At 42.5% G+C, this 144179-nt stretch overlaps 1 protein-coding gene and 1 long non-coding RNA gene across 14 annotated transcripts; one reads left to right on the top strand and one right to left on the bottom strand.

Annotated features, from left to right (window-relative positions):
• Window positions 1-34011: 34011 nt before the first annotated feature.
• On the bottom strand, window positions 34012-52777 carry LOC106605318 (uncharacterized). 2 transcript variants are annotated; one of them, XR_001328828.2, is made up of 5 exons: window positions 52518-52777; window positions 50585-50629; window positions 46881-47155; window positions 40439-40684; window positions 34012-36583 (listed from the first exon to the last, which is right to left on the bottom strand). It is a non-coding gene; the product is annotated as an uncharacterized lncRNA (long non-coding RNA). The 2 variants fall into 2 exon arrangements; XR_001328829.2 differs by lacking the exon at window positions 50585-50629 and having other exon boundaries at window positions 52518-52774.
• An 18478-nt stretch (window positions 52778-71255) lies between these two features.
• On the top strand, window positions 71256-143902 carry LOC106605316 (myocyte-specific enhancer factor 2D homolog). Of its 12 annotated transcripts, none has more exons than XM_045718438.1 (13): window positions 71256-71493; window positions 105006-105378; window positions 107143-107346; window positions 119165-119302; window positions 123193-123400; window positions 125785-125841; window positions 130329-130507; window positions 131197-131217; window positions 132986-133097; window positions 133429-133627; window positions 134799-134867; window positions 137134-137184; window positions 140139-143902. In XM_045718438.1, the coding sequence occupies exons 2-13, from the start codon at window positions 105325-105327 to the stop codon at window positions 140560-140562; spliced, it is 1716 nt and encodes a 571-aa protein (XP_045574394.1). In that variant the 5' UTR covers window positions 71256-71493; window positions 105006-105324; the 3' UTR covers window positions 140563-143902. The 12 variants fall into 12 exon arrangements, with proteins under 12 accessions (XP_045574394.1, XP_014056274.1, XP_045574395.1 ...); XM_014200799.2 differs by having other exon boundaries at window positions 131197-131226; XM_045718437.1 differs by lacking the exon at window positions 119165-119302 and adding an exon at window positions 118944-119078 and having other exon boundaries at window positions 71257-71493; window positions 131197-131226.
• The last annotated feature ends 277 nt before the right edge of the window (window positions 143903-144179 follow it).

Here is a 144179-nt window from a genome sequence, read left to right as displayed (position 1 = left end):
AAAGTCACAATTGGCTATATCGTTCATGAAAACAAAAATGCATTTAAGGTTGGGCATAAGGTTGGCAGTGTGGTTAATTTTGGGGTGTAGGTAAGGTTCAAAATCAAATTTTAAGAAGATAAATTGTAGAAATAGGCCGATTTTATGAATTTCTAGCTGTGGTAACTAGTGACGACCATTCACCCTGCGCTGCTTGTTCTAAATAGTATAATCTGTTCAAAACAGTGGCAGCATGTGCAGCAGTGGTCACTCAGTTTTTGACATGCAAAAGTAAAATAGGTGTATTTATGCTGTTGTTCAAATGCAGAGATGATTTTCCTTTACTGACATGCTACAGGGGGGAAACGACAACACACAATTAGAATTCACTAGAATTATGAACAACACTAAACACTCCCACAAATAATAAACAGGGGACAATTCCCAAAGGAGAATGTAAAACTCTGAGGACTCTATTAACTCATTATGTTCTACTTTAGATTGGGGTCGAGTGGATCTGACATCAGTTGAGCGCCATAGGGGGCCATAGCTGGCTAGGACCCCTAACCTCCAAAGGGCCCTGAGGGTCTCAATATCGTTCCAACAGCCTGGTAGCCAATGGGCAGAGGCCATGATAATTTTACCCCAATACTCTCACTCTGTCCAAATTCCTGAAATTAACATATTGGTCTATTATTGTATTTTTATTGTAATATTATTGTTAAAACTTCCAAGTTTGTTTCTCTTAGCTGTATTTTTCCTCTAAATGTGTATTAATTATCCCATTTTAAGCTCTCCATAATCCATCAGTTTAAATGATATTGATCCAGATTTTGAGTGGAATATTTTGGTGATGAAAAAATAAAATCATTACAAATCATATCTGCATTGGCAATTGACTGTGATCCTTTGAATGTGGCCTTTGATGCAATGTCATCAAACTTGATTTGCATGTGCATATGCAATTATTTTTTCCAAAGGTATTACTAACCATGTTTCTAGAAACGGTGGAAAATGAAAGTTAAGCTACCATAATCATAATCATCATAATTACTTTCTATATTTGAATCGACACAATAAAGCTCAATTAAGTACTTCAGCATTAGCGCCTATTCAGTAAACAGCTGTCCACCTGTCCCCTCCTTCCTGGGAAAAGACCATGGTGCCTGTTTATGTCAAGGCATCCTCGCCAAATATGGGGCTACATGAGAAGAATTAGGGACAGTGCTGCTGAACCAAAGCTCAAGTGGACTGTATGTCACAGCCAGGGTGTGTAATTCCCTGCAGACAAATAAATCATGGAGTTGGTAGGGTGTCCAATCAAAAATGCATATTTTGACCAATGACTAAAATAATATATTAATTGTGTATAAAATCCTCAAAGAAAACCAATAGTCCAAACCTCATGTCTCCATCATAATCAGTTCAGAAGTTATTGGAGTTTTTAACTAGGGCTGGGAAGATACCAGTATCGCGATACTCATTAGTATCGTGACAAGGAAACAAAACATAAAGCGGATTTAACTTATTTAGGAAAACAGCCTTAATGTTGGAAACAAACATCATTATGTTGTCATCCAGAGTCACATTTATTTATTTGCAAGCTATAGCACACAATTAGTTTACACACAGCAGGTTTTTAAAGGACCAAAGAGTCTGCTTCATGTTTGAAATTTTGCCTTGGGAAAAATATTGTGATAGTATTGTCACAGCCATAGTTTTTACCCTTGTAGGATGACCAGAATTAGAGTGTCTAAATCAATGGAGGCCAGAGAAAAAAGGTGGTCACAAATCAGGAAAATTGCATCTCGTCAGCTAGGCTGGATGCTGTGTAATCATTAAAGCTACTGGCTACCTGACATGCTCGCTACAGTTGAACTGGTCATCTTTCTTCTTGAATCCGCCGGACATAAAACAATATAGAGGTAAGATTGATATTGATTTTGAGACATGACATGTAGTATTTTCATATTTTAGTATATGCTTTTCATATTAATTTGAAATTCCTCACAAATTCCTCTGTGAAATGACAACGGAGCACTGGGCGTATAGGCAGTGGTGTAAAGTACTTAAGTAAAAATACTTTAAAGTATTACTTAGGTAGTTTTTTTGGGGTATCTGTACTTTACTTTACTTTTACTCAAGTATGACAATTGGGTATTTTTCCCCCCACTGCGTATAGGCCTACCAAGCTTTTTATTTTCAAAGACTTTTACATTTATTCAGCTTGTGTCATGCTAATTTTGCATACTGCGATCAGCGGAAACAACTTTGAAGACAACGACCACAAAATGTAAAATCCTCAAAAGTTATGAGAAACATATCTTGCTGTTCATCTGCTGTTGCTAAAGAATGTGGATGTGTGAATGCCAATAGGTCTGTCAACACCCGCCCCTTTCATTGATGCTAGTTCAGTATGAAGATGGTATTTATTATACTGGAATGATAGATATAGAAGAAAAACAGGAACACGCCCACTTGGCACAGATGTCAATTCAACGTCTACTCCAAGTTGGTTCAACGTCATTTCTTTGAAATTACGTAAAATCAACGTTGATCCAACCAATGTGTGCCCAATGGGACACTGATGCAATAACTTGGCTATAGATAATTACCTTAGTAGTAAAGAAAGAGACATTTTTGAGCTTAACAAAATAAGTTTAACTATATGAATAAATAAAAAGGAAATTGAAATGTCTTCAAATATAATTTAATATTCGCTTATGAATATGAATATTAGAGATCACATTTTGGAGAAATATCCTATTCTCCAAGGTCTTGATAGGTCACCTGGCTGTAGTTTATCACCCTGTGTACTAACAGGCCTCCCACTGAAACCAGCACAACTGAAAACCAACAAAACAATTTATTACACACTCCCCGTGAAAGACAGGGGCAAGCTGGACATAAGGGGAACAAAACCACTGACCACCCCTCCCTTTGCTCCGCCGCATCCTCATGCACGCCTATAGCGACACAGCGACATTGTGGAGGTGCATGACCTGGAGGTCACCGGAGGTCAAGAGAGGTTAGCATTCATGGCCAGTTAATTGAACGGGTCCATTCAGGGAGCATGTGGCTCTGCAGGGGCCTCGCTGAGTCTCCATGGGGCTAAGTTGGCTCTGCTAATAGAGAAGGTCATAAGAAAGTCATGCCATGAATCTCTCCGTCCGATCTCAATTCCACCACACACATGCAGGCATGCACCCGCACACACATGCACACACACATACACATGGACCCATCAACCACTCTTGCTATGTTTTACACTTTTTTGGAGGCACTGTTAAAATTGAGAGCTGGCTAGAATTATGAGAACCGTGGAATTCCATTGAATTATGACAGTACAATTAATTACACCCCCCCCCCCCAACCCCCCTCTCATTCAAAGCTTAGGCGGCAGCCAGTTGGGTTAACAACCTATTAAAAGTCACAACAGGAGAGCCCTAAATGGAATGGAGGTCACTAGAGCATTGTATAAGCCCACTGCACTGTAGTGCATTCAAATCAGATGACTCTTACATGTACACTCATCTTGGCTATTGATTACTGGAATCCACCTCCCCTTAACTGAGGTGGCTGGAATTACATAGATGTTTGTAAGGCATAATCAATGAAGGGCTGTGGAGTTCTATAGTTGGAGGGAATCTGAATTCTGGGAGATGTAGATGAATGAATGGTACTATGAAAAGTGAAGAATTCTGGGAGATGTAGATGAATGAATGGTACTATGAAAAGTGAAGAATTCTGGGAGATGAATATGAATGAATGGTACTATGAAAAGTGAAGAATTCTGGGAGATGTAGATGAATGAATGGTACTATGAAAAGTGAAGAATTCTGTGGGTATCTCAAAATGTGAACATTCTGTGAAATGATGGAGCGTGTGCATCATCAGCAGAGCAAATCGTGGTGGTGTGGTAAACTATGGAGAATATAAGGCAAAGCAGCGGTGCGTTGGTTCCTACTGATTCCATAGCTAACGTTGAAACATGAAATGTTCACTATCTGTCCTGGTCCTGTGAGCTAACTGAGACAGAGTTTGACAACACTCCCTGTCCTCCTACCCCCATACCAACACTAGTTCAGTCTCGTCAGTAGAAGAAGAAAAGAAAACCGATAATGAATGAAAAAGACGATACAACCGAGAGATGAGAATGAGAGTAAAGATGGGGGGGCGTGCCTTAATTAACCAGTGACTAATCTCAACCAAATGAATAACCGGGTCATGGCTGTGAGGAAAAGGGTGGAAGAAAACAAGGGAGAGAGAATAAAAAAGGAGAGAGAGGAATGCAACGTAATGGCACCCAAGTCCCTCCGATGGGAATTTAGTCCCTTTCCTTTCCCCATAACCCCTCCCAACCTCTTCTATTCTCCTCTGTGCTCCGATCACAAACAGTCTTTGTGGCTCCCAAACCTTTATCGGATGCCAATTTGCATGAAGGCAACAAGCAGCCACACTGTTTTGTGTGATAGGACAGCAGCTGCACCTCCCCTCACTGAACACACTGCATGTCCTCTTGTTTAAAGACCCCTCGAATGCATTCACACACACACATACCAAATACACACACTTGAACTAGCGCACATTCACACATGATTTTGCTTGTTTTACAATTCTCTGAACATACGCATGTACATGCATACAAACACACATAGACACACACACACACACACATCCGGTCATTGCTCGTGACCCTTCAAAAACGTTCACATACACAGCTTACACACACAAACTCGATCGTGGCGCACATACACACGGCTCCCTTTTGAGCGTAATTAAAACAGGAGGTGCCTACACAATACTCTTTTGTCTTAGGGGAAAGCAGAGGGAGGTGGGGCCAGGGCCGCTGAATATTAATTAGGAGACTGTAGTGTAAGAGGGAATCAGGCGTATTAAACAGATGACATACTGGGACAAATATGGCACTACTTTCTCTCTGTTCTCCCACGGTGGCGCAGGGATACAGCATGCGCAGAGTGACTTCCAGTCATGGCATGCAGCCAGCAGTTGGAAATTAGCAGCAGGCACTGTGAGAATTAATTAGCAGCACGAACAATGAATGCATGGAGCTGTGCTCAAGCCCCTGTGCTGCAAGTAGAGAGGTGTGAGTCGATTCAATATTTGAGCACTAGGTGGAATCATTGAGGCGTGGGAGGTGGGAATCTGATTCACTTTGGTGGTCTGACTGGCATCATCCTCGCTGTGTGATTGTAATTGAATGCATAAATTGATGTAGAATAATTCGAAAGATATATTTGTGATAATGAAAAACTTTAAATGATTCCAAGTTGGCAGCCATTCAATATTTAGTCTGCGTTTGCTTCTCATTAGCAGAGCATTGAGAATTCTTAGACAAAATGAATCTAACAGAAATTACACATTGAATTGATTATAACCCTGTGTTAGCAAATTACCCCGTTGAAATATATGAATCTCCTTGATGACGAAAAACATTATTTCAGATGTTCATTCCAGTCTCACCACATCTGTCTGGCCATTTGCAACACAGAGAGTGTTCTGACTGGGGTTCCCCCCCCCCGATTCAGGACTTTTAAATGAAAGCAATTCAGGTTTAATAAATCACTATGGACAGGGCAGTGAACAGTTGACAGGCCATACAGTGGTGCATACCTCCAAGTTCCTGGACTTTTATTCCTAAGGGCCACCCAGCATCAACCAGCTCTTCGTGGGCGATCTGATCCTCAACGGCTTTCTCTTTGGACTCTCTTTCTTTCTCTGTATCTTTCTCCCTCCATTTCTCTGTATTGCCCCTCGCTATCTCTGTGCCTCTCTGTTTTCTTGTTCAATCTGGTTTTATTTAGTCCAACCCTGTCAATCTCTCTCTTTCTCTCCCAGTCTCCTATTCTATCCATCTCACTCACTATCACTGTCTCCCTCCACCTTTCTCATTTTCTTTGTCCGTCTGCATATTTATCGCTCTCATGCTCACCCTCTCTTCCTCCCTCCCTCTACCCATCTTTCTCTCTTTCCCCCTCTCTCTGTCTTCCCACTGGCCGTCCTTCTCTGCCACTTCCTCGGTGGGGCATTTGCAGCCCTGTGTTTGAATCTCCGCTCCTGGCGTCTAGTTCTAAGCGGCTGGCTCTGCATGGGAGGAGGAGACTGTGTGTGAGCAAACGGGTGCCCACTCATGCCCCTGCCGCCACAATGGGCCCTTTATTCCCCCTCAATGGGCTCCATTAACGCCGGGCCCTTTGCCTCTGGAGGGGATGTCAGGCTTCCCGACATGGCACACAGAGACGGCCATTAGAGGCAGGAAGCCGGGGGCAGGGGCATGGGAGAGGTGCCAGGGCGAGGGGGCAAGCGGGTAGAGGCAACGTTTGTGTAGAACACACACAGAAAAGGACACATTCACCCAGTCACACAAATACTTGTGCACACGCATGCACGCACACATACACACGCACACGTTCGCTCACAAAAATGTGGGAACACACACCAATCCGGAGAGGACTGGCAAGCCCGAGCCTTTGTGCCGCTCTCCTTTTTCCCATGCTTGCCACCAATGAACATTGCTGTGTCGATCCTCCATGGACAACCTCTCAATTTCGACTGTCTTTTACGAAAGTTAAAACTCAAGACACCATAATCAGAAAAAGTTTAAGAGAAATGTATATGTTATTGAACAAAGATATTGTAGAATGAACATCAGAGACCAAGGTATGGACATGGGGTAGCAGTGGTACACTACTCTGGGGCAGATTACAACTGACACTGGTATGGTGGTGATGCCTGCCTGGGTGTGAAAGGAGTCAGGTCGGCTTCTCAAGACCTGAGAAGGCTCCACAGGACAGAAAGGGGAGGGTCTACACCACAGGGGAGCATCGTGAGAGCAGGTGGGGTGGTGGTTTGTGAGGGTGTATGTGTTCGTACGTGTATATAAGAGAGTGTGTGGAGGGGGGATGGGGGGGGGGGGGGGGGTTCGTGGGGATGGACAACATTCAGTGATCTAATGACGGCCCAACTTCTGAGCGTTGTCGAACAGAGCGGCTCCCTTTGCACAGGGCCAATTAACTCCCAGGGTGGGGACAGTTGATGGACAAGTCTATTATTAGCATCCGAGGAGCGCTGCCATGACTCAAAGAAATCAAAGAAGAAAAGTCCTGAAGGAAATGGCAAATGCAAAGTGAATGAGCGTGATATGGTTCATTGGCTCAATTGTGCCCACGTCGCTTTCTTCTCCTGTCCCCCTATGTGCAGAAATACACCAGAACTCTGCAAATGATGTAATTTGTGGCTATGTGGAATATTCAATTATGTCTCTGTGGAAATAAATGGTCTTCATTCAAATAAATAAATCAAAGCTGTTAGTCTTACCTATCTTTGTCTTCAAGACCAGATTGCTTACACATTGATTGGGCTCTATTTCAAACATATTTGCATATTTCAAATAATCTAAAGCACATCATTATGGAAGCCAGGCATATGCTATTTAGTTGTGATGTTCCTGAATGCAACAATAAATTATCATTTTCTTTTTTAGACAGTTGTGCATGTTTCAGGAAAGTCTCAAATTGGTTTATATACGCAAACAAAAACTGAGTTAAAATAACTAGCTCCAGAGAAAGAAAATATGAACAGGTATACTATACAGACAACCATAAAGCAATGTTTAAAAAATGATCAAACACTAACGCAAAACTATCAAGATATAGTGGATTATGCAGTGACAGAGTAAATCTTACATGAACAATGGCCTTAACATCCAAGCCTATATCAAATGGTGTAATTCTGGAATCTAAATTGATGTTGTATTCATATTCACCAATAAATGGCATTAGCAACTTCTAAATAATCAATTCATTTCTTTGTTTTTAATCGTTACTTCTTCTTAATGTCAGCACAGTGGATGCATACATATGCAACGATTAAAATGTTTGACACCAAATGTAAATTTGTAGCCTACTAACCAAATAGCCTACTGAATTATTATGGTATTATATTTAAACCATTCAATTCAGTAAGAATCTCCCAATAATAAACATCAGAAACCTACCAGACACAAATACCTCTTGAAACAATAGTCAATGTGTCAGTTCATTTTTTGAATTCATATTTTAGACAGGTTGTAGTTTTTTTTTTTAAACCTCAGAATATGTTCCTATATTTGAAATATTAATTATATAGAGTAATTTACCAAAATGCCCCCAAATACCAAATCCTAAAAAGTACAAACAGATCCTATAAGCATTGATATAGAACCCTGATATCTTTAGACTATGTACAATAGATCAGATCCTCAAAAGGTTCTACAGCTGCACCATCAGCTGCACCATCCTGACTGGTTGCATCACTGCCTGGTATGGCAACTGCTCGGCCAACGACCGCAAGGCACTACAGAGGGTAGTGCGAACGGCCCAGTACACCACTGGGGCCAAGTTTCCTGCCATCCAGGACCTCTATACCAGGCAGTGTCAGAGGAAGGCCCTAAAAATTGTCAAAGACTCCAGCCACCCTAGTCATTGACTGTTCTCTCTGATACCGCACGGCAAGCGGTATCAGAGCACCAAGTCTAGGTCCAAGAGGCTTCTAAACAGCTTCTACCCCCAAGCCATAAGACTCCTGAACATCTAGTCAAATGGCTACCCAGACTATTTGCATTGCCCCCCCTCTTTACACCACTGCTACTCTCTGTTGTCATCTATGCATAGTCACTTTAATAACTCTACCTACATGTTCATACCACACATTGACTCTGTATCGGTACCCCTTTAATCTCTTATTCTTATCCGTATTTTTTTTTAATCTGCATTGTTGGTTTGGGGCTCGTAAGTAAAGATTTCACTGTAGGGTCTACACCTGTTGTATTCGGCGCATGTGACTAATACAATTTGATTTGATTTGATTAATAGCCTAACCCTTAACATACACCTTGATCCGAATAATGACTAACCCAACACTGCTAATACGTTGTGACTGACTAACACTCATTAATTCGTTCAGTCATTCCTTCACTTACTTGTTCATACACAAAATGTCTTGGGTGGTTCAACCTTTGACTGTGAATGACTAAATTGATTTAAAACCCCAAGGTGATGTCTCCAATAAACTAGTCTTTAAATAACGAATAAAATCGAAAATAGTTTTGAAAACGTCAATCGCCCGACCAACACTATAAAAAAAACACTGATAGGAGTTGAGTTCAGAGTTAAACGAGGAATAGTCTAACGCATCCTTCAAGCTAAATGGAAAGATTTGAGACCATCTCGGAAATATGACAGTAAGGTCTACTTGCTAAGGAGAAAAGAGATGTATGGTTTTCTGTCATTTGCGGGAATGGAGGAGGCATAAAATAGGCTAATCTTTCGGCGTGTTGCAATTCAAGACTCCAATCCACTTCCCCGCTCCCAGCTGCCGGTTTGCTCTTCCACTTATGCAGCTATTCATGAGAAAGGGATGTGAAACAACAAAATGCCAATGGCAGCTGTTTGTTTACGCTTTCCCACGACTCCATGCCAATTAGCCATCGTCATTCCGTCAGCCGCTTGTCTTCCCTCATTAGACACCCCTCAACAGACAAGTGAGGCCCTGGAAAGGCAGGCCCACGCAGGGATAGGAAGCATGCGGACGCCTTTACTCGTCCGTTTCACTCTCCTGAATCCACAGCCTCGATTTCTAGGTACACTTGGTACAAAGAACCAGACTGCGTCGCCGATCATTCCAAATGTGCATGCGTAATGACGCACGTTCGCTATTTCTGGATACCTTTCATTGTGAAGCACTTAGCCTATATCAGGTGTAGGCCTATCTTATGAAGATCTTGAGATAAATAGGGTTTGAAACATTTTCTCATTTTGTCACCCAAGGTGTTGGATTACAGGTTTCATAAATAACAGCAGAGCACCTCTAGGCCTACTAGATAAATTCACAAGATGAATGAATACTATTGATTGGTGTTTGTCTGCAGCACTGGCATGCATTCACACGCTGTTCAGTGGCTTGGGGGAAAAAGAAAGTTCCAAATGTTTGATTATGCTTATAATACATTTTTTGCCCAATGAACTTTAGTCCTATGAACTCCCTGAAATAAATACATTATTCAAATGAATTTAAATGCTATTATTAGTATTTTTATTGTTATTATTATTACTACTACTACTACTATTCTTTCAAATGAAATATTGTAACAGCAATAAAATATTGCAACAGCAATTACAGAACAACAATGTATAATTCATCCGCATGGAGTTGGGATTCAGAATATGAAACTTGTGTTTGGAAATGTGTTTGGTTTGGTTTAGAAGATTGTGTGGTGACTGTGGTCATAGCTTCTGCGGTTGGGTTTGCTCATTGCTGAATGGAGTTTTTCCCTTTTACAAGCAGCCGTGCAGATTAATTGATTCCACTACAGTAACGATGCCAGTATAGGCCTGTGATAGGTTGGCATGGCCATGAATTAGCGCGCGGGCGGGACATGACACGGTGTTCTTTTACGTTTCTCATTTTAATTGAGTGCAAATACGAAGAATTGAACGGCGGGGACCCAAAATGCTCAGGCATAGAGAGACACTTCCCTTTGTTGAGCAGAAATATGTGAGGATGAATTACATCAATCAGCTCAGGACCTGGGGTGACGTCATGTATATTGCAGTGTGCAGAAAATACCCAAGAAAGATGTGAATCAGAAGACTGTTCAGATAATGGGACCATAGTCAAGTGTCAGATAATAAAGTGTGGAATCTGGGTTCTGTTTGTTACGTTTTTAAATATCTTGGATAGACTCCAGTACACATTTATTTATATATTTAAGTAGGCTACAACTTTTAAGAGGGAAACACTTTTAAACAGGCCTTTCCTTGTAGGGAACACCAAAAACCTATTCTGCAAGAGTTCTCCAGTCCAGTTTCAATTGGTATAATGCCTGTGTCAATAATTGACCATGCATGATCCCTAATGCATAACTGTCATTATGAGTGTTTGGTGAATCTATAATGGGGGCTGAAATAAGCCATATGTACATACCTTAATGTGATTGTAGCAATGGTGTTATAATAACACATTTATAAAATGTATGAGATGAATAACATAAATGACTGCAATGTACAGTATAGGCCTATCTGGGACTTGTATTATGGCATTGTCATTGAGATTTTATGTTAGAGACTTTTATTCACATGCGTTGGGTGAGGGGGATTCACGTGATGAGTGAGTGACAGAGAAAGAGATGGCGATGTAACCTGTTATGCTACTAAATGTTGTGGTGCGGCCACTTCGATTAGGATTCAACTATAGAAAGGAACTTTATTGTAACCTGACTCTTTATCGTCAAACCCAGGCCCGTCACAAAACTTGATAGATATAAAATTAGGGATTAAGGATAACTAGAAATTACAGATACACGAGTCCCCCTCCTCCCGAAAAAGCAACACATGATGAACAAAGCTACCTGGCTGATGACTGAGAAAGGCCTATTGGTGCCTTCAAGACAACTCGGAAATGTGGAAACTCCGAGTTAAAATTTGCGTAGAGCTTCTATTGGTTGATTTTGAAACTTTCCCAGTGTTAATATCAGGGCTCATTTTTCTACATGGATTTTCTATGTCGTACATTTCTGAGTGTCCAAGTTCCGAGTTGTCTTGAACGCTGCGTATCTCCCAAAAAATGATGTCATAATCGCACACCTGTAGAGAAGGTAAATTATTTTCAGTTTGGCTACTTTTGACACATGCTAGCAACATAATTATCAATGAACTCACCAGGTACAACCTCAAATCCGTAAACATGAGCACCCTCATAGATATCATCCTAACCAACTTGCCCTCCAAATACACCATGGCTGTTTTCAACCAAGATCTCAGCGATCACTGCCTCATTGCCTGCATCCGTAATGGGTCTGCTGTCATAAATGTTGATGCCGTGTTGAAGAGACCAAACTGCATGCGGAATGTGGATACTCATCTTTTTAATATATATAAGTAAAGTATACACAGAAAAACAATAAACACTCACGACAGGCTACTTACGAACAAACGAATAGCAGTGTTAACTCAACCACCCACAAACCCAAGTGACAAACATACTCCTAAATATATGACTCCCAATCAGGAACAACGATAACCAGCTGTCCCTGATCGGGAGACACACAGACCAACATAGAAACACAACACCCAGAACAAACATACACAGACATACTCTGCCACGTCCTGACCAAAAACTACACAACACCCTCTGCTGGTCAGGACGTGACAGTACCCCCCCCCCCCCAAAGGTGCCTACCATGAATGCACCTAAAAAAAGAAACCACAAAATCCCCCCAAAACCACAACAAAAACAAATACAAATACCCCCCTAAACAATAAGGGAGGGAAGGGAGGGTGGTTGCCGTCAACGACGGCACTGTGCTACACCCCCCCCCTCCCCAACCCACCTATCCTGGAGGTGGCTCTGGTTCCGGCCTCCTGCCCTCCAGGTTGTAAGCAGACTCATTGGGGTCCGGGTCGTAGACAGACTCACTCCGTTGTGGCTCATGGGCAGACTCTTTCCATTCCAGGTCGTAGGCATACTCCCTCCGGTTAACGCTGTAGGCAGACTCATTGGGTTCTGGGTCATAGGCAGATTCTTTTAGTTCACAGTTAATTATATTTATTCCCGGATCGTAGGCAGACTCCCTCGGTTCCGGACTAGACACTGTTGCCGGATACTCCGGACTGCACACTTGTGCCGGATACTCCGGACTGCACACTGGTGCCGGATACTCCGGACTGCACACTGGTGCCGGATACTCCGGACTGCACACTGGTGCCGGATACTCCGGACTGCACACTGGTGCCGGATACTCTGGACTGCACACTGGTGCCGGATACTCTGGACTGCACACTGGTGCTGAGCTCTCGAGGTTGGGCTGACGCACTGGACGCCTGATGCGTGGGGCTGGTAGAGGAGGTACCAGGCTGGATACACGCACCCCAGGACTAGTGCGAGGAGCGGGAACAGGCTGAACAGGACTAGGCCGACTAATGGGAAGCTTGGTCTGGGTTGCTGGCACTGGTCGTGCCAGACTGGAGGTACTCACTTCCGGGATAGCACGAAAGGCGGGAACCGGAAAGACTGGGCCATGGAGGCGCACAGGTAGCCGTGACCGCACCGCCTGCACAACCCGTCCTGGCTGGATGTAACTAGCAGCCCTGCACGAGCGAGGTGCTGGTACAGGGCGAACTGGGCTGTGCAGGGGCCTGATGGTTGCCGTACATAGAGCGGGCGTAGGGTAGCCTGGTCCTAGGAGGCGTACCGGCGACCAGACGCGCTGCGCAGGCACCCTCCTACCAGGTTGGATGCCCACTCTAGCACGGCATCTGCGAGGGGCTGGAATGGCGTGCACCGGACTATGCGTGCGTATGGGCGAGATAGTGCGCACTTCAGCAAAACACGGCGCCCTCCACCTCATACGCTCCTCCATATACTCACGGGTAGCTGGCTTATGGCTCTTCTTAGGCCTAGCCAAATTACCCGTATGCCCCCCCCCAAAAAAAAATTATTGGGGGTGCCTCTCCGGCTTCTTTGCCAGCGCATTCCTAGCCTCATATCGCCTCCTCTCTGCCTTAGCTTCCTCCAACTTCTCCCGTGGGCGACGGTATTCCCCAGGCTGGTGCCAAGGTCCAGCCCCGTCCAGAATCTCTTCCCAAGTCCATTCTTCACCATAGTCCATATAATTAGTGTTCCTATTCTCCTTTTTCCGCTGCTGGGTCTTGTTGTGGTGGGTGGTTCTGTCATAAATGTTGAAGCCGTGTTGAAGAGACCAAACTGCATGCGGAATGTGGATACTCATTTTTTAAATATATATAAGTAAAGTATACACAGAAAAACAATAACCACTCACGACAGGCTAACAGGCTACTTACGAACAAACGAATAGCAGTGTTAACTCAACCACCCACAAACATAAGTGACAAACATACTCCTAAATATATTACTCCCAATCAGGAACAACGATAACCAGCTGTCCCTGATCGGGAGCCACACAGACCAACATAGAAACACAACACCCAGAACAAACATACACAGACATACTCTGCCACGTCCTGACCAAAAACTACACAACAACACCCTCTGCTGGTCAGGACGTGACATCTGCGGTCAAACGTCCACCCCTCATCACTGTCAAACGCTCCCTAAAACACTTCAGCGATCAGGCCTTTCTAATCGACCTGGCCCGTGTATCCTGGAAGGATATTGACCTCATTCCGTCAGTAGAGGATGCCTGGTTATTCTTTAAAAGTGCCTTCCTCACCATCTTAAATAAGCATGCCCATTTTCAAAAACATTTGAACCAGGAACAGATATAGCCCTTGGTTCTCTCCAGACCTGACTGCCCTTGACCAGCACAAAAACATCCTGTGGCGTTCTGCATTAGCATCGAATAGCGCCTGTGATATGCAACTTTTCAGGGAAGTTAGGAACCAATATACACAGGCAGTTAGGAAAGCTAAGGCTAGCTTTTTCAAGCAGAAATTTGCATCCTGTAGCACAAACTTAAAAAAGTTCTGGGACACTGTAAAGGCCATGGAGAATAAGAGCACCTCCTCCCAGCTGCCCACTGCTCTGAGGCTAGGAAACACTGTTACCACCGATAAATCCACTATAATTGAGAATTTCAATAAGCATTTTTCTACGGCTGGCCATGCTTTCCACCTGGCTACCTCTACCCCGATCAACAGCCCTGCACCCCCCACAGCAACTCACCCAAGCCTCCCCCTTTTCTCCTTCACCCAAATCCAGATAGCTGATGTTGTGAAAGAGCTGCAAAATCTGGACCCCTACAAATCAGCCGGGCTAGACAATCTGGACCCTCTCTTTCTAAAATCATCTGCCGAAAGTGTTGCAACCCCTATTACTAGCCTGTTCAACCTCTATTTCGCATCATCTGAGATTCCCAAAGATTGGAAAGCTGCCGCGGTCACTCTAGACACTCTAGACCCAAACTGCTACAGACCTATATCTGTCCTACCCTGCCTTTCTAAGGCCTTCGAAAGCCAAATTAACAAACAAATTACCAACCATTTTGAATCCCACCGTACCTTCTCCGCTATGCAATCTGGCTTCAGAGCTGGTCATGGATGCACCTCAGCCACGCTCAGGGTCCTAAATGATATCACAACCGCCATCAATAAGAGACATTACTGTGCAGCCCTATTCATCGACCTGGCCAAGGCTTTCGACTCTGTCAATCACCACATTCTTATCGGCAGACTCAACAGCCTTGGTTTCTCAAATGATTGCCTCGCTTGGTTCACCAACTCCTTCTCTGATAGAGTTCAGTGTGTCAAATCGGAGGGCCTGTTGTCCGGACCTCTGGCAGTCTCTATGGGGGTGCCACAGAGTTCTATTCCAACTCTCTCCGACTCTTTGCCCTGTATTCATCAATGATGTCGCACTTGCTGCTGGTGATTCATTGATCCACCTCTACGCAGATGACACCATTCTGCATACCTCTGGTCCTTCTTTGGACACTGTGTTAACTAACCTCCAGACGAGCTTCAATGCCATACAACTCTTCTTCCGTGGCCTCCAACTGCTCTTAAATGCAAATAAAACTATATGCATGCTCTTCAACCGATCGCTGCCCGCACCTGCCTGCCTGTCCAGCATCACTAATCTGGACGGTTCTGACTTAGAATATGTGGATAACTACAAATACCTAGGTGTCTGGTTAGACTGCAAACTCTCCTTCCAGACTCACATTAAGCATCTCCAATCCAAAATTACATCTAGAATCGGCTTCCTATTTCGCAACAAAGCATCCTTCACTCATGCTGCCAAACACACCCTTGTAAAACTGACTATCCTACTGATCCTTGACTTCGGCGATGTCATTTATAAAATAGCCTCCAACACTCTACTCAACAAATTGGATGCAGTCTATCACAGTGCCATCCGTTTTGTCACCAAAGCCCCATATACTACCTACCACTGCGACTGGTAAATGAGAACTTGTTCTCAACTAGCCTACCTGGTTAAATAAAGGTGAAATAAAAAATACAAAAATAATAATGCACCCGCAAACTGAATCCTATACAGAAAAAAACTAAAGCTTTAAATGGTCACGCAAAATATTAGTAAGCCTGATTTGTGATCAATTGTTGTAATGATTGTTCTCATGGAATGTCATTCATTAAGCACTAGCTGACAGTATCATTTAAATCAAGTGCTTTTGTGAAAATATAATTACAATTTCTCCATTGTTTACCTTTTGCTCATGGCCTACTCTTGGATGGTATATGGTCTTAGTTTTCGAGGCATACATTTAAATTCAAATTCAATCTCCAATGCAGTTTAGTTGCACCAAATTACCAAGACATCTCCTAGGAAATGAAATGGAAATTGGTAATCACTTCAAAGAACAACCATGTTGCCATGAATTGTGACACGCACACATGCTCTCTCTCTCTCTCTCTCTCTCTCTCTCTCTCTCTCTCACACACACACACACACACACACACACACACACACACACACACACACACACACACACACACACACACACACACACACACACACACACACACACACACACACACACACACACACACACACATACACACTCTTAACATACACCCTCAGACCTCAGACTCCCTTAATGGGTATTCCATTGGTGAGCCATTAGCTGTAACCTCCCCACTGTCTGAAAAGGCCCTCCAGCCAGGCACAGGCCCACAGAACACATGCAGGCCTCAGTCAGGCCTCACCTGGCTAGACAATGCACCTCACCCAGCTCCTCATGTCTGTGTGTGGAGAGGGCCTCTCACATGGGCCACTTATTGAGAGGGAGAATGTGGAGGTCCTGGAAGCTAACTCCCAGACTGGCCCCATGGCCTGCTCCCACACTCCCCTCCTGGGATGAGGCAGACACACGCACACACGCACACAGGAAGGGGGGGGGGAGACAGAACATATGTGAGAGAGTGGGCAAGAAGGGGGGTGGCTGGGGGTTGGGTGACGTCTCTTTGAGATCCAGTCTAGGTTGGGGATAAGGCAGGTTGGTTTTGGTAGGCAGTTCACACACACAGTCACAAAAGCAGCTGACTAGACTAGTAGAGATTTTCATGTGTCTGCTACTTTTTTGGTCTGACTCTAATCGACAGCAGCTAGCAAGGCCTGGTTCAGTAGGACCATTCATAGAGAGTGTGGCTCTATTCAGGGTAGACTGGGGTTTGCATGAAGCTGAGTGTATGGAAAGGATAGAAAGACTGTTTAAAGGTAGGCTGAATTATGGGTTTGTCATGGATCAATTTATAGATGTGAGTTTTTAGCAACTTCTAGCTTTAGACTGAAAACCGACCTAGTGTGTATCTTTCATTATTGGAAGTTGCATTTAGAAGAAATCAGTGACTAGTTTCTCATTGCCAAAGGTGTTGGCGTTGAAACTGGCAGTGTGTCCACATAGCATCACCTAATGCACCCGCTACCTTCAGCATGAGGTCCCTGATGGTGTCCTAACACACCAGGGCCGAAGGGAGTTGTTGGCCATAGCATTAGCATAAGAAAGCAGCCCCATTTCAGTGCAGTTATTTGACCTCTGACCTCCCCTTTGTGCGTCCCAGACGGCAAATTGCTGCAGTGGTAATGGCTGCCGGTCCCATACAGCCCCCCCCACCACTACTTCTCCATCCTGTCATGACTCTCCCACCCTTCTCTCGCCACGGGAGGGAGGGACCCTCAATCAAGTCGTTTAATACCAAAGTCAATTCCCATACACCCCCCTTGTACACACAGACGTCCACATACACACTCTCACACACATGCTCCCACACTCCTAACCAGACATGCTGGAGGACTCTCTCATCAGCTTTTCTTTCCCTCTACCCTCTGTCTACACCCCCTTTTCTTGTCTGTGTTTTAATCAAGTGGGGACCCCCTAAAAGTACTGTGGGTGGGGGACCTCAGACTTAATGTGCGTGTTTGTGTGTGTGCATGTCTGGGTTTTTAGGGTTAATCCTGTGGAATTGCCATGGGTTGGGAAACATATGCATCATACTATCAGTTACTAGTGTGTGTCTTATTCACCCAGCATCAACGGCATCTGTGTTTTACCACCAAAGTCTGGACATGACTGTGTTGGCTGTTGTTGCCATATGTTAATGAATGTGTCTGCTCCCAAGACTAAGGCCCTAAAGACATTATTGATTGCAACAATGTTGTTTTCAGATTTGTAATGATATAGATATGTCCTCTCAATGACTCATTTTAATGCAAGACCCTAATTACCAGGCACTGAGGTTAGGCTGTTTCCGAGCTAAAGTAGGGTTGATTTCTGTGGCTTTTCAGGTTTAAACCAGAGGTGATTCTGGTTCAAACCTTAGTTGATGTTGAGGCTTTGAGTTCACAGCTTAGTACAATGAGTGTCATACATAATCATGTAACATTTAATCCCATTTATAATATATATTGTGTATTTCGATTTCTTTTGAAAATAATACACCCATTTCTACCCATGTCATAGTATATGAAATTATCCCGCTTTTACAAATATATCTCTTTGCCTAAGCATTGACTGCTGTTTAGATCTTCCCATTGACAAACAAACAGGTCTTTCATTTGAATTAATACATGCATTTGACTTATATATATATATATTTTTTTATTTTTATTTACACCATGGCATGTGTTGAAGACACTTTGTGCTTGGTGCCACTTATGTCACTGTAAACCAAATGTATTGAGACAGTCATACCTCGTTTAGTAAGTATTTTATTGTGAAAATGTTCTCTTCAACATGAAACAGAGACACCAGCCGATGGTACTTCAACTTCCCTGAAAGGCCTGTTTGTCTCCCTTCATACACAAGTGTTTGAGGATGTTCAGTTGAGTCCCAGAGATGCTGTGAGTGTCCCAGAGATGCTGTGAGTGTCCCAGAGATGCTGTGAGTGTCCTGTTAATGACCAACACTTCCTCTGATTACCCATTGTCTCTAGCAGGACTAGAGCTTGATGGAGGGGTCATTAAAACGGAGGTTAGAGGAGCTGCTGGACTTTCCTCAGCTCACTCACACACGTAAAGGTCAAGTGACCTCTAGCCTCCACCCCCTATCTATCAGCAGGGTGTAACCCTCCCTCCCCATTGGCCACTCGATCTCAGACTGAGTGGCCATGTGGTGCTTGTTTTAGCCTTGACCTCTTGTGTCACTTCAGCAAAATGTGGTTTGTTTAAGCAGTGGTTGTTTCCTCTCCTAGTTGTGTCTTCACTCGTAACTCAGGTGGACTGTTTTCTTGTTGTTTTTTAGCAAAACAGTTCCCACGACTCTATTAAGAGACAATTACATTTCAGGAGTCTGAAGGTCTTGAAATAAATCCTGTCGTATTTTTTTCTAAATAGTTCTGGTCTCTCATTGTATTTAGTGTTGCCATGGTGCAGAAGTGATTTCGCTGCTGACATTTTATAGTGTGTTACCACAGTTTTCTAAGTACTTATTTTATATGCCTTCATTTTGTTTTTAAACGGTAGCTAGTGAGGAAATAGACAGGCTACCATTTTTGGTTAATTGGACTGTGAATATTCACACTAGAGGTGATGTCAATGCCTGAAGCGTGTCACATTGGGGCTGTCAATTCAAGAGCTGAAGTTGCAAACATCTGCCATATAGCCAAATCCTCCTGTACTTTCTCTCTCTTTTTTTCTCTTTCTGCCTCTCTTTTTGTCTCTCTCTTTTTTACAAACACATACCCAACCTCTTGCTATTCATCGCCTTCTCTTCATCTTTGTCTTTGTCTTTGTCTTTGTCTTTGTCTGTCTGTCTGTCTGTCTGTCTGTCTGTCTGTCTGTCTGTCTGTCTGTCTGTCTGTCTGTCTGTCTGTCTGTCTGTCTGTCTGTCTGTCTGTCTGTCTGTCTGTCTGTCTGTCTGTCTGTCTGTCTGTCTGTCTGTCTGTCTGTCTGTCTCTCTCACTCTCTCTCTCTCTCACTCTCTCTCACTCTCTCTCACTCTCTCTCACTCTCTCACTCTCTCCCAGAGTCTGCAACACCACTAAGCAAGGGGCACCAGGAAGACCAAGGAGCTTTCCAAACAGGTCAGGGACAAAGTTGTGGAGAAGTACAGATCAGGGTTGGGTTATAAAAAAATATCAGAATCTTTGAACATCCCACGTAGCACCTTTAAATCCATTATTAAAAAATTTAAAGAATATGGAACCACAACAAACCTGACAAGAGAGGGCCGCCCACCAAAACTCACGGACCAGGCAAGGAGGGCATTAATCAGAGAGGCAACAAAGAGACCAAATATAACCCTGAAGGAGCTGAAAAGCTTCACAGCGGAGATTGGAGTATCTGTCCATAGGACCACTTTAAGCCGTACACTCCACAGAGCTGGGCTTTACGGAAGAGTGGCCAGAAAAAAGCCATTGCTTAAAGAATAAAATAATCAAACACGTTTGGTGTTTGCCAAAAGGCATGTGGGAGACCCCCAAAACATATGGAAGAAGGTACTCTGGTCAGATGAGACTAAAATTTAGCTTTTTGGCCATCCAGGAAAACGCTATGTCTGGCGCAAACCCAACACCTCTCATCACCCCGAGAACCCCATACCCACAGTGAAGTATGGTGGTGGCAGCATCATGCTGTGGGGCTGTTTTTCATCGGCAGGGACTGGGAAACTGGTCAGAATTGAAGGAATGAAGGATGGCGCTAAATACAGGGAAATTCTTGAGGGAAACCTGTTTCAGTCTTTCAGTGATTTGTAACTGGGACCGTGGTTCACCTTCCAGCAGGACAATGACCCTAAGCATACTGCTAAAGCAACACTCAAGTGGTTTAAGGGGAAACATTTAAATGTCTTGGAATGGCCTAGTCAAAGCCCAGACGTCAATCCAATTGAGAATCTATGGTATGACTTAAAGATTGCTGTACACCAGCGGAACCCACCCAACTTGAAGGAGCTGGAGCAGTTTTGCATTGAAAAATTGGCAAAAATCCCAGTGGCTAGATGTGCCAAGCTTATAGAGACATACCCCAAGAGACTTGCAGCTGTAATTGCTGCAAAAGGTGGCTCTACAAAGTATTGACTTTGGGGGGGTGAATAGTTATGCACGCTCAAGTTTTCCGTTTTTTGGTCTTATTTGTTGTTTGTTTCACAATAAAAAAATATTTTGCATCTTCAAAGTGGTAGGCATGTTGTGTAAATCAAATGATACAAACCCCCCAAAAATCCATCTTAATTCCAAGTTGTAAGACGGGTGAATACTTTCGCAAACCACTGTATATGTGTGTGGATTAATGGGGGATGACAAGTTACCTGAGGGGGATCAAACGCACCCCAACCTCCCAGACTACTAGAGACACAAGGCCAAAGAATAACCACAGTGACTCTGTGAATTGTGGCAAACACACACTAAATTTAGTGTGACACGAACAGTGTTTGTAACACTAATGCTTCTAATTGTATTGTATCTCTACAAATCAATACAGTTCATAATATGTATGCATGGGCACACAGCCGCGGGAAGATGTTTAGGGGTGGGGGTGCTGCGATTTTTACGCTGTGCTACATTTGCCTGCGCTACAGACAGCTATATCGGTCTATTGGTCTGCTAATACAGGACTAGTTAAGGATGATTTAAAAAAATTAAAAATATTGATATTATACTTTCATTTTATTTTTCAGGGGTGCTGCAGCACCCCAGCACCCCTACTTCTATGCATGCGCACATGTTTTTTTGTGTGTATCTGCATTTTACAGTTTTGCAACCTCTTTCCATGTCCTGCCTGACTCAGTGCCATCACACACACATGCACAGAGCCAGTTGCCAAGGCAACCAGGAGCTAGCATGAAAGCTGTAGGGAGAGTTGGAGCAAGGCGTGCGTGCGTGCGTGCGTGTGTGTGTGTGCGTGCGTGAGTGTGTGTTTTATTGTGCCTTGTCAACTGCAGAGGAGAAAAAAATACTTGAAATCACAGTTAATGTAAATAACAAAGTATCCATGTCCATTAACACCACGCACCTTTCCATTAGAGCTTAGTGTGTTTATAATGAATAGTTAAAGGCTGCTATGTGCCATAGAAAATGATGCTCACCCTGCATGTACAGTGCCTTCAGAAAATATTAACACCCCTTGACTTTTTCCACACTTTGTTGTGTTACTGCCTGGATGGATTAAATTGAGATTTTGTGTCACTGACCTACACACAAAACCACATAATGGCAAAGTGGAAATGTTTTTCGAAATGTTTACAAATTAATACAAAATTAAAAGCTGAACTGTATTGAGTCAATAAGTATTCAACCCCTTTGTTATGGCAAACCTAAATAGATTCAGGAGTAAAAATGTGCTTAACAAGTCACAAAGTAAGTTGCATGGACTCACTCTGTGTGCAATAATAGTGTTTAACATGATTTTTTAATCTCTGTACCCCACACTTTCACTTCTGTAAGGTCCCTCAGTCGAGCACTGAATTTCAAATACAGATACAACCACAAAGACGGGGGAGGTTTTCCAATGCCTCGCAAAGAAGGGTACATACTAAATAACCATTTAAGCATGGTGAAGTTATTAATTACACTTTGGATGGTGTATCAATACACCCTGTCACTACAAAGATACACGTATCCTTCCTAACTCAGTTGCTGGAGAGGAAGGAAATAGGTTTGAATATTTTCCCGGGATTTTACAGATGTTCCATCCTGAGAATAAATCACAAGTATTATAAGCATTTAAATATGTCTGGACTTGATTAGAGATTTGAGCAGCATGAGAATTCAAACCTGATGCTACCCGAGCCTGATGAGCAATATATTAAATACATTTTATGAGCTCTACATTCATGACATTTGAAGAGCTCAAGCCCAAAAAAAGCCCAACTGATTGTGTAGTAATCCAATACATATATGATATAGGCTACTGCACACAACACAAGACAGAAAGACAGAAAAGCACATAGATGTAGCTAGCTATATGCTCTTTTGGGTAAATAAATGAAACAAGCTCCAGTAATCTTTTTGAGTGTGAACTGTATTACTGTACTGTATTGTATTGTACTGTATTATATGTACTGGAATTATGTAGGCCTACGTCATTCAAACCATGATAAACCAGAATAGAACATGCGATTGTGGCTTCCAAAGTTACAAGTATAGCATAGCGAATTAGATTTTCATTTTTAAATATAATAGGTCTTATTTGCATAATTAGTAGGCTGACGTGTATATATACCTTTCATAATATTTCCCCTAATGTTATTAGCCAACCTCCTCTTTCTCTATTGTTTCTCTATACGTTTCGTTGTCCTTATCTTTATCATTCTAATGACATCCTTGAATAATATAGGACCTGAATGAGATGCAGAAGGCTTTCCCTTCTTTTCACCAAGATTGAATGGTTATGGGTCTGCATAAATAACTGCTATAGCCTACCACCATCGTGTGTTCGCTCTTCTTTCAAACTACCCGTGAGTTCTATTGGCTGCTGTTTAACATTCAGCAAAAAAGAGCTTGCGTCTCTCTTCGAATAGTCCACCTACAGTGGGGGAAAAAAGTCACCAGAGCTGCCCGCCAGTCAACAGTCGCCAGAGCTGCCCGCCAGTCAACAGTCGTCAGAGCTGCCCGCCGGTCAACAGTCGTCAGAGCTGCCCGCCAGTCAACAGTCGTCAGAGCTGCCCGCCAGTCAACAGTCGTCAGAGTTGCCCGCCAGTCAACAGTCGCCAGAGAGGTCAGACTGCGCTGAACTGCCGGAGAGGCCAGACTGCGCTGAACTGCCAGAGTGGCCAGACTGCGCTGAACTGCCAGAGTGGCCAGACTGCGCTGAACTGCCAGAGTGGCCAGACTGCGCTGAACTGCCAGAGTGGCCAGACTGCGCTGAACTGCCAGAGTGGCCAGACTGCGCTGAACTGCCAGAGTGGCCAGACTGCGCTGAACTGCCAGAGTGGCCAGACTGCCCGGTTCTGCCAGAGGTGCCCGCCTGCCCGGGTCTGCCAGGGTGCCCTGCCTGCCCTCCGGCCCAGCCCGAGGGGCCCTCCTGCCCTCCGGCCCAGCCCGAGGGGCCCTCCTGCTCTCCGGTCCAGCCCGAGGGGCCCTCCTGCCATCCGGCCCAGCCCGAGGGGCTCTCCTGCCCTCCGGTCCAGCCCGAGGGGCCCTCCTGCCCTCCGGCCCAGCCCGAGGGGCCCTCCTGCCCTCCGGCCCAGCCCGAGGGGCCCTCCTGCCCTCCGGCCCAGCCCGAGGGGCCCTCCTGCCCTCCGGTCCAGCCCGAGGGGCCCTCCTGCCCTCCGGTCCAGCCCGAGGGGCCCTCCTGCCCTCCGGTCCAGCCCGAGGGGCCCTCCTGCCCTCCGGTCCAGCCCGAGGGGCCCTCCTGCCCTCCGGTCCAGCCCGAGGGGCCCTCCTGCCCTCCGGCCCAGCCCGAGGGGCCCTCCTGTCCTCCGGCCCAGCCCGAGTGGCTCTCCAGTCCTCCGGCCCAGCCCGAGTGGTCTGTCTGCCAGGGTCAGCCCGAGTGGCCCGTCTGCCCGGCGCAGCTATCGGCGCCACCAAAGTGGGCGACGCCGAAGGTGGAGCGAGGTCCACGTCCTGCACCTGAGCCACCTCCAGGATAGGTGGGTTGGGGAGGGAGGGTGTAGCACAGTGCCGTCGGTGACGGCAGCCACCCTCCCTTCCCTCCCTTATTGTTTAGGTGTTCCTTTTTGTTGGGGATTTTCTTGTGTGTTCTTTTTTTAGGTGCATCCCGGGGTCTGCACCTTGAGGGGGGGGTACTGTCACGTCCTGACCAGTAGAGGGTGTAGTTGGGTCAGGACGTGGCAGAAGGGAGTGTGTGTTTTTTATTGTTTCATTGATTTTGGCCGTGTGACTTCCAATCAAGCACAGCTGTAGAGGGTGGTGGTTGATTGGGAGTCACACATAAGACGCATGTTTTTCCTTTGGGTTTTGTGGGTAATTGTTTCTTGTTTAGTGTGTTTGCACCTGACAGGACTGTTGGCTGTCAGTTTCCTTGTTTTGTTTGTTATAGTGTTCTTTCTAATTAAATTGAAAGATGAATACTAACTCCGCTGCATTTTGGTCCATTCCTGAAGACAGCCCTTACATCGAGTGATAGGCTGTTTTAAAACTATGCAGCTGCAATACAAAACATTTAAAATGTAGAATAAAAAAAACAAAGTTACCTCTGAAAGCCAGATGGAGATGGGTAAATTAGAACACATTCTGTCTTTATATTACTGTAGCATAGGCTATGCTGCAGCAAATGTAGGCCTACCTGTCACAAGAAAAATAAGTTGCCATGATGAGATGATAGTTCTACATGGATTTTGAACTGCGCTCCATACTGAGATGGGCTGTCTGTCCTCACCCTGAGCGTTGATTCATCATGCAGATGTCACATCTGCTCTTGCAACACACTCTACTGTTCATCCTGTCTCATCCTGATCCTCACCAGCTGCAACCCGTTCCATAATCAAGACCTCTACATATACTCAGTCCTACCACTTCCACACTGCCAAATCGTAATCTCTGCTCAGTCAGTCTACGCTTCTAGCTATTTGTTACTATTCAGATCCTGTTACCCTGCTGTGCCTGTTTCCCTGCCTGATGCTGTTTTCCTCTCCGGTAGAGTTCTGCCTGCTCTGACTCTGGTCCCTGTCTCCTGTCCCACGTTTCATCCTCCTGCTACTCTGTCCTGGATTCCCCACTCTACTACTCCCTTGGATTCCCTCCCGGGCCTGCTTACCCTGTCTCAACCTCGCTCGCTCCAGCCTCAGCCTCCACATCTGTCTCCAGCAACCCGCCTGAGTTTCCCCTGACCTGCACCCCATCTTCCCCCTGTGTTCCAATAAATACCTTGGTTACTTCATCTCCTCGTCTGAGTCTGCTCTTGGGTTCACCCGTTCCGCTCCGCCTAACCGCAGAGGCCGTAGAGAAGCCATGCTGTTTATATAAATTATTTATTATAATGTACCTGTTTCTCTCAGTTATTTATCCAGGGACAATTGAGTGGTTTTGGGCGGTAAGGTAAATCTCGGTAACCGGGTTCCGCCATTCAACCCTAGAAGGAAACTACTTCTGAATTTTACCATGAGGCCAATGGTGACGTTAAAACGTTTACTGAGTTTAAGCGCTGTGATAGGAGAACTGAGGATAGATCAAAACATTGTAGTTACTCCACAATACTCAAATGACAGAGTGAAAAGAAGGAAGATTGTACAGAATACTGCACATATAAGGCACTAAAGTAAAACTCCCAAAACTGTGGCAAAGAAATGTAACTTTATGTCCTGAATACAGCATGTTATGTTTGGGGCAAATCACTGAGTATGGTGATGGCTGCATCATGTTATGGGTATGTTTGTCATCGGCAAGGACTAGGGAGTTTTTTTGGATAAAAATAAATGGAATAGAGCTAAGCACAGACAAAATCCTAGAGGAAAACCTTTCAATAACCTTAAACACAATGGCAAATATACACTGTAGTTGCTTACCACTATGACTTTGAATGTTCCTGAGTAGCATAGTTATAGTTGACTTAAATTGGCTTGACAATCTATGGCAAGACTTAAATGCCAATAGGAAAGGAGAATCAAGGATGAGTAATCTTTTTTATCATCTTTACAGTATGTATCCTAAACAAAACTGAGTACTATTCAACAAAAGAGAGATGTAGTGTCTTTTCTTATATCTCAAATTTTGCTCCCGAGAAATAACCATGGATTGGTCTCACATTGATCAATGTATGAGTTCTCTAAATTCTCTTAAATGTGTTACCCTTCAACTCCCTCAATTCTTGCAAGAAAAAAGAACATCTCCATTTGACTCCAAATAATTAGAATCCATCTCAAACATGCTTAACTTATCACAGACAAGTATCACCATATTTAATCTAGGCTCTATCTCAGTATGATCAAAATATAAGTTCTCTCAATTGTCTTAGAGCAGGTAACAAAGCAGGTAGGAGCGTTGGGCCAGTAACCGAAAGGTTGCTGGATTGAATCCTGAGCCGACAAGGTGTCCGTCGTTCCTCGCCAGAGCAAGGCAGTTAACCCCCTTACAACTCCTCCCCAGGTAAATACAGACCCCCGCACCTCTCTGATTCTGAGGGGTTGGGTTAAAAGCAAGAAACACATTTCAGTTGAGTGCAGTTAAATGATTACTATGAACCTCAATGTTTTATCCAATTGCTCAGATTTAGCTCTTGAGTATATAATAAGATCTCCTTTAATTCGCTGTACATCTCAAATACATATCAAATGTACACTCTCAATCTATCATATGTTTCAAATAATAGCTTCTCTTCTACATATTTGTATTTCTTTTAAGGGGCCTTTAGGGGAAAGAAGTCACATGATTCAATATTGAGAAGATCCAATTCATCTCAGGAGATCAGAAAAGTACCTTATTGAGCAGCACATTTTTCCTAACGGTGGCTGTTTAGCAATGATCAACAACCAACTTGACAGAGCTTGAAGAAGTGTAAAATGAATAATGTGCAAATATTGTACAATCCAGGTGTGCAAAGCCCTTAGAGACTTACCCAGAAAGATTCACAGCTGAAAATCACTGTCAAAGGTGATTCTAACATGTACAGTTGAAGTCGGAAGTTTACATACACTTATGTTGGGGTCATTAAAACTCATTTTTCAACCACTCCACAAATTTGTTAACAAACTATAGTTTTGGCAAGTCGGTTAGGACATCTGCTTTGTGCATGACACAAGTCATTTTTCCAACAACTGTTTACAGATTGATTATTTCACTTATAATTCACTGTATCACAATTCCAGTGGGTCAGAAGTTTACATACACTAAGTTGACTGTGCCTTTAAACAGCTTGGAAAATTCCAGAAAATGATGTCATGGCTTTAGAATTTTCTGATAGGCTAATTTACATATTTTGAGTCAATTGGAGGTGTACCTGTGGATGTATTTCAAGGCCTATCTTCAAACTCAGTGCATCTTTGCTTGACATCATGGGAAAATCAAAAGAAATCAGCCAAGACCTCAGAAAATTGTGGACCACCACAAGTCTGGTTCATCCTTGGGAGCAATTTCCAAATGCCTGAAGGTACCACGTTCATCTGTACAAACAATAGTACGCAAGTATAAACACCATGGGACCACGCAGCCGTCATACCGCTCAGGAAGGAGACGCGTTCTGTCTCATAGAGATGAACGTACTTTGGTGGGAAAAGTGCAAATCAATCCCAGAACAACAGCAAAGGACCTTGTGAAGTTACTGGAGGAAACGGGTACAAAAGTATCTATATCCACAGTAAAACGAGTCCTATATCGACATAACCTGAAAGGCCGCTCAGCAAGGAAGATGCCACTGCTCCAAAACCACCATAAACAAGACAGACTACGGTTTGCAACTGCACATGGGGACAAAGATCTTACTTTTTGGAGAAATGTCCTCTGGTCTGATGAAACAAAAATAGAACTGTTTTGTTTGGAGGAAAAAGGTGGGAGGCTTGCAAGTCGAAGAACATCATCCCAACCGTGAAGCACGGGGGTGGCAGCATCATGTTGTAGGGGAGCTTTGCTGCAGGAGGGACTGGTACACTTCACAAAATAGATGGTATCATGAGGGAGGAAAATGATGTGGATATATTGAAGCAACATCTCAAGACATGGACAAATGGACAATGACCCCAAATATACTTCCAAAGTTGTGGCAAAATGGCTAAAGGACAACAAAGTCAAGGTATTGGAGTGGCCATCACAAAGCCCTGACCTCAATCCTATAGAACATTTGTGGACAGAACTGAAAAAGCATGTGCAAGCAAGGAGTCCTACAAACCTGACTCCGTTACACCAGCTCTGTCAGGAGGAATGGGCCAAAATTCACCCAACTTATTGTGGGACGCTTGTAGAAGGCCACCTGAAGCATTTGACCCAAGTTAAACAATTTAAAGGCAATGCTACCAAATACTAATTGAGTGTATGTAAACTTCTGACCCACTGGGAATGTGATGAAAGAAATAAAACCTGAAATAAATCATTCTCTCTACTATTATTCTGACATTTCACATTCTTAAAATAAAGTGGTGATCCTAACTGACCTAAGACTGGGAATTTTACCTGGATTAAATGTCAGGAATTGTGAAAAACTGAGTTTAAATGTATTTGGCTAAGGTGTATGTAAAATTCAGACTTCAACTGTATTGGGGTGTGAATACTTATGTAAATTAGACATGTCTGTATTTCATTTTCAATAAATTTTCTAAATGTTCCTAAAACGTTTTCACATTGTCATTATGGGGCATTGTGTGTAGATCGGTGATTTTTTTATTCATTTTGAATTCAGGCTCTAACACAACTAAATGTGGAATAAGTCGTGGGGTATGAATACTTTCTGAAGGCACTGTTTATATAATACTTGTTTTATCCTTAGAAACACACTTCTCTCTCCTTGGGGACCATTCAGAGTTCTTAGACAGGGTACAGCCAGTTCTGATTGGTTAATGTGTGGCCAGTAAGCCATGGGGTTAGGGGGTCAGCTTGTGGACACCTTGCGGTCGAATGGGCGTTTGAGACAATCACAAAGACAAGGGTATGCAAAGTTCCGCTCAATTGACCTTCCATTGTAGCCCCGGGTTAAGAGGTGACAAGAGGGCAGTGATGATGTTCTCTTTATGGGGTGGTGGTCAGGGTGCCCCCAAACCCAAGTCTGGTCACAAGCAAACAAACATATGCTCTTTCTCAATGGAGGCGACGCCATCTGAAAGCACACGTGGGATTCCAGTTCATTAAGTGGACTTGAACTTTTGCTCTGGTCAAGATTAGTCAGTATTGATGTAATTCCATAGTGGATTAACTGAGCCTAATGTAGAGTCCTAGAGAGACTATTGTCTGTCATTCAGTGTGGCAATGCCTCAATGGAAACATTGCGGAAACAGAATGGTAAAATTGACAATCTTATATGCAAATATCAACAATTTAAAAACGAAATAGGCTATGTCACTATCCTATGGCATTATCTGACTGTTTGATTTACTGCTTTGTATATCTAGATTCCTTTATTTTCAAAAAATGTGTCTGCTTTAAAATGGCCACTATTTGGCTGTGTAGCTGACTATGGTAAATATCTGCCTGTGTTGCATAGGTTTACATAATTACTTAGCCTCTCAAAATGAACAACCAAATCAGGATAAGAGCGCAGGTTACCACAACGACCATCAGCTCTATGAAGACCCTTCCCTTATAGAGTGTAATGGTACAACCTCTGACTCGTAAACACATATCCTGCATAAGTCACTGAACATTTCCTTTTCTTGCCAGTAAAATACCACCCACCTTACCAAAACGCACAATAATCCCTTCCCACTCTCCCATGGAAGCCACTAGAAGTTCAAAATCACACACATTACCATAAGAGTCACCCAGACGAATCCTGAAACGATGCATTGTTTTACTTCCACCTCTATTCTGCCGATAGGGCAGTAGTGAGACAAAATGGAATTTGTGTTTAGCCTCAGATTTAATGTTGGGAAGAGGAGAGAATGGGGGTACCAATGGGAGTAGAAGAACTGGGTGGGTGTGGTATGGCGGTTAAAATGCAGACAGTGACAGTTGCCTTGAACTTGAACCCCCCTGAGTTCCCCTTAACCCCGGCTCTTTTCCCGTACTCCTCTCTGCCCCGATGGCGGTGGATGCCTTTGTTGAACTGTCTGCATTAACTTATCGCGCCTCTCTTCGCACCCCCCAGCCCCTCTCTTCTCTAGCCTCCTCCGCCTATTAGAGGGGCCTTCCTCAGACCTTCCACGGCTGCTTTCGGGACACCCTTCTGGTCCCATCCAACGCCACTGTGTGTGTATGCTAATGTGACCCAAGGGTTCTGTTCCCACACACTAGATCTCAGATTTATTATTTTGTTTTTAAGGGATTAAGGGAGAAGCTCCACTAGCTTTCTGCCTTCCCATGATAAGACACCAGACACACGTTTCAGAATCTGTCGAAAGTGTCAGATTTGATCCATTCTCTAATGGGATTGATTGGTATTCAAACAACAATCAAATCCAATCAGCACTGTTTAATATAATTCTCCATAACTAACTTACTTTATGGTTTCAACATCTGACTCAAAAATATTCTATGTTAAAGAGAAGCTGCGATTGGAGTGGATGCACAGTTGATGTAGGTCGAAACCAAATACAAGATGATAGGATTTCTGTCAATCAAGGAGAGATCAAGACCGTCAAGACCCTTTCAACAACAGCAATGTTGATTTGTGATAGTTATTTAGTTAACCTAATCCCCTCAGTGATATTTAAACCCCCCCTCGACCACACCAATTAAAAGTTGAGTGCTTGAACTGAGCAAACATGGCCGAATGCCATTTAATTTTACGAGATTGTATAACCAACCTTTTGAGTTTCCTTGATTGCATTTGACCTTCCACCAATTCACTTTACAAATGCTATTGTTATAATTAAGGACAGAAGTAAACTAGATCCCTCTTGTTAAATAGTTATGGTAGGCTATACTTAGTTAGCCTCAACAATCCTATGTGTCCTGTTGAGAGTTTTTTGAGTGTTCATGTATAAGTAATATTTTAAGAGGATCCAAACAAGGTTTGTGCTAAAATAACTTCATAGCGAGGATGAGTAAGTGGATGTGGGGGATGGTAGGAGGAGGGTGATTTAGGTCTACACACTTTTCTCAGGTCTTTTGGTTAGTGACAGGCAAGTGTAATGGTCCTTCAAGTAATGGAATCGACCACTCGAGTAACATGTGAATGCACACACTCATTCATTCACTCACTCACTCACTGAAAGCAAACCTCTTTTGCATTTGAATGACATCACCATAAAGTTTGGAGGGACGTTTTGGCGGTTGAGGAGGATGCAGGGGGTTGAGAGGCTGTGAAAGAGAAGACATTACTCACATTGCTTATTGCCTCCATTCGCCAGCTCTGACCACACTGGTTGACATTCCAGGACAGGATTCACTTGATGCACCCAAAAACACCGAAGGCAGTGGCCACAATTGATCAGTGATCAATGCGTTTCACTTGATCCACTGATATTTCAGCCCAGTGCTTTGTTACTTTATTACGTTTTTCTGTTGATAACATTTTTATGTTGATTACATATTTATCATATTTTTAGCATGCACCTCTGGCCACTGTCATTTTGTTCACTGCATGGAATGGCCGTGCCACGAAAGATGGCAAAAGCAGCAAACTATGGACAAACAAACGCTTAAAAAGAGGTCCAAATGATTTGAACAGGGTGATTGCTTATACTTGGCACTGACCACAGTTGGATCCAAGGACACGCATCCTCGGTCCATAGTGATGGGTTGAGAATGCGTTTCCCTCTAAAACCACACAGAATGGACTCCTAGGGGCACATTCCTGCATGGTAATGATGATGCTGAGGAACCTATGAAAGGAGCAGCACCCGAATTCCTGCCCCTTGGACAACTACCAAAACACGCCATTTTCTCCTCTGTACTCCCTTGGCACTGGCCCTGGTGCCACTGTCCATCAAACAGCTATGGTCAGAAATGTAAATCTTCCATTTTACGTATCAGGTTAAAGCTACGTTGACAGACCGTTGCCGCCATCTTGGAATGCCTAAGAGTCTGTATTCATACATCGCTCTCATGTTAGACGTAGACGTTCTCCCGAAAGAAGGCTACACCCTCTAAATGTTAACTAACTATAGCAACTCCTTATTTGCGTATGCTAATCCTTTGTTTGAAGCGTTCACATTATCAGTCAATAAAGTGGCAAGTGACCTCAAGTATTGCAAATCAACATTGTGCATCGTAAAATGAAGCTCACAGAGCCAATACGATTTGTAGCCCATATGATTATAGAACATTGAATTCTTCCTCTATTTTCCATGGCTCCCCCTTGTTGACGTGATGCCAATGGATGACGGGGCTACAAAAGAAGCCGGTGGTATCTTGGCGAGTAGCAGGAGCGTTTCACAGACGAGCTGGGTGACTTTACCCTGGACCTGACCCTGACCAACCTGTGAGTCCAAGCAGCAGCTAGCTCAGAGCATAATCCACCATCAGTCTGACAACAGTTCCGTTGTGTAGCTAGCGTTGCTCAAATGTGCTTAACATCCCCGCTCAGTTCATTAAAGCCTATAGCGCTCAGCAAATGCAACTTGTCTCTTGGCAGGTTGACAAAAACCAGTGAATTAGATTATGAGAACGATAACACCACCAAGAAACATGGAGGGCGAGGGGAGATGTCACAAAAGACTGGACGTTAACGCCTGGAACATAATGTATTAGCAACCTGGCCCAGTTAATAAGGGCACTATAATATTTGCATGGAGTGGATGTTTATTTGTACAGCCAATTGCTTTCTGCTGGCCATAGCTATACAAAACAGTAGAGTTTCTTCTAGAACTCCAACACAATCCAATGTGGATATCAAAATCCTGTATCGGCATGATTGCAGCATTAAAATGTTTACATTAAATTGCACAAAGATTCATGAAATGAAAACAACTGCTTCATAAACCTATGCTGTTAGGGTTGCATTTCATTTGTTTTACAGTATATTTACAGTCCTATACACTAGGGTCAGCAGACTCTTTAACATGACAATGGTAGTGACTTGTGAGGGCCCATATGCCGGTGTTGGCACATTTGCCATATGTGGTGTCAGACATCACAGGGGGACGGTACACTGTGACATGCAGTACACAGAGGACTACACACCTGAGTAGGGTTGTGTGTGTGCGCGTGTGCGCGCGTGCCTGTGTGTATTGAGGTTTTTTTGGGAGTGCCCTTGAGTTCTTTGTGTTGAGTAAAATAAAAATAAATGAGAGCAATTGTGGATTGCGTTTATAAAAAAATCCATCTCAATTATGTATTGAATTGGAATTTTACTTTTTAGATTTTACTTTTTATCACAATTATTATGATCTCAAGTAGCTCAACACTAAACGTGTAAGATCCTTAGTCCTGTGGAATTTGGCAATAGATTCTTCCAGTCCTGGCTCTGAGTTAACAGTAAATCTGCTAACAGCTTCAAAGTAGGGCTAGTATGTCTTGTGATATACTGTCAGTGATTTTTGGGGGGGTCTTCCACCTTCTCTTCTTACATGCCAATAGATTCATGACGATAGACAGAAATAGAACAAAACTGTTGTTTTCTGTTTGTTTTCAATGTAAACTTTTATTACTAATCCATGACAAGACAGTTTGTTTTTCATACAAAGGCACATGTGGTTCATTCAGTGCATTCTAGCATTACATAATACATATTAGATTGCATAACACAAACAACATCGGTTGCTTTAAAATATCTGAATAGACGTTTCATCTTGGTGCAAAACAAAACAAGAAACATAGAATTATTGAATAACTTCAGCGACCACACTTTGTTGAATGTATGCGAATAGACTGGTTTTAGCCATCCCTAAAGGGACTTTTAGTTATGGACTAAAAATGTTGTTCAATTTCAAGCTTATCCAGGCAGATAAGTAATAATATAGCATTGTGATTATCAAAATAATACATTTACAAATTCAGACCAAGATAGTCTCCTTCAACTCAATTGTACAAGCACTGAATAGATTGTTAAAATAAATACTTCAAATATTTGCATAGATTATCAATTGGAATAAAAATGTGCCACTTTCTGAAAATGTATATAAAACAAACTAGTCTATGATAGTGCTTGCATTAATGCATTTGCTCGCATGTGTATTGTGTGTGTGTGTGTGTGTGTGTGAGTGTATGCGATAATGTCTCGGACAGGAAATGAAGAAAGCCTTTGAAATCTCTGTATTTATCATGTCTTACTCTGAAGTACCTTGTATTACGCTGATGTGGTTTGCTAGGGAAAGCCAGGCTACTGCATTCAAAGCCTACTTGGAAAGCTTTAGTGGTTTAGTATGTTCTGCCCGTGCAGCCTAGCTTACTCCCTATAAATGTGTAATTCCTACACTGATTCGCATTGGCAGAGGCTTAGGGCCAGCATATTGAATTCTGTTATTGAAAAATTAAAACTAAAATGTCTCTCCACAATTTGTTTTATAAATCAAATGTGTTATGTTCATCTGTAATGTCTAACTTTCTCTGTCTCTCTCTCGCTTTCACACACGCACACGCACAAGCACACAGACACACAGACAGACACACAGACAGACAGACAGACAGACAGACAGACAGACAGACAGACAGACAGACAGACAGACAGACAGACAGACAGACAGACAGACAGACAGACAGACAGACAGACAGACAGACAGACAGACACAAAAAACCTACACTGTGAGAGAGAACTGAATAAACAGCATAATATTTCATGAGATTGTTCGCCCAAAAATAATCCAGTTGGCGGCTTGCCCAATATATTTGGTAGCAGACCAAAAACAGTTGCATAGAGTATAAAGACAACAGCTCTCCCATTCACTTGTGTGTCATATGACACACGGAGCCGTCTAATCGCAGTGCAGTATTCTTCACTGCTGCCGTGGGTCTCACATTCATGTATCTGTCTGTCATAGCAACTAGTAAATAATAAAACATAAACATAAAAATGGGCTAAAATTCTAACCATTATGATCTAGGTAGGTCTATGTTATTTATACAGCTTGTTATACAACATTCCCATGCAACACCATGGACTCCATTCATACATTGTTATTTACTTTAAATTAAAGTAGTAGTAGTAGTAGTAGTAGTAGTAGTAAAGTGCTCTATGCTATTATATAAATGTTTGCACTTAAGAATCTGTATTGCAATGAACATTTCCTCACATGTACATACACTGAGTGTACAAAACATTTAAGGACACCTTCCTACTATTGAGTTGCAGCCTCAACTCGTTGGGGCCTGGACTCTACAAGGTGTCAAAAAGCGTTCAACAAGGACGCTGGCCTATGTTGACTCCAATACTTCCCACAGTTGTGTCAAGTTGGCTGGATGTCCTTTGGCTGGTGGACCATTCTTGATACACACGGGAAACTGTTAAGTGTGAAAAACCCAGCAGTGTTGCAGTTCTTGACACAAACCGGTGTGCCTGGCACCTACTACCATACCCCGTTCAAAGGCACTTACATTTTTTTGTCTTGCCCATTCACGCTCTGAATGGCACACACACAATCCATGTCTCAATTGTCTCAAGGCTTAAAAATCCTTCTTTAACCTGTCTCCTTCCCTTCATCTACACAGATTGAAGTGGATTTAACAAGTGACATCAATAAGGGATCATAGCTTTCACCTGGATTCACCTGGTCAGTCTGTCATGGAAAGAGCAGGTGTTCTTAATGTTTTGTGTAGATGTCATTGAGGCTGCAAGCAAATACTGTAGGAACACAGCACATGTAATGTATCTCATTCATAGCACAGTGTATCCAAGAATCCCTGCTTCTCTGTTTATCTTGGATCCTGAGATATTTGCTCTTGTTTTCCACGCCACCAACCCACTTTCTTATTGGCTTAAGAAAGGAAACAAAACCAATCCAGATTGTTCCTTGCTGGATAACAAAACCCAGGCCGGAGGTCCAACCACACGTCAGAGGCAGCTAAAGTGCTCTGATGCTCAAATGTTGGGGTACAAGTCGGAGTATAGTGGACAAACATTGTTGTAATGGGCCTGTTCCATTGCAAATACTAGGGATGGGTTGGTAGTTTGTGGGCAACTTTTCTTCTCCCAATGGATTACTGCTCGCTGTTTTTTCTGCCCTCTATCAGTGTTCTGGACCATTATTTGCCTGGAGGGGGGAAAAAATGTATGTTAGAAGCAGGGGTTGGAACCAAAATTATTTTCCAATCGTTCCCGAACAGAACCCCTATATTTTTTGTTCCGTTCCAGTGTTCCGGCCAGCATAATAAAGTTCTGAACCGGGTTGAAGAAGAAAAAAGCAGTGGTTCATATACTTCCTTTTTCCCCCCATTTTTTTACCTGTGAAATCGACATCGTTTTTATATTTAGCTTATTATTTTACCTCACCAATTAGCACGGATAGAGCATCTTGCTATGGAACAGGTAGGCTAGTTGTTTGCATGTTTAATTGGTCAGAGATGATGCGACTGAAGTTTCACGGGTGGGGAGAGAGCGAGAGAAAGCGGTGGACATGGAGGAACATGGTTTGAAGCACTGAGCATCATGACATGAATTGGGAGTGTGTATAGGCTATTACTAGCATCAAAACTTCACTGAATTGCAGAATTATATACGAGATATTAGGAATATTTTTGGAACAAAAAATAACATTATTAACCAGTTCTCAAGATTTGAAAAAAACGGTTCTGTTCCGGAACACTAGAGATCCTTGACATATTTTGTCATTTTCTGGTTTTCGGTTCTGTTCCCTGAACCGGTTCCAACCACTGGTTAAAACACCACCATATATAAAACAAATTCAAAATAAAGCCAGTACATTATGTGTTAAAATATTTTCGAGTGAACGGCCAGTCTCTTTCATATAGCAAAAACCCGTTGTGGCCTTAGGTGCGCCTGGTCTGGTTTTAGCTGAGGTAAGCCCTGCTCTGTGTGCTGGGCGCAGACTGCCAGCTAGCCAAGGGGATTGAGGGTGAAGTTGAAAGGCACTGCCGGGAGCCTGGTACGCTAAGGGGCCATAATGCAAAGAGGAAGCATGTGACACACCCTAAGCTGTAGGAGCTGAGACTGAGGGACTTCTGAGAGCTGGGGGCCCTTTTATTTTAGAGCCACTCAGACAAGCAACTTAAAATCTTACCCAAGGGTCATAGAGTACATAGAGAACCAGCCATGATGTTTGTGGTTGTCTGGTTTCATAACTACAATGGGTAGAGCCAGCATGCTGACTAGCTAGCATCATGTTAGCCATATTAGCTATTAGCTAGAATCATGTTAGCCATATTAGCTATTACCCAGAATCATGTTAGCCATGCCAGATAGCATCTCGATAGCAGTTTAATATGTACTGTATGTCAATGGGCTAACTACAAGTAAAGGAAGGACATTTCCAATGAAACGCAAAATGAGACAGAAGGGGTGTCACAAAAGGGGTTTAGGGTATTGGTGTCGGTTTGAGTTATTGGGAAGCATGGTCTTGTTTTTGTTGAGTGGCCTACGGTGAATGAGCTAGTTAATGGTAAATTTACAACCCCAGCATGTGGGCCAATAAAACCAGGGGGACAGGGGACATACAGGACGATGAGAATGATTGTGAGAGGGGGGGAGAAAGAGAAAGAGGGGGAGAGAGTAGAGTGGAGGACGCTGGTAATTAAGAGTCTAAGGGAGTGTGAGAGGGGGCACACACTGCTCAGAGCAAACTTTGTGCATGGAATCCTCACTCCTATTTATGCACCCTGTCTATTCTCCCCTCCCTTCTACCCTTTATCTTCTTCCTGGCCTTTCCTCTCTCTCCATTCACTTGTCGCTCCCTCTGAATGAATAGTCACAGCTCTGTGGTGTCCCCCCCCCCCACCAACACCCCCACAGTACTCCCCTTAAACTCCCCCTCTAGCTCAGTCTTGAATAGGGAGTCGAATTGAGCAAACAGTCAGCCTGTCAGCTCAATAGGAGGTCTGGCCGTGAACTTCAAGTCCTTCCCAGGCCCCCAGCGTCACATTGGGGAGAGAGGCAGGGAGTTGGGAGGGAGGTGTGGGCTTGGGGAGCTGTGGGGAGACAGGAGGGAGGGGGTGAGTGGGAGCCACAGACACAGACAGACTTTAGGGGGCCCCTACGTGCCAATATTGGGGGGACCTCTGCCTGCCACAGAAGTTCCCAAGACTGGAGCTTTCGCTGGAGCTATGGGGGAGGGTGCTCCAGGTCCCAGCTGCCTCCCCCCACCCCCTAGTCTAGGCAGGAGGGGTGTGTGCAGACGGGACAGTGTCTGCCCCCTGCCCAAACTCCAGCCCTCCAGACCCGGACACTCAGACGCAAGCTGCTGACTCTGCCCACCCACCCCCTCAACTCGCCTCGCTCCCAGCTCGCACAGGCCACACATCATCTCATTACCCAACGCCAGCCACTCTACTGTCTACTGTTTGTATTGTTTTGGGCTCTGCATAATTTACACAGTAAATTGAGAATGGCCCTGGCCCCTGCTCAATCTACCACCTGTTTACAGAGACTGCCCGTGATTAGTGGCTTTGCATTAGATTAGACACTGTTACTACTAAGGCTCTCATGCGATGTTTTGTTAGACTGGCTCCCCAACATAGAAACTTTGAATGTTGTTGGTTTTGTCAGGATTTTTTTCTATCTCCACATTTGGCTTAATCAGCTGCTATAGTTTATTTGAATATCCTTAATAAATTCATTATGTCTAGTCCTAACAGCAATGTCTCTGTAGACCTCATGCAGCGGAATACCTTGGTGGGATTGGCGAAGAGACAGACTTAATAGCACTCTAGTGTTTCACCGTCCATATGCATGGGTAGTAACTCACTAGCCTATCCATTAGCAATGCTCTGGCACCGTACAGTATCTTAGCGATAGCACTGTCTCGACCTCCAGTATGCAGACACAAACAAAGGGAGTTCTCTCCGTGCGGCACGGACAATGGCACACATTGTTTACCGGCTGCCTTATTTAATCGGGCCCAGCCGACTCTAATTGGTGTTTTGGTTATTAAGCGGTTTTTAAACTTGCAGCTCCCTGCTCGGAATAAAGGAGTCGCTACAACAAGCTTGCTTAGGAGAACAATACACGACTTGTCTCAGCACCAGCTCCCCCAAAACCTCACCCACCAACACAAAGACAGCTTTCCTCTACTGAGACCTCGCTATCATACTCTCATTCGGCTTCTGCCTCTCTCGCTCCCTCTCTCCGTCTCTCAACCACACTCACTCTCTCCTGGTCCCTTTCTCTCTGTGTTGGTGTTGTACTGCAGTCTCTGTCTGAGTAGCACCAGCTGGCTCATGGGCGTCACAGTTTTCTCCTTTAAAGATATGCTCTGAACTGCTTTTAGAATTTTTAACTAAACAGTCATTAGCGTAAATGTTTACATGTCAGCAAATTAGGATCATTCATTACAAAAACGGAATGATAAGACTTGGTGAAAATAAATATTGCAAAAAGCGTACCGTCTCTTTGATTACTATTGATAATAAGAATAGTGATGATGATATAATATAGCCCTAGCTAATATTTGTTAATAGTCTCTGGGTGTAACTATCTTGTGTAATATGCTAAATGTGGAACATTCATGTCTCAGTTATTCTGACCAGGGAATACGGCCCGCGTATTTCAACCTTCAACCAAAATGGCAGCCGTCGCCATGTCGGGCATGTGTGTGAAGAGGATGGCACAACAATTCCCAAACGGGAAGAAAACTGGGCTGCTCAGAGCACAGATGCCCACTGAATGCCCCCTGAGAGAGAGCGAGAGCAAGAAGTGATTTAATGCAAGCACACACACAAAAACCCCAGCCTGCCCCCCCCCCATCAACGCGTCCCGTGATTTCTGCAATTAGCAAACACATCTGAGTTGCTTAAAGGCAAGGCCAGCCTGGCAGAGGGAGGGAGCGAGAGAGAAGGGAGGGTCCGGAGGAGGAGGAAAGGATGGGGTGATGGTGGCGGTGGTGGTGTTATGGAGGCGTGATGCAGCATGGCGGGAACAGGGCTGTTATTGTTACCTGCTCTCTCTGATCCTCACTTCCATTTCATGCCAGCGTGCGTCGTCCTAAGATGGTGGCGTGGGCTACGTCTCGCGGTACAGGAGAATGGGGAAGGCAGCTGAGGATGAAGCGAGGGAGGGGAGAAGGGGAGAGGCGATACGGAGGAGGGCGAGAAGAGGGAGGCAGAGTCAACAGCAACCTCTCTTCCTCTCCCTGTTTTTCAGCCTCATTTTGCCAGCATTCTGTCACGGTGGTGTTGGTAGTCTGCACAAAAAATAAGAATAGGTAAAAAGAGAAAATGTGAGTATGTGGTTTAACCAGCCGAGATACACATACATACATATGTACGTATACACACGCACCCACACATGTCTTTTCTCATGGTACAGTCTGCCCCTGAGCATGCAAATGACTTTTATTATGCAAATGCATGCAAATCAGATCCAACCATCTGAGAATCAAGCCTGGGAAGAAAGAAAATTGACACAGAGATTGAATGAAAGAATGAAAGAGAAATAGAACAGGGGGAAAATCCTTTTGAGTGGCAGGAGGCGGTAAGTCAGGTAAATGGTATGTGGAGGAACAACGGTGGCCCAAATTGGACAAACAAGATTGCCTTTTGTATTATGACGATAACTTAGCTTTTTTCTGACTGCACTGTATTTTAACATCATACTTGATATCATACAAGTTTCACATGAAGTTAAGTTCAGACTCACATCATCTGCAATAGCAAGCAAGGAGATTGCTCCAGCTAACAGGCTTTTCAGCAGTTCCACAATGTCTTCACTTTCATTCAAGGACGCAACAAGGACTTGAGCTCCTTTATTGAAAAAACACAGGAATTTCACGTGATCACGTGATCTTATGTGAAGTTAATGTGATAACATGTAAAAGCAACATGTGATACCATGAAACTACACATGTGAAAACATTTGAGCACACGTGAAAACATGATCTCGTGAAAGAAATGTGACAACATGGGGATGCAAATTTTTTAAACGTTTTTCACATGTGAAACTGCAAATTTCACACGTTGCTTTTATTACAATTCACGTGAGGTGAAAACCTGTTATTCTCCACACATGTGAAAAGGTGGTGTAAATGTAATACATGTGAACATATGGTTTAACGTGAACAACTAACCACACTTGTCTCTTTTCCTGCTTTTTTTGTAAAGGAAGTAATGAAATGGTATTGGAGATTTAAGGTAAACGGTACGCTGTTCAGCTAAAATAGTGTAATACTGTACATTTAATCAATATGATGACATTTGATGACATACCTGGGATTTGAAATCACACTCTCTATATTTGGAGTACGCTGATCTTTCTGCTGTGTCACAAAGTCTGTAGTATTCTCAGAAGTCCTCTACAGATTAATTACCTACAATGCATCTCTGCAATTAGCAAAAAAGTGCCATCTGCACTGCTATTTTAGTTCTAAATTAATCTGACTATTATCTCATCATTGATTTCCTTCACTTATTTCATCAATTTGTGGGTTTTCTGTATAGTTGTCTAACGTTGGTGGGGCATTTATTTACTTTGTCCTGAATCACTATGATAAATATAATGGTGTATTATTAACAAAGCTGAGATTTACTTTGAAGTACAAAGTGTAGGAATAGAGGTGAAATCAGTTACTGACACAGACATGGTGGTGTAGAAAGGAAGATTGTACATAATGCCGTGAACCAAGAGGTTGTGAGTTCATATCCCAGGTGAGGACATGTTAAATAATAATTACTGTATAAATAAACATACACGATGTAATCATTTGTGTCAAATATGTCAATTGAAAACACTGCGGCTGTGGGACCTTTTGTTTGCAGGGCATCACCTATGTAATCATATGCCTTGGGGCCTTCCCTGTGGCTCAGTTGGTAGAGCATGGTGTGTGCAACGCCAGGGTTGTGGGTTCGATTCCCACGGGGGGCCAGTACAAAAATAATGCATGAAATGAAATGTATGCATTCATTACTGTAAGTCGCTCTGGATAAGAGCGTCTGCTAAATGACTAAAATGTAAATGTGCAATAACCCCACATGTACTGTAAGTTGTACCAAAATCACATGAAAGGTTATGTGATCACATATGAAAATATAATATAATACAGTGGGAGAAAGACTGTGACCTAGAAGGGGATTGCTGTCTGAAATATGCTGTTGGAGTCACAGATGGTTGGCTGTATGAGATCAAATGTTGTGAAACTTCATTATAACAAAGACAACAATGCTACAGTATCAACATGCTGATGAAGAGGTTGATGAAGAGGTTGATAGAGGTTGCTGGAGCTATTATGTTAGCCTTCGCATTCTTTTAGCACAAACTCAAACTAGTCAAACATATTGTAGTGGTGCTTTTCCATGTCATTCTCTGGCCAAGCTAGACATGCAAGTAACCCAAGAGCTACAAACTAACTCCACCAATGTGGGTTGGAATCTACTAACTAGCTACCAGCCTAGCCTATACATGACATTTGGTGAACCAACGAGCAGACTAATCGGGGAGGAGAGAGCTGCTGTCTGTTTTCACTCTCAGGCTTGAGGAAGGAGGCAGCTTTTGTTTCAGGGTGCCAGTAGGGAGACACTATTTTTTAGGCTGTAATGGGGGAGTAGGGATAGGGGTGAAGGGAAGGGGCTTGGGAGTATGAGAGAGTAGGCTAGGAGGAAGGGAGGGGCAGTAGAAGAGGGGGTGGGGTACCACTGAATGGTGGCAAACCTCTCCTAATTGGCACTTGACATTTTTTTGCCATTGGCACTAAAGTGGGCCGGCTTTCAAGCCCGCTCTGAGTCCTTGTTGGAAAAGTGCCATATGCAAATATGGCGAATGGGCTCCATTGTGAAGCCTCTGATATTAACAGCTCAGGGAACAATGCAATTGTGTGCTTACTCTGGACTCGAAGGTGTGTGAGTGAGAACAAGACAATGGCTGCCAAAGCCGCTTCGGTCTGAACAGCCCCTTCACATGACGTTCTGACAAGTAATTTCACCAGAATGGCCTTCTGTGGACTGGGGCTCTGTCAGGCTCTGTCCAAAAGCTTGGTTGAAGACTGAAATAGTTAGTTTCAGTTTGTCCAATACTTGCCCAACTTCTGAAAATGTAATCTTTCTCTTTTTGTTGAGAGGCTCTTTTTCCTAACTGTTAAAATATTCAGAATATTATTAGCTTTTTTTGTAAAAATGCATCCTATGTTAAAACATTTCCAGTTGAGCACATTGCTCTAAATGCTAGAATGTATAGTGTTCTGTAATCCTTCTGATATTTCTCTATTTGGATTGTTTACCCTTCACTAGCTCCCTGGGGCAACAGTGGAGGGAGATCTAAACATAACTCCTGTCTCCCTTTGGAGAGTTCTTGGCAAATCAATGATGAATTGTAGCAAAACTGAGAAGTATTTTCAAAGACTGAGAAATGATAAGAGACTGATCTTGGACATCTAGACCAAACAAACTCCCAGCACTAACTTCCAAGAGGAAACATATAAAGCAGATTGTCAAAGGCCGTAAAGCAGTTCCATCTTTATCTCCACACAAGTCGAAACTGTCAGGGAGGAAACAGAACAACGGGTCCAACAATAGCACCCACCTCCGGTGTGGTCCGAACCAAGTCAAAGTACACCTGTTACTGCTAAGTTACCAAACTTAATCTCCTTTGTCTGGGTGGGTCCATTGACTTCTGTAAACGCCTGAAATACATGAATTTCTCTTTGAGCGACAGGGAGGCGGGGGCCGCTTTAGAAATGGCAAAGTCTGCCCCTCTGTACCAGCCCAGCAGTGAAGCCAACTCTGTTGGTGTGTTCTGTTGAGAAAAAAAAGAGGCAGAGAAAAGGGGGCAAGAATCACTGGGCCTTTTTCAGAAACCCGTCTGGCTGCTAGGACCCGGAGGTGCTGAAAGGGTGGTAAAGGAGCCCATTGTCGCCCTGTGACAAGTGGACTAGCTCTATTGACTGTAAAGTCTACTGGTGGGGGGCCGCCAGGGCGCCTGTTTTTCTACTTGACACTTGGAGTCTAAATCTGCTTGCCTAGAGCCTGAAAGCTAAGACAAATCCACCAAACCCTACCTCTGCCTCCCTTCCTTTCTCCTCTCCCTCCCTCCATCTTTTCTCTTTACCCCCTCTCTCTTTCCCTCCCTCCACTCCAGACAGGGCTACAGTAGAGTCTCGGAGGTTTTGTGGAACTCCTGTTTTTGTGCCATTTTCAGGCAGGCAGTGCAAAGGCCGTCTTTCCTCTGGGGTAGGGTTGCAAAATTCCAGGAACTGTCAATGAACTCCCTGGTGTTCCAGAAATCCTGGTTGGAAGATTCTGGATTTCCTGCTTATTCCCCCCTTACTCCGTGCATCCTGCAACCAGAAAGTTCCTGGAATTTTGTAACCATACTCTCGGGTCCCTAGTGTGGACTGTTTTTGATATGACTGTGCCACACACAGTCATCCCCCTTATCGCCACCAACAAAACAGCTGCACCAGTGCACACACCTTTATGGGAGTCTGTCACTGACTTCATATCATCTTCTCTTCAAATAGTATTCATGCTTATCGTACAAATTGTAGCTAATTGGAGAGAAAAAAAACGTTATTACTGCCTGAAAAATAAATACAAACTGATGTCAGAAAGCTAATCTAACTTTGCTAAAATCTCTACCCATAAATGTTTTCATTCAATCAAATTTTACTTGCATAACACTTTGTAAAAGGCCAATTTGTCACATTAACAGCCACAACGGCATGTATATAGCTATACAACCACAGATAACAGCCAAGAACAGTCGTTGGGGCCTTGTTCCAGTTCCCCTGGATTCTTCCGTTGGTAATGACAGTAGCTAGGGAAAACAGACAAAGAGCCAGGTACCACTGTGCCACCGGAGGAGGTGACATCACCGCCTGTCACTTCCTGTCAAGGCCCTCGTCTCTCTCGTTCCCTCGCTGAGCCCTGAGCTCAAATGTCTCACTCAGCACCTGCAATGCAGCAGGCAGGAACCGCTGCACAACCTGCTAAAATTGACATTGTGAGTGTTGTTGCTATACAAACGCTCCAACAGGAGTTTCAGTCTAGTCAGACGTGCCATATTGGTGTAAGTATTGTGTTTGTTATCAAAGCAGAATTCAAATGTATAAATTTAGCCGAGTAAATGTGATTAAAACCCTGTTTAGGCCATTGATCACCAGATGAATAACGTGTTTTTCAAACATACTGGTGCTATAGTATACAATTTACTCTCCAATTTCTCTGTAATGTCTTGAAGCTATGGAAGGCTGATTTGGTCGAAAGACAGAAAAATCATACTAGAGTCCTCACTCGACATGATTATTTTTCTAGTTGAAAAGAAATCAACATCATTGCCTTGATGACTGATTGAAGGTGTGAAGATCTGATTGACCAATTACTCCCACTATTGGCTGAGGCCCGGATTGTTCCCTCTCTCATGGCTGTCACTGGGGGCAGTTTCTGGTTGATTGCCCTCGGACCACTCCCCCACAGAGCCCCACACAGTGGCATTCAACAAGATCCATCAGGCCTTTCCACATGGTAGCACCTCATGCAATGGAGGCTTCGCCATGGCCCATTCACAACCAAGCCAACTGTCACCTCAAATCAAACACCCAAACAAAAGCAAAATCAAACACCTTCCGATATGAAAGAAAGAGGGGGAGAAAACAAATAAACAACCATCTAGCTTAACAAAGCGGGCCTCAAACAAATCTGTCCATTCGACTATGTGCTGGCAGGGGAGATGATCGTGGGATTAACTTAAAAAGTCCATTGTAAACTTCCACAATCCAAATAACGTATGACATTAGAGGCTATAATCAGCAACCATACTTTCTATTCATTTCACCTGTTTTCCAAACAGCCTTAACTAAAACCCCATCAGCCCAGTACAGAATTGCTACAACGGTAGGATGGTTACTTGCAGCTACTGACTGGCCAATTTGTTAACCACTTCGGCAAAGTCCGCAGTCAGCACCATTCAGGTTGCTGTTGGTTCTTTGGGACCCGCCCACCACTGCTGGCCATGTGATCGTAAGGATAAGCCGCTGCATGCAGCCCCACACAGAGGGATCAGGGGCTTATTAGATTACAAGTGATCCTGTTGGACCAACCGGGCTGCTAGGGACCAATGCCACCGGCCATGTGCAAATATGAGGAAATATGTGTATAGCTCATTATTTTTAGAGATCAATCTCAAAGAGATCAGGCTTTCCCAACTATATGGCTCAGGGGGAAATATCAAAAATTCTAATACTCAAAGATGTAAATTCATAAGAAACTCAACAAATACTCAAACTCTCAAATCTGCTGCTAAAATTCTCAGAGGCAATTGTGATATATTTGAATACGGCACACAAGGGCCAGCAGAGACCAGACAGTTGTAATTGTCAAGCTGAGTTAAAAAGACACACACACGTACACATACACACATAAACCTGTGCAATTGGATTACATCACACGACTTACTTGACTTTTTCGTCTGCTCCCGTGTCCTATGATGTCGGCCATTTTTTTGCTTGTTTTGCTGTGAATGGTAGAATGGGGTGGTGCGGCATGGGGGATATGTGTTGGGGGATCTTGATGCCTTTCAGGAGCGTAATGGGATTCTTGTTACTTTCGGTTATCTAGCTTTATGAAGAATGTACATCACTCATACAGCTAGATAACCAAAGATAACAACCAACCCCTAAGGCTGCCCATCCTCTTGTGCCACAGGTGATACGCAAGGGCCAGATTCTGACCTAGAATCAGGAAGAAATAGTATTAACAATCAGAACAATTAAGACTTTAATTTCCCTTTTCAAACTTAAGTGCACAGTGAGTAAACTGTATCAGTTCTATAGAGAGGTCTGGTCACGTTCATGCAGTATCTAAAATGTAAGACATGCTGATTATTTTAAATGAATCAACTTTCATCAAATGTGTACTAACAGTTCACAAACATACCAGAACCTCCCGACCCTCTGCTTAAAGTACTCATCAGCAATTGGCCACTTACTAACTGTAACATTTCCCTGCCAATCCGCCCTCACTGTTCTGCTGTTACAAAGCCTTTGATTGGACGGCCAGCCCGTAACAAGGCAGCCAAAGCCTTGACTCCTCAAAGTCAAATAATCAGCGTGAGGCTTGATCAAAACACACAGGCTGGCGAACCAGTCCAAACTGGTTACGGCGCCAGTCTTCCCAGACCACACCTCTCCGCCCCTGTGCCCACCCCTACGGTGAGGCAGTCTCTCACATGGACTGGCTCCATAGGAGGGTGATGGCCCCCCATCATGTCCTAAATGTATTTTTTTAAATTAAAGCTGTTTTACTGTAAGATACAGAGAGAAAGGTTTGCCTCTTGCGTTTGCATATCTATCAGTGATTCCACAGTAAATTGGGGAGGGCATGTTCAAGGTTGGGGTCAGAATACGGCACTAAAGCACAAACACACACAAGTGCAAACCTACACACACAGACACACACACAGAGTACACACATTTCTGGCACATGGCACAAGGGCCAATTAAAAGCTTTTCTGTGTGCCCAGCCCGACAACGAGGCTCCTCCCATCTATACATGTTCTAATGACTGACAGGAGAGAGATGGAGGGAGAGAGAGAAAGACAGAGAACATTCTCCCCTTTAGTGTACACATCTTTACCTGTAGTCTCACACTGTTGGCAGACAACACATCCTCTCCTTACTGTCAGCTAGGACAAGGATTCAAGCTTCAAAATGTCTTATTTTTGTTCATAATCTACCAGTCACCATAAGGATTTCTAATCACCTTTATCATTTCTTACTACAGTATGCTACACAAGGACAAAACAAGGCTCTTTGAAAGCATCCGCACTCGCAAACATGCATATTCCATACAGTGCATGCACATACACCCATGCACGCACACACACACACAAACACATGCAAACCAAACAAAAGCATGCACACATGCTGGAAATAGGAATGCCACTATCTTTCCTGGAAAAGTGGCTATTCACTCAGGAAGGTATTTCTTCCTGCCAAGGACAAAATGCCATCAAAACAAAATACTGATGCAGTTATAGAAATGTCCTGATCGCTACGTGTTTTTTTTGTCAGAGAGAGAATTTACATCATTTGAAATGATATCTGACATGAATATTGGATAAACCTTGTTTAAATAATGAGACTTGATTATATACGCATAAAGGGTTATCAATACATCTATCTAAGTGATTAATTTGTGCTATTTATTGGCACAGCCAATAACTTGATTGTACATATAATGCATGAAATTATTTTTAGTTATACTGTCCCAGGATTAATATTTGAAATCCAACTAAATAATAATAATAATTTACTGTTTTTGTGACACTGTACACAGTATGTGAGACAGTTGTGTGAATATATATATTTTTTAAATTGCTACGTTATTATATAATATAAATACTTATAATACTACCACAAACGATAAGTAGCATTATATTCTCAACATTATATTGAAAACAATCAAAAACATGTATTTTATGTAATTTTCATGAAATTACATTTAACATGTATTTCGTCATTTGCAGTGGAGAGTTTGAATTGGAAAGTTGTTGTTTTTATTATCCTATTTTATTAATCAATATTATTATTATTAATATTATTATCATTATTATTGTTTTTATTATACTGTGCAAATTCCAAATAGTTTGATACGCAGTTGCGACGTTTCTTTCTGATATTGTCAATGCATTTGACCAACTTTATTTCAAGTAATAATAATATACATTATTTAAGGAAATAAAGTAAGAAATAATATGTTTCATATTAGGCCTACATTGCGCCAGATAAGATTACAAAGAATTCACACTGCGCAACAGTAACGAAGCTCACCTCAGATTCAGCACCACAACAGTGGACAGCGGCCGTGTCTCTTAGGATTCTTCAGTGCCAGGATTTCAACACCACTACAACGTATCAAAATCCCCGATAAGCATATTAACTATCATACAATCAGTTTGTTAAAAATAACTGCATTTGTCTTCTTGTTTTAACAGTTAACCTAGGCCTACCCCTTGGTAAATTCAGATAGACCTATATGGCGCAGTAACGTGCCAGGGAGAGATCCGGTTCGACTGTCTATTACTGCATCTTGCCAACCACATAATTGTCAAGGGGTATATCTCATTCAACCATTCATTCATTCAATCATCCAAACAAACCTAATCACTCCTCGTCATTGGATAAGACGTTGGTGACGTCCTTCAAATTGATCCTTAGGAATAATTGAAGCGCACAGGGATAGGCTGCATTGAAAATGTTTGATGAAGCAATACACAATGCACATATTTTCTGTAGATGTATTTTAGGTACAAATAACGTAGTTATAGCTTTACAATAAAGTGAGCAATGTATGCCATTGAGATATGACGTGAATCGATGTAATTCAATCCAACCTGATCCGTAATGTATTGGCACAACGCTGTTGCCCAGGTCTCAATGCTTATGCACGAGGCACGAACTGAGGTCATTTCTAAATGTTCATCATATGTAATTGGCGGGGTCCATGCAATCTGTTGGCAGAGGGCCTAAGCTACTGTAGCCTACGGCTGCACCCTGGAACCTTGTGGAGTCATAACACCAACAGCGTTCACTGCTACGAAAAAAAATGACGAGCTTGACAAGTATGAACGCAAAGGTGTAGATATGCAGTAAAATAACATTTCATTTCTGTATTCTCTTGTGAAATTATGATTGATTGATACAGTATTAATATCCATAGGCTTAGTCAATTTGTAATACTTTATTAACTATTGACTCGAATTTACTAAGTTTTCAACGGGTACTTTCACTGCACTCTTATGCACAAATTATATCATATAGGCTAATTTAATAACAAAAGGTCAGCGCTATCGAGGATCCTTGGGACATCCCTACCCTAAACCCTAACCTTAACCATATCAATAACCATAACCATACCCCATTACATAACCCTAACCATAACCCTTACCTTAACCATTTCGACTTCAACGGGATATGGACGTTCCAAGGATCCCGGATAGCATGGACTACAAAAAACTACGATTTTAGCAAAACACGTCCTACAATGTCTCTTCCATTTGGATTTTGTGCAAGTGATTTAACTGAGTTAAAGTGAACAATGTCTAAGCCATACCTGCCCAGTCATTAGAACTGTAAGAGAGTGTGGTGTATTTATATTACCTATGCCACCTGCTCTGTTGCGCCTATATGTCTCTCCATTGAATCCTGAAAAAAACAAAAAACAAGAAACGCTTATTTTCCAACCCAACTGCAGTCCTATGGTAACTGTCCGGTTTAAGTCAACAATTACAACAACCCAGTCTCGTTTGAACTGAGTATATATATATTTTTGTATTGTGCCTACAGACAGGTACCAATCCTCAAGCCTGCATCTGCCCCTCTAGATATGACGTTGAGGCGACATAAAACCATTACATGGTCCAAGATAGTAGGCTAAAATTCACGAGAGCGTTGTTACGTAATCTACCTGTATAAAGGCACCTGAGCTAGATAGGTACCCGAGTCTAGAGGTAGGACACGCCCCAGATGACATCTCCAAAAGCACCCTAAAGACATAGGCAATAGGAAGATCGATTTTTAGACAAGGCCTTCAACAATACTCGTAAAAAACCGAGTCAGACTTACATTACGCACAACCCACAATCCAGCTAAGTGCTTGGGAGAAATGTGCAGATTAAATTATTTGCAATTTAATAAAGAAAATACGCACGTTTATGGATAGAAGGTCACCAGATGTAGCACGAACTATAAAACCAAACCAAACAACAACCTGGCTGTGCAAAACCAATTCACTTTTTGATCTTAGGCCGCAAAATACAAGCGTTACATTTCATATAATTCTGCAGACTCTTTATTTACACATCATACCATGGCCTATGACAACTAATGTGTACGCAATCTGCTATTGCGCATTATTAACGTATGTATTAGTGTCCTGTACAGGCCTACCACTGTCACATATATGGTACTACTTCACAAAGCATAATGGAGGTACAATATCAATGGTCTATGCTCCAGTAATGTAGTAATTCAGTACCTGTGCTCAGAAGGCCGCGTATTCGGCGTGCACGTGCGGATTGGATGGCCTTGTGATTCCCCCATCCACCCGCTATAGGTGTGAGCAGTTGTACTTTATACTATTGCTATTAAGGATTTTCATCATCTGGACTCGAATCTCAATTGATCAACTGATCGAGGCCTAACCTACATTTCGAATAGGCGACTTTTCCTTAAAACTATAGACATGTAATAATAGGCATTATTGTAGCCTACATTATGTGGCAAATTACACGCTGGATGTCATATAGACAATTTCCTTGTGATGTTTTAGATGTATATCTGGCTATATCAATAATTTATGTAGAAATGGTACGGTATGTAAAATGACATATGCGTTCTATTACCTCTGTGGGTCTGCGTCTGCCTGGGTGATGCATGTGGAACCTTGCCGTGTGAGGGGCATGGTTAGTCTACTCCATAGCGCGTAATGGAGGTCGTTATCAAGCCCCCTAGCCTGAGATTGCCCATATCCCATCTTTCTTTGTTTGCTCAAAATGATTAAACTAGAATAGGTGAAGTGTTGGGTGTAATGAAGGAGAAAGCTGTATCGTATCTAATGCATTGTAAGCCTGACCTTTCAGTCATTAAATTCAAGTGAGACCACATCCAAAATCGAGGATATATGGAATTGGTTGTTTCCATATGCTACAAACATAATTTCAGCCTACAAAATTAAACAAGCTGTAATGGATAGGCTAGTTGTTTTTTTGTATTGTAGGATATCTAATGTGCGGATACCATTCAATATAAATTATCATACACAATCTTCAAATGAGCATAAACATTTGAATTGATAGCCTATTCGATTGATACAGGACAACCCGTGCCAAAGACGCCTATATCGCGCCCGATATTGCACGAGTCGCATACAGTGAGTGCCAAACCCACCAGGATAAAATGATGCGCTAGCGTGTTCTTTTATTTGTTATGTTTTATGCTATACATGCATGCAAAATGACGACTGCGTTGTACGCATCCGCGTGAATAGCACGCAACAGAACATACATTTTCTAATCATATAGGCCATACTCACCCCGGTGTCTGCCAGCTACGGTCACAAACGCTCTCCACAACAATCAACCGAGCGAGTCAAGAGATGTAGAACAACTGAGCGCTTGTAGGTTGGCTCGCGCTTGGTCTTGAGCTTCATGGCTGCAGCTCGCTGTGACGTCGCGCTGGCCCCATCCATTCATCTTTTCGCGGCCGGGTCCCCCCTTGTTTATAATCGAGATTATTTCCCATAGAGATGGTGTTCGCCTCCCCCCGCTGAGAGCGAAGTGAACTGTTCGCTGTGCCTCGCGCTCGCCATTCCTCTTGTACAATGCATATGAACTTAAACATGCCTGCCAAAAAGCATATAGCATCGCCAAGACCCTCCCCTTATGACACGACAGTAGGGGCCTCTTTGACACGATGCAGCTCTATTGTGTCCCCTCCCTCTGAAATTAAGAAAACGGGCTGCGATATGAATATTTCAACATCTCTCCCACCCATGGTTTTGTATAACCGTAAATGTTATCGCCCTCAAGAGTGCACGTGTCCAAGATATTCGTCTCATATAGGCTAGGCTAGGCTACTACAATCCTTTACGTCTGTTCATGGCGTCCATTTTCTTGTGATTTCATGCCAACGTTATGAGGATGAGTTTATATGAATCAGTGATATGGGCTTCAAAACTCCCATTGGGATACATTTGAAATATTGAGTGAAATAACTCTATTGCTTTGTGAAAGTCTAAACAGTTTGGCATGACTGGTTGGAGAGAGTTTTAGACCCTGGCTCCTGTGGAATTATATGAATTCCATGTAATCTTGTCTAGTTACCAATATTCGTTTGACGCGAAGGCCCCTGCCACTATGGACTAACTCGTGCGCCTGAATCAAGTGCGCGCATTCCCCATTCCCTTTGTCTGTCTCTTTGATACAGAAGGCTCGTGGAATGTGACCACTGGATCGCCAGGGTGAGACCGTGTAAATCAACTTTTACCGTCAACAACGTGTCCAGACCAGCAGACAAGGGCCAAGAAAGGGTTCTAGGTCGGTTGATTATCATAATAATCACATTGTGGGGATGAAAATCTCCTTTGAATAAATTACTTATTCAATAGGAGGCTCGACTGCCAAAGAGACAACTTTGTCAGCCACAGTTGTTGTTGCTTTCTCTCTGTCAGTGTTCAGGGGTCCCCATTTCTTTCTCTCCAAATTTTGGACGCTTCCTAGAGATCAAACTATAAATACGGCTACTGTTTCTTTCCCGGTAAGCTTTCCTGGTAAGCTTTTTTTTCTTCTCTCCAGCGCACAACGGTGCACAGGTTACCAAGGGCAAGCCTAAAACCGTCCTTTGGTAGCGGCTAATGGGCTATGGGTTGGGACAATGGCTTCGTTTCCCCCCAGCGACCGCATGATGGGAACCCGGGACTGTGGTGGACAAGAGATATTGTTCAGAAATGTATTATGGCAATTTGCACGTCCCAAGTTCATTATCACTCGTCAGGCAACTCTAGCATGTCAGGTGTGTGACACCACACCTGACATAACAATTATGTAAAGGACAAAGCACTTGTTATATCATCCAGATTCCGTGCACCCATAGACTATGGTATCCTTCTTCATTTGATTCTGGTAATAGATTCAGATTAAGATTTAGAAAATCGTTATTGTCCCATTAGGCGTATTGCAACGAAAACCCAAACATACAAGGAAAACACACATAGGTCTACATGAAAACATAAACCATGAAAACGTAAACCCTCTTGAGGAACATGTGTGTGTACGTGTGCGTAATGACAACACGCCTGAGATCCATCTTTGCTCGTGCTACTAGTGAAGCAATAGCCTCGTACTCACCTATGGCTGAGCATGGAAACGTGTTGATTCAGACTCCCAATGCGAGTAGGCACTTCGGGCATTATGCAAACCTGATCCATTCATCTCTATGCATATTTCAGACTTAAGCCATTGTGAGTGCGTCAAATAAAATGCTAAGACAATGTTTAATTTTGCATTGGTTTGGACGTAAGTTACAGAGCCAAAGTCTTATTCACTCTTTTTCACGAATAGCTCCGTACTTATACAGTGAGGCCTCATGTAGCCAAATTGCAAAGGTAAGACGTGGCACAATGTTTATAGGAGCACCGTAATTTATATCTGCACAGTTAGAAATAAAAAAGGAGATGAAGCAACAAAATTGAACAAATACCGACCATGTTTTTGTGGCCTTATTCCTCCAAATAACATATTTTTCTTATTCACACTTCAATCCACATTAAAATATAGCCTGTAGGCTACGAGCCCAAACCAGCAGAGGTGTGTTTCCGGCAATAGCAACGTTTGCCAGTGCAAGAGCTTGGGGTCAAAGGTACAGGTCACTCCAAATCCCTTTCGGCTGTGTACGCTATTTTTTAATTGAAATATGAGGCAATTATAAACAACAAGTGCAATGCAACTTTGATAATAATTGTGTGTGTGTGTGTGTGTGTGTGTGTGTGTGTGTGTGTGTGTGTGTGTGTGAGTGAGAGAGAGAGAGAGAGAGAGAGAGAGAGAGAGAGAGAGAGAAATACAGATATGTGGTGTGGAAATTGAAAAACCCCAATACCTGAATTGTTTTTAAACGTTGCACATAATGCGTTCACTCGTATTTATCAATTATTTTTAATAATATCACATTTCCCCGATAAACAATCATATTTTACATTTACGTATTTGTGTGTCATGGCTTGAAATGATGCGCTTTGCAATATATTTCCCAAGTCCAACCTAGCTATTTCTAGTTTTCTCACCACTGCTAATAAATTGCCACCCTTGTCTTGGCAAGCTAGAATCTGAGACGTGCTTAGCAACTCAAAGCTCAACGATCTTTTGTCCCCTTTAATCTGGACATATTGTCAAGACTCCATGGGAGCCCATTGCGCGCACACACTCTTCTCGCGCCACACGAGACAATCCCTTCCCCCTATATCATTCATCAACCGAGAGGAAGTTTTTACGTCAGGTATTTTAGAAACAAGGCGATAATCTAACGCCTACACATTTCAGTAACACGGATATCAAATATGCCTATTGTAAATAGGCTACAAATGATACCTACATATATTCTTACCTTTACATTTACCATAGGGCTGCACCTTTCCGCTTGCACTTCTTGATATACAATATTAAAAACAATCAACATTGAATCTGTTCTGGAATTGTGTGAATAGCATTACGTTAAGAGAATTGCAACCTAGCGTTTCAGTAGTAGCGTACATGCCTCAGGCAGATAAAAATACAAACTTGCAGGTCTACTTACAATTACAGTACATTTAGTAGGCCTACATTCTTTGGTATTAAGTGTAGGATTGTCTTATGAATAACAAAAGAATCAAGGTCTGTTTATTGAAACAGGTTTTCTGTAAACCATGCAGGAACAAAAATGGCGGTTTGAAAAATCGCACACGCAAGAGTCATTACGCCTGCAATTAAAAATTAATTAGCATATGCTAATCAGTTAAAAATTAATCTTGACGCTCAATTGGAGAAGAGAAGGAGGCCCTTCGTGTGGATCAAAAGCAAAACCATAATATATTTTTGGTGCAATCGGTAAAGATAAGGTTTAGAAAGCATTACGAATTAAAAATGCCAATACATTTTACAGCAAGTTTTTCACTTCACTGCAGGTCTACTTATCAATGCACTTCAATGCACATTTGCACAAATACATAATATGCACAGAAGAAAAAATGCAGTCCAGGCCTATATTTCTGATCTCAGTGTGTGTTTAGTGTCTGTGTGTGTTCAAATTCCGAAAATGATTTCCTTATCTTAGATAGAACAATCTAATGAATGTATACGGTCACATTGCAATGACGCATAAGTTTAGTTCATGATTAATATCTTAAACAATGTTTATGGGCCATAAACGTTATAGGCTATTAACAATCACAATGCATGTGTGGTTTTACAGGAGTGAGAGCGCTTTATTTCATTCCAAGTGTGCAGGAAACAACCTCTCCCAGATGCACTTCTGACGTTGCAAAACTTGAGGGGCAGAATGCGTATATAGGCCTTACACAAACCCTGTTCAGTATTCATGTAAGTCCAATGGTCCCGTTTATTTTGTAAAGAGCCAGATTGGTGGGACAACACAAAACGCAGGTTACATCACGATTTAATAAATAATTGTAATTGTAAATAAAAGTAAGTAAATACAGCACCAAAGTTATGTGACAATATGTATGTACTTTGCACTGTTGCAAACGGCCATTAAATCTGTTCCTGAGTCAAAAATCTGTTTCCCCAATGCATTAGACCTATTTCAAAAGAAGGCTCTGCTTTGAGATATAATCTCTCACGGACCAACAATAGTATTTCCGGTGAATCCTGTTAGCTCGCAGGTCTATGGCCGCTAGTTTCTCCTCCCCATAGCAGGACTCTCGAAATGATGAAGAGTGATGCGTAGGCCCTAATGCCAAATGAATTGCTTAATTAATGCGTTCATAAATATGAACGCAAGAGGCCCCAATTTGCTGACATGCGTGTAGGAGCTTTGCGTAGCTACATGATGTCATCATGGGGAACACAAAGTGCTTCAGATTGACAACGTTACAAAGGCTGGTAACCTATAGATGCCACTCTCATAATGGTATAATAATGTGGTTGAAAAATCAGAATTTACTTCCTCACCACAAATATAAGGGTGTAGGCCTAGTCCATAGTTGCTAATCTCCTTCATAATAGGTATTGCTGATAACTTCGAATATAATATAATACAATACAGATCTTGTATTTGGCTGTAGGTTCATATTTAATATTAGTTTCTACAATGTTGTGTTCTAAAAAAAAATGTTGCCACTTGCTTGCCTGAAGCCTGAATTATTATAGAATAGTCTTTTATTTTATTTTAGGGAGACGTTTGTGGCGGTGGCAAATCAATGGAAAACATATTTTGAAACTGCTCTAAAAAAGGCCTAACAAACATTTAATGCTGTGAGTAATTATACTTGTATTATATTTTCCAAAGTAAAAATATTTTTAAGGTCTTGTGAAAGGGGCGATCCAACGTTCCAATCTTGAATTGCATGAGCTTTGCCAATACATTGCTATCTAACGTCCCAATCTTGAATTGCATGAGCTTTGCTAAATCCAAATAGCCCTCGTTCAGTTGAAGTATTAATCAACGACATTTATTTTGACTAATACAATACCACAGGTAACCTAGTGGTTAGAGCGTTGGACTTGTAACCGAACGGTTGCAAGAGCGCGTCCCCGAGATGACAAGGTAAAAATCTGTCATTCTGCCCCTGAACAAGGCAGTTAGCCCACTGTTCCTTAGGCCGTCATTGAAAATAAGAATTTGTTCTTAACTGACTTGCCTAGTTAAACAATTTTAATACAGAAACACAACATAGTATGTATGCATATTATGTACCCACAGTTCAAGAACATAAACACAGGCAATTGAGGCGATTTTAATACCAATGTAACTTGATTTCTATTTATAGGCCTTCAAGCCAGTGTACTGTAAACTGTATGCATTTCAATTGTCGAATTCCTGCACTATTTTGGATATGTGCAGATTTGTGCACAATATTTTCATTGATCAGAAGAATTTGTTGTACAGGCATTTGGCCCAATTATAACCTCTTTATCGTAGGCCAATACACATGCAATTGAATGCGTTCCGGCTAAACAATCACTTTGAACGACAAACGTGTGAAAAGAAGAAATCACAGACCATGTTTCCGAGGAAGAATATCAACAGGTGCCCACACTTAAAATGAGAAAGAACTACGAATATTTACATCGAAGTATCTCTAGCGTGTCATACCCGTTGCCATTTATTTTACTGGAGAAATTGAGGTTATAGAGGCTATATGAAAAATGTCAAAACTCGTAGATGGTCACTCACGTCAGTTTTCGAGGCCCATTTAATGCATTTCTCTAGGCCCATTCTGTCGGTTTTGTCCTACTCTGTCCTCATTAGGACTTGGTACCAAATGCTTTATTGTCGAATATGAATGAATGATGGGCTGCATATTGAATACACATTGCCATCTTCTTACATAATTTGCTTGGCCGAGAATTTACTTGGAGTAAATCCAATGCGGGAAGCACTAATTTGGTTTGGGGATTAGGGTTCAGGTTACCCCTTGCGTTCTGACGGTGTCAGTGGTAAAAGACAGCTCGATTTAAACTTTCTCAGCACCGAGCACTCCTACACCATACCTGACAGGAAGGCTTTGTAGCAATTATTTCTCTCGTCCTCCCTTCCCCATTCATAACCCAAAGAAAGAATCGAATGAAAAAAAATAGGATTTGTAATAATACGACCACGCCCATCATGAAACGAGATGTTTTGAAGAGAGCGAAGTGCAGGGGGCACAATGGTAAAAGTCAGTCTTTTGAGCACGGTTCACCTCTGCGATTGAGTTGTCAGCGTGGTTGTATGCTTACAGTATTAAAGAGCAGGAGGTCGATGTGTTAATAAAAATGCACTGGGCTGCACGAAACCGAGCTTATTCCTATTAAGGTGACGCGCGAGCGTGAAGATGGGACCATTTTCATTATTGGACCTCTGAGCTCGTGGGGCTTTTGAATGTTTATTGAATGTATGCCTGGGGGCGTTTAGACAACATTAGAGATATTTTCCTAGTACCAACCCCCTACGATCCTTTGAATTTGGCCTCATTTAAAAGAGGTTAGGCCTATGTGCCTGCACCAGTTGCTCTTGTTAAGTTTAAGTGCCAGTAGCCCTAAGTGAAGGGGGTGGAGATGCACTTTGATTATGATATCAATCTGGGAATCATGTGTGAGAATCAATGGGAGTTGAACCGTTCAGATTTAACTGAACTAATGGTGGAATACAATGGGATTATGGGTTAATTATAGTCTTAACTAGGCCTGTTTTTGGACGAATTGGATTGATTAGATCTCAATGGACAAAAGGTTTTAACCAAACAAGTAGACTAGCCTTTATCGCCTGACTTGTTCAAATTGATAGGATATCAACTTCCTAACTTGTATTAAACCCATACGGTGCCTTGTGACATGTGAGATCAGAGCAAAAAGGCTGTAAGGCTGTATTTTCATCATTTAAATCTGCGGAGAGCATCCAAACTTGCTTTATTTGTCGATGCTATATTTTTTAATAAATTCAATATCTCATCTATTGAGTAAACAAACCGTGTTATTTTATTAATTCATCACTTTTGCAGGGCCTGAACCTTAGGTCTAAAACCTTACACAGAAGCATATGTCAAATGAATCGGTGCAAAAATGCATGTGAGATCAGCACGTTTACTATTGACTATACATCAACGTCCGGCTGCATTATCTTCCTGAATAAAAGTAAATGGAATTATATGGACTGTTTGTCCCTTCTTTGCAGGAATAAAACATCCCCCCTGCATTCAACAAATAGGTATATTCTTGGAGAAGAGGTAAGATTGTATAATACGATTCACCTGACTGAGTGCGCCACCGCACCTGTATAGCCTTCAGTCACCGTTCACTCCATGCATGGTCCTGAAGTTACGCGTCACTCAAACTTCAGCCCTAGAACACAGTGTTGGTATTTTTTATGTAAACTTATTCTTGTCCTGTATCTAAATATAATTGGTGGAATATATAGAGTAGTGGCAATTATTAGTATCACATTTAAGTAAATGGATGCTGAGGCCATAACGTTTTTTTTTACTGGACCTACATCACACATGATGGTCTGCACCCCTTTTAAATACAAAAAAGGCCACATGTTCTCAATTGTTGTTTTGTAACTAGAATGGGTCTAATATTTTTGGCATTACTTAAAGGCAACCCAAAGTTCTAATTAGGTTATACATATGTAAAGCCTATTATAGAGTTTTTTTAATGAGTTTATGTGTATCCCACATGCTCTTTTTGAATCAAGTATCATATGGTAACCAGGGAACTTAATTGTTTTATTCAATATAGAAGGCTCTGGTGGTAAACAATAATGTCCAAATGGAATAGAGGAATTTTAACAGGGAAAACCTACACATATTGCATGCACCATGTATAATTAATATAGCATAACGCAACATTGCTAACGTGTATTCGTCTCTTCATTCTGCATATTGGTATTTTACTTCTTACTTACTTACATACTTACTTATCAGGATCAGATAGATAGTCAACTAAAAGTAGGCCATCTCCAGCAATGGCCGTTGATCATAGGTTACTTACTTTATGAGTATGAGAAGAAAAAAAATCGCATGTTGGCCATACACGTTTATGTCCTTTAAAACTATTCCATATAGATAGACAAATAATGAAAGATAACCCCCAACATTGTAAAACGGAAACGTCAATGATCATTTAAAGGAAACATTCATGTAAACTATAGGCCTATATATGGCTATACATTATTATGGGATTGGAATTTACCTGCATATTTTCTTTAAAGGCCCAGTGCAGTCAAAATCGTGATTTTTCTATATTTTATATATATCCATACTGTGAGGTTGGAATAATATTGTGAAATTGTGAAAATTATGATAATGTCCTTTTAGTGTAATAGCTGTTTGAAAAGATTGCCTGAGATTTCAGCCTGTTTTGGTGGGATGGAGTTTTGGCCTGCCTGGTGACATCACCAGGCAATAAATTAGCTAATAGACCAATAGTAATTGGGGTGGCAGGTAGCCTAGCGGTTAGAGCGTTGGACTAGTAACCGGAAGGTTGGAAGATCAAATCCTAGAGCTGATACGGTAAAAATCTGTCGTTCAGCCCCTGAACAAGGTTGTTGATCGTTCCTTCACTGTCATTAAAAATAAGAATTTGTTCTTAACTGACTTGCCTAGTAAAATAAAGAGAATTCCAAACCTCTCTGCCAATAAAAGCTTTCTCAGACCACTCCTAGCTAAATTCTTGCTTGAGAAATTGTCCTTTGCTAAGAAACTATTTTGGTTTCTTTTGACCATTTTCATTGGAAACAATCACAATAAGGTTGTTACCCCAAAATAATTTGATATTGAAATAAAAACAGCTGCGTTAGACCTTTAAGGCTATTTGTATGTTCATGCTGAGAATAGTCACTTTCAAAGTGTAAGAACTTACTTTTGTGCGAAATGATAGCTGAATCAAAAATTAAATGTCCATTATGTTTTACTTGGAAGAAGTCAATTACAGGTTCTCCCTTGATATTAAATATTTTGTTAGTTGTTTTCAACGAAGAGACTTTGCCTTCGGTGGGCCTATCATGTTCCATATTGGCTATACTCCGTTGTGCCGCCAACGCCACATTTAGCAGAAATAATGGAATTTAAATTGCATATTTAAAATATCAAAATATGGAAACATCCCATGCTGATGTAGCCTATAGCACTCTTTACACTTAGGCCTACTATTTTAACATTATGCAAACCACCTCTCATCAGGTAAAAAAATTATCAGGTAGGTTTTTTCTATTACATCGGATCCTATTGAATAAACATTGCCTTCTGGTTGCTTACCTATGCCTATAATTATTCGTATTATTTGTATAAAAAAAAACACTTAATTAGCACAATTTTCATTTATGGGAATATTAATTTAATGACGTTTCCATGCAACCAAAGACCGAGAAGAATACACCACTAAGCATGGCAGAAACGTGCTAACTGAACCAACTGTAGTCATAATTCAGAATTTGTTTCTTGTCCATTGTCAGGGTATGCGGGCTACTCACGATGTTTTAGAATTATGGGCATGTGGGTTGGTTTTAGAAATATTCCTCTCTTGCTGTAGTGCAGGATTAACAGAGGAGAAAAAAATCTCACAAACACACACTGTTCATTTGCATGTTGTATCCCACGGTGGAAATTACAATGGCGTGCAATTAATATGCACATAAATTAAAAGTGAGAGGGTTCTAAATTCCAGGCACAGGCGGTCTTCCTAGAGGAAGAGAAAGGCCTCCGTTGGCGGAGTAACAAGCAGAGTGTTCACACGCTAAATTAGGGAAGGAGGGAGGAAAGTGTTTCTGCAAGTAGCCTACACCAGCCCTATACCACCCCCACCACTCTCCCCAAGGACAAATGTAGTCCTATTCATGAAATGACGGTATGCAGAATACCTAGCTCCACATAAAGGTGGGCGTTTCCACTTAACCACTCCATAAACATCATACAATATTATATTAAAAAACATATAATTATGGAAATTGTTTGCAGTTATGTTATTGCACTGTAAATGGTAATGATCAGATGGTCCATTTAAGGTTGACATATTGCCCCACCCCTTATGTCGTATATAATTGTATGGATAAAGGTTTACAAAAACAACTATTTTGATTACCCCATACAGTGCCTAGTGAAAGTCTACACACCCTTTTCACAGTCTTCACATTTTGCTGCCTTAAAATTGAACTTAAAAAGGGATTACATTAGATTATTTTCCTACAGTTGGTGGAAACATCTTTTGCTGCCATTAATTACAGCTGTGAATAGAAAATACAGCAATATTCAAACCTTGTCAATCTATGATTTTCAAGCATATTCAAATCAGGACTGAGACTGGACCACTCAGGTACACTCAATATCTCTTGGAAAGCCATTCTGGTTTATCTTTGGCATTGCGTTATTGTCCAGCTGAAAAATAGAACTATCCCAGTGTTAGGTTTTCAGAAAACTTAAAGAGTGTTTTCCTCTAACTTTTTTTCTTGGCTTTGCTCCTACCATATTTATTTTGATCCATACCTATTAGCATACCTATAACATGATTCTGCCACCACAATACTTTCAAATACAGAAGGTTTTACTCTGTGTTGTGCTGTATTGAATTTGATCCAAACCTGTAGTTTTTAATTTAACCCTCCTGCTGTGTTTTGGTATAATTTGACCAATTTACACGTTTTCTCTGAAAAATGTAGTTCATTTAATCTGATTGTCATAAGGTTCCATGACTTTGTCCACACAGGGCATCTGAACACACAAAATACATTTTGATGATTTTCATTACATTTTGGGTGTTTTATTTAACTTTTGTACACCTGTGGTGTTCCTGGTCAGAAATGACCGTCATTAGAAATGAATGGGTGAGACTACAATTAGTGTATAAAATTGAGTTCAGGCATATAGCCATTCATCAGATGGACACACTTCTCCCAGACCTCCACACACACAGCTCACTCCCCTTCTTGGCTTCTATGGCAACCCCCACGGGAACATTTCCCCAATAGAATCTTTCCCCCACGGGAACCACACCTGTTGGCATTCTCACAAACAATCGCAACATTGTTTCAATAATTTATAGAACTTTTCTCGAAGCTCTGGTATATAAAGCTTTTTTGAGGCCTTGCTCACAATTCATTCTGTGGCAGCACAATGGCCAAACGATATAGTGTATATGAGGCTCTTGATCATATCTTTGATCATGACACTGGTGAGGAGGAGAGAGTCCTTGTTAAACTTTGACACAAAGTAGTCTGTGATAAATAGCACAATATGTTTCATCTGAGTATTTGTTATAGTCAAAATAATCCATACATTATGCTTTTTTACTCAACATCTAGTTTGTTGTATGAACTCAGGTCAATAAGGCCTACATGCCATTAATAGCAAATATAAGTTCACAACTTTTAATGTTCACAACAACTTAAGTTGATAAAAAGATCTAACACAACATTAGGTGATAATATATGTATTGTTATGGATTTATAATCAGCTATAATGGGGCGGTCATTTTGGACCGGGAACACAGAATTAATTAACATGAAACGAACACAACAGGAGGGTTAAGCCAAAAAGTTCATTTCCGTGTTATTTTGCAATATTTCTTAACAGCCTTGTTGCAAACAGAATGGATGATATGGAGTGGATTTTTTAAATACAGGATTCCTTCTTTGTCATACAGGCCAGTAATGTGGAGTGAATGCAATGTTGTTGATCCTCTGTATTTTCAAGTATTGTTGTGGCAGCATCATGGTATGCCTGTCACCAGCACCAGGATCAAAAGCAATATGAAAGGAATAAAGCCCAGCTAAAAAGCTAGAGGAAACCATCCACTTCTGAAAACCTAATCCTGAGGTACAGTTCTATTTTTCAGCAGGACAATTACACACGTTTTAACGACAAAGACACCACAATCCTGACTTAAATAAGCTTGAGAATCAGAAACAAGGTTTGCATATTGATGTCCATCAAGGATTCCCAACCAATTTTATTGAGCTTGAGGAATTTTTACAAAAACAATGGATATACACTGAGTGTACAAAACATGCTCTTTCCATGACATAGACTGACCAGGTGAAAGCTATGATCCCTTATTGATGACACCTGTTAAATCCACTTCAATCAGTGTAGATGAAGGGGAGGAGACAGGTTAAAGAAAGATTTTAAAGCTTTGAGACAATTGAGACATGGATTGTGTATCTGTGCCATTCAGAGGGTGAATGGGCAAGACAAAATATTTAAGTGCCTTAAAATGGGGTATGGTAGTAGGTGCCAGGTACACCGGTTTGAATGTGTCAAGAACTGCAACGCTGCTGGGTTTTTCACACTCGACAGTTTCCCGTGTGTATCAAGAATGGTTCACAACCCAAGGACATCCAGACAACCTGACCCAACTGTGGGAAGCATTGTAGTCAACATGGGCCAGCATCCCTGTGGAACGCTTTCGACACCTGGTAGAGACCATAACCCGACGAGTTGAGGCTGTTCTGAGGGCAAAGGGGGGTGCAACTCAATATTAGGAAGGTGTTCATAATGTTTTGTACACCCAGTGTATGTTGCCCTGAGAGTTGTGCAAGGTTGTTAGAATCCTATTCAAAATTATTCACAGCTGCCAAATATTAACTCTGGAGTAATCTTTAATTTTTGTAATAATTTGGAACATTTTCCATAATTCTTTCACTTTCAAAATGTGGAATAGGTTGTGTAGGCTGGTACTCCCCACAGGAGAACCCTTTTTAGTTCCAGGGAGAACCCCTTTGGGTTCCACGTAGAAACCACTCTGGAAAGGGTCCTACATGGAACCCAAAAGGATTCTTCAAAGGGTTCTACTATGGGGACCATCAAAGAACCCTTTTGGGTTCTAGATAGCACCTTTTTTCTACGGATGTAGTGACTGTATATGAAGTGCTTACTCATTGACCTGCGTCTAGTATTTATTCACAAATGACAATGCAAGGTAAATATAAAAGTTGGTCTTATAGACTCAACCCTATATGGATATGTCTTATAAGTTTCAGTTATTGGGCATGATCTGCCTAAAGATTTGTAAGTATTCTTAATGCTGCAGATAATGAAACCTCATATTGAGATTTAGTTCTGTTATGGATCTACCTGTAGGCAAATCTTATTGATAGGCCTAATATCGACATGTAATAATATCATAAAAAAGCACAATTATATCTGTCATTTTTGTAACTTTTTTTTTAATAGGCTTCTAATGAATTACAACCTCTTCATAGCCTAATTGCCATGGTTATTGTACACATGGTTTGAGCCTAGGGGTGTTGAATGTGTAGAAATGTAGCCCCCATCCTTGATACAAAAGATTGCTCGTGCAGGATAGGCCAATTCCTTGATAGAGGTCGCCACCAAGTGATTTTATTTGTCCATTACATGTTTCTTCCAAAAAAACATTGGTGTCAAATTAAATAGGCCTAATTATACCGATTTAGATTATATTAATTTGCATGCAGTATCCTAGCATTGTAATAAAAAAAATGCATGGGCTCATAGACTTTGTTTAAATGGTATAGGCCTCTAAGCCTCCATTCACTGTAACACTACATGGCCATTCTATATCCATCAGTTGCTTTAAAATTGGTTACTTTTAAATAACATCAGCAACTGAGAGAGTAGGCATAATGTACTGACTATGTAGAACCAGAATCAATCAAACCCTAAACAACAGGGGTGAAATGGCATGTTTACACGTGTGTAAATACTACATGTGGATTCAATTGAATTAAGCCCACACACAGTCATGTCCTCATCTCAATATGAGCATATATCAAACCAGTTACAAAGCAATGTAAAAATGGCATAAATGGTGTAAGTCGTCAACAGTGAATTCATGATATCTTTGGAACAGGTGAACTACGACCTTGCTGTCAATTCTCACTTGGGTGTAATGCTTACTTATACCCGCTAGAGGGGGCACACTACCTCTAACTCAGGGCTTTCCAATCCTGTTTCTGGAGAGCTGCCGTCCTGTAGGTTTTCACTCCAACCCTAATCTATCCTGATTCTAATAATTAGCTGGTTGATAAACTAAATCAGGTTTGGATTGGAGCGAAAACCTACAGGAGGGTAGCTCTCCAGGAACAGGGTAGAAGAGCCTGCTCTAACCAAAGCCATACATTTATTGTTCACATGAATGTATACAGTAGGCCTATATGCATCCATGTCTGTCTCTAATCAGAATGAAAACTCAGGTGGGCTTCTGTTAAAATAATCTCAATCATAACTTTTTACAGTTTTTTCATATGAAAGACAAAAAGGTACAAGTTGAAAACTTATTTGACCCAGGCTTAGTTACTTTTTATGTTGTATTCTCTTTACAAAATAACAGATACAGCCTCTGCACTTTGGAAACTCCAAATTAATTGGCCTCCCTCTAGTCTCTTATTTGGGCATCCTGGTTCTCAAGAACCTGTCACCCTTTTTGAACCCTCAGCAGTTTGGTCGTCTTAGCTGAAAATTGGTGGGCTCTCACTCCCAGAAAACAACCAGTATTAACACATGGTGATTGCTTTACTGTAACATTTGACTCCACCTGTTCACTATAGCCCAGATACTGGATTCCAGTCCTCCTCCTGATTGCCACATTTAAGCTCTGATTGTAGAGGTACAGCTGATGGAGGTGAGAGGGTTTGTTGGCTCCGTTGCCATGGACACTGAATGTTGCTTGGCAGCCCGACAGGATGCTTTGGAAACCAAGTGCGGCGGAGCAGCGGGTCACTGCAGAGAGAGGGAGCTGCACCCACACACCTTTCACGTGGACTAACACACTCTCCACACAGAGAGAAAGAGAGGGAGAGAGGAATAGAAGTGAAAAAGAAAGGAAAGATTGGCTTATGAAGAGGGAGCGAGAGGAGAGCGCAAGGGTGAGGCAGTGAAAAACAATATTTACAAGTATGTCAGATATTGTCTGACCTCAAAAGTGGTCCAATATCAAGATAAATCAATTTCCCACAACATCTATTGAGAAGATTTAGCTGTAGCCTATGTCAAAAAAATAAATATGGGCCCCACACACACACACACACACACTCTGATTGGTACTGATTCTGGTCCGCTGGACACAAGAGCCCTGATAAAGAGCAATCGGGTTACATCACTATAGCAGCCTGCTTCCCTCCTCAAAGCCTCTTGTTGCTAATGTGTTTGTTTGGATGGGATGAAGGGTCTCTAGCCTGCGGAAGTCTGGGGTGAGAGAGGCAGCTAGGTCACCAGGGACACTGCATTTAGCTTGAACGCCAAATCAACTGAGACAGAGACACTCATAATGTCATTGTGGAACCCTTTTTCTTTCAACTAAAAACATTAACCTTATGCAACAATATGATCATATATGTGTCCCCACAATCAGGATCCTCCACATAAGTGCTGTCTGCATATTGCCTACACAACTAATATTATGGTGACTTTTGAAAACATTGCTTATTCGTGAGAAGTAACTATTGTGTGGAATGTGCTTGGACACTTACCTGATCTTCCATAACATTACATAGCTCTTGATGACTGTTTCAGAATAAACAAAGTTTTCTAATTGCAAGTGAACCCCTTACCAAAATAATAATGTATACTGAACAAAAATATAAATGCAACATGTAAAGTGTTGGTGCCATGTTTCATGTTCCATATGCACAAAAAGCTTATTTATCTCAAACTGTTTGCACAAATAAGTGTACATCCCTGTTAGTGATGAGCATTTCTCCTTTGCCAAGATAATCCATTCACCTGACAGGTGTGGCATATCAAGAACCTGATTATACAGCATGATCATTACACAGGTGCACCTTATGCTGGAGACAATAAAAGGCCACTCTAAAATGTGCAGTTCTGTCACACAACACAATGCCACAGATGTCTCAAGTTTTGAGCGAGCGTGCTGCCGAATGCAGGAATGTCCACCAGAGCTGTTGCCAGAGAATTTAATGTTAATTTATCTACCATAAACTGCCTCCAACATCGTTTTAGAGAATTTGGTAGTACATCCAACCGGCCTCACAACCGGAGACCACGTGTAACCATGCCAGCCCAGGACCTCCACACCCGGCTTCTTCACCTGTGGGATCGTCAGAGACCAGCCACCCAGACAGCTGCTGAAACTGTGGATTTGCACAACCGAAGAATTTCTGCACAAACTGTCAGAAACCATCTCAGGGAAGCTCATCTGCGTGCTCGTCGTCCTCACCAGGGTATTGACCTGACTGCAGTTTGGCTTCGTAACCGACTTCAGTGGGCAAATGCTTACATTCCATGGCCACTGGCACGCTGGAGAAGTGTGCTCTTCATGGATGAATCCCGGTTTCAACTGTACTGGGAAGATGGCAGACAGCGTGTATGGCGTCATGTGGGCAAGCGGTTTGCTGATGTCAACGTTCTGAACAGAGTGCCTCATGGTGGCGGTGGGGTTATGGTATAGGCAGGTATAAACTAAGGACAGCGAACACAATTGCCTTTTATCGATGGCATTTTGAATGCACAGAGATACTGTGACCAGGTCTTGAGGCCCATTGCCGTGCCATTCATCCACCGCCATCACCTCATGTTTCAGCTTAATAATACACGGCCCCATGTCACAAGGATCTGTACACAATTCCTGGAAGCTGAACATGTCCCAATTCTTCTATGGCCTGTATACTCACCAGACATGTCACCCATTGAGTATGTTTGGGATGCTCTGAATCGACGTGTACGACAGCGCGTTCCAGTTCCCGCCAATATCCAACAACTTCGCACAACCATTGAAGAGGAGTAGGACAACATTCCACAGGCACAATCTAGAGCCCGATCAACTTTGAAGGAGATGTCTCTGGGGACTTATTCCCACCAGTGTGAATAGTTTGTTTTTATTTCCCATGGTATCTCCATGGCTCCAAGTCCAACTGGTTGAAGGCTATGCTGTCCAACTCTAGGAAAAGGCCGGCGTGAGAGAGGCCAACAGGGTGCCCATCTGTTTGCATTAATTCTCCTCTGCAAAACCCCACTATGTAAGCTCCTTACATAAAGCATAAAATACAGTGTAATCTCTCTACCTACAGCCTACTCCTCCCCACTACTACTTCTGTTGCTTGATTACCCCCCAATGATCTCTCTTTCTGATTATCTGTCTGTTAGTCGATGGATCACAAAAAGTCCAATGTACATTTATGGATACACTGATTAAAGTGTCAGGCAAGTAAATGGTCCATTTGCAGAGCTTCCCTGGCTGGGTGTTTCCATATTTTGCTCTGCATCGACTGTGGCAGCATAGAATGAAATACGACACATTAATGGTGTTTGTGTGTGTGTGAGAGAGAGATCGAGAAAGAGAGAAATGGGAAGTTAAGGAGAGCCCCCAAAAGTGACTGGAAATATTACAACAGGCAAACAAAGGCACATTTGATCTAAATAAGAGGAACCTCATCTGCAGTTCGATAAAATGCAAAATGTGGGAAAAGATTAAAGTAGGCCCATTAAACGTTTTATTCATTTTTTTGTGTCATCAAATCAAATGAAATTGTATTGGTCACATACACGTGTTTAGCAGATGGTACTGCGGTTGTAGCGAAATGCTTTTAAATCTGTCATCAGCCTGTCTAATAATAAATGGACACATTTGTTTCAAAAATGGAGATACTGACATCATTAATAAACCGTAGGCTACTTTCAGATACAATATCATTGAATATTTCTGTGATACCATGTCCTGTAACTTTAGATTTGACAGCCCTGACAATTTGCTTCATACCGACGAAGTGGTGACGTAGGCTACGTGCGACAGACTGTAATATGAAACTAAATAAGATATGAATACTGTATGCATATTTTCATTAGTCTGGAATAAATAACATTACGTGTTTATACTGGTGAAGTAGCCTTAAAACTTTACAGATGATTATGAGCAAATGAACATTCAAGCGTGTCATGCGCTTCACACTACATGCGTACATTTCCATTTCTATGCAGACCAGCATCACCCCTTTCCTCACTGTAAACACCATTTTCTTCCGCAGCCATGAAACGCTGCTCTGCGTTTCGCTCATTGCGTACCCTACCCTTCAAGTCTGCAGAAATCGAAGTTTCCAATTTTACCTCATTAGGTGATACCCATTGTACAGGATTTGTATGCTACTTTCCGTAGGTTATGCTGTACCTATATGCTACTTTATGGAGCTTATGGATGCACTTTTGTCCAACAGCATATATAGCCAAATAATAAGACCGAATGCAAGAGACATTTATTGAGGGAAAACGCACACGTATAAGGTCAGATGATTGGCCACATTCAATAGCCGTAGAAGAGGAAATAGAATGTTTATGTTGCTATTACGCTACAAGGCCAACACATAAGAAATCACTGGCATCACAATTGAAATGGCACACTGCATTACTTCAAACGCTGTGCGTAAATTCGAGAAGTAAGACAATATTGACAATGGATATCATGATTCAAATAGAGATTCCCACGTACAGTAAAATAGAAGAGGCGGAGGGATACACTCACACATGATCTCACCATTAGTCCTTCCTACTTCACGGATCACCTTCGACTAACTTCACGTTGACGAGTCGAATCCTCTGACTTCTCCAGTGATTGGTTAAACAACACGAATATCTCTTGCCTATTGGTCCGGCTAGTGTCAATCATGAAGCAGTGCCAATCAAGATAGATTGGGCAGCAGCAGCTACATTGTATCGTTTGACAGAACTAAATAGTTACCTTGTTCATCAAGAGGAACGATTTTTTAAATTTATACTGACGTCGACAGACAGCCTGTTAACATAATCTTTATTCCTCAATCAACATTTTAAATACATAGTCATATATTTTTGAATCTCCGGTTTTACCAGACAGATGTGGATACAGTTCTACAGGGTAAGTCACTCTTCACAAGCTCGCTAACGTTACCCAGGTTAGCTACCTGCTAGTGAATATGTTTGGTCAGTAACATTAGGCATCTGTTTAGTTTGAATAACTTACATTTAACAACATGTTGCTTTCGAATGGCCACTTTCTGATGTCATTGAACTGAGGGCAACTCCAAGCAACCATAATTTGGTGTGGTGGTCGCGCGCTGTCTCGTGCTTTATTTTGAGTGTCAAGGGTAGACTACATGATGGAGAGTTTGCTTGCTGCTTTGTATTTCTTGCAAACTAGGGATTACTTTATGTCACCTCAATGGTATGATACTAGCACAGTTAATAAACGCTAATAATTGGTGACTGTATTGATGTAGGGATTCTCTTCCTTCATGAGCGCAACAGCCGTGGTGACCGTTCACCAGGAGCTGTCAGAACGATTTATGAAAAGTGCCACCGATGTTTTGACACGATTACTCTTCAATTCTTTGAATTGATTTAACTTAAGTGAGTAGAATGAATAGTTTACTGAACACTTTATTCCTGTTAAGATGCTATGGTTGGTTGTTCCTTCATGGCAGACACGCAATTTGATGGTCTCTTTCTCCATCGGCAAGAGAGTTACAGCATAGCATAGCGCCAAGAGAGCATCAAGGTGTCAGAAAAAAAGTAATTTAAGGAACCTTTGGTGTCAACGGAATGCGCATGTAAGCCAACGTTAATGTTTTGCATCTATCAAATGGTAAACATTGCCAAAACACTTGACCTGACTGTATAACAATTTGACGGCGCAAAAATGGTTGCCTGTGGTGTAATTGCTGTTTCCTCAAGGGAAAAGTGTCAACAAACTATTGATTACTCCTAAAATCCGGAATCCATTTTGCCTGTGAAAGTGTTGGAGATAGCATGTGTAGACTAAATCTTCAGTGTAATTAGTGTGTTGTAATAGGAATTCTTTCCCAATATTCTTTGAGGGATAAATTATATTCTGTCAGTTTTTCCATTACCCTTGCATGTTGTTTTTACAGTAAAATAGGAAGTCTAGTTATTTTAATTAATGCTCTGCCTAAACCTTAATATGTAACAGTTTAGTGTCTCACTTGTGGGATTAAATGTATTAATGTTTTTCCCCTCCCCCCATAAATGAGGGGCATAAACTGATGAGTGTTTCAGCTATGCATGTAGGTATAGTGCACGTTGTGATTCCAGTCAGGGTGTCACATGTCAGAGACAGGGTCCTCAGGGACACAGTCCAGATAGAGGTTCTCACCAGCCCTGGCAAGCCTCAGAGCAGTCAGAGACCGAGTAGGAGATTACAGGACAATGAGCTGTCCCCGTAATGACATGCCCCTGTGTTTGCCGCTGAGGAGTACTTACAGGTAAGACAGGGAACAAATTACACTTTTCACCCTGATAAAAAGATAAAGGCTAATCTGTTTTCATCGTTAAGACAGTATGGGTCAGGACCAGTGCCATGGACTGGGTATTCCAACCAATACAAAATAACTCTGCTGTCTCTGACATTGTCAAGATGTCAGAGCTAATGGGAGCTTTACACCCCTCCCCCTACCTTATCTATTCTCATCTCTCTGGAAGACACTGGCCCTCATGAGTCTCCTGTGCTGGCCTCAATTTTGACATCATTAGAGGCTCCCGCCATCATTCCCGCATGTGCCACAGGACACGGTTGGATGTCATGAAATAGTTTAAAGTGTTTAGGCATTGCAATTGGATTGGATGATTTGCACCCTCTTTATTTCTCAACACACACACACACACACACACACACACACACACACACACACACGGCCTAAATTGGCAGATTGAGTGTAAGTAGACTTTTACTTTGCTGAGCCTAAAAGCGACAAATAACTTTTAGGCTCAGCAAAGTAAAAGCCTTTTTTGTGCCTGAGAAGCGTGACCGCATCCTACTAGCCTCTGCCAGACAAGTCTCTTACAATTTTTTTTATTTAACCTTTTATTTAACTAGGTAAGTCAGTTAAGAACAAATCTTTATTTACATTGACGGCCTAGGAACAGAGAGCAAACTGCCTTGTTCAGGGACAGAACGACAGATTTTTACCTTGTCAGCTTGGGGATTCAATCTAGCAACCTTTCGGTTACTGGCCCAACGCTCTAACCACTAGGCTAGCTGCCGCTCCTCCTTCTCTCTTATTTAATAATGGGCAACTCAAAAATGTAACTTAAGTTATATTAAAGGCAAATGGGTAACACTTTACATTAAGTTGGTCTTATACCTATGTAATAACTCTGTAATTACTCAAGTGAAAACATAATGTTTTTATGGCGCCCTCAGAATAGCCATGCCACATGGTGGCTCCAGTCAAAAAAATAAGATTCCTCTTGTTAAATCAGTCTCCAAGGAATAACAATCATCCTCTCATGCTGCAGTGACCTGCTTAACTGCAAACACAGATGGTCAGCTATTGTGCTCTTCAGACATCTCACATGTGGCAGTCTGTATGGAATAATAGCTGAATGTTTTCATGTAAGTGTTTGAGTATGTGCCCATACAATTACTGTATTTTTATGTGTGGTACATGTGTGAATGTAAAATATTTGTTTTGGCGTGAGCATCTATTGGGAGGGAGGGAATGACAGAGAGAGTAAGGATACATGAGAAGGGATAGAAGTGGGGGTCTAGCAATCTATGGATTAGACTAAAGAATGAGTGATCAGCATAGCCCTAAATCCTTAAGATGCCTGCTGCCCAGAACATTCTATTGGTCAAGGCCTTCTCTCCTCCAATTACAGTGTAATTTCAATTAAGCACTAATCTCTGGGACAATCAATGGTGTACTGGCCACCCCTTGCCTGACACAAATATTAATGTGATTTAATCACTGCCTAACCCTAGGCTAAAATAATGACTGGACAGTTCAAGGTAAATATCTGTCTGACCTCCCATGCACTGGCTTACAGCTGGCCTCATGTTATCTCGCTCTATTGCGAAGGAAGATGTCTTACCTTCACTTCAGTCAGGTCCGATAAGTATAGGTCAGATAAGTATAGCCTCTGCTTATTGTAATGCCGAAGAACCCAATTGTTCCACCTGTAACAAACCAACAGCTTTGGAAAGAATGAGAGCATTTTAGTTATATCAAGTATAAAGTACTGAGTGTGTGTTCTCGCCATGTTTGTTTCATTGCCTCTTTTTTTGTGTTCTTTTATTCCAAGGCAGCTTTGCCCACTGCTTTTCCCACGCTGAGTGTTGAGAGCAGGAAGAACTCCGCTGCACAGCAGGGTCCTGCCTTCTGCCATTATGGCTGTGATTCAATCATCACAGGGCCTCACTTTACCCCAGCACACTGTAAGGGAAAGAAATGTCACCCTCTCTCTTCGCTTAATGGAGCCACAAGCCAAAGGTGCTTAAAGTGAGAAGTATACTGGCAAGCTTTGCCTCTCCATCCCCTTTCTTTCCATGTCATTTCAAAATGGCCTCCCCTCAATGCTTCATCCTGAAATTGCAGCCAGAGGACCTCTGCACAGGGCAAAGATCTACAGAGGTGTAATGTGGGAAGCAGTCTTGGCAACCTTTGTCTCCCAACCGTCCCCTGCAAGGATTAAAGCCCAGTGAGCTCTGCTTCTCCTTGGCTATAGGGCAGAAAACTCTTTACTAACCCAGGACTAATCTCTCCTCCAGAAAGCTCTTAATTGCTGACCTCATGTAGAGTGATGGCCCAGTAACCGAAAGGTTTCTGCATCGAATCACCGAGCTGACAAGGTAAAAATCTGTCGTTCTGACCCTGAACAACGCAGTTAGCCCACTGTTCCCCGTTAGGCCGTCATTGTAAATAAGAATTTGTTCTTAACTGACTTGCCTAGTTAAATAAGTTTACATTTAAAAAATAAATAATAGAGCCATCAGCAGCTGATTCAGGGGTTAAACATCAATTAAGGTAATGTGCAGAGATGCACAGAGGAGAGAGGGCTCCAGTCCAGATGACCGGGAGGTCAACTAGGCCCTAGGGTCCCTGAAGGAAAGAGGGGGCCAGTGGAGGGGATACTGTGGAAGAAGTAAAGATGTGAAGTGCCCGCTTAGGGATGAGTGGTTTGGACCATGGAATGGAACAGGTTGATGGTGATAATGAGATTCTCTACCGATCAGTGGTAATAGAACATGAAAAACGGTTCGGTACTAGACTTTTTGTTACTTTCGTTTCTTCTGTCAAACGTGTTTCACGTTGTCTACTGATTGAGAGAGGATTAAGTCTATCAGCGCAGTCGATGTCCCCTTATAGCACGAGAGCACCATGCATGCTCCACTTACTCATTGCTAGCTTTAGCCTGTCCGGAGGAACCACTGTTCTAACTTGTAGTCTGGGCTGCATCACCACTCGTGCTGCACAGAAGTTAACACACTTCAATAATGCAACACGTCATGTAGAAATGTTGAAACTGTTCATTACTGGTTGCCAAACAATGTCCATTACAGGCTAGAGCACTTTACAATGCAAGAAGATGATACCGGCATCTTCCAGATTTGTAGGCTAACTTTCCTTGCTAGCTTACAGTTGAAGCTAACATAAATTCACTTACCTAGTACCTTGTTTGTGATAATATGCAAACCTGATTTTCTCCGAAAACTTGATTCTTTCATTTCGTGTCCCTCGCCTCACGTCTCTTCCAGTCAATATCATCTTTGCTGGTGCCTTGAACTGACTGTGTGTGTGTGTGTGTGTGTGTGTGTGTGTGTGTGTGTGTGTGTGTGTGTGTGTGTGTGTGTGTGTGTGTGTGTGTGTGTGAATGACGTCATGGGTCTTAACTACAGAGACAGCTCACACTTTTATAGGAGAAGAGATTGCTTCTTCTATTCAAATGTTGTTGATCAGTTAGGGCAGGGATTCGGGGCTTAGATTAATTCAAATGTATGATTTAGCACGATATTTCAAATGCCTGTATCGCAAGAATCAAGTTTTTATTTTCATGAGTGTTTGTCCGCTTGTTCTCATGTTGTCTTTTTGGCCTTGCCTCCTCTGCTCCTTCTGTGCTGTTTGCACCTTTTACACACATACCAAGCCCCTCCCCCTGCCACTCACAACAACAAAGCTGAGAGATCACTTCTTCATCTCTGACAAGCGGTTTCAACTCGCTATTTGCATTTGAGGTTTGGTCCAACAGAATTGGTCATATGGACACCGAAACACATTGAGAGATTATTTTACTGTGATAGAGGAGAAATTAACCTTTCTAACCATACCATTTGTATGTCTCATCTCCATGCATGCAGAGCAGACACTACTCAAATGGGAGTATCAATGAACATTGATTCTGGAAAATGTATACTTAGTTTTTTGCGTGCGGCATTGCAATAACACGTACCGCTAGTAGCATTTTAGCTAGACTTATGCTAGCTGTCTAGTCTGTGTTTATAAATGTGCAATAACCATAAAAAGCACAATTTATATAAGGAATTGGCAACTCGTTCTCATTCTGAGAAATAAGGTAGGTCACTTGATTTCAACTTCTGAACAAAGTGGAGGGGCTAGCATGCTGTCCAAACAGTTGGAGACGGACATAATGGTGTGTTTGTAACAATCCAACTGTTCTACCTTGTTAGCTAGCAAATAGATCCAAGTTGGCTAAACCTAAAGTATAAAGATTGGATGGCTACTCACTACAGATAGGGCTGGGAATTGCCAGGGATCTTAGATTGTATCACGATACTTAAATACGATATGTATTGCGACTCACAATTTTATATTTATTGCAATTTAATACTGTGATTTTGCGATTTAATGTTCCAAACATATTGTTTTGATCAATTATATAAATAAAAGTGCTGGAAACAAATTGGCTTTCTATTTAAAAATAAGATGGAGAACGAGCTATGAAGGGAAAATACCGTAGTTTTGTGCAGGTACAGCCAACTAGAGCAAAATAATATAGCTAAATTGTCAAAACGATACGATATATTGTCAAATAATATCCCGATATGTAACTGTATCGATTTGTCTCCACCCCCATTGCTAACTCCCTAGCACCTGGGCTTGTGCTTGAGAGATTTGTTTATGAGACCTGTATTAATTTTCTATAATGCCTGCTACAAGAAGTTAGTCATTATTAGTGAATGTGCATTATGTGTGGTTCTAGTTAAATCTAACAAAACGGGCATTTTCATAGACAGACTTGAAAGCCAGATCAGTGATTATAAGTTCCAAATGGAAGGTGAACATATTGTTCTTATTCTCTAGCCCCACGAAATCAGCCAAAACAAGCTCAATAATTCAATGCTTACACACACTCCTATTGAATATGATTCACCTGTATTGTGAATAGGCCTAGGCTACATCTTGATTTACCCAGTTTATCAAAAGACTAGAGATTACTATTATGTGGTTAAAAAAACAAACAAAGTAAAAATAAAAACAAGTAAATGTAATGATATTGAACTCAAAAGGTATGGATCAAGTGCCATTCTGTGACTTTGGCTAATACTCCTTATTTTTTGTACGTATCATTTTGGTATAGAGTATCGTGATTCTAAACCTGGTATCGGTATCGAAGTCAAAATTCTAGTATCATGAGTGGCAACGGCCTGGTACAGTTGAGGTCTGATGGAGTAGAGTCTTATTCTAATTACCAAAGGGTGGTTCTTGGCATACCCCCAATCTAAAGGCAAAGTAGAGAGGATTGACATATTCTCAACATGGTTGTAGGTAGTCTATTTGAGGCTCCCATTTTGCATCTTTTACTACCCTTCAGATTTGATTCTCACCCACCTTTTCTTGGTCATTTTGAATAATTGAATGTTATGAAATAACCTGAATAGCAGTGAGAAACAGCTGAAATCCTCTCATATTATTTAGAAATACTTTATTTGACTTGAAACGGCTGCTTGCTCTCTAGTGGAGGTTCAAACACCTTCAACCTGAGCATGTAGAACTTCGCACCAGTTAATTGGGTACAAGGACGCAATGTTTCAAACGGCTCCAACACACCAAAGAGTAATCTCATGAGCATTTGAATCTGTTACATCCGTTCTCTGAACTGAAAAACTATGAGAACTGACTGGTGTCACTCTGGAAAAACAAGTTCCCTGAAACGAGGTGGTTGATTTTGTGCGATCACCGGTGTCAGCTTACAGCAAAAATAGCAGCTGTTCGCCTCTTGAAGGGGAAGTTAGGTTCCACATCTCTGCTTGTTAGAATTCAACCATAGACTTAAAGCCGTGAATGGTATAGCGATTAGCGTTCCATTGTACTGCCGGTCATAAAAGCATACCGATGATTCCCTATTAATTTAATATACTGTAGCATTCATCAATTCTCACTGGAGCCATTAGTCTACCATAGCTAAAATAACATTTCCTTTCCTTTCACAGCTCTAAATGGTCACTCTTGATCCTTGTTGTTGTAACAGCATTAGTAAGCATATTAACATCTCGCATTGATTAGATGGACTCCGAAAGATGAAGAGATCTTCCGTGGTTCTTGTAAGGGCAGCTAAATTCACTGAAATGACCCATCTCAACAGTTCTTCAAAAGTTGGTTTATCATCAGATACCATTGTCTTGTGATTGGTTTGCTCACCATGTTTCTATATGTATGTCAATCATGCATCAGGTTATAGCTTAGTGATCAATGTTTTGTAAAAATATAGCTGAAGAGAAAAAAAATCAATGGTAAATCCTTACATCCAGTTGTTGCTTTTCTCTAAAAATACTCTGCTCAGAGCACTACATTTATCCAATCCGCCTCTAAAGACTGCTTGAAATATACAGCTTTGGAGAAAAACATTGAAATCTGGGTTGACCTCCTTTTGGCTAGTAGGTAGAAACAGATGAATAAATCAAAATGGTGAATGCACGTAACATGTATTTTTATCTGGGATTATGGAATCTGTAGGAGTATATTAAAACTCCCTCATTCCGTTCCATGACGGTGTCCATATCCTTTTGTTTTCATTCTTCTTCTCTACCACTTAGTAGTTTTGCCAGAGGCTTTATCCAGATGAAGTCGAATTTCCCTCCTTAATATACTCTTTGCGAATAGAAAGGGTAATCTTGCATAATGCCAACCGAATGGGCTTTTTGGGGGTCTTTGGTGGGATCAAGGGGCGGTGAGATCAAGACATCACAACACATGTAGGCTAAATGCAACACATATGCAAGATTATCATTAACAAATTAGTCTGAGGTGAGCAGGGATTCGGAACACAGTGTTACACTACACCACACCGGGGCCAGCGTGACCTTGACTGTGGTGTCAATTTAATTACATTTGTGTTCATTCAGTTCAAATCAGGCAAGCCTTTTTTCTGTCATTTTCTACATAAAAGATGTCAAAGAAACAATGTAATGAGAACAGTATTTAGAAGTCGAGCACAAATGGTTCATAACTAACCTGAACCAGTGTGTTCAGGTAATGTTAGATTTAATGTAAGGGGAGAGGACGTTGGATCAGGATCAGCAACCAACAGTGAGCTGTATTTAATCAGAGTATAGGATGAGGCCTTTGGGAAAACCAACCCGTGTTCTTTGGAAAATGCAGCTGAATCCATTGAACAATGTGAAAACTTCAAGTACGGTGGGAAGGTCTGTCATTGTTACGAGAGTTCAAAAGCATCCAGGAGAGAGACAAAAGTAGAAATGGAGAGAGAAGAGACTTCCACAGCTGTAGAGAAATATAATAATCCCAACATTGAGACTGAAAGGGAAAAAGACCGAGTGAGACCAAGCGGCAGCTATGCCGCTGTGCTGACGGGGTTACCGTGGTGCGAGAGCAGGGACTAGGCATCACTTCGGCACAGCTGAAACGGCAAGCGCCCGAGCTGAAACACTACACCTCCGCCTCTCACACTCCTCTCTCCTTCTTCTCTCCCTCTTTCCCTTTGATCTCAAGTCCTGCCATTACTTGCTCTTCATCCTTTCCAAACTCCCCTCCCATCTTATTCCCCCCAAACCTGTCTTACACTTGTTATGTCACTGACTTACGGCAAATGCTGTAAGTTGTGCTCTCAATTGAATGTATATCACCCTTTCCTCACTGCGGCGTGGTATAGTTTTATGGTTGTACAGATGTGGTACAGTAATGGGGCCATCTGCACAGGGCTCATTGAGTTAGCCGTGCGCTCCATGCAGGGTGTGTTAGGTTACGTTGGGAGGGAAGATGGCTGGCGTATTCCTCTTCTCTTGTGAAGCAGCCATTACCCAGAGCTGGGAATGGTTCCAGTGAGTCAGGGAGAGGGAGAGAGTAAAAAAATCCCCTCTTCACCCTGCCAAAGTGACACACTTCCCATTGTGTGTGTGTGTGTGTGTGTGGGTGGGTGCTGGTCTTGTACTGATCCCCAGCAGCAATCTGAGTAGTGTGGACAACAACTGGGAAGGGCAATCTGATGTTACCATGGAACAAGTGTTGAAATGGCAGACTACTGCTTGTCCTACAGCCTTTGGACCACTGAAATACAGTCTATAACCAGGTTTACATCCAACCTTTTTATGCGAGTAAAGTACATGTCGGATGGAAACGGCTAATTTGTTGATCAAATTTCCAAATGTAGACCAAACAAAATATGCTTGAAAAGGTGGGATCAGTTTGTGTCTGTAAAATTAAGTATGCTTGATATGGCGGTGGCAAGTCTGTGTGGTCCTCCGACTACGACTCGGGAAAGCATGCAGTTTATTAGTCTACAGATTAAATAAATTATGATGAAATTCACAGGATGGTGAAAGTGCACAGTGATGAGCTTGATGCACCTTTCCAATAAATATCCAAGTTCTTATTCTGGTGACATGGTGATCGATCTTTGGCTGCAGTTTGACAAATAAAATAATCTTGCTCTTTTGTCCATAATAATCTCATCATGTGGGCTATACCCACACTGTATCTGTGAGCTGTTGGCTTATGCACACATGCCAATACCAGAGTGGGCTATATAGCAATGCAGGTGGTCAGTTAGTTTGCCATGGGGAAAATGCAGTGACATTCTAGATTAGTGTATTTTTCTCACAATTTTTAACCGACAGCCTCACCGTTCCTCTCCATGTATTAGATAACATTTCATTTCAGCGTGTTTGCTGACTGACTTGTCCTCACCTCTCTCTCTCTCTCTCCCAGGCCTCTTATGTTCTTCATCCCACACAGTCATATGTGCACACACAGAGACATCTATCCACTGAGACACATACACACACACTCACTCTCTAACACTCACGCTATGTGTTTACAAGTCAGCTTCCATGTGCGCTTTGGCCTCGACACTCCAAGTGCATCTTAACCACTTCTTCCTCTGGAGGAGTCTGGCTATTGTTTATATAATTGAAATGGTTATCATATTACAGCTAAAAGCCAACAGACTAATTTCCTTCAGAAAGAAAGAGAAATGGAGAGAAGCATGGAGAGGAAGAAAATAAGTGGGAGGAAATGTAAGAGATTCAGCAAGGATAGATGGATGGAGAGATTGGAGGGTGAGAAGGTAAGTGACAAGAGCGAGAAAGTGTTCTGCTCTATTTTGCGCACACAGCAAATCCTAAATTATTTTTTTTTCACCCCATGGTTGGTTTTCCCATCCAATCCAAAGAAGTGCTGTGCTTTCAAATCCCCTCTCTTCTAGAGCTTTAGCCTTTTACGAACTGTCTACTTGTCCTAAATATGAAGACAGCATTCCCTCACAATTCAACTTTCACGAGTCTTTCAGTTAGTCTGTCACCCTTGAGACTCTGTGATCACAGCTCCCTGTAAGAAGAGCACTGCAACCACTGGTAGTTTAACTGCAGCCCAAGGCCCCTGCAGCTGCTTTGACCTTCTACCACTACCTGTAAAACTGACATCTTGCTGCAATTCATTTTCATTGTATGTCAGTCTAGTATGCTCCTGAAAAGGTTAAGAACATCTGACTTGTATACCTTTTTTAATGATTGTATTATTTAATAATTGAAGCAAAAATGTAATACAAAATAGGGCATCATGTAACATAATGTCTACAGATTACATAAAAACATTGAGAAATTATTCCGGATTAAAACTGTAGTCAATGATTCTATTTCCATTGTGGTCTTGCTGTTTGGTAATTCCACTGAGGACATCCGTAAGGGAAGCAGCAAAGGAGCTTAGCGGGTTTGCTTGTACCATAGTTCTAGTCGACACCAGAGTAGCATGTGTTGATGCTCTCACATACTGTACACAGTGCCCACACACTGAGCCGCGTAGTCGAACCAAGCCTCTCCAACACATGCTGTCAGGTCATAAAGCTCTTTTTTAAAGGGCCAGAGAATAGGTGGGTTAGAGATGGAGAGGTCAACTGAGTTGAACGGGTGGTTACTGGTAAAGCTGGGTTTTCCATGCCGGACAATTCCTGTGGAGTCACAACAGGTGTGGAATTGGGTCTGTCTGTCTCTGTCTGTCTGTCTGTCTGTCTGTCTGTCTGTCTGTCTGTCTGTCTCAGAGGAATTATGGAGCTGGGGAATAAGAGGAGAGGAAGGGGGTTATAAAGGGTCCCCTCTGACCCACCTGTAGCCTGTCAGCTGTTGTAAGCCTGTTAAAACGTCAGCTGTTTCTGAGATGTGTGTTAGATGGGGGATAAGGAAGGGAGGAGTTTTTGTGGAGGCCTCCGCCCCACTGTGTACATCAAACGTCTCGTCGCCTGGGTGTCTGTGCACAACACAGCGCCTCGTCTGTATTGTGTGCAATGACAGTTGGGCCATGTCACGCCGTGCCATGCCGAGCAGCTCATATACCCCCCCCAGTCTTATTTTCCCTTGGGGTCAGCTGCCTCCATCTTAAATACCGAAGTAGTCATCTAGCACAGCTCTTGTGGTCCATACCAGTCCACGGTGCTCTGAAGGACTGACTTCTGGACCCAATATGAAAATGGTTTACTGAAAAAGCACAGGTTGCCTCTTCTGTTAAATCCTATCTTGAATCTTATAGGACAATACATTCCCTTTGACTGTAATGGCTAGAAATAGCCATTCGGGTTGGGCGGTATCCAGATTTTCATATCTTCATACCGTCCTTCTCTCACCCCGAGATTTACAGTTTTACAGGCTTAGTACACAAGAGGGCACCAAAAACCACAAAAAAGCCCATTGGTTGTCTATTACCTGAATGCTAACAAAATTAGCACAAGTAATGGCGAAAATTTTTATTTATTTTTTCCATGAAGGCTGCTAACTAAATTTCCTAACGAGCGAAAATGAAAATGAACAAATTGCAAAGACAGGCAAACCAGCTATATATGCGCATAACTTTATGAGCTGGTTTGCCTGTCTTTGCAATTCGTTTATTTTCATTTTCGCTCGTTCCACACCTGTTGTGACTCCACAGGAATTGTCCTGCATGAAAAACCCAGCTTTACCAGTAACCACAAGTCCAACTGACTACTATATATATCTATATATATATATAGATGTGTGTGTGTATATATATATATATATATAGATGTATGTATATATATAGATGTAGATATAGATGTATGTGTATATATATATATATATATATATATATATAGATGTGTAGATATAGATGTATGTGTATATATATATAGATATAGAGGTATATATATATATAGATAAGATATAGATGTATGGTGTGTATATATATATATATATATATATATATATATACACATATATCATATATATATATATATGCATATCACACATACATCTATATATATATATATACACATCTATATCTACACATCTATATATATGTATATATATATATATATATATATATATATATATATATATACATACATCTATATCTACATCTATATCTATATATATATACATCTATATATATATATATATATATATACACACACATCTATATATATATATAGATATATATAGTAGTCAGTTGGACTTGTGGTTACTGGTAAAGCTGTCCAAACTCACCAAAAACTACATTCGGTAGCTCCCACACACACACATATATATATATATATATGTGTGTATGTGTATGTATGTATGTATATATATATATATATATATATATATATATATATATATATATATATATGTATATATATATATATATATATATATATATATATATGTGTGGGAGCTACCGAATGTAGTTTTTGGTGAGTTTGGACATTTTACAAGCGAATGTGAACAAGAGCCATTGTGCAAATTTAACAAAGTTTTGATGCATGCTTGTCTGACGTAGGAACAGTACTGTCTCTCCAGCAGCATGTCTACACACTGTGTCTGTCTGGAGTCGCTAGGGGAACGGGCCTGCCTGCTCTGCTCAGAGAAGAGGGGGCGGGAGCAGACAGGTTGCGAATGGAGAGGATCAAAAAAACGCAAGGAAATCAAGATTGTTTTATTTTATTTATTTAACTGGGCAAGTCAGTTAAGAACAAATTCTTATTTAAGATGGCAGATGTACAAATAACTTATCCAAAGGGCTTTGACTTCTCAAACACGGCAGAAAGCTAAAATAATATGATGCCCCGTCACCTTATTAATTCAGCCACTTACTTAGATGGCAAGTTAAAATTAAGGGTCGTGTTAAAGCATAATTCTGCATTTTCCACGCAGGAAAAAAATATAATGCAGAAATATCTTGCTGCATTTTGTAAATGTGGATCTAAAATGTTGTAATTTCTGCTCGCCATCAGACAAACTTCTGTGCTTCAGTTGCACTTCTAAACTTGGATGACAATTCACAGATGGGCATTTTATCAGCAGACAGCACCCTGCCTGATATGTAGCTACTTTTCTCCATACTTTTCTCGGTGTAGCCAACCAATTTTTCTCTGGTAAAATGCAAGATTATCTTTAAGCAAAACAGTAGGAAATGTAGCTGACTACATTCTTTCTATGATAGGCCTAAACATTAGAAATATGATGGCCATGCATTGTTTTGGCAAAAATACATTGCTTTTTCATTGTAAGCTCATTTACTTGTGTGGCTGCCAGCCAAATAGCTTTGCACTTCTGTTGTCATCTGATGAAATTAAGCTATTTTCTGCTGAATGTGTTGCACTAATGTATTTTCTGTGAAGGAAAACTATAGTTGCACGTCCCTGATCACTCTTTTAAAGTAAAAAAAACACTGACTTTCAATGTAAAACGCAACCCCTGTCAATACACAGCTGGACTCACCTGCTCCCGCTTTCTCCAGTTGTGCTATTTACAAACGCATGACTGGCTCAACTGTTCTGGGGACCTAAGGTAAGCTTCATAATATAAAATAATGTGAAAGGTAAAATGAAGAACGTGATCTGCTTTATCTCCTAACGCATTGCACAAGTTGACTGCAGGTATTTACAAAACAAATTGCTACAAATATTAAAATCTATTGAAAAACTTAAAAGAAATAGTTTTTCAACGATATTGAAGAACCATCCCGTGGCTATTTCCAAATACCCCAGTATAAGGTATACCGCACAAGCCTAATACCCATCACCATAGATTACAATGTGGACTCGGTAGCCTTTCTTGTTTTCATCACTTCTTTTTTTTTAATCCAGTGATCATGTATAATCTGAAGGCTGTAGTAGATTTCATACAGATATTCAACATTAAGTATACTCAAATTGGATTTTAACATATGCTCAATTTAAGCCGATATCATTATTCTACAACTTACATTGATTCCATTATTTGTCTTTACAAAAGAATGAGACCACAGGCATTGGTTTTATTGAAATGTCCTAATCTGTTCACAATCAAAACAACATCCTGTTGATAAACCTTTGAGTATAAACATTTTGTCTCATTCTGTCTCAGCCTAGACTAAATGTCTGGCGCCTCCCAGGTTGGTCATTCTGCTGTGTGGTAGTCTCCGAGTGTCGTTTCTGGCGACTGCCTCTGTGTGAAGGCAGGGGACCTTTGTGGTGGCAGCTGAGCGAGGCGCGGCTGAAGGGAACAGGTTTCCGCGTCTGTTAGGACTCGTCTCGCTCCTCTTGACCTCTACCCTTTAGCTGTGACAGCTCCCAGGGCTGGGAGATACCAAATTTCCCCTGATTAGGAGAATGGGGCAAGGCTCTCAGGGAGGGACACTAACAGAAATCCATGTTGTTGTTGAACAGTAGTCTTGTTCAGAGAATTTGGGTCAAGTCCTTTGGTTGTCTCTCCAAGCACTGTTGATATTCATGAATGAGATCATATTAGTTGCTAAATGTTAATGATGTTGTAAGGCTGATTAGGGTAAAGTGGGTCGGATGTGTTGGCATCTTCTTTTTGAGAATCCCCAAATATCTTAGTGGCAGCTGTTGCCGCCTAGGACTGAAAATTGTGCTGAATGGTCAAACCCTGAAGGAATGTCTGTCAAGTCTCACATCAGACCTCAGGTCAGCGTTTTAGGGTTTACTACTTTTACCCTGAAGAATATTTTCCTATAATAATGCATTAGAGAACATTGTTTTCACATGTTACTGAAAAGTTCTTGTTGTTATGGTTGACACAATTGTAATATCAATTGTCACAAAATTAAAATGCTGTACTGCAGTTTCTTTGTCATTTGTTTTTTTTATGTAGTCCCTGAGAAGGAAGCAGTATTTGTATGATTAGGGTATTCATTGTCAAACACTTGAAAGCATATCATGTTTGTTCACAAATCTATTAGTCATTTACAAAGTACCAAATGGGCTTGTATTGAATAAAGCATCCGTGAATTTCCTATTATGCTGTTAGAGCAGAGAGTTCCTTCTGAAGACGCACCTTTCATGGTTCAATTTCTATTCCGTTATTTTATTTTAAAAGTGTACTTTGTAAGTTAGTATTGTCAAGATACCAGAATTTTGACTTTGATACCGATACCAGGTTTAGTATCACAGTACTTGGTACCTTCACAATACTAAATACCAAAACGGTACCATGGCAACAAAAAAAGTATGCATATTAGCTAAGTCACAGAATGGCAGTTGATTCAGACAGAAACTCGGCTCCTGCTCTGTTTAATCGTTTGGCATCTTTTGAGTTCAGCATTATATCTGCAAATGTTTGTCAATGTATGCATTAATACAATCAATTTGACTTTGTTTTTACCAATCTAACTACAAAACAACATGGTAAATCAAGATGTAGCGTAGGTCTTCACAGTACAGGTGAATGCATATTATTCAACAAGTGTGTGCATGCATTGAGTTATTGAGCTTGTTTTAGTTGATTTCATGGGCCTACACACTTATTTTATTGGCAACTGTAGGAGAACATTACTTTATTGTACTGATCAGTGCAATAAAGAAGATGATCTCTTTTGTAAAACTGTGCGCTGCTTCTTTAAGAAATTGAATGAGGTCATTTGCTGAGACAGAATGTGGCTGTGGAATCTGACTTTGTGGCTATGGATCTAGTGTAAACCAGACGGGAGGCAAGGGAGACGAAGAAGTGAATGAGGTTTTTGGTGGCGAGGGAGACGAAGTGAATTAATATATATTTTTTGGTGACAATCAGCTTTCAAATCAGCATATTTTGCATTATGTTTATCACAAACAAAGTACTAGGGTAGTGAATTCAGCTGTAGCCTAAGCTAGCAAGGAAAGTGAACCTACAATTAAAGCTGGAAGCTATACCGGTATCGTCTTGCATTGTAAAACAGTTCTAGCCTGTATGGACATTGTTTTGTGAACTGTAATGAACAGTTTCAAAATGTTTGCATTATTTCTACATTATTCAAGTGTGTTAACTTCTGTGCAGCAAGAGTGGGAAGCTAATGCAGCCCAGACAGCTCTAGCAATGAATGAGTATGTGTAGCAGGTGCTTTACTGTGTGTGCTCTAAAGCCATAGTGCAAAGAACCTGCTTTATTAAAGGGGCTGCGCTCAGTGTGCTGATTGAAAGGATCAAGTCTATCACGTGAAACACATTTTGACAGAAGTACCGCACGTAACAAAAATTCTAGAACCAAACAATTCTATCTTTTTTTTTTTTTTTGTATCTCAAAAGTTTCGGTATACTGTCAACACTAGTGTAAGTAGTATCCACATGCTCTGCCTGGGTAGACCCTGAACGAAGTGAATCTGGACTCCTAGGGTAAGCAGCTGTCCAGCACAGAGGGGTATAAGAGCTCTATGGAGGTTTATTTGCATGTCCTTTTCTAAAACAAAATATCCCTTCCAGTATGGTTAGGTATCGCAAGGGACCTTACGATACGATATCATCATGATACTTAGGTGCCGATACGATATGTATTGCTATTTGAGACTGTGATTGAGATTTATTGAGATTCGACGTTCCAAACATATTGCTCACCACATGTCTTCTGCAGAGGGACAAGGGAGAGTTTTGAAAAAAGGAAAAATACTGGAGTTTTGGTACAGGTACAGCCAACTAGCGCAAAAATAATATTGCTATATTGTCAAAACAATACAATATATCGGCAAAAAGAATATCCCGATATGTAACTGTCTATTTTTCCCCCATCACTACATTCCAGCATAATAATTCAATGATCCATTTGGTATTGTGACTTTTTTCAGGGAAAAAAATAAATGCCTTAGTTCTTTAATACTCTCCATACTGCAGCTCTACCACCACCATCCCTCTCCCTCTTGATGCCCGTACTCTACCACCACACGTGGGCCAGCAGCACCACACAGTCCTGGGCAGCATTCACATTAGTCACCGGAAGAGAGGAGGCAGTCACATGGATCCCCTTATTAGGCTGTGGGCCAACACAATGTGTTCAACATGGAGAGCCCCAGGCTGCCTTGCTAGCACATAGACGATAAGGGGGAGGAAGGGAAAAACCTGGAGAGGGGCAGCGAGATAAGGCCATTACCAATCACTGGTGTTTTGTTGTTGAAGTAATTGTGTCCTCAAAGTGTCTTGTTGTGTTTAGGGCTGTTGTGCATTTTTCCCATCCATGTGCAGATTTCCTCTCCGATACACAAAGGGAGCCATTTCTTTTCCCTCCCTCAGATGTATCCATATAAGTTATTGCTTCAAGATGAGATTGCTCCTCGGAATTTCAACCCTTTGTTAACCAGTTGGTTTCTGGACTTAGACGTGCCTTTACCCATAAAGATATTTGCTGTGTTTTGTGGAAACTCAATGACACAACTGTTCAACAGACTCCTGGCCTCACATTTCCCACACCCTCTCGACCCCCTCAGAGATTCAAAGGTCATGAAAGGGCACAGCCTGAGATTTACTCCTTGGGAAGCAGAGTCATTCTTGGAAACAGACACAAATGACAACTTGTACATATGGCATCACTTCTCAACTCTCATGTGGATTTCTACAGTTTTCCAGTTTTTAATTGGGCCTGATTGTGAGATTATAGCTAGTCAAGTCAGAGCCTTCAGTCGTACCCTTGAACGTTTTGCCTTCTTGTATGACACACTAGCAATTTGAGGCAAACTATGTGACTACACGCAACATGTGTAAAAGAAAAGATGAGTAGGTCAAAAGACCATTTCAGAACATCTACAGATTTGGGTCTGCATAGACCAGCACTAGTCCGGTGTGCCCAACCTTTCAACAGCTGAGCATGTGTGAGGAGATGACAGGGGGTAGGGGGAGAGGGGCTGTTGGAACAAAAGGTGTGTAGGGACAGCTGCCATTGCACTTACAGCAGCTTGTGAATCTGAAGGGAGAATGTACACATGTGTACAGGCCAGGGAATGGGGGGGGGGGGATAATAGAGGATCTGACAAACTACAGAGCCTGACTGCATATTAGGGCAAAGGGTGACTTGGGAAGAGTTAGGGAGGGGGTTGACCGGGGGTGTTGTCCAGAGGATGGGGGGGTTGTTGTCCAGAGGGAAGGCGAGTATGGGGAGGGGGTCTCCAGTGTGAGGGGCTCTGCTGCAGTTGTCATTTCTACCAGTCATGCGCAGGACGGGACACACCACACTTTGTTTGGACCCCTCTCACTGGGAATATGCCTGAACTTTGACTTAGAATGCTCTGGGTGCCACTGAAACAGTCTTTTGGATTCAATTCAGAGTGCTTGCTGGTGCTTTCTGCCTTTTTTAAAGAGTCTTTTTAAACTTGTGCCTCTGATTTTTGACTGTGGTTTACTGATCAGCTAAGGGTAAGGGCAACCAATACCGGCATTGCATTTTCATATAAGATTTGTTGCTTCCTTACAATGTCACTTGTGCATTAACTCAAATGTTGCTCCAGCTAAATGCCTAATGAATTTAAACAGAAAAATGTCCCTCCTGAGCACAGTCTGAGGCCTCTCCTCTGGCTTAAGTTCTAAAGAGAAAAAAAAGTTGTCTTGGTGCAATAATATTACTGTAAGACTGTGCTTTCAGCATGTTCTTTCACAGAACAGCCACACGTTTAGGGTAGTTACTGTGTTTTATGTTTTGCTTTTGTGGTTTAGTAATCAGTATCGGAGGCTAGTGTGGCTCAGGCACATCCTGAGGACTTTACGAGGCAGATGTCAGACTGTGAGGTGACTTACTGTGGGGCCTGTGCTTCACTGTCAACCACACAGTAGGGCCAACACTATTAACAGTTTCCATCCTGGTGGTTTGGTAAAGCCTACTTTGTGAATTCCCCTATTCTTCTACAGCAGCTCATGTGACTCAGTAGGCCTAAGTGACATTTTGGTTTATTTGATAGATTTTAGGTAGACAGTTTTCATCCAAGTTCCATCTACATACAGTAATAGCCTAAGGGTATGCTATTTAAAAATATATATATTATGTTAGCATTGTGCTAATACGCTATGAAATATGGCCTTATCGTTTTATTTTTGTCTGTTCTTTCGTGACTCGCATAACTGTGAGAAGAATAACTCTTTCAAGCTACTGATCTGTGAAGTGTTGTTAGTTAACTCCAATTTTCCACATTTCCATTGCAATTGGCTGCTCACTGCAAGTCTGTTTTCAATAGGGGTTTGAGACGCTAACCGAAAATGAGTTGAGTTTTTTCCAAGACATGTCAATTTTATTTCCTTTAATTATATTCATGTAGCACGCTTAATAAGGTCACTGATCAGATACTTCTGAGCAAAAGGCCCTGCTAATGATCATGCAGCCTCAATAAATGCTCATATGAAGAATAACAGAATGGTGAGAAATCTTGTGAGAGTCACTGCAGGTGCATAGGAGACGTACAGGATACAGTGTAAGTAGGTTGAACTCTTCAAATGAGGTTAGTCAAAGAACCTTGGTTGTCTAACCAGAAAATAACCACATGTTTGGTAAACACATTGCATGCTCCTTCTATACGTAGAGTTGTGCTAAACACGGGTAATCTCCTGAAAACAACATCATAAGGTTTGGTGCGCTGTTGAGTATTTACAGACTCATTGTCATGTTTATATGCAAATGAGCTTTTATTCACTAATGACTTCATGGGGACATCAATCTTGATCTTGTCTGTCTACTTCTTTTGTGAGTTCTCATTGACAGAACATGTTCGACTGGTGACGACAACCAACAATTGCGCGCACACACCCTCTTCCCTAATGTCACATTGATGTCGTCAGTGTTTTGTCTGCAGGGTGTTTCTCTCTCTCTCAGACCTTCAGCGCTGGTTGGCCCTCATCTGATGCGAGGTGAAAGGGAAGTTTTGTGGGGGAGGGGCATCCATTAGGTTTCACCAACCGAAAGGCTGAGAATAAAGAGAGAGATGGTGGGTTGAGTATTCCCATTAGAGACATACTGGTGGAAGAACCTGTGGAAAGCAGCAAGGGATACTTTACTCTACCCAGGCACCTGTGTTTATTTTGTTCTGGCATAGCGCCAGGAGTGTTACAGGTGAATGGGAGCAGTTTCCAACTCCCAGGGCTGGGTGAGTGGGTGGGGTCCTGTTTGTGCATGAGTCTGTGATGTCACCTGACAGGTCAAACCACATCGCCACACTAATAACATGGTGACAGAGACAAGCCTCTGTCAACAACAAATCTGACTACACCAGTCTTGTGGCCCTCTTGGTGCATATGAATGTGTGTTTTTGTGTGCAGTTAAGTGAGAGTGTCGCAGAAGGCAGACTTGTTTGTGTAGGAGTTTGTGATTCGTTGTATGTGTGGTGGCGGTAGTTCCGTGACAGTTAGGTGCTTTGAGGTTGTGTCTTTGTGTATCGTGTGTGTTTGTTGTTGGGGTAGACTGCAGTATTGACATGACTGGCAGCAGGGGCGTGATTCATGAGCCGAGGAGCGCAGATCTCTTTACCGCCCATTCCAAACCTGTCCAACCTTCTCCAATTTCCCACCCCTTTCTAGAAGTGCTGCTCTTGCACTGCAGCTAACCCCTCACCAAAAACCCACCCTACGATTGGTGAAGAGAAGGAGGGGGGTGGGATCATATTCCCCTGCCAGTTTTGGCAGCATGAACACAGGCACAAGCCCAGTCACAAGCCAAACCGCAGACCAAGGTCCAGCCCCCATCCTTCCTTCCTCTCCTCAAAATAATCCAAGCCCACCACCAACCATTTCTCCACCATATCACTCACACAGATTCACCTTCACACTGAATACTTCGGTAATAAGCCACAATGCAGACCCGTCTTACCAAACAAGAGGTCAGTCAACAGGCAGAGTGGAAGTGGACCAGGCGTGCGGAATGGCTGTGCCGGAACATGAGGCAACAGGCTGTAAATATCCCACAGCTGGTGCTGGGACTACAGCCCAAGGTTGGGGTGAAAGCACTGGGCAGGATAAGAGAGCGATCAGTAGCCCAGTTACTGCCTGTGTTTGCGGATATGTCTGCCCCAATCAATGGCTAACTAATCAGACTCCTGTCCCTCTGTTCAGGTGGCCTCCATGCCTCAGGTGTGGATTGCAATGATTATACGCAATACTGTGGTGGCACTCTGGTTTGATTGAATTCTATTCAATTCTGAGTAGCAATTTCATTTGTATGGAGCAGCCAGACTGTCATCCATCATCTAATATTTTATCGTTCATACAGGGAGAAGGGATTCTACCTTTACCCTCGCTCGGGTGACCATGGTGATACTGAATATAAGTATTGATTTCCCTGGACCACAAACTGAGAGAGATCTGTCTTGTTGATAGCCTCCACAGAGCCCGTAGCCCCATGCAGCCAGAGAGGGAGATTTTGCCTGCTCTCAATGAAACCTGAGCTGTAGGTGACTCTCTTGATATTGGTGATGTCTGCCAACAAGGCAACGTAAGCAAATACACAGCGAAGCTTGTAACTGCTCTCAATAAACAGATCTGTTTACATAAAACGAAACCCGTTCTTAAGTAGCTGCCAATGAGAGGTAACTTAATTTTAAAGGTTAGTTTTCTCCTGATTTGGGTGTAAGTAACAGTTTCCTAACTATAGTGTAGCTGTGTTTGTTATGAGCAGACTGGTCAGTCCTGGCAGGCTCTGGTGCTGAGTGGGAAAGGTGATGGATTTCTCAGCAGTGCTCTGGCCTGACTCCAGCAGCCCCCAACACTGACTTATCTCTGTGCCCCAGGGTGCTCTGATCCAACTTACAAAGAGGTGTGTGTGTGTGGTGTGTGTGTGTGCGTGCGTACACAATTGATAGCTTGACACATGTATAGCCGACTACACTAACAGGCTGACACACTGTCATACATACACTGACAGAAGGACATGCATACATGCACATAACCTCTCCAACACGAATCTCTCTGCCCATATGCCCTGCTGCTGTGGCATGCAATTGTCGTTTGTGTTATACGTCATGACTCAGTCGTGACCCCTGTGCCTATGGCACTGTAGGCTATGACACATGCAGCAGGATGAATAAGGTGGTGGCAACTCTGTGTGACACTGTGGCTCCTACTGTGTTGCACCACCTTTTAGCCAATGGCTCTGCTCCCTCAGGCTGAACAGGAGGTGGTCCTCTGAAATGGTTGAAAGAACAGCAACAGATGTTCTGAACTTACACACAAATGATGCACCATTGTGTATCTGTTCTTTTATGGATTATTCTGTCGTGAGTGTTTTACGGTTCTGACCTTACATGCAAAGATCAAAGATCTTGCCCATGTAGTGTAGCTGTTGATATTTTAGTGTGCAGTATACTATCTTCAACAATACAGATACAAATTGCATATATTTTAGGGGGTTCCTCAGGGCTCAATGCAAGGACCACTGCAGAATAGCTTTTATCGGTGTTAATCTGTTCCTTGTCTAAAGTATCTCACACACACACTCCCTAGTTCAGTCAGTCAGTAGACACTCTCCAGGCCCTCTGCCTTCAATGTGAGAGGAGAGATTCTACCTGACATCAGACATGGGAGGCTGACTCCCGCTGCATGAAAGGTAAAAGGTCGAGGCTTGAACACCCAGGCAGATAAAGCAGCCTTTTCATGTGTGACCGGCCCGCAGCCCAAAACAAATCCCACTGACCGCTGCCTTTGAACTGTAGACCAGTGTTCCTATGGCAGGAGTAGTGCTCTGCTCCCTCACTAAATCCTCTACTATTTGACTGTATAACATAAAACTCAAAAGTGTTTTCTGTTTTAGTTTGAGTATTTTCAGTATAAACCTGTCTCTTCTACAGTCTTTGGCAAATATAACACCCCCCCCTCCAGAGTTTCTCCTGTTTGCAAGTATATAATGGGCATTTCCATCAAAAAGGACCCATGAGCATGCACGTGAAGTTTATAGGAGCATGTCAAATTGGGTGTCAAATGAACTGTAAGAGTCTATATGTTTTAAAAATTAAGGTTTTCTTTTTTTTTTTTACCATTTTCCATCCCAAAAAATTTGAATAAGCAAAGACTTTCATTTCTGGTCCAACAGATGGAAAAAAGGGTCTTGGACAACATTGACCAGAAAAATGATTGAAAGGTATTAGACGTACATCAAAGCTTAATAATGTTGAAGTAAAGACCCCTGCCAACTAATATCAACACTTACAGTGCCTTCAAAGTATTCACACCCCTTGACTTTTTCCACATTTTGATGTGTTAGAGCCAGAATTTTACATTTGATTACATTGAGATTGTGTGTCACTGGCCTTCACACAATACCCCATAATGTCAAAGTGGAATTATGTTTATAGAAATGTTTAACCCCTTTGATATGGCACGCCTAAATAAGTTCAGAAGTAAACATTTGTTGAACAAGTCTCATAATAAGTTGCATGGACTCGCTCTGCGTGCAATAATAGTGTTTTAAGATTATTTTTAATCATGATTTCCCCACACATCCAGTTATCTGTAAGGTCCCTCAGTCGAGCAGTGAATTTCAAACACAGATTCAACCACAAAGACCAGGGAGGTTTTCCAATGCCCCGCAAAGAAGGGCACCTATTGGTAGATGAAGAAAAAAGTAAAGCCGACATTGAACATCCCTTTGAGCATGGTGAAGTTATTAATTACACTTTGGATGGTGTATCAAAGATACAGGCGTCCTTCCTAACTTGGTTGCCGGAGAGGAAGGAAACCACTCAGGGATTTCACCATGAGGCAAATGGTGACTTTAAAACAGTTACAGAGTTTAAAGGCTGTGGTAGGAGAACTGAGGATGGATCAAAAACATTGTAGTTTCTCCACAATACTAACCTAAATGACAGAGTGAAAAAAAGGAAGCCAGTACAGAATAAAAAATATTCCAAAACATGCATCCTGTTGGCCACATTTTTTGCCTGCACAGTACCGCTTGCCATGCAGTAGCAGAGAGAACAGTCTATGACTTGGGTGACTGGAGTCTTTGACAATTTCTTTGGGCCTCTCTCTGACACCTCCTAGTATATAGGTCCTGGATGTCAGGAAGCTTGGCCCCAGTGATGTACTGGGCTGTACGCACTACCCTCTAGCGCCTTACGGTAAGATGCCGAGCAGTTGCCATACCAGGCGGTGATGCAACCGGTCAGGGTGCTCTCGATGGTGCAACTGTAGAACCTTTTAAGGATCTGGGGAACCATGCCAAATCTTTTCAGTCTCCTGAGGGGGGGAAATGGGTTGTCATGCCCTCTTCACAACTGTCTTGGTGTGTTTGGACCATGATAGTTTGTCAGTGATATGGACACCAAGGAACTTGAAACTTCTCGACCCGCTCCACTTCAGCCCTGTCGATGTGAATGGGGGCCTGTAGTCCTATATTCCACGATCAGCTCCTTTGTCTTGCTCACATTGAGGGAGAGGTTGTTGTCCTGGCACCACACTGCCAAGTCTCTGACCTCCTCCCTATTGGCTGTCTCATCATTGTCGGTGATCAGGCCTACCACCGTCAGAAAACTTAATGAGGGAGTCGTGCTTGGCCATGCAGCCGTGGGTGAACAGGGAATACAGGAGGGCACTAAGCACGCACCCCTGAGTGTTGAGGATCAGCGTAGCAGATGTGTTGTTGCCTACCCTTACCAGCTGGGGGCGGCCCGTCAGGAAGTCCAGGATCCAGTTGCAGAGGGAGGTGTTTAGTCCCAGGGTCCTTAGCTTAGTGATGAGCTTTGGGCACTATGGTGTTGAACACTGAGCTGTAGTCAATGAACAGCATTCTCACATAGGTGTTCCTTTTGTCCAGTGTGGAAAGGGCAGTGTGGCTTGCGATTGCGTCATCTATGGATCTGTTGGGGCGGGATGCTAATTGGAGTGGGTCTGGGGTTTCTGTCATGATGGTGTTGACGTGAGCCATGACCAGCCTTTCAAAGCACTTCATGGTTACCAACATGAGTGCTACGGGGCGGTAATCATTTGGGCAGGTTACCTTCACTTTCTTGGGCACAGGGACTATGGTGGTCTGTTTGAAACATGTAGGTATTAGACTTGGTCAGGGAGAGGTTAAAAATGTCAGTGAAGACACTTGCCAGTTGGTCTGTGCATGCCTTGAATACACGTCCTGGTAATCTGTCTGGCCCTGCGGCTTTGTGAATGTTGCCCTGTATAAACGTCTTGCTCATCCAGAACAGCTGGTGCTCTCATGCATGCTTCAGTGTTGCTTGCCTAAAAGCGAGCATAAAAGACATTTAGCTTGTCTGGTAGGCTTGCGTCACTGGGCTGCTCGCGGCTGGGTTTTCCTTATTTTAGACCGGTCTAAAGAAGCATGATATGAAGAAAATGTAGTATATTTCAGAAGACAGAATAGCATACTCTGAGTTGTCCTTATGTTAGTTCCTGATCTGGCTATGCCAAATGGCTGTGGCCTACACTAGTTTATTTAGCAGACAAGATTTGCTTAGAATTTCATGGCATTATTGTATAGTATGAAGAATACAATTGAATAAAGCTGAATAAAATAGAAAGGATATTTTCTCCAAACAATTTGAGGGAGTGTGCACATGCAGCTATTCTGTGTTGTGGTTAACAAAGGGAGACAAATATATATTCCTATATGCTTAATTTAGAGTTATTAATTTAACTTTAGTTGTTCTACAAACATTGGGCTATATGTTTAGATTTTTAATACATTGTACGGCTGCATGATGCAACTTTAATGATGTGACTCTCCCTTTATGTGGCCATAATGCAGCCTACAAAAAAATTCCATTCCTTTTGCGGCCAGTAGCCTTTGTGCCCTTCTCCTTGAGTGCTGCGTGCTCCATGGCGTGATCGGGTCTTTCTCACAGGCTAGAAGTGAACACAGACATATCGGGGACACAACTGTGCCCATCCTTATCCAATTCCGAGGTGAATATTGAAGATATTGGAAGATCTGTCCACATTTACTTTTCGTCAGCAAACAAGATGAGTAGGCCTAAGGAACAGCAAAAGCACTAGCCTATGTCAATCTACTATTCTTCATAGTGCAAAGGTCGACTTATTCTGTGCGAGAAATAAATATTCCAAACATAGTCTGGGACAGTTGTGGGATGTGATAGATCCCAAATTAATACAACCAGTAGCATCCCCAAACTTTTTTTACGCAATGTGGCTGACGCAACAGATCAGAACGTTTTAGCTTAAAATGTTGATAAACTATTAGGCTATTTCTTGACATTATAAGCACAGCAATGCGCACATGGTAGTAGGCTATAAGCGCATATGTTCCATTAGAGGAAAACACCATTATCAAAAGTGACCACAAATGCAATTTATGCATGTAATACTTTTATTATAAAGGTGAGTTTTTTTATGGTGAAAATTATCTTCCCCAAACTTGAAACTCATGTGCTGCTTATTGTATGCCAGTTAGGCTCTACACCCCTTGTGATACAAACCTTATTAAAACATATAGGCCTATTGGCTAGGCTACATGAGGTGTGCGAATTTGATTTGAAAATGTCGAAAAAAAGGTATTGTTACTTTTTCACGGCATCATTCACAAGTGTTAATATATAATTCACAAGTGATAGGCTAATTTTGTCAACCATCAGACTATTCTTGATTTAATCTCGAATAATATATGTGTGAAATTTGTTTTGATTTAGAATGGACTATTATCATGCACCTGTATTGAAACCGAGGCAGTGCGGGAAAATACATGTCATCTATGCACTGAAATAGCGATTGGGGGATGCTTTTCCCCGTGGTTTATTTTCATGCCAGGCTATAATCCTGTTGTAAATATAAGCAATGTGCTTAATATTAAGGAAGTTGAGAAATAAAAATAGTAGGCCAAGCCTATAGAAAGCTGATCCTCCTCTTTTTAGTAGAGGCCATCATTGATGACAGTGTGATTAGTGGACCAATAGAGTGCTGAGTAACAGGCAGTTAGCAAGTTTGGTAGGCTACTAATGACCATCAGCAGCATCAGAGCTTGGAGAAACCTAACCTCTCTGGGCTAGGCGGGACGAATTCGTCCCACCTACGTAACAGCCACTTGCAGCCTGTGGCGCGATTTTCAAAACCTTAAAAATCCTATTACTTCAATTTCTCAAACATATGACTATTTTACAGCTATTTAAAGACAAGACTCTCGTTAATCTAACCACACTGTCCGATTTCAAAAAGGCTTTACAACGAAAGCAAAACATTAGATTATGTCAGCAGAGTACCAAGCCAGAAATAATCAGACACCCATTTTTCAAGCCAGCAAATAATGTCACCAAAACCCAGAAGACAGCTAAATGCAGCACTCACCTTTGATGATCTTCATCAGATGACCACCCTAGGACATTATGTTATACAATACATGCATGTTTTGTTCAATCAAGTTCATATTTATATCAAAAACCAGCTTTTTACATTAGCATGTGACGTTCAGAACTAGCATACCCCCCGCAAACTTCCGGGGAATTTGCTAACATTTTACTAAATTACTCACGATAAACGTTCACAAAAAGCATAACAATTATTTTAAGAATTATAGATACAGACCTCCTCTATGCACTCGATATGTCCGATTTTAAAATAGCTTTTTGGTGAAAGCACATTTTGCAATATTCTAAGTACATAGCCCAGGCATCACGGGCTCGCTATTTGGACACCCGGCAAGTTTAGCACTCACCATAATCATATTTACTATTATAAAAGTTTCATTACCTTTTGTTGTCTTCGTCAGAATGCACACCCAGGACTGCTACTTCAATAACAAATGTTGGTTTGGTCCAAAATAATCCATCGTTATATCCGAATAGCGGCGTTTTGTTCGTATGCGTTCCAGACACTATCCGAAATGGTAAAGAAGTGTCGCGCGCATGGCGCAATTCGTGACAATAAAATTCTAAATATTCCATTACCGTACTTCGAAGCATGTCAACCGCTGTTTAAAATCAATTTTTACGCCATTTTTCTCGTAGAAAAGCGATAATATTCCGACAGGGATCTCCTTTTCGGCAAACAGAGGAAAAAATCACAAAGGCGGGGGCGGTCGGGTCATGCGCATAAGCCCAGAGTCCCTTGATCGGCCACTTGAGAAAGGCGATAATGTGTTTCAGCCTGGGGCTGGAATGACGACATTCTGTTTTTTCCCGGGCTCTGAGCGCCTATGGACGACGTGGGAAGTGTCACGTTAGAGCAGAGATCCTTAGTAAAAGATAGAGATGGAAAAGAAGTTCAAGAAATGGTCAGACAGGCCACTTCCTATAAAGGAATCTCTCAGGTTTTGACCTGCCATTTGAGTTCTGTTATACTCACAGACACCATTCAAACAGTTTTAGAAACTTTAGGGTGTTTTCTATCCATATGTAATAAGTATATGCATATTCTAGTTACTGGGTAGGAGTGGTAACCAGATTAAATCGGGTATGTTTTTTATCCAGCCGTGTCAATACTGCCCCCTAGCCCTAACAGGCTAATTACCATGACTAAACGGTCACATGGAATTTGACTGCCTTCATGACTCGTGAATAATAAAAAGTTTAACAATTTGTTTAGACCAAGAACTCTACTCCAAATTTGTTTAGACCAAGAACTCTACTCCATGATAATTGAATTATACATTTGACATGTTTAGGCACTTAAAAATCTACAAAGTGGATAGCCAACAACAACAAGTAACATGGTCACCGCAACAGCCCTACTTGTTCCTTGAAATTCCATTACCAAAAACCCTCGTATCTTAAAGATATTTTCTTATTTATCTCCCTCATGAGGAGGGAGGATAATGAAAGTTTACAGAAGTGACAAGTAAAGGAAGACCGACCAAATAGTTGTAGTGTTTTTACTGATATCAAGTTTGTTAATTAATTATTAAGTGATTCAAACTCATAATTCTGTTACCAAATCATTAACCGAATTACTGAAAAATCTGTAAGGGAATTGCTGCAATTGAATTGGCTACAATGGGTAATCGTAGTAGTCACAAACCACAGTTAGGTCACCTGCTACTGTCCTCCCTTCCACTGGCATACTGTTATGTTCAGATCATAACTGTTTTTTTTCTCTTTCTGTCATCTGGTGGTCAAAGCAATGCTGTAAAAACAGTCTGGACAACCTCTCTCTCCCTCTCTTTCAATTCAATTTCAATTTGAGGGGCTTTATTGGCATGGGAAACATATGTTTACATTGCCAAAGCAAGTGAAATAAACTAATGAAAGATGTAGGGTAAATAGTACACTCACAAAAGTTCCAAAAGAATAAAGACATTTAAATGTCATATTATGCCTATATACAGTGTTGTAATGATGTGCAAATAAAGTACAAAAGGGAAAATAAATAAACATAAATATAGGTTGTATTTACAATGGTATTTGTTTTTCACTGGTTGCCCTTTTCCTGTGGCAACAGGTCACAAATATTGCTGCTGTGATGGCACACTGTGGTATTTCACTCAATAGATATGGGAGTTCATGAACATTTGTATGTGTTTTCGAATTCTTTGTGGGTCTGTGTAATCTGAGGGAAATATTTGTCTCTCTTATGGTCATACATTTGGCAGGAGGTTAGGAAGTGCAGCTCAGTTTCCACCTTCAGCGGCCTTTCTCAATAGCAAGGCTATGCTCACTGAGTCTGTACATAGTCAAAGATTTCCTTAATTTTGTGTCAGTCACAGTGGTCAGGTTTTCTGCCACTGTCTACTCTCTGTTTAGGACCAAATAGCATTCAGGTTTGCTCTGTTTTTGTAATTCTTTCCAATGTGTCAAGTAATTATCTTTTTGTTTTCTCATGATTTGGTTGGGTCTAATTGTGTTGCTGTCCTGGGGCTCTGTGGGGTCTGTTTGTGAACAGAGCCCCAGGACCAGCTTGCTTAGGGGGCTCATCTCCAGGTTAATTTCTCTGTAGGTGATGGCTTCGTTATGGAAGGTTTGGGAATCACTTCCTTTTAGGTGGTTGTCTCTTTTCTGGATTTTGATAATTAGCGGGAATCGACCTAATTCTGCTCTGCATACATTATTTGTTGTTTTACGTTGTACAGAGAGGATATTTTTGCAGAATTCTGCATGCAGTCTCAATTTGGTGTTTGTCCCATTTTGTGAATTATTGGTTGGTAAGCGGATCCCAGACCTCACAAACATAAAGGGCAATGGGTTCTAGAACTGATTCAGTATTTTTAGCCAGATCCTAATTGGTATGTCTAATTTTATGTTCCTTTTGATGGCATAGAAGGCCCTTCTTGCCCCTCTCTCCTCTCTCTCTCGTTAATGTCACCTCTCCCGGCTGTCACTGACACTTACCCTCTTTCCCTTTACTGTAACAAGCATCCTCACCCACTGGGCACCGACCAACATCGCACGTCCATGGATGTTGAAATTTGGTCAGTCCGCCCTGACCGGACCAAATTTGAACCAATCATAGAAGTCTGTTTCACAAGTTTGGACAGTAGAGTAAAGTAGTATAGTACAGTATAATTTAATTTAATGTACTGTACTGAACATATCTACTTTACTGTGCTCTGCTGTACTGTACTCGACTCTACTGTGATGTCCAAACTTGTGAAACATAGACGCCTATGATTGTTTCAGATTTGGTCCGGACCAACCAAATGTGTTCTTGTTTGGGGGCAGTGCTCATTACAATAATTCCCAGTGTGTAGAATAATACCCAAATATGCAAAAGAAGGATGTTGCATATTTCAAACTTTTTTGTGTACCTATTCAGGATACATTACCATGAAGAGAATTATATTCATATCCATAATTATGCATTTCTATAAAGTACAGATCAGGGAATCATGATGTAATTCTGTTACCTTAATTCTGTTACTAGATGTAAATCCACTTCACCTACTGTAGTTCAATAAACAAAATATTTTTTTTCAAACTAAAGGTGTCATGTCATAGCTGACACCCCGTTCTTTCTGCAGACACCTTTTAATCGTAATTGGAGCAGATATTTAAGAGTTTTTCTCAAATGTGGTCGCCTAAAAAACGGAGGGAGATTTTACAGTAATTATGTTACCAAAGGTTGCATCTGCACAGTTCTTCCAGTAAATGTGTTTTTGTGAAATGTTCTGTGTTAATTGTTCAAAGTAGTCCTTGTGCATTGAGTTGTATGCTTTGTTAAACTTTGAAATCAATTGTTTTTGTTTGGCATACATTTTTAAAGTGAAAAAGCGTAATTCCATTGCCGTGAAAATGCCCTAAAACAAGAGCTGAAGCTGCCTTTAGGTCTTTTTTTTTAGGGCTTTATTTTTAAGAGAACAATTATGACACGCATAACACCCTTTTCTCAGACCTCCCATTGTCCTTCCTCCAAGCCAAATACGTAGTGCATAATTCATGGAGAAGTCATTGCTATAGTGAAGGCAATTGCATCAACTGGAAGCAAGTGTGTGGTACGTGTCCGTGCACACACAGACACACAGAACCCGTTCTATCACGTCATTGTTTGTTTTTTATGGTAATGGTAGCAGAGCAGGCATTAATCAGGGGGTGGTTTTACTATTCTCTCAGGTAAACAATGTGGGTGATGTAGTGTTGAAACTGCACTCAAGGCATTCCAGATGCACTCACTCTAATGCAATGTCTCGGCTCCCACTGTCATGCGGGTGTGTTGGAACACTACACAGTCTGGATGTATATATAGATAGCTATTTTTAAGGCTGAACCACAAATAGTAGTAGTAGTGGGGCTTAATTAAAATGGTCCATGCCTCTGTTGCCATTCCTGGGTTGCGGTCTGCTCGTTCATTCATTCATGAATTTATATGCACACATGTACTCTGTTCTCTCTCATTTGCCCTCTCTCTTTTTGTTGTTACAAATTGCTATACATTGCAAAAAAAATAAAAAATAAATCCCTGTTTAGTTAAAGGGGCAATCTGCAGTTGCTACACCCACTTTTGAACGAATTAAATTCATGATATTTACTGAATGATATATATATATATATATATATATATATGGATTGTTAAAATAATATAACTTTAGAAATGCCTCATGAGCTTAGTTCAACTGTCACACCCCATCAGAACCCAAAATATAAGCTTGTTTTTACTCCAATGTTTGTAAACATTATAAATGTAATAAAACACTGTATAGCCTCAACATGGTTAAAACGATAATTTTGATTTATTACAGATGGTCGGTCCATAGCTCTTTCTATGAATTTGAGAGTGGTTACATTTATCCAATCCCATCCCTCAACTTTTTACCAAAACAGAGATGGGGTGGCGGCTTTGTTATTTTTTCAACTGCGGATTGGACCTTGACTTTTCTGTCTTCAATTAAATATTTTTAAATACAGTCCTTTTCCTTAAGGTGAATGCACCAATTTGTAAGTCGCTCTGGGTAAGAGCATCTGCTAAATGACGTAAATGTAGATGTGGATGTATATTAAAGGGACACAGAGTGTTATCTATCATGGAACTGTGCCAAATTACCAGAGTTTAGATGACAAAACCTAGTGGTAATGATAACATTACTTGTTCAGTGACTGAATCCAAGAGCCTACTGCGAAACGCAACAGAAGCTCTGAGCACTAGCGTCCCGCCCACTCGTGGCGAGCAGCCTCACTGGGCCATAGGGCCGGGCTCTGCCTTCGATTGGGAATCGCATGCAGCATGTCAGGTCGAGCAGGCAGCGAGTTGCTGCAGGCAACCAACAGATCAGTTATGTGTCGGTGATGCCTCTAATAAAGCTGACACAGCACAGTCTCCCCGTGGCCCCCCTGAGGGGCTCCCACTCCGCAGCGCGCCAGGCTCACTTGCCCCCATGGAAACACTAACCCCAAGAGAAGGGTTCCCCCATCCTTCAGTTCCCCCCACTGCTGCGGCTGCTCTTTCGAAGCGTGCTTCTAATTTGTCCGAAAGGAACCCTGACTTAAATGCATCGCTTTGGTTTCTCTGTTGAGTACTGTGGAGGTTAAAAGGCTAAGACAATTGTTGATTCTAAAGGACGTTCGGCAGGAATGATACATGAATGATACCTCTCCTGAATATCATACTGATCCGATGCTCTCTATTTTCCAGGAGTAACACACCTGCAGTAAAGAGGGGAAGAGGATCCTAATTCAGAGGACCAGTGGATGACCTGCCTGCTATACAGACCATGATCTGAAGGCCCCGCCACGTGGCCCCATTCTTTCTTCTTCGTTATTTCCTGCAGGGATAAGAGCTCCTAGACTAGCCGCCTCAGACAGGTGGAGCGGCGGGAGATAGAGTGTGTACAAGAAAGAGTGCGACAGCCAAGCGCCTAGTCGTCAACAGTGCCCACCAACCACCTCCACAGGACAGCCGTGCCCTCTGATCCCGCCACGCCCCCTACCCCTCCCACCGCCAGACCGGAACCATGGGAAGGAAAAAGATCCAAATACAGAGGATTACAGACGAACGGAACAGACAGGTGTGTCTGTGCATAATGTTTATTTGGATGTTAGAACTCTATCATGGTATTTTTCCAAGACGATGAAAGGCTAAATGATCCTTCTAAAATGAGTCAACTGGTTAATGGGCTTTGGTTCATTGAGCTTATTGAGTAATGGATGTGATGCGTCTGCCATCCCCAAAATGTCCCTGGCTGAGTAAAACCTGAGTGTTTTAGACACTCGGTGGCCCGAGGTCCTACAATCATCTTAAGTTTCTCCTTGTTAATCTTTAAAGGTGCCCATTTTCATAGAGCAGCACACACAGAGACTCAAAATGCTTCAGGCATTCAAGCATTATGTTGATTCGTCAAAAGTTGACAGAAATATTGGTGAACCATCATCCTGCTAGATGTTGATTATAAGATACTGTCAATAGCACGAATGGATTGGTCCCGTCCCCAAGGCTATAGATAGACTCTGACCGAAATTCAACAGCATGTTGTGAAAAGAGAGCGTGAGAACCACAAATACTTTACATAGTAATGGATTATTAACTGAACGCCGAATGCTACGGAGACCATGAACACTTCTGAAACATTGCAGGTGCAGAAAGTAGAGCAGCTGGGGAGGTTGTGGTTGTCACTGTGGCTTCCTCCTCTCCTCGCCACACAACCACGCTCGTTAGGACACGGCCATGTCTCATGGCGGATGTCTTGTTCTGTCGTTCGTTGCCATTGGTTACTTGCAATTCTATTCTTAATGTCAATTATGTTCAGCTTGTTTATCCTGGCATTCATGTCGAAGGAAGGATCAAGACTAATTATTGTCGAAGACTCGGTGTACCTCACGCCTCCGACAAATCAGAGAATTTCTCTTCGTGATAAACCGTCTTATAATTGGTTATGAGAGTCATTGCAATAGTATTGTTTATCAGCTCTGTGAGCCTGGCTTGCCATTGTCCTCGCTGAACTTTCTTCCCCTTGTTTGTTGTGTGTGTGTGTGTGTGTGTGTGTGTGTGTGTGTGTGTGTGTGTGTGTGTGTGATGGGGTTTGAGGGAGGGGGTGGTAGGCGGTTGCCCATGGATACGACCCCGATATAATTTTATTTGTGGCAGCGGGAAGTAATGAGTGAGCAAGAACGACGCAGAGAGGAAAAGGAGGGAGAGAAAAGAAAATGAGGGCGAGGAAATGAGAGAGACGGAGACAGTGAGAGAGGGAGACGGAGACCGTGGGGAGGACAAGGAGAGAGCACAAGCTGGCTCCTGCCCCACAGAGAGGCATCAGTGTAACATGGGGGCGCTCAAGCAATTATAGAGGGAGAGGGGAGATGGAGAGAGCGAGCAATTGAAGGTCTCACGTGGCAGCTGTAGAATCTGCCTGTGTGGTTCCTTTCCGTGCGTCTGCTTCCTCGTGCTCCTCTCTGATCCTGTCTACAGCAAAACAAACAAACTCAAATCCCCCATTGCATAAATGCCTCAAAACCAAGGGAGTGGTATTAAACAGAACCACAACACACTGCAGGGCCTCATCCCTGTTGTCACCTTTAATTAGCTGTCTGTAATGTGTTGTTTGTTCACACATAGTCTGTTCTCTAAGAGACTGTTATTTATTTACTGTTATTCAAATATTCCCTCCCACTTTTATTACGTTTACAGTATCGCTAATGTTATTGCTCTTCCTCTTTCCTTCTATGCCAAATATTCCCCTTCCCTTCCCAATATCACCTGCCAATCCCCCCCCCTTCTCTACAACGTCCCTTCTCTACCACCCTCTAATATACCCACACCATCCCTCCCCTGACAGGTGACGTTCACCAAGAGGAAGTTTGGCCTGATGAAGAAGGCGTATGAGCTGAGCGTGCTGTGCGACTGTGAGATCGCCCTCATCATCTTCAACCACTCCAACAAGCTGTTCCAGTACGCCAGCACCGACATGGACAAGGTCCTGCTCAAATACACCGAGTACAACGAGCCCCACGAGAGCCGTACCAACGTCGACATCATGGAGGTAATGAAGGAGGGAGCGAGGAGGAGGGAGAGAGGAAGGGGGGGTGTTACTGTGTAATTCCCTGCAGCAGAGGGTGAACTGAGTGGTTGTGTGTTCTGAAGTAGTGGGGGAGATGTGTTACTGTGTAGTTCCCTGCAGGAGAGGGTGAACAGGGTGGTTGTGTGTTCTGAAGTAGTGGGGGAGATGTGTTACTGTGTAGTTCCCTGCAGGAGAGGGTGAACAGGGTGGTTGTGTGTTCTGAAGTAGTGGGGGAGATGTGTTACTGTGTAGTTCCCTGCAGCAGAGGGTGAACTGAGTGTGGTTGTGTGTTCTGAAGTAGTGGGGGAGATGTGTTACTGTGTAGTTCCCTGCAAGAGAGGGTGAACTGAGTGTGGTTGTGTGTTCTGAAGTAGTGGGGGAGGGGAGAGGTGTTACAATACGACGTTTCAGTACAGTGCCATGGAGGAGAGACGGTAATGAAACGGCTCGCTGTGTTTTAATTTTGTTTTTACAACCGTGGTTGTAATTTGGTCGCAGTATGGTCATTAATATGCTCGTTTTGAAGGTCGTTTAGATTTGATAACACTTTATTTTAGGGTTTGCCAATAAACTGATGATTATTTTATTTTGTTGGTAAATTAAGTAGGCAACATTTCTAGCGTGTTCATGATTTATGTTTGATAACAGGCCCATGTGACCTGGTGTTATGTTTTCTTGATATCAAGAGCTGTTTTATTTTTGACTACCACCACTCTGGTCTGGATGAGCGCTTTCAATCCTGAGCCATCAGCTCCATCAGGTCTTTATTTATGTAGCAGGAGAAAGGGGTGTTTTCTTCTTTCTCTTTTCTTCTTTTAGTTTCTTGTGCTTTTCTCTGTTGAACCCTTGGTTGAATCCAGAGTTGTTTGGATGTTGTGTGTGTCATAGCCAGAGTAGATGCATATAAACACAAGCTATAAGCCTTCATCATTAATTCCTCTTAAAGCAAATGTCTAGTGAGAGGGCAGCTACAGTAACGTCCATGACATTACCTTCAGAGAGAGAAGTAGACGGATCAAGAGAGATGGAGAGACGGTGAGGGCAGTTAGCCTTGCATGGCCGCCCCTATGCATGTACACCAGTGTGCTGTGGCCAGATTACAGGCTCGTGTGGGGCCTGTTCCAGTATCCATCCTTCCATCCAGGCCTGGCCGGCTGCCTGGTGCCTGGGATCATGGAGGGAGGGCAGAGGTAGGGACAGCTGGACCTGCTGTCACCACCCCCTGGCCTTGGCCGGGGCTCCAAGGCCACTCCAACAAAAAGCCTCCGGTCCCCCTGGAACCACACTGTCACAAAATGGAGGGTTGCACGAAGGAGGTGGAGCGTAGAGATTAGTTTCTAGATAGGGAATGTGAATGAGGTTACATTGAGAGCTCATTCGCTCAAGTGATATCTTTTTTTCACCAACATGTGCGGTATAATTTATCTGCCTTGACCCTTTCATACACAAAGGTTTCCTCATGGATTCATAACAAATGGGCAGATACATTTTAACTGGCTATTTAAATATTAACTTACCACTTATAATTCATATGAAGTGAAGTTTTTTCGCTCTATGAAGACCATGTCACTGGATCATGAAATACTTGGTACAGCCGCTGCAGCTGTCCATTACCACGTGGAATAACTGAGATGGCATTCTGAGTGTTAGTCTCTCTCGGTCTCGGTCTCTTTCTCTCTCTCTCTCTGTCTGTCTCTGTGGATGGAAAAGGTGAGGGCTTTCAGTGGGAGAGCTACATGGAGCTCCAGTTGCAGATGGCTCTTAAGTGTGTGTGCTAGTGTGCTGTGGCAGGGCTTTGGGCCGCTCTGGGCCACATTAGCTTAAGCTCCACTGGCTGTGTGTGTGTGTGTGTGTGTGTGTGCCTCCTAATGTGTGTATGTCTGCCTGTATTTGTGTTGTAAGCCTTCATGTTTGTGTGCATGCGCCCACTCTGCAATGGTCCGTGAGAATGCCTCACAATATTCAGGCCAGATGAGAGTCTCAGTGCAGGAGTGTGTCACTGCCTGAATCCATATGAGGGTTCCCCCATGCATCTCCATCTCCTTCAGCAAGCCTCAGGCCCAGAGGCAAACCACTGTTCTACTGCCATTCCTCAGACCGAGAGGCTCCTTCTAGCTTGTTTAGTTTGATCTGTACTGTGTAGTGAGGGAGAGGGGCAGAGTTTAGATGAATCGTTTGGCACGGGTGAGCAGGAAAAGAGGAGGAGAAAGAGGAGAGGGGTTGAGCGAGGGGTTGAGCAGATAGGCACAAAATGTGTCCATTTGCCGCTCTGCCTCCCCAGGTCCCTCCAAGCAAGTGCTTTGGTGTATGAATTATGGAGTTTGATGCAGTCATGCGCACACACACTTAGTCATACGTTATGCTTACTATGTACCCTACGCGCGCACACACACATACACACAGAGTACATTAATATACATACACATAAATATACAGACCCAATGCTCAAAAGCACTTATACTAATAACACTGAAATGTGTATACATACAGTACCAGTCAAAGGTTTGGACACATCTACTCATTCAAGGGTTTTTCTTTATTTTTACTATTTTCTACATTGTAGAATAATAGTGAAGGCATCAAAACTATGAAAAACACATATGGAATCATGTAGTAACCAAAAAAGTGTTAAACAAACCAAATTTATATTTAGATTCTTCAAAGTATCCACCCTTTGCCTTGATGACGGCTTTGCACACTCTTGTCATTCTCTCAACCAGCTTCACGAGGTAGTCACCTGGAATGCATTTCAATTAACAGGTGTGCCTTGTTTAAAGGTCATTTGTGGAATTTCTTTCCTTTTTAATGCGTTTGAGCCAATCAGTTGTTGTGACAAGGTAGGGGTGGTATACAGAAGATAGCCCTATTTGGTAAAAGACCAAGCATATATTATGGCAAGAACAGCTCAAATAAGCAAAGAGAAATGACAGTCCATCATTACTTTAAAACATGAGGTTCAGTCAATCTAGAACATTTAAAAAACGTTGAACTTTTCTTCAAGTGCAGTTGCAAAAACTATGAAGAAACGGTGAAGAAACTGGCTCTCATGAGGACCGCCAGAGGAAGGAAGACCAACAGTTACCTCTGCTGCAGAGGACAAGTTCATTAGCATTACCAGACTCAGAAATCGGTTATTAACTACACCTCAGATTGCAGCCCAAATAAATGCTTCACAGAGTTCAAGTAACAGACACATCTCAACATCCGCTGTTCAGAGGAGACTGCGTGAATCAGGCCTTCATGGTCAAATTGCTGCAAAGAAACCACTACTAAAGGACACCAATAAGAAGAAGAGACTTGCTTGGGCCAAGAAACACGAGCAATGGACATTAGACCGGTGGAAATCTGTCCTTTGGTTTGATGAGTCCAAATTGGAGATTTTTGGTTCCAATCGCTGTGAGACGCAGAGTAGGTGAACAGATGATCTCCGCATGTGTGGTTCCCACCGTGAAACATGGACGAGGGGGTGTGATGGTGTGAGGGTGCTTTGCTGGTGACACTGTTGGTGATTTATTCAGAATTCAAGGCACTCTTAAACAGCATGGCTACCACAGTATTCTGCAGCGATACGCCATCCCATCTGGTTTGCGCTTAGTGGGACTATCATTTGTTTTTCAACAGGACAATGACCCAAAACACACCTCCAGGCTGTGTAAGGGCTATTTGACCAAGAAGGAGAGTGATTGAGTGCTGCATCAGATGACCTGGCCTCCACAATCACCCGACCTCAACCCAATTGAGATGGTTTGGGGACCTCAGAGTGAAGGAAAAGCAGCCAACAAGTGCTCAGCATATGTGGGAACTCCTTCAAGACTGTTGGAAAAGCATTCCAGGTGAAGCTGGTTGAGAGAATGCCAAGTGTGTGCAAAGCTGTCATCAAGGCAAAGGGTGGCTGCTTTGAAGAATCTCAAATATATTTAGATTTGTTCAACGTTTTTGGGGTTACTACATGATTCCATATGTGTTATTTCATATTTTTGATGTCTTCACTATTATTCTACAATGTAGAAAATAGTAAAAATAAAGACAAAAACAAACGAGTAGGTGTGTCCAAACTTTTGATTGGTACTGTACGTACACACACACACACTCACACTCACACTCAATATTCTTCACACAGTTGGGCATTCCTTCACTCTAGTACACAGCTGGGAGGTGATGCATATGTACACACACGGCTTCTCTCTGTGCTGCACGTGTTGTGTGTGTGTGTGTGTGTGTGTGTGGGCAGCCTGCCTCTCCTGCCAGAACGTGTTAATCCGCTTGACTGCAGATCCCAATCAGGGCCGAGGGAAGGAAAAGCGAGGGAGAATGAGCTCTGAAGGATGAGGGAGATGAATAGCCATGGAGAGGAAGAAGAGGGAATGCCTTTTTTCTTAAACAGCTCAAAGAGGAAGATCTTACCACAGCATGGCTTAAAGACTTTGTCACTTCCCCGATTCAAGGTCACGGTGAGAGGAGCTCCTCACGACACGCGCCACAAAACAGCACTTGACAAGATTCCCCCTAAGTAATTGATTCCAATTAGAACATATAATTGCCCATCACTTTCCAATATGGAGGCTCACCACCAAAAGGGGTTCTGGGTAGGGGCCAGGGCCCTTCGGAACTGTCCTATCACAACGCTGATGGTTCCTTAGGAGGCGGGCCTCCCTCTGTTGCCCTGGCGATGCTCCCTACCTCGGGACTAATCCCATTTTGCCATGTCAACCAAATTCCTGGGATGTCCCCTAAGACCTGTCGTATCCTAATCAGGGCAGGACAGGGTCAATGGGGGCTTCTCCTTATCACGTGGCCTCCAAAGGTCACATGATGCACCATGATCGCCATGGAGACGGTAATTGGTTTAATGATGATGCACCAGGGTGTGATGGTAAATGGGATCAAATCAGATTCAGTTTTTGGTTTTTGTTAAACAGGCACTTAGTCTGCATCATGTTTGTTGTTGTTACTGTCAGGAACATTAATGTAGCAGGGTTGATTATTTAAGAGCAAATGAAAACCACATTTATTTATTCATCACGGCAAGCTAAATAAATAGTGTGATTTGATGCCTGAGTTAAAATGAATCTCAATATGTTAAAGAGCTTATGCAGCATTATGCCCATTTTACACTGTTAAATGCAACAGGATGCGATTGCTAGGCCTGTGATACAGATCATATGGTCCTCCTCATAGGCATAAGTACACTGTCATCCTATGAGCTGTTATCTGACATCCGGCAGATTCCAGGCCATCCATATCCAATGAGGGCATGGTGCGCTACCTCTGTACTCTGTGAGGAAGCAAGCCATCTCCTCCTGAGATGGTGTGATAGAGGGGTCCATTAACCACATGTATAAGTAATAACACCCACTGCTGGCCATTGTGGTAGTGGTGGGATACATTCTTCAGGGATGTGCTACTGTCGAATGAATGGGGAGGATAAAGCCTGACAGAGCCGCTATGGCCACTCAGTTTCCCCGATGCACGTTAGTGATGTGTTCTTTGGCAGCCCAGTAGTGTAGTAAGCAGAGGCTTTAGTTGTGCTCCATCAGGATGTCCTGGGGGGCACCATGTACCTGAATGCGGGCAACTGCAAATGGGACGTGACATTACATTCTGCCATTGTGGACAAGGGCCCCGGCCCGCACTGCTCAACACATACTTCCATTCTAAAGAGCGAGAGGAGGTAGAATTGGAGAAAAGGAGAGATGGATGGCATTTTGAGAGCAAAAAAAGTAGGATGGGAAGCTGTGGGAATAGGTCAACAGAGGGAGAGCAGGTAAAAAGAAGACGGGTGAGGAGAGAGATGGATAGACAGGAGATGGAGGAAAAGTGAAGGCCGGATAAGAGGAATAAGGAGAGCAGCAAAGGAGAACATGTGGGAGAATAGGAGGCTGACGTGAGAGGACTGTATGGATCGATTATGAGATCCTGAGAGGGAGAAAGATGGAGAAAGAGAAATGAATATAAATGGATAGAGTGGAAGAGAAGAGGGTGAAAGGTGAAGGAAAGCAAGAGATACAGCTGGAGAGGGAGACGAGGACCAAGCGACCGCGAGAGAATGAAAGAGAGAGCGAGGGAGAGCAGGAGATAGGACGAGAGTGCCAGAGGGGGAGGGGCAGGGAAGCTCACAGCCCAGCCAGTCACTGTGTGCTGCTCTACAGGGGAATCTTACCCTGGCAACACAATAGAGGGCAGCACTTGAAAGATTGTGCCAGTGGGGGAGAGGTGCGGAGGGACCGGTGAACAGATGGAGCTGACTGAGACAAGCTGATCAGCTGACCGGTGTGTGTGTGTGTGTGTGTGTGTGTGTGTGTGTGTGTGTGTGTGTGTGTGTGTGTGTGTGTGTGTGTGTGTGTGTGTGTGTGTGTGCGCCATTATATAGGACTGCCAGGTCCTATTGTCAGGGCAGTTTTGTATTTAGCGATTTTTGTTCTTGTTGACAGTCGGCTGCATATGTCCATGACTACCACGTCCCCCGCACAGACTTTTGTCACATGTTGTCATTGTCAGTTTTTAGCTTTTTAGGTCAGCACAGACACACAAGGATCATGTTTTCCATGAACAGTGCAGAATAAACAGTATGGTGGCTGAACAGTGTCAGGAAGTTCTAGTGTCTAATTTGATCACTGCACTGATTTGAATTGATATGCCTGAACAGAGAAATCGGGTACCGATGGAAGAATCATCTCCATGTGGGTGGAATGTGGAATGGATTTCATAATGTGTGTAATAATATGGATATAATATGTACTATATATTTTGGATATCATACTTTACATTATGGATAATAGTATTGGCATCACATTTAAAGTGAATTTGATCTGTATTGGGGGGTTTAGCTCAGTAAACCTGGATTTAACTTCACAGTTTGGTAGCTAATGACTGCGTTAGTCTTTTTACGTCTTTTATTCTCTCTGCCTCTCAGCTTGGCATTGAATTTCATGGTATTGAGTCATCCTCACTACACAGAGAACAGTGATCGTCCCTAGTGGGTGTCCTAGAGAACATCCACTTATCTACTAATCAAATCTCCATCAGGCAGCACTCACTGTATGGCAGATAATACAGTCATCTCTCTGCCACACAATACTGTAGATACCCATTTATTTATGTTGCTTTACTTAAAATCACATTCCCCTTTTCCATATACAATAGAACTTAATAGTACATCTGTCGTGTAGAAGAATTTGCCACACTCTAGGTTAGAATCCATTTTGCTAGTGTCGGGGATCTGGTTTGCTGTTTGGTCCAGATCCCACTGGCAAAGCTACTTACAGTAAAGCTTGTTTCCAGAATAATGTCAAAACAAGACCCTTTCCACTGTGCATTAGAGCTGAAATGGCCTGACTGCTCTAGCTCTGTGGCTGGTGGTGTGCTTCCACCACCACGGTGTGCTTCCGTTTCACCCCCTACCCTTTACCTTTGCTCAATGGCTTTTGTTGGCGTGACGCTTCACACCAATTTAGAGGTGCTCGAATATCCGAGCCGGCAGATGAAAAAACATGTTGATGTGCCCTTAGACAAGGCACTTAACCTTAATTTGCTCCAGGAGCGCCGTACTACTACGGCTGACCCTACATCTATCCGGTGTATGTGACAATAAAATATATACAGTACCAGCCAAAAGTTTGGACACACCTACTCATTCCAGGGTTTTTCTCTATTTTTACTATTTTCTACATTGTAGAATAATAGTGAAGACATCAAAACTATGAAATAACATACCAAGAAAGTGTTAAACAAATCAAAATATATTTTAGATTTTAGATTCTTCAAAGTAGCCACCTTTTGCCTTGATGACAGCTTTGCACACTCTTGGCATTCTCTCAACCAGCTTCATGAGGTAGTCACCTGGAATGCTTTTCCCACAGTCTTGAAGGAGTTCCCAAACATGCTGAGTATTTGTTTTCCTTCACTCTGAGGTCCCCAAACCATCTCAATTGGGTTGAGGTTGGGTGATTGTGGAGGCCAGGTCATCTGATGCAGCTCGCCATCACTCTCCTTCTTGGTCAAGTAGCCCTTATACAGCCTGGAGGTGTGTTTTGGGTCATTGTCCTGTTGAAAAACAAGTGATAGACCCGCTAAGCGCAAACCAGATGGGATGGTGTAACACTGCAGAATGCTGTGGTAGCCATGCTGGTTAAGTGTGCCTTGAATTCTAAATAAATCACTGACAGTGTCACCAGCAAAGCACCCCCACACCACCACCTCCCTGCTTCACGGTGGGAACCACACATGCGGAGATCATCCGTTCACCTACTCTGCGTCTCACAAAGACACCAAAAATCTCAAATTTGGACTCATCAGACCAAAGGACAGACATCCACTGGTCTAATGTCCATTGCTTGTGTTTCTTGGCCCAAGCAAGTCTCTTCTTATTATTGGTGTCATTTAGTAGTGGTTTCTTTGCAGACATTTTTCCATGAACGGCCAACTCTGAACAGTTGATGCTGATGTGTCTGTTACTTGAACTCTGTGAAGCATTTATTTGGGCTGCAATCTGAGGTGCAGTTAATTGCCGATTTCTGAGGCTGGTAACTCTAATGAACTTGTCCTCTGCAGCAGAGGTAACTCTTGGTCTTCCTTTCCTCTGGCGGTCCTCATGAGAGCTAGTTTCATCATAGCGCTTGATGTTTTTTGTGACAAATAGGGCTATCTTCCCATAAAACACACACAAAACACCAGTCTCAACGTCAACAGTGAAGAGGCGACTCCGGGATGCTGGCCTTCTAGGCAGAGTTCCTCTGTCCAGTGTCTGTGTTCTTTTTCTCATCTTAATCATTTCTTTTTATTGGCCAGTCTGAGATCTAGCTTTTTCTTTGCAACTCTGCCTAGAAGACCAGCATCCCGGAGTCGCCTCTTCACTGTTGACATTGAGACTGGTGTTTTTAATGAAGCTGCCAGTTGAGGACTTGTGAGGCGTCTGTTTCTCAAAATAAACCGTCTAATGTACTTGTCCTCTTGCTCAGTTGTGCACCGGGGCCTCCCACTCCTCTTTCTATTCTGGTTAGAGCCAGTTTGGGCTGTTCTGTGAAAGGAGTATTACACAGCATTGTACAAGATCTTCAGTTTCTTGGCAATTTCTTGCTTGGAATAGCCTTCATTTCTCAGAACAAGAATTGACTGATGAGTTTCAGAAGAAAATTCTTTGTTTCTGGCCATTTTCAGCTTGTAATCGAACCCACAAATGCTGATGCTCCAGATACTCAACAAGTCTAAAGAAGGCCAGTTTATTGCTTCTTTAATCAGAACAACAGTTTTCAGCTGTGCTAACATAATTGTAAAAGGGTTTTCTAATGATCAATTAGCCTTTTTTTAAATTATAAACTTGGATTAGCTAACACAATGTGGCATTGGAACACAGGAGTGGTGGTTTCTGATAATGGGCCTCTACGCCTATGTAGCTATTCTATAAAAATGTGACGTTTCCAGCTACAATAGTTATTTACAACATTAAAATGTCTACACTATTTCTGATCAATCTGATATTTTAATAGACAATACATTTACTTTCTAAGGACTTGTCTAAGTGGCCCCAAACGTGTGTGTGTGTGTGTGTGTGTGTGTGTGTGTGTGTGTGTGTGTGTGTGTGTGTGTGTGTGTGTGTGTGTGTGTGTGTGTGTGTGTGTGTGTGTGTGTGCGCGCAGTTGAAGTCGAAAGTTTACATACATCTTAGCCAAATACATTTAAACTCAGTTTTTCACAATTCCTGGCATTTAATCCTAGTAAGAATTCCCTGTCTTTGGTCAGTTAGGATCACCACTTTTTATTTTAAGAATGTGAAATGTCAGAATAATAGTAGAGAGAATGATTTATTTCAGCTTTTATTTATTTCATCACATTCCCACTGGGTCAGAAGTTTACATACACTCAATTAGTTTTTGGTAGCATTGCCTTTAAATTGTTTAACTTGGGTCAAATGTTTCAGGTAGCCTTCCACAAGCTTCCCACAATAAGTTGGGTGAATTTTGGCTCATTCCTCCTGACAGAGCTGGTGTAACGGAGTCAGGTTTGTAGGCCTCCTTGCTTGCACACGCTTTTTCAATTCTGCCCACATATTTTCTATAGGATTGAGGTCAGGGCTCTGTGATGGCCACTTCAATACCTTGACTTTGTTCTCCTTAAGCCATTTTGCCACAACTTTGGAAGTATACTTGGGGTCATTGTTCATTTGGAAGACCCATTTGCGACCAAACTTTAACTTCCTGACTGATGTCTTGAGATGTTGCTTCAATATATCCACATAATTTGCCTTCCTCATGATGCCATTTATTTTGTGAACTGCAGCAAAGCACCCCCACAACATGCTGCCATCCCGTGCTTCACGGTTGGGATGGTGTTCTTCGGCTTGCAAGCCTCCCCCTTTTTCCTCCAAACATAACGATGGTCATTATGGCCAAACAGTTCTGTTTTTGTTTCATCAGACCAGAGGACATTTCTCCAAAAAGTACGATCTTTGTCCCCATGTGCAGTTGCAAATCGTAGTCCGGCTTTTTTATGGCGGATTTGGAGCAGTGGCTTCTTCCTTGCAGAGCGGCCTTTCAGGTTATGTCGATATAGGACTCATTTTACTGTGGATATAGACACTTTTGTACCTGTTTCCTCCAGCATCTTCACAAGGTCCTTTGCTGCTGTTCTGGGATTGATTTGCACTTTTCGCACCAAAGTACGTTCATCTCTAGGAGACAGAACGCGTTTCCTTCCTGAGCGGTATGACAGCTGCGTGGTCCCATGGTGTTTATACTTGCGTCCTATTGTTTGTACAGATGAACGTGATACCTTCAGGCATTTGGAAATTGCTCCCAAGGATGAACTAGACTTGTGGAGGTCTACAATTTTTTGAGGTCTTGGCTAATTTCTTTTGATTTCCCATGTTGTCAAGCAAAGAGGCACTGAGTTTGAAGGTAGGCCTTGAAATACATCCACAGGTACACCTCCAATTGACTCAAATGTTGTCAATTAGCCTATCAGAAGCTTCTAAAGCCATGACACAATTTTCTGGAATTTTCCAAGCTGTTTAAGGGCAGTCAGCTTAGTGTATGTAAACTTCTGACCCACTGAAATTGTGATACAGTGAATTATAAGTGGAAACATCTGTCTGTAAACAATTGTTGGAAAAATTACTTGTGTCATGCACAAAGTAGATGTCCTAACCGATTTGCCAAAACTATAGTTTGTTAACAAGAAATTTGTGGAGTGGTTGAAAAACTAGTTTTAATGACTCCAACCTAAGTGTATGTATACTTGCGACATAAGAAAAGTGTTGTTTTAAATTGTTAGTCATTGTCCAGTAATTATTCCTTATTTCAGACATCTTTGTTGATTTATGTAGAGTAGACCTTTGAAGGTGGTTAGCTTCGAAACGATGGTCATAGATGTTGACCTTCCTGGAATGGATCGATGTTATATATTATCTGAGGCTCAGAATTATGTTACTGGTCTTGTTCGAATGCCATTGCTGTTCTTTTCTTTGTCATTATTAGAATTTAAATGGTGGTACAGTCTGCATAATGGGTGTTGTTGACATAAATGTGTGTGAAAATGAAATGTTTTCCTCCTTCCTCTGCTTCTTCTTCCTCTAACCGCTTCAGACGTTGCGAAAGAAAGGCTTTAATGGTTGCAACAGTCCCGAGCCGGACGGCGACGACTCCATCGACCAAAGCCCGTTAAACGACGACAAGTACCGCAAGAACGAGGACCTGGATATCCTGTTCAAGCGCTATGGCGTGAGTACCATCGTCCTCTCGTCACGTTCTCTAACCTCCCTTTCTCTCCCTCTCTCTCTCTCTGTTGTGGGAACAAACGGACCAAGGCTCTGAACAAGAAAGAGCACCGGGACTCAGAGAGCCCAGACCCTGAGGAGCCCTTCTCCCTCACCCCCCACACTGAGGAGAAATACAAAAAAATTGACGAGGAGTTTGATAAAATGATGCAGAGCTATAGGCTGTCAGTGAGTACCGTGAGCTGTACTGCAACTGCTGTGTTACCCGGACTGGATTTTACCCAGATCCGGTTGCAGACAGCAACCCAAATACTCACAGAGCACCCCCCCCCCACTCCCCTCCATTTCCCACCCTCCCCTCTGATCGTGTGTGCCCGGGCAAGGGCAAGGAGGTTTGGGCGCGGAGCTCAACAGTCTGATTGGAGAGTGGTCGCAGCCAACCATTTAGGAAATAATCGTAAAGGCTTCATAAACATGACATAACCGGTCTCAGGGGTCATTCATAAGCTATTGACAGATTTCATAAAGACTACATAAAAGTGACATATGATGATGCCATAGCAAACGGAGCATAACGCATTCAAAGCAATACATCTCAGTATGCGTTGTCACCCCTTTGAAGAGTGAGAAGAATCGTACAAATGAATGCTTTTCAAGGGCGTTAGTTTTACAGATAAAGTGGGACCATCTAGGTTCGGATAGGCCGTTCCTCATTTTCCAGGGTGTCAGTCAGACACTCTCCAGGGCTGCCTTATAATTGGCTCGCTGCCACGGTTTATCGCCTCTTTTATTCCTCTCTCCGGTGCCAATTTTTTTAGGATTCATTATTTTCCACTAGGGCTCAATAATGTCATTAACGTCAGTTTAATGAGAAGCACTCAATTTACAACCAGGCTTCCTGTCTGATCTGGCCTCCCTATTGGTCACGAGGGATGGGACTTTGTCTATCGAGTTCCCGTCGGGCCAATGTGAAGGACTTTAATGCTCACAGGATGAGCTGAACTGGAGATATACACACCTATCCCTGACTTAAGCCCTGGTTTCTTAGAATGTATTATACAACATGTACTACAATGTATTGCATAATCTGTATTATGTAGGATATTGTCACTAAAACAAAAAAACTAATGTTGCTGGAAAGGTTTTGTTATCCAAAACTGATATTATCACACCCAACCACTCACTTACATTAAAGCAGCGGTTCAGCAAAAAAGTTGAATGTCTCTCGATCGAATCAATTCAGTGAATACCGCTCATTTAACCAAAGCCGTATCTCCAACACTTTGATGTTTGTGGTGAGCTGAAATGGCTCCTAAAAGCATTTCTGAGTAGAAAGAAGAAGAGAATTCAATCTGCCACCCCCTGGAGAGTGTAGCTCCCGCCCTAGTCGATTGGAAGCAAGCAAGCCCCCATCCCCCACCTTGCCCGGCACACCTTTCACAGGGCGCACTGTAGCAAACGGAAGCATACAGCACCAATCTCCCTCAACAGCATCATAATCCACCAACATGACAGCTAGGGGGCTGGGATATACACGCTTAATCCCACTCGTACTGCAATCCCCAGAGTCGAGTAGAAGGCGCTAGGGAGCATAGGGAGGCTAGCTATGCCGTCTACAGGCATGTACAGGATTATAAGGCAAGACTGGATCTTGCCAATTGGTGACTCAGCTGATTTAGCTTTTCAGATTTAAGTGATGTTACTTGATATTGTTTGCAGTGTTGTGTTTCCTGTTGTTTGTTTGAAATAGGCTGTCACTGTCAAATTTGTACTAAAAAGAGAGACAAATTTTGTTTATTTCTCCGTCTGTTGAAGTTATTTTAGAAATCTTTAAAGCACTCGTTTTCCCTCCTGTATTCCAACAATACTAAGATTAAAGCAGGGCATTATTTTTGTAAAACGATTCAATCTAATTGCATTTTACAGAGTATTCACTCGTGAGATCATCATTGTAGTCAAATGTCAAGGACCTTTAAAGGTCAACGGAACGTTGTTTGAAAGTTGTTTTTGTGGTTTTAATCCATCACTGTTAACAAATAGGATGAGACATTTCCTAAAGTTGAAAGGGAACTTTCAAAGGCTTCTAGGACAAGAGGGAGGGAAGGAAAGTAGGGCATGAGTTTAATTCATTCTGATACCCTCGCATCTAGGAAATCACCAATGTAGCGTTTCGCTGAGAGAAATAGGTTCATTTTTTGTTATGCTGTTGGAGAAGGCCTTGAGCTGCCTTCAACGAACCCACTTAGCCCGAGGAAAAGCTGAAAGACTATTATTTATCTAATATGATTCATTTTAGGGCCTTTGTAATGCCATGTACTTGACACAATGAATGAGCCACTCTACTCTAGTATTAAGATTATGCCCACTGGCAGTTAGTTATCTGACCTAACGTAGCAATACCACTGAATAACTTGTTATCCAAGAGACATCTGACCAAATGGCACAGCACAGTTTAGTGTACATCAGTGTAGTATTCAACAGTATTTTAATGGGTGTACGATAAGTGTATGTAGGAAGTGCTGTCCCAGTGCTGTATGCTCCACGTTTCCACACCTCTGCCCCCTCACACTAACCTCACCGCCATCCTTCCATCCCTCCACCCATCCATCTCTCCCTCCTCTCTGCCTGGCCAGTGTGCAGTGCTGTAACCTTCGGCCTTATATTGTAGACTACCTCCCCAGATTCCAGACCTAGCCACCAGCATGCCCAGTAGGCTTACCCATTTGGTCTTTCTGTCTTTCTCTTTATTTCTCTTTCGCTCTTCATTTTCTCTCCCCTACGCTCTCTCGCGCTTTCTTTCTCTGCCTCTCTCTCTTTCTGGTGCTCTGGGATTTGAGACATCTCTATTATTGTGGAGTCCAAGGCAGATTGGTTTTGTCACTATAGTCCCCTGAACATTGTTGCCATATGCAGCATATTGAGTGAAGTTGTGTACGTGACATGACGCCCTCACGGGTCTTATGGGTCAGAGGAGCTACAGCACTAGTGACAGCCCGGATGCCTTTCTGTCTTTACGTTACCTAGCACTGTTGTTGTTCGTCACTAGAACAGGATAATGCAGACACAGACTAATACTCAGTCTACTAAAATGCTATAAAGAAAGGAAAAGTACACACTCCGTCTCCCCACATTGACAAATGGTTTGTCACAAGAATGACAGGACTCTTATCAGATTATGTCAGATACAATACAATACAAAACACACAATACCAAAACAACTTAGTCTTCCCTGCTCCCCTTTCTTCCCCTGTATAACATCACACACACATCCCAGATGTAAACTTGTGGAATACACTGTAGGCTAACAGGAAGGAAGGTTGATATGATGGACAGAGTAGAGCATCTTCTTTCTCTCTTTTAAACTGGGTCCCACTCAGCACATACAGTACCAGGCCACGCTTGGCCCATATTCTATATATAGAGGCCCTGCCTGCTTTCTGCCATGATGAGGTACAGGGTGAAATGGGTTACAGGCAGAAGAGTGGACAACCTTGGCCTGGGTCCTGTCTTTGACTCGGACCTGGTGTTGGGCTGGGTCACACGGTAGTATTATTTAGCTGACTCAGGACCTGTCAAAGCTATTTGCTAACTACACTTCTTATACTTTAAGAAAGCAATCCTTGATACTTTAGAGAACGTTTTAGTGGCTAGTTATATACATTTTTAAGGGTAAACGTTTACTTCCAGGTAAAAGTAAGCAAATTAGCAGTCAACTTCTCAGGTAGAGGCTACATATCAAGATTCTCAAAGTTCCAAGCTCTGTGCAAAAAACTTTTTTCCCCCAATGGTTTCTCTTCAATTTTCTCTGCAAATAAAGATACTATATGGGGTCATGAGATGTATAATGTGATGTACAATATGACATGTCACCAATAACCAATGCAATAACAATCCCATGTAGCTTTTATGATGTACAATAAATAACCTTGCATGTGATCTGAAAGCAAACACTTTTTCAGCTTATTTCCACAAGTCAGTTGCATGCTAACAAATCCTGTGCGATAGTATGTGTGTGTGTTCTTGTGCATGCACATGCTTCTGAGAGTGTGTGTTTAACATTATACATGTGCCCATCGTGCGTTTACATTTCTAAGCCCCTTTTCCTGTCTCTCCTCCAGTCAGCCGTCCCACAGCCCACTTTCTCCATGCCCGTCACGGTGCCAGTGTCCAATCAGAATGCTCTCCAGTTCAGTAACTCTGGCGGCCTGGTAACCACCTCCTTCGTCACCTCCACCCTCACAGACCCCCGCCTGCTGTCGCCACAGCAACCATCTCTCCAGAGGAACACTGGGTCTCCAGGGTTACCACAACGACCGGCCAGCGCAGGTAAGGAACAGAGTGGACAGTGGTTAATGGTTGACTTCATCACAAGTTCAAGTTTTATTTGTCACATGCACAAGTACAGTGACATACTTAACTTGCAAGCCCTACACAACAGTGCAGTAATATTGAACTAGTAATACAAAATAAAAAACAGGATAAATAAAAAATAAGAGGAAGCTATATACAGGTGCAGTGCCAGTACAACATGTGCAGAGATACTGGAGTATTTGAGATGTACTGTACATGTAGGCAGGGATTAGGAGAAAGTGTCTGGTAGCAGGATAAATAATAATAGTAAACAGTATGGCATAAGTTGTGTGTGTGTGCGCAAGAGTGTAAATGAAGGCGTGATAGGAGGTTTATACAAAACATTAAAACCTCTTAGGGATCCCTTAAGCTCGAATCCCGTTACCGGGATAGATTTGACAACATCCGGTGAAAATGCAGAGCACCAAATTCAAACTACAGAAATATAAATATTTAACATTCATATAAATACAAGTGTAATACATAAAAAAAAAGCTTAACTTCTTGTTAATCCAGCCGCTGTGTCAGATTTCAAAAAGGCTTTACGGTGAAAGCACACCATGCGATTATCTGAGGACTGCGCCCCGCTTACAAAAACATAACCATTTTTCAACCAGGCAGGTGCGACACGAAAGTCAGAAATAGCGATATAATAAATGCCTTACCTTTAAAGATCTTCATCTTTTTGCAATCCCAAATGTCTCAGTGAATGGTCGTTTTGTTGGATAAATTCCTTCTTTATATCCCCAAAATGTCCATTTATTTGGCGCGTTTGATTCAGAAATACACCGGTTCCAACTCGCCCAACATGACTACAAAGTATCTAATAAGTTACCGGTAAACTTGGTCCAAACATTTCAAACAACGTTTCTAATCCAACCTCAGGTAACCTAAAATGTAAATAATCGATCAAATTTAAGACCGGATAAACTGTTTCCAATACCGGAGAAAAATAACGAGGAGCGCGCTCTTGTTCACGCGCACCAAAAGACTTGAGTCCATCTGAGTGACACATGGAAAGAATAGGACTACTTCTTTATTTCTCAAAAGAAAAACATCGAACAATTTCTAAAGACTGTTGACATCTAGTGGAAGCCATACGAACTGCAATCTGGGCCCTAATAAATCAGGTGTCCCATAGAAAAGCATTGGAAAACACAATGACCTCAAAAACAAATTTCCCTGGATGGATTGTGCTCGGGGTTTCGCTGCCAAATCAGTTCTGTTATACTCACAGACATTATTTGAACAGTTTTAGAAACGTTAGTGTTTTCTATCCAATACTGCTGTTCACTGATTATTGATTGCCATTACCATTCGTATTTATCATTTTTTTTTATATATATATATAAATGGTAATGAAAATCAATAATCAGTGAACAGCAGTGTAGTGGTAGTAATAGATCTAATCAATAATAATTTTAACAGCAGCGTAGGTGTAGTTGTTAGCCATTGAACAGTCTTATGGCCAGGGGATATAAGTTTTGGTAATTTTTCAGGTCTTTCTCAAACAGCTCCTAGCATGTACGTCCTGGATGGCTGGGAGCTCACCCCCAATGATGCACTTGGCTGTCTGCACCACCCTCTGTAGGGCCTTCCTGACGAGGGTGGTGCAGTTGCCATACCAGACAGTGATACAACCAGTCAGGATGCTCTCGATGGTGCAGCAGTAAAAGTTCCTAAGGATCTGCCAACTCGTTTCAGCCTCCTGAGGGAGAAGCAACACTGCCGTTCCGTCTTCACAATTGTGCTGGTGTGAGAGGATCATGTTAAGTCCTCAGTGATGTGGCCCCCGATGAACTTGTGGATTGGGGTGTGCACCTGCTCCGGTTTCGAGTAGTCCACGATCAGCTCCTTGGTCTTGCTGACGTTGAGGGAGAGGTTGTTGTCTGGGCACCACACTGCCAGGTCTCTGACCTCCTCCATGTAGTCTGTCTCATCGCTGTTAGTGATCAGGCCTACCATCATTGTGTCATCAGCAAACTTGATGATGGAGTTAGTTGTGCGTGGCCACACAGTCATGGGTACAAGAGGGGGCTAAGCATACACCCCTGGGGGGTCCCCCTGTTAAGGATCAGCGTGGCTTTGGTATTGTTGTCTACTCTTACCACCTGGAGTTTACCTGTCAGGAAGTCCAGGATCTAGGGAGGTGTTCAGTCCCAGGTTCCTGAGCTTGGAGACGAGCTTGGGGGGCACTATGGTGTTGAACGCTGAGCTGTAGTCGATGAACAGCATCAATGTTTTGAATTCAGCATTATTCATGTTCATGTTTTCTTCGCAATTCTTACCATTCACATCAACTCGTATGTGCAACTTGTCCTTTTCAACATGGCCGCTGTCTTTTGTTCTTCCCTCCACAGGTGCTCTATTAGGAGGTGAACTGAGCAACTCCAACGGAGGATGCCCGAGCCCTGTTCGTAAGTGACGTCTACTTCTGCTAAAATACCTAGTTGTGTTTGATTCGTTTTTACATGGCAAATAAGATGATACCGTATACACAGTGAACTGCGTCTCTCTGTTGTACAGTGGGGGGAAAAAAGTATTTGATCCCCTGCTGATTTTGTACGTTTGCCCACTGACAAAGAAATGATCAGTCTATAATTTTAATGGTAGGTTTATTTGAACAGTGAGAGAGAGAATAACAACAAAAAAATCCAGAAAAACGCATGGCAAAAATATTATACAATTATTTGCATTTTAATGAGGGAAATAAGTATTTGACCCCTCTGCAAAACATGACTTAGTACTTGGTGGCAAAACCCTTGTTGGCAATCACAGAGGTCAGACGTTTCTTGTAGTTGGCCACCAGGTTTGCACACATCTCAGGAGGGATTTTGTCCCACTCCTCTTTGCAGATCTTCTCCAAGTCATTAAGGTTTCGAGGCTGATGTTTGGCAACTCGAACCTTGAGCTCCCTCAACAGATTTTGTATGGGATTAAGGTCTGGAGACTGGCTAGGCCACTCCAGGACCTTAATGTGCTTCTTCTTGAGCCACTCCTTTGTTGCCTTGGCCGTGTGTTTTGGGTCATTGTCATGCTGGAATACCCATCCACGACCCAAATTCAATGCCCTGGCTGAGGGAAGGAGGTTCTCACCCAAGATTTGACGGTACATGGCCCCGTCCATCGTCCCTTTGATGCGGTGAAGTTGTCCTGTCCCCTTAGCAGAAAAACACCCCCAAAGCGTAATGTTTCCACCTCCATGTTTGACGGTGGGGATGGTGTTCTTGGGGTCATAGGCAGCATTCCTCCTCCTCCAAACACGGCGAGTTGAGTTGATTTCAAAGAGCTCCATTTTGGTCTCATCTGACTACAACACTTTCACCAGTTGTCCTCTGAATCATTCAGATGTTCATTGGCAAACTTCTGACGGGCATGTATAAGTATTCTTGAGCAGGGTGACCTTGCGGGTGCTGCAGGATTTCAGTCCTTCATGGCGTAGTGTGTTACCAATTGTTTTCTTGGTGACTATGGTCCCAGCTGCCTTGAGATCATTGACAAGATCCTCCCGCGTAGTTCTGGGCTGATTCCCCACCGTTCTCATGATCATTGCAACTCCACGAGGTGAGATCTTGCATGGAGCCCCAGGCCGAGGGATATTGACAGTTCTTTTGTGTTTTTTCCATTTGCGAATAATCGCACCAAATGTTGTCACCTTCAGACCAAGCTGCTTGGCGATGGTTTTGTAGCCCATTCCAGCCTTGTGTAGGTCTACAATCTTGTCCCTGACATCATTGGAGAGCTCTTTGGTCTTGGCCATGGTGGAGAGTTTGGAATCTGATTGCTTCTGTGGACAGCTGTCTTTTATACAGGTAACAAGCTGCGGTTAGGAGCACTCCCTTTAAGAGTGTGCTCCTAATCTCAGCTCGTTACCTGTATAAAAGACACCTGGGAGCCAGAAATCTTTCTGATTGAGAGGGGGTCAAATACTTATTTGCCTCATTAAAATGCAAATCAATTTATAACATTTTTGACATGCGTTTTTCTGGATATTTTTGTTGTTATTCTGTCTCTCACTGTTCAAATAAACCTACCATTACAATTATAGACTGATCCTTTCTTTGTCAGTGGGCAAACGTACAAAATCAGCAGGGGATCAAATACTTTTTTCCCCCACTGTAGCTGTGACAATCGATTATTAGCTTGTTATTTTTTACCATTCATGGCTTTCCTTGACGTGATGGGAGTTGTGGGTTATAGTAAAGCATAAAAGGTGTATGGATTACACTTTGGGACAGACTCCACTGTTTGATGGAAGAGAAAAATATGTCAGGATAGCTGGTTGATGGCAACCGCCACAAACACTGACACTGGCACTCATGTACTCAAACACACACATACATACACACACACACACACCTGTTGGCCAGCGACAGCTGAGGGTCACAGGAAAGCCGCTTGTAAATAGCCCAGGGGGTTGATGGGAAAGAGAACGAGAGAGAATGAAAGACTGAGGAAAAAAGGGAGAAAGAGAGGTGTAGAGAGAGACCTGAATGACATGAACACTCTGGCCTAGCATCTTCACCGTCTCCTCACCCCCCCTTCTTCTGTCTCCCCTGACCCCGCTTTCTCCCTCCCTCTCTCTGTCCTTCTCTCCCTCTATCGCAGCTGTTGCCCCATGTCCCCCCCCCTTCCACACACACACACTCCAATCCCCCGTGGTTCAAACTGTACCTTGTCTTGGCAGAGCCGTCTCCTCAGAGGTGACTTTGACACCGGCCAGAGCCTCACTTCTAATTTAATTCCTCAAGGCATACAGTCATCGGTAGATGACAATATTATCAGATATTGTGCTACAACATCTTCCCCAAAAGTGAATGGCTGTATTATTGTATAGAGAAGAATATGTTTTTCTATTTGTGACTAAGGCACTAAGCAACAAATCTTTTGTGAGCATAGGTTCGGCTTTCACATTGATATCAATGAAAGACTCGTATGAAAATGAGTTACACAATCCTATCTCAAGTTTCAGAATCGGACCCAAGTCACAAAGTCATGGAACATGGACCACAGTAGTCACGATGCCTTTCTCTCTCTAAACCGGGGTTGTCTCAGTAACCCTCCAGTGCAGTAAACAGTGCGTTGGTCCCAAGACGCAGCTCAAGTGACTCACCCTGCTAGCCCGCTGTCTCTCTCTCTCTTCCCCCTCCTCCCTCCACATCCCGTCCTCCTCCCCCTCGCTCTGTCGTTCTCAGCTGTTGAACACAGACCCAGGCTCTGGGCTCAGGGAATGTCACCATTGACGTCACCCGGCATTCCTGAGATTCCCACGCCCGGCACTGGGTAATAGGAGTAGAGCCTGGGAGAGAGAGCACACACACACTCACAGGTATACACTAAAACGCATATGTTGATGCATACATACAACACATAAACACTTAGAACCATACATGAAGATGTACTTACACAAACACATGCATGGATCAACCTTCACACAGACACATAATGAGTGTGAATTCTTACACACTAGAGCCCTGTTGTTCAAAGAGCCCAGGGCCTGGGGCCAACATCCGACTAACACATGTTCTTTCTCCTCCTTCATCTCCCTCTGTTGCTGGGGTAGATGAGTGAGCGTCCAGTTTCTTAGAGGAAGGACTGAGCGAGTGTCTGTCTGCTAGGTCAGGTACAACGCAAAAAGCCCTGTTCGCCCTGTTCCACTTTTGCCTCGGCTGTGGCTCACGGCTCACACTCACGTGTGAGCCCCAGCCGAGGCAAAATACAGCCGAGGCAAAATATTCCCATCCCAAAACACCTCAGTACAAAGTAACCTTCACTGGCTGCCCAGAGTTCTCTATCCAGTTGTGAATGGCGCGAGCAAAATTATGGTAACTGTTATGTATTTGTATGTTTGATGGAAGTAGTGTGTTACTGATACTGCTGACACAAATGAGTCTGGCGCAAACATCATTCTGTCCTTGCCACCCGTGTGTGTGTGTGTGTGTGTGTGTGTGTGTGTGTGTGTGTGTGTGTGTGTGTGTGTGTGTGTGTGTGTGTGTGTGTGTGTGTGTGTGTCTGAACTGAAGTATGTGTGACTGAGATGAAACGGTGTCACATGCTGGTAGCATCTGGGACACGTCATGGAGCAACTTTTATCTGCTATCGCAGAACCCTGCCCAGCTCTAGGGAGTGTGTGTGCGTAGTTGTGCGTCTGACTGTGTGCCTGCCCACAGTATGTGTGCATGTCTCTTTGTATATATCGCTCTCTCTCTGTCTGTGTGTGTCTACTGTCTGTGTTTGCCTGGTTGTGTTCCTGACAGTGCTTGGAAAGTCCCCCGCTCCCCTATCCACACAGTGAGCCTGTCTTTCTTTGTCAACGGCTCCTTTTAACCAAGTAAGGGGAAATCAGGCTGACGGTCTGTCCCATGGCAAGAAGGAATGCTGTTGTCTGAGTAGCTTGATGCTGTCCCAGATTAACACTGCTCACCATTGAGCCATTCGATGGATAGACCTTCATAATGAGTGAAACCAAAACGAAGCGTACGCCGTTTGATTTGTAAACTAATTAAAATATTAGAGGCATTTATTCGTTTTTTTTAAATTGTGTCTTATGAGACAACAACACATTAGGAGGTTGGAATGTCTTGAGTAATAACAAAAGGTTGTTTCTCTTAGGGATGTGTCACATGACGTAACCTGAAGGGGACTGTCTGAATGTTGACATAGGGATGCCGTAGGGTTGACATAGGAGTGACATTGCTCCTGTAGTGAAAAGGTATTAGGTTTTGTCAGTAGTGTTAGTGTAATGCGTGAAAGGGTCAAACGAGTAATGTTTACGGATTCATACTAATATTCACAGCGTTACAGTTGTCCTACAGTAAGTGATAGGCATACACACACCACACAAACACTCCATCCATTCCTTAACACCATATTAATATCTCCTCTCCGTCTCCCTCTCAACCAGCGAACGGCTACATCAGTGCCAGGGCCTCCCCCGGCCTCCTCTCCATCTCCAACGGCAACAGCCTGGGGAAAGTAGTCCTGGCCAAGTCTTCACCTCCGCCCAGCCCTCAGATGGTGAACAGCCGCAAGCCTGATCTCCGGGTCATCACCTCCCAGAGCGGCAAGAGCCTGATGCAGCTGGTGAGCCACAGAGAGATCCACTACGGGAGCCCTACTGGCCAAAACTGAGTCTGTTGTTTTCTCACATTGATAAATGCTTCATTGGTGTCCTGCCAGTCACAAAACAATGGGGTGATGAATCTTTATGAATCTCTATTCCTTCTGAGATAAACATTTAATACCAAAACGAAGCGTATGCTGTTTGATTTGTAAGCGGTTGAAGTATGAGAGGTATTTATTTATTATTGTGTCTTGTGACTCAACTCAACACATTTTAGGAGGTTGGGATGTCTACAGTAACAACAAAGTTTTGTTTCTCAGAGTGGTGTCACTCGGAAGCTCAAATTTTTCTACAAAACAGATGCTGAGTCATTATTAGTTTATAAAGCAATTGAACAATTAATAGGACAGCAATTATAGTAAGATTAAATTCAAAGGTTGATTTTGGCACGCACTGAGTGCGGCTTTAGACTGTGCTAAAGAAGGATTGACATCAAAATGCATCCATGCATCTCGTCATAATTGCCGTTCTGAATTTGATATTTTCGTGAGTGTGTGGTGAAATACCCCCCCCAGACGCTGATCTGAGTTCAGTTTTGCATTTTCCCTTAATGAGCCCAATGGTTAAGGTTAGGATTGGGGGCTGATCCTGGATCAGCAGGTTAGTACAGAGCTGTAACCCGTGTTCTCTGTCCTACTGCCCCCTGCAGACCGATGAGGAGCTGGAGTTGGTGAGTGAGGTGAATAGAAACTCCTCCTAGACTTGACTGTGGTTGCTGTGTCAACACTGTGGTCTCACAGGCATGAGTGTCATACTGGTATACTGTCGTGGTATACTGTCGTACTGGTATATTAGTAGATAATTAGTATACAGTATTTACAGTGTAGTATTAGTCGAATAAGAGCACAGTACAATGTACAGTACCAGTCAAAAGTTTGGACACCTACTCATTCCAGAGTTTTTCTTTATTTTTAACATTTTTCTACATTGTAGAATAATAATGAAGGCATCAAAACTATAAAATAGCACATGGAATCATGTAGTAACCAAAAAAGTGTTAAACAAATCAAAATATATTTTAGGTTCTTCAAAGTAGCCACCGTTTGCCTTGATGACAGCTTTGCACACTCTTGGCATTCTCTCAACCAGCTTCATGAGGAATGCTTTTCCAACAGTCTTGGAGTTCCCACATATGCTGAGCACTTGTTGGCTGCTTTTCCTTCACTCTGCGGTCCAACTCATCCCAAACCATCTCAATTGGGTTGAGGTCGGGTGATTGTGGAGGCCAGGTCATCTGATGCAGCACTCAATCACTCACCTTCTTGGTCAAATAGCCCTTACACAGCCTGGAGGTGTGTTTTGGGTCATTGTACTGTTGAAAAACAAATGATAGTCCCACTAAACTCGAACCAGATGGGATGGCGTAACGCTGCAGAAATGCTGTGGTAGCCATGCTGGTTAAGTGTGCCTTTTTTTTTTATTCTAAATAAATCACAGACTGTGTCAACACCATAATATGTTCTTGTTCTATTACCAAATAGGGCTGTCTTCTGTATACCACCCCTACCTTGTCACAACACAACTGATTGGCTCAAACGCATTAAGAAGGCAAGAAATTCCACAAATGAACTTTTAACAAGGCACACCTGTTAATTGAAATGCATTCCAGGTAACTACATCATGAAGCTGGTTGATAAAATGCCAAGAGTGTGCAAAGCCATCATCAAGGCAAAGGGTGGCTACTTTGAATAATCTCAAATATATTTTGATTTGTTTAAAACTGTTTTGCTCACTACATACTTCCATATGTGTTATTTAATAGTTCTGATGTATTCACTGTTATTCTACAATGTAGAAAATGGTAAAAAATAAACCCTTGAATGAGTAGGTGTGTCCAAACTTTTGACTATGTGTGGTAAATCCAAAATGGAGTTAAAGCTCTCTGTGAATGCATTGTATGCATCTTGGCATGTGCATGGGTCAACTCCATGTGTGTGTAATCCATGTCGGGTTGGACAGGAGGTCATTGTGTATAGGCTACAGTACTCTCTGGAGTGTGTGTATCCATTGACTAGGACAAACTGTTTAAGAGGTGACACCAATGGCACAATGACCTCCACCCCTGGAGCGTCTGAGCCCCGACTCACACACTTATCACCACGCACCAACACGCACACAAACACAATCACTTTGTCGCTCACTCTGATTGTTCTGCCCGATGCATGCCTCTCAATCAATCCGCATGATTCTCCATTTGAGTGGAACACTTCCTAACACCTCCACCAACTGTTCTTTCACGTGGCCGTGAATGTTGGTGTTTCCGTGTCATAGAGAAGTCATGAACCGTACAGGCCAGGATGTTCCCGCCTTCGTTTCTATTTGATACTGTTAGTGAATGTCATGGTACTGCATGGGCACAAACCTTTTGGTTTAAAATAAGTCTTTACTTCCTGTGTCCTGCTGTTCAAGCGTCTTTCCTGTGTCCTCTGTCTTCCCAGAATGCTCAGCGGTTAGGTGGTTCTCAAGGGAACCTGTCCACGCCAGTGGTTTCCGTGGCGACGCCCAGTCTCCTAGCCCCCTTCTCCGCCATGCAGACGGCCTACAACACTGGTGAGTAAAAGAGGAAAAAGGTACTCGCTGCTCACGGGCAAAGCTTGCAGAATATGGGAATTGGACACACACTGTATGTCTGTAGTATGTCTTAAAGCAAGTGTATTAGGACCAGTGGGTGACAAACACAATGGTGAATACTTTCGATTAGTTTATTCAGTTATTCTCTTTTTGTCAGTCTGCTCTGTAATTACCCAAATTGGCAAAGGCAGAAAAGAACACAATTTACCACTGTAAGTGAATCCTATGCATATTCACTTTGATCAATGTGTGAGTATTTCTTTCTCTCTCCCTCTCTCGCCCTCCCTCTCTTCCCCTCCCTCCCCCTCAGAGTACCAGCTGACAAGTGCAGATCTCACAGCGCTCCAGACATTCACGCCATCAGGGCTGCTGCCTAGCAACATGTCCACCTGGCAACAGCAACCAGCAGTATCCCAGCAGCAGCAGCAACAACAGCAGCAGCAACAACAACAGCAGCAGCAGCAACAACAACAACAACAGATCAGTTTGGCGTCACTCAGTAACTTGGTGTAAGTACACTTCCCCGGTCACCCTATTGTATAAGTGTAGCTAGCTGCACCCTAAACCAGTGGTATTCAAAGTCGGGGTCATGACCCCTAGTGGGCCCCCCCATATTTAAAAAAATTATAATAATACAGTTGAGAGTACAGATTATTGTATGAAACAATATACAAAAACAAGTATTAAGTAAATGTATTTATTGGTTTCTTTTCATGTTAATAAGAGCAGAAAATGCAATTCATTGAAGGTTGTGTCATTCGATTTTAACATTGTGTCGTTAGATTTGGGTTGGGAGGGGGGAAATTCATTGGGGAAAAAATGGGGTCACCAGAAAATAAAGCTGAAAGAATTGGGTCCCCGCTGAAAAAGTTTGAATAGCACTGCCCTAAACCGATATCTGCGTCCTTCAGTTAAAGGGAATTAACCCAAAACTTTCCCCATACTATGTGACCAATCATTGAGTAGTAACTCCTCACCCATACCATACAGACTATCCCTCTGTACTTACCTGTTCTATAGCCCATAGACCCGTAAACACACATGCACTTACTGTCTGCACACAATTTCATCAGCAAGTCTGACTTACTAAAGCCGTTGCATCTTTGACATGAAATTAGGCATTTTTCCTCAAGAGCAGCATAGCATGGTTGCTAGCTACAAAACAGACCCAAACTGTGAACACCTCAGACCGTCACTGGTATCCACTTGCTATAGTATAGTATGCATCAGAGGAGGCTGGTGGGAGGAGCTATAGGAGGACAGGCTCATTGTAATGGCTGGAATGGAATATATCAAACATATGGAAAACCACGTTTGTCTCCGTTTCATTGATTCCATTCTAGCCATTATAATGAGCCGTCATCCTATAACTCTTCCCACCAACCACCTCTGGTATGCATGTACCTCCACTTTCAGTTTGAGGATGTCTGAGAGGCTGACCTAAACTCCCTCTCCCTTAATTAACATCTCCCCACGTGGATCCAAGAGCGCTTTAGGTTTAGGTGTGCATTGACCACCTGCTGTAGGCTAATGCTAGCTAGTGACCGTCATTAGCCGTCAGCTTTGTCTCGTTACTAGCATTGTTAGAGCCAAATGCAGGTTTCTGTGATTGTGGCGGCTAGGCTAGCCGCGGGGTAGCTGTATGTAACCGCCTGTTTGTTCTCCCCCTCTTGTCCACAGCATGTGGGGCGCAGAGAAACAGAACGGGGAGATGGCTAACTGCATCTCCAATTTCGCTGCTAACCTGAGGTGAACGAATTAGCATCTAGCGCTACATGTGTGGTTATCGTCATGCCGTATCAAATTAAGTTTGTGCGGCTCTCAGGTTGGGTTCAATTCATAAGAACATAATGAAGGAATAACAGTTTAGATTTCATGTAACTTACACTGTAAAACATTATTTATTTGTTTCCCCTTTTTCTCCCCAATTTCATGATATCCAATTGGTAGTTAGTCTTGTCCTATCGCTGCAACTCCCATATGGTCTCAGGAGAGGCGAAGGTCGAGAACCATGCGTTCTCTGAAACACAACGCGCCAAGCCGCACTGCTTCTTGACACACTGCTCGATAAACCCGGAAGCCAGCCGCACCAATGTGTCACAGGAAACACCTGGTGACTGTGTCCGCGTGCATGCGCCCAGCTCGCCACAGGAGTCGCTAGAGCGCGATGGGACAAGGACATCCCGGCCGGCCAAACCCACCCCTAACCCGGACGACGCTGGGCCAATTGTACGCCGCCTCATGGGTCTCCCGGCCGGCTGCGACACAGCCATGTATCGAACCCAGATCTGCGTCTTTCCTCCTTCTTTTATAGCTTGTTTCTGAGGCTTTGAGTGTTGGAACCAAAGAGAGAAATATGCAGGAATATGGCAGCCGCCCAACGCTGTGTGTGTCAGTCTCACAGGACAGCATTGACACACACCAAGAATGAGTAGTGTAGTCCTCCTTTTTTTGTCTTGAAGCACAGGTCTATTAATCTCTCTCACTTGGATGGCCTGACAGTAAGATCAATAGTCAGATTTCACTCATCCATACTTCATATAGATCAGTGAAACTGCTTCTTCAAAGTAAGGCACTTGATCAAACCGTTCTCATTTTGCCCTGAAGAGCATGTTCCACCCACGATTTGTTCTCTCACACAAGCGTTTGATTACATAGGCTATACGTACAGTCCCACTGTTTTTGTTATTTATTCCCTTGCACGGTAGCTGCAGTGAGCAGACACTTCCAATCAAAGGTGATTGACGGTTTTTCACTGCAAGCCTCGCGTTCTCTGTCAGCCCTGGTTACCCGCCGTGGGAAGCAAGGGGGAAATGATTTCTGCCGGGGTTTTTTTTCTCCACTTCCTTCTCTTGCACTGAGTGGCCAATCATTCCAGAGCCTCCTGTAAAGACTCACTGCAACTAGCGTGCACCTGTTGACTAGCACACCAATCTAAATGTTAATGCTGTGTCAAGGGCATCCCGCTAGCCTTCCCGCGGTGACTTGTTTATTGAATCGTTTTCCACACGTCAATTGCTGCCTTGCGCCTTGCAGGATGTGTTGGTCTCTGTGTTTGAGGAACCCAGCTGATGCATTCAGGAGAGAAAGGGTCTGAATTGAGGAGTTTTAAGGGGTTTTGGAGAAATGGTTCCTGTTTAGGGAACATGTCTGTCTGTCCTTGCATTAAGGACATGTCCTTTTGCATTGGAGAAATGGTGCACACACATATACATACACACACACACACACACACACACACACACACACACACACACACACACACACACAACTCACTACCTCAGTATGTTGCTATCTGTCTATCACTATTAACTCACTCTGTCTGTGTCTCTTCCTTTCAATATATCTCTCTCTCTGCGTCTGTCTCTCTCTCTGCGTCTGTCTCTCTCTCTGCGTCTGTCTCTATCTCTGCGTCTGTCTCTCTCTCTGCGTCTGTCTCTCTCTCTGCGTCTGTCTCTCTCTCTGCGTCTGTCTCTCTCTGTCTCCAGTTTTGTTCAGGGAAAAGCTTACCTTTATGTGTCTACATTACCCATGTTTTACAATGTACACAGTAATGAATAGTTTGTGTACACACTGCTGATTTGTGTGCTGTGCACATAATATCCTATTTAGTTCAGAGAAAGCTCCTTTCTCCTCAAGGAATAGTTGTTTGTTTGCACAGGCGACAGGATAGGGAATCATTGTGTCAACACATCCACTCCAGCTTGATTACCCTACATTGCAGGAAAGGGAAAAATAATAGAATCAATAAAATAACATTTATTTAGGGACTACATTGATGTCTTGGTCAATAAATTCAAAATGATGAGCCTATAATTACATTTTATTTAGTAAATGAATACCCAATGTTTGACTAAGTTTGAATGTAGAGTGATTTAGTCATGTTTATAATAAGTATTTTCTATCTCTGCCAAGTTTTTGGGCTGTCTGTTATGTACATTAATGGAGAGCAGGTTTCTGAATCACCCTCCCTGTGTTAGTTTCTCAAACTTTCTTTTTTACCCTCCCTTTACAGCATGGCCTCTCAATCAAACTTGCTATTTGGCAGGGAAGAGGGTCTCTGCTGGTACTGTATATCTCCTCAGTCAGAGGAGGCTGGTGGGGTGAGCTATAGGAGGATGAGCTCATTGTAATGGGTGGAATGGCATAAATGGAACTGAGTCTAACATGTGGTTTCCAAATGTTTGACGTGTTTGATACCGTTCCATTCATTCCATTCCAGACATTACAATGAGCCCATCTTCCCATAGCTCCTCCCACCAGCCTCTTCTATCTTCAGTGTATAACTAGCCACACAGCATGGCACTGTTTCCCAAACCTGGTCTTTGAGGACCCCCATGCATGCTGGTTTTCATTTAAAACCAGATCCAATAATTATTCAACAGAAGCTACTGGTAATAATCATCCATGAAACTCACTATCAACTCAGTTTAAGCTCATTTATTGAGAGATTGGTTTCATGTGAAAACTGTGCACACAATGGTCCTTCTGGACCAGGTTTTGGGAAATGGCGCTATACTGTACTGTACTGTAACCGTGTGCTTCTGACTGCGCTAGCTGTGTTAGCGCTCTGAGCTAGCCTGAAGAGCGAGCCTTCATCACTGTCACCAGCCTGCTGACTCTGACCGTATTATTCTCCATAGCAACAGGACCCTTGTAGCACTATAATCCATCAACCTGTACAAGTCCATAATGACGGGCTTACACTTGATAAAGTGGCACATAGAGGCAGAGTAACACAGTCAAGGGTTTAGGGAGTGAGTGTGCACATGAGCGAGAGTATGTGTGTGTGTTGTAGGGTAAAGAATCACGTTCTTGCATCTTTTATTGTGCAATTGTGAATATATAAAATAATATGAATGGGTCCATTGTGCCCTATAAGTACACTAGCTTAAAGGCCCAGTGCAGTCAAAAACATGATTTACCTGTGTGTTATGTACAGTGAGCAAAAAAAGTATTTGGACAGTGATTTATTTTGTTTGTTGTTTTGGCTCTTTACTCCAGCACTTTGGATTTGAAATGATACAATGACAAAATGCAGACTGTCAGCTTTAATTTGAGGGCATTTTCACCATATCTGGTGAACCGTTTAGAAATTACAGCACTTTTTGTACATAGTCCCACCATTATATGGGACCAAAAGTATTGGGACAAATTCACTTATGTGTACTCAAAATTTGAGTATTTGGTCCCATATTCCTAGCATGCAATGATTACATCATTGTTTTTGTGGTTTCACCTTATTTTGTGACCAATCATTTTGGAGTCACTTTTATTGTAAATAAGAATATAATACATTTCTAAACACTTCTACATTAATGGGGATGCTACCATGATTAGGGTTAATTCTAAATGAATCGTGAATAATGATCACTGAGAAAGTTAGACACACAAATATCATACCCCGCGAAGAATGCTAACCTCCCCTGTTATTGTAATGGTGAGAGGTTAGCATGTCTTGGGGATATGATATTTGTAACTTTCTCACTCATCATTATTCATGATTCATTCAGGACTATCCGTAATCATGGTAGCATTCACATGAATGTAGGAGTGTTTAGAAATATATTCTATTCTTATTTGTGCCAATACTTTTGGTCCCCTAAAATGGGGGGACAAAAAGTGCTGTAATTTATACACGGTTCACCCGATATGGATGAAAATACGCTCAAATCAAAGCTTGACAGTTTAACCTCATAGTATCATTTCAAGTCCAAAGTGCTGGAGTACAGAGCCAAAACAACACAAAATGAGTCACTGGCAGAATACTTTTGGAGCTCACTGTATATTTCCACACTGAGGATGGAATAATACTGTGAAAAGGCCCTTTTAGTGTAAGAGCTGTTTGAAAATACTTTTGGGAAAAATGGCTGCCTGTTTTTGTGGGATGGAGTTTTTGCCTGCCTGGTGAATATCTTTTTTTTATTGGTCTATTCACTAATTTACCGCCTGGTGACATCCAAACCTCTCTGCCAATAACAGCTAGTTTTCAGTTTTCCACTCCACACTCATGAGAAATTGCTCTTTGCTAAGAAGCAATTTTTTTTTATTTTTGGCAATTTTAATTGAAAACAGTCACAGTAAGGTATTTAATTGTTAGCCAGAAACGATTTGATATTGAGATAAAAACGGCTGCGTTGGACCTGATTTAAGGGCGACCTGATTTAAGGGTGAAGTGATTCAAGTGAGTTGGCTTTTCCAATCGAGGGGAGTGGTGTGGGAGAGAGGGGGAGGGTGCTGAGGGCTGTGTGAATTTACAGATGGGACTTGTTGGCGGGGTGTGAAGTTGGAGATGTCTGGGTACAATTGCATGAGTTACTAAATGCTAAAGATAAATGACTGTGGACACATGGCACAAGGCATGGGAGTGGTCTTTCGGAATCCAGAGTCCGTCTGCATGGCTTGTGGACCGTGCACTTCCGTGTGGCCTTTTCATCCAGTCTGTTTGCGTCTCTGTTCGTGTGTCTAACCTCAGTCCATCAACCTATAGTCGCTTTTAAAAGCTGTGTCATGACATAGTGTTCCCTAAAACATTTAGCAGTGAAACATTACCTGTCGTTAGCAATTAGCAAAAACATGAGCTGTCAGCCCAGGGTGTGTATGAACAGTAGGGTGGAACACAGAGCACGGCACATAGAATTGAAGACCTACGCAGTTCATAGAAGGGACACTTATCTACCACTCCCATAAACAATTACATTCTTTTCCTCTGCAAGGTTCTGTTTGTTTTTCCGCTACTCAATTTGCTGGCACATTTGTCATCTAGGATCCCCCCCCCTCCACCTAGTGTGTGGAGGTGTTGACTCTATGTTCCATCAGCGCTTACTACACTGTGTGCTGGTTAGCAGGTCCCTCTCTGGGCTCCTGTATTTAAAGTGATGTTCATGGTGATGTGGATATATGTGTTTGTAAGTAGTGTTGCAGTTACCCTGGCTGACCAGCAGATGTCAGCACACGTCTCACCAGCAGATGTCAGCACACGTCTCACCATTTCTTTCTCTCTTTTCTCGGTCCCTCCAGGCCGGTTGGCCACTTACCCCAGGGCACCATGCTGACGATTAACACCAACCCCAACATCAGCATCAAGTCGGAGCCCGTGTCGCCCAACCGCGACCGCAGCACCCCGTGCTCCACAGCTGGGGGTGGCGGAGGAGCGGGCCTAGTGACCATCACAGGGGCCCCTATGTCAGGCCAGTACCCCGGGGCCCTGCGCCTGGAGCCGTCCACCCTGCAGGGCCGCTCGCCCGTCGGCAGCCTGAGCAGCAACGGCAGTTCCTACGAGGGTGACCGGGACGATGGGGCCCAGGGGCGGGCCCAGGACTTCCACCACCAGGGAGGGGCCTCCTCTGCCATGGGGCTCCTGAGGCCCTCGTCCACTCAGGAGCAGCAGGAGCATGAGGGGGCCAACGTGAAGAGAATGAGACTGGACACCTGGGTCACATAGATGTGTAGAACAAGAGAGTGGAGGGGAGAGATGCCCCCTCTCCCCCACCATCCCCCACCCTTTTACCGTATGTACAGTAAATGCTGACCTCACACACATGCCTCCACCAAACACACACACATGCACAGGACACACCCATTTGCGCATGCTCTTACACTCTTACACACACTCTTTCTCTCACAAATGTATGCGTTGACACACAAGCTGCATACTGTTTTACACTATATTGTACTACACACACACACACACACACACATTCTCACACAAACACCCTCTATTTGGGCAGAGACACCGAACCAGGGATTACATGTCAACATAGTGTGTTGGACAAGATTAGGATTGGAATGAATTGAGTTCTCTTTTGTTCAAGCTGGCTCTGTCTACTTTTCGTTTTGAAGGGAGAGAGAGAGCAGCTAGAAAACTGACTGACTATTGACTAACTATAGGCTTTGCTGGGTTTTCTCTTCACCCTCTACATTACATAATACACACCTGGTATCCTCCTGTCTTTTATCCACAGTAGGTCTCTAGTCCAGCTGCACTGCTCTGTTGAGAAACAGTAGAACAACCAAAATGAATCCACTTCTTTGTATCTGCTCAGTGGCACTGTTATATCCAGCTTTTGGTGTTTTTGTAAAGAGTATGAGATTGGTGAATGAGATTTTAACTGTTCTTTTTGTAGTATTACGTCCTCTCTCTGTCTGACTGTTGTCCATCAACCATCTTTACATTTCTATTAACATTTCTGTTTTAGATTTGAGAACCCAAAATTCACTGAGTCAAACTGATTAGCTATCCATTTTATAAGACAGGATTTACTCTTCTAAAGTGGACGATCCTTGTTTTGTTTAGTTTTAGCCAGGTATTTAATCAGGACCATGCAAATAGCTGTTTTAATCTGAAACATCGATACCTTATCTAGGTCAAATACTGTTTTATCAGGGAAGGGCTGCACTAGCTCTATGACACATGCTACAGATACCTACAGATCAACTTCAGATGCTGCGTGTGTTTCCTGTTCTGTGATATTTATTTCAAATGCTCTATTTGTGTTGTTTTTTTTTACTACCTTCTTGACTTTTCGGTTTTTCCCCACGCTCAAATCCATCCACACTCACATACAAAAAGTATTTTTGTTAAACAATGCCTGTGTTTCAGAAGGCTCTGAATAGGAGATGTAAACTGGGAGAAAAAGTGAAGAACTGTATATATAAGCAATTTGTTCTGTTTCCTTCTGTATGGCTTTTGTATGGCAGAGACATCGTTCTTTGAGGGTAAACATATAGAGCATATAAATATATATTTAAACAGCAGCGATAGCAGATTTTGAGAGTAAGTGATGAACTGCATACGATGCAGAGAAAACGATAGACGACAGGGATTGTATATAGAAATATATGTTCACATATGTTCAGCAGGATATCCCTAAAAGCTAATGTGTTGATTCCCGGTGATCTGTCTTTCTATTTATGTGTGTGTACATAAGTGTACTAGGTTGCAAAGCAAAGTGAGGGTGCTAGAGGGACAGAAAAGGAAGTAGCAATGGATTGGACTGTTTGAGTGAGCAGTGGTTAGTACTCTGACGGAGCGCACTTTAACCCCTTCCTCCCCCCAAGCCCCCAAAATGCCCCCCTCTCTTTAAAAGCCAGGTGTCCTCCAGAAAGGGACAGTCATGTCTGCATGTCCTCAGGCACGTCAAACTCATTCAACACACAAACACATTTACACACATTAGCCAGACAAGTATCCCCTGTGCTTTCTGTTAGAGGAGAGTTCCATGGCCACATGAATTAATTACAGCATTTCGCTCATTGAACCGTGGTGTAAACTCGACTGCTCCCTACCAGTGACTTAAGACAAGTCCATCTCACGCTCATTTGACCCTTGCCACTATCAATTTTCTGCCAAAACGCCTCATTGCTCCACACACTCAAACACCATACTCACATATACTCTGCACTCTATCCAGAACAGGTTCAAATGACCTCCCATTGGCTCTTTATCGTTTTATATCGTTGTAGTTGTTGCCGTAGGGATTGTGCAGCCTGACTCGTCAGGAGTCTAGATGATCGTCTAGAGGTGGATGGCAGAGAGAGAGAGAGAGAGAGAGAGAGAGAGAGAGAGAGAGAGAGCGATCACGCCTGCCGGCATATTCACCTTCCCTTAGACTGTAAGACTGTTGTGTCCTGGGCTTTGAACAAACGTTGACCCTGATGTTTCTTTGTTTTTTTTATAATAATGGTAGCTATGTCTTGAATAGGGCTACATGCCATGAAGCGATGTTTCATACCTAGACGAAATGGTGACTAGCGGAAGCAGACGATGGGGTTGGTTAATACTCTGGATGCTGGCCAATCGAGGTGTTGTATAAAGCCCTGACATTATCTCAGAACAACACTAAGGGTCACTGTAATCACAAATGAAAAGACAATCGTCATGACAATAGTTAACCTGCGCCCCCATATTCCCCATGTATAATGAATGATGTTTCGAGAATCTCACTTTCCAGTGTTAATTTGTGCCGGTGACAGTTCTATTGTCTGTTTTTATTATAATTGTTCTATGATAATTGCTATTATTAATGTTAATATTATCATTATTGTGACCATCGATGGTAATTGTAATGATGATATAGAAAAGGCAATTTTTATTTTTTGCGGTTTTGTGTAGGTTAGGAATCTTGTTTTATTTGAATTTTATTTTATTATATATAAATATATTTTTGTTTTGTTTTCATTTTTTGTTTTTTTTCTTCAAAGGGTGTACTAAAATTGCACGATTTATGACGTAAAACAAAACCGCTGTAGTAATATTAGTACATGTGAGATCATGAAAGGTGGTATACTGACCAGTTCAATGCTGCAATCTTTTGTCAAATGTACAAAACTTAGTCTACACATAGTAAAGTGAGGACAAGAAAACATTTAATTTATTTCTGACCAGACACAAAGATGTCAATGCATGGGCGTAACACAAAAAAAGAATGAATCATATTATAGGAAATAAATATGAAATGTAATATCAATAAGAATATACATCACACAGAAATAAAATAGAAATTGAAGAAAAAAGTACAATTATAGCTAATATATTGTGTTCGGCTAGTCTGCTTTTTGTTGTAAACAAAATGAACTTTTTTGTTGTTTTTGGAGAATGATATACAATTTGTGTATATTTTCATAAATAAAGTATGCACTGATGTTATTACAAATTCTATACTGCTTTTACAAAAAAAGTGTTTGTTATTGTACCAAAGTATCCATTTGTCCCTTCTTACCCTCCCCTTTTTGCGTATGTTTTATCGTATTTTATATATTAAATAGACAAGTTGACCTAAAAAGAGGTTTGGTTTGTTATTATGATTTACATTAGAATGTGCATTTGTGTTGTTCACCATCAAAACATTTGATAATTTATCAATACAAACTTGTTTTCTGAAAGAAGTTTTTTGAAACGTGATGTATCAGCTATGTTTGGTAAGTGACAGAAAATATGGGACTGTTGAGAGAGTAGTTTATTAATTGCCAGAGATATGTGAAGTGGAATGATGTATTTTCACCATAAGATGTCATCACGTGCTGGTAATGCTTTGGGCATCATTATCACGTGTTCAGATC

This window comes from Salmo salar, chromosome ssa05, assembly GCF_905237065.1.
Source record: "Salmo salar chromosome ssa05, Ssal_v3.1, whole genome shotgun sequence".
Classification (NCBI taxonomy): domain Eukaryota; kingdom Metazoa; phylum Chordata; class Actinopteri; order Salmoniformes; family Salmonidae; genus Salmo; species Salmo salar.
Note: the sequence above shows the minus strand (reverse complement) of the source record. Positions and strands in the feature narration are given on the sequence as shown.

Coding starts and splice junctions, on each gene's coding strand:
- LOC106605316 (XM_014200799.2), top strand. CDS start 105,325: ATGGGAAGGAAAAAGATCCAAATACAGAGGATTACAGACGAACGGAAC. Junction 123,401..125,784: donor ACAACGACCGGCCAGCGCAG/GTAAGGAACAGA, acceptor TTCCCTCCACAG/GTGCTCTATTAGGAGGTGAA. Junction 133,098..133,428: donor GCAGACGGCCTACAACACTG/GTGAGTAAAAGA, acceptor CCTCCCCCTCAG/AGTACCAGCTGACAAGTGCA.